This window comes from Triticum urartu, chromosome 4A (assembly GCF_056163025.1).
Source record: "Triticum urartu cultivar PI428250 chromosome 4A, HENAU_Tu73, whole genome shotgun sequence".
NCBI lineage: Eukaryota > Viridiplantae > Streptophyta > Magnoliopsida > Poales > Poaceae > Triticum > Triticum urartu.
Window position 1 is genome coordinate 452,869,796 of NC_141876.1, and position 144,179 is coordinate 453,013,974.

Here is a 144,179-nt window from a genome sequence, read left to right on the forward strand (position 1 = left end):
ATTGCAACGAGGCATATATTAGTTTGGTTGTTCGACTTTAATCAAGTTAACGTATATCTATAGATACATAAAACTCTCTGAGAGTTTTCTCCCCTTCCCTATGTGGCTAGGCAAAACTCTCCTCTCCTGACTTCTCTAGTGAGCCTATGAATTTCCCTCCCCTCTAGGCGTCACTCCAGCTAGTAGTTTAGGTTAATGGTTTTAGTCCATCTAGATGTAGTCGACAGAGCTCTGCTGTAGATTCCCGTTGTCTCCTTGGGGCGGCGAGGTTAGGGTTTTTTGTCGTTCATACGCGATGGTGGGATTTGATGTCAATTCCTACAGATCTATCCAAGAATTTAACAACGAAAATTGCGGCTCCAGGGTGTTGGTCCTTAGGGGCATGTCCACGAAGACTTCCGTACTATCGGTAATCGGCTCCGATAGGGGAGCGTCGATAGCGGCACGTCGGCTGCACATCTGAAAACAGTGTTGGAGACCTCGATGTCACTTTTATTATGTTTGAGGTGATTTGTGTTGGGGAACATTGCATGGAAAACAAAAAAATTTCTACGCACACGCAAGATCTAACCATGGAGATGCATAGCTACGAGAGGGGAGAGCATCTTCATACCCTTGAAGATCGCTAAGCGGAAGCGTTTATCAACGCGGTTGATGTAGTCGTACACCTTCACAATCCGTCCTGATCAAGTATCGAACGTAAGGCACCTCCGTGTTCAGCACACGTTCAGCTCGATGACGTCCTCGCCTTCTCGATCCAGCAAGAGAGGCAAAGTAGTAGATGAGTTTCGGAAGCACGACGACGTGGTGATGGTGGTGGTGAAGAACAATCTCCGCAGGGCTTCACCAAGCACAACGGAAACTATGACGGAGGATAAACTAGATGGCACGAGGTTGCCGGCACACGGCTTGGTGATTCTTGATGTGTTACGGGTGCTAGCCCTACCCCTCTATTTATATGTTGAGCCCCAGGGTCGAAACTTGGAGAAAAAGCCTCCTCAAAGTCGGTTTTGCCCGCAAGGAAGAGTCCTTTTCGGACTTCCAGCACCAGACGCCACAGTCCTCGGGCGTCTGGCCCAGGGCCAGACGCCAGGGTCTCCAGCATTTGGTCCCTGACCTGTGCAAAACATCCTTTTGCATCGACCTAAAGCACCGTGGGCCTTACCCCTTGGCCTAACCATATCATACTATATATCAATCTTTACCTGCGGACCATTCCGGAGCTCCTCGTCATGTCCGTGATCTAATCCGGGACTCCGAACAACATTCTGTCACCAACATACATAACTCATATAATACTATATCGTCAACGAACGTTAAGCGTGCGGACCCTACGGGTTCGAGAATGATGTAGACATGACTGAGACGCTTCTCCGGTCAATAACCAATAGCGGGACCTGGATGCCCATATTGGTTCCTACATATTCCACGAATATCTTTATCGGTCGAACCTTTATGACAACATACGTAGTTCCTTCGTCTGTCGGTATGTTACTTGCCCGAGATTCGATCGCCGGTATCTCCATACCTAGTTCAATCTCGTTACTGGCAAGTCTCTTTACTCGTTCCGTAATACATCATCCCATAACTAACTCCTTAATCACTTTGCTTGCAAGCTTCTTGTGATGCTGTATTACTGAGAGGGCCCAGAGATACCTCTCCGATATACGGAGTGACAAATTCTAATCTCGATCCATGCCAACTCAACAGACACCTTCGGAGATACCTGTAGAGCATATCTATGATCACCCATTTATGTTGTGACATTTGATAGCACACAAGGTATTCCTCCGGTATCTGGGAGTTGCATGATCTCATAGTCGAAGTAATATGCATTTGACATTAAGAAAGCAGTAGCACCAAACTAAACGATCATATGCTATTCTAACGGTTGGGTCTTGTCCATCACATCATTCTCCTAATGATGTGATCCCGTTATCAAATGACAACTCATGTCTATGGCTAGGAATCCTTAACCATCTTTGGATCAACGAGCTAGTCTAGTAGAGGCTCACTAGGGACACGGTGTTGTCTATGTATCCACTGTTGGAAATATGCCCTAGAGGCAATAATAAAATGGTTATTATTGTATTTCCTTGTTCATGATAATTGTCTATTGTTCATGCTATAATTGTATTAACTGGAAACCGTAATACATGTGTGAATACATAGACCACAACATGTCCCTAGTAAGCCTCTAGTTGACTAGCTCGTTGATCAATAGATGGTTATGGTTTCCTGACCATGGACATTGGATGTCATTGATAACGAGATCACATCATTAGGAGAATGATGTGATGGACAAGACCCAATCCTAATCATAGCACAAGATCGTATAGTTCGTCTGCTAAAGCTTTTATAATGTCAAGTATCATTTCCTTAGACCATGAGATTGTGCAACTCCCGGATACCGTAGGAATGCTTTGGGTGTGCCAAACGTCACAATGTAACTGGGTGGCTATAAAGGCACACTACGGGTATCTCTGAAAGTGTCTGTTGAGTTGGCACGAATCGAGACTGGGATTTGTCACTCCGTGTGACAGAGAGGTATCTCTGGGCCCACTCGGTAATGCATCATCATAATAAGCTCAATGTGACTAATGAGTTAGCCACGGGATCATGCGTTACGGAATGAGTAAAGAGACTTGCCGGTAACGAGATTGAACGAGGTATGGGGATACCGACGATCGAATCTCGGGCAAGTAACATACCGATAGACAAAGGGAATTGTATACGAGATTGATTGAATCCCCGACATCGTGGTTCATCCGATGAGATCATCGTGGAACATGTGGGAGCCAATATGGGTATCCAGATCCCGCTATTGGTTATTGGCCGGAGAGATATCTCGGTCATGACTGCATGGTTCCCAAACCCGTAGGGTCTACACACTTAAGGTTCGGTGACGCTAGAGTTGTTATGGGAAATAGTATGTTATTACCGAAGGTTGTTCGGAGTCCCGGATGAGATCTCGGACGTGACGAGGAGTTCCGGAATGGTCCGGAGGTGAAGATCGATATATTGGACGAAGGGTGTTGGAGTCCGGAATTGTTCCAGGGGTACCGGGTGACGACCAGCGTGTCCGAAAGGGGTTTCGGAGGCCCCGGTAAGCGTTGGGGGCCTTATGGGCCGAGGGGAAGGGGCACATCATCCCACTAAGGGGCTGAGCGCCCCTCCCACCCCATCTCACGTAACTTGGAGAGGTGGGGGCGCCTCACCTAGGGCAGCCACCCCTCCCGGCTTGGGGGCAAGTTTCCTAGGGGTGGGGGCGCCCAAACCCATCTAGGGTTTTCCCTGTGGCCGCCGCCCCTCCCCTAGGGAACCCTAGGGCTCCTCCTCCACCCCTTCCCCCTATATATAGTGAGGGAGAGAGAGGGCAGCCGCACACCCTTCCCCTGGCGCAGCCCCTCCCTCCTCCAACTCTTCCTTCTCCTTCGTAGAGCTTGGCGAAGCCCTGCAGGAATACCACAAACTCCACCACCACGCTGTCGTGCTGCCGCAGTTCTCCCTCAACTTCTCCTCTCCTCTTGCTGGATCAAGAAGGAGGAGACGTCCCCGGGCTGTACGTGTGTTGAACGCGGAGTCGCCGTCCGTTCGGCGCTAGATCGGATCTTCCGCGATTTGAATCGCCGCGAGTACGACTCCATCAACCGCGTTCTTGTAATGCTTCCGCTTAGCGATCTTCAAGGGTATGAAGATGCACTCCCTCTCTCTCGTTGCTAGCATCTCCTAGATTGATCTTGGTGACACGTAGGAAAATTTTGAATTATTGCTACATTCCCCAACAGTGGTATTAGAGCCAGGTTTATGCGTAGATTCTATGCACGAGTAGAACACAAAGCAGTTGTGGGCGATGATTTGTTCAATTTGCTTACCGTTACTAGTCTTATCTTGATCTGGCGACATTATGGGATGAAGCAGCCCGGACCGACCTTACACGTACGCTTACGTGAGACTGGTTCCACCGACTGGCATGCACTTGATGCATAAGGTGGCTGGCGGGTGTCTGTCTCTCCCACTTTAGTCGGATCGGATTCGATGAAAAGGGTCCTTATGAAGGGTAAATAGCAATTGGCATATCACCGTTGTGGATTTGCGTAGGTAAGAAACGTTCTTGCTAGAAACCCATAGCAGCCACGTAAAACATGCAACAACAATTAGAGGACGTCTAACTTGTTTTTGCAGGGTTTGCTATGTGATGTGATATGTCCAAAAGGATATGATGAATGATATATGTGATGTATGAGATTGATCATGTTCTTGTAATAGGAATCATGACTTGCATGTCGATGAGTATGACAACCGGAAGGAGCCATAGGAGTTGTCTTAATTTATTTATGACCTGCGTGTCAATGAAAACGCCATGTAATTACTTTACTTTATTGCTAACCGTTAGCCATAGTAGTAGAAGTAATAGTTGGCGAGGCAACTTCATGAAGACAAGATGATGGAGATCATGATGATGGGGATCATGGTGTCATGCCGGTGACGATGGTGTTCATGCTGCGCCTCGAAGATGGAGACCAAAGGTGCAAGATGATATTGGCCATATCATGTCACTTTATGATTTGCATGTGATGTTTGTCATGTTTTTACATCTTATTTGCTTAGAACGACGGTAGCATAAATAAGATGACCCCTCATTAAAATATCAAGAATTGTGTTCCCCCTAACTGTGCACCGTTGCTAAGGTCCGTTGTTCCGAAGCACCACATGATGATCGGGTGTGATACGTTCTAACGTTCGCATACAAAGGGTGTAAACCAGATTTACACACGCAATACACTTAGGTTAACTTGACGAGCCTAGCATGTACAGACATGGCCTCGGAACACGGAAGACCGAAAGGTCGAACATGAGTCGTATAGTGGATACGATCAACATGAAGATGTTCATCGATGATGACTAGTCTGTCTCACGTGATGATCGGACACGGCCTAGTTGACTCGGATCATGTATCACTTAGATGACTAGAGGGATGTCTATCTAAGTGGGAGTTCATTGAATAATTTGATTAGATGAACTTAATTATCATGAACATAGTCAAAAGGTCTTTGCAAATTATGTCGTAGCTCACGCTTTGGTTCTACTGTTTTAGATATGTTCCTAGAGAAAATTTAGTTGAGAGTTGACAGTAGCAATTATGCGGACTGGGTTCGTGAACTGAGGATTGTCCTCATTGCTGCGCAGAAGGGTTATGTCCTTAATGCACCGCTCAGTGTGTTGAACCTCGAGCGTCGTCTGTAGATGTTGGGAAACATCTGACATACACGTTTTGATGACTACGTGATAGTTCAGTGCATAATACTAACGGTTTAGAATTGTGGCACCAAAGATGTTTTTGAAACGTCGCAGAACATATGAGATGTTCCAAAGACTGAAATTGGAATTTCAGACTAGTGCCCACGTCAAGAGGTATGAGACCTCTGACCAAGTTTCTTAAGCCTGCAAACTAAGGGAGAAAAGCTCAATCGTTGAGCATGTGCTTAGATTGTCTGAGTACTACAATCGCTTGAATCGAGTGAGAGTTAATCTTCCAGAAGAGATAGTGATGGTTCTCCATAGTCACTGCCACCAAGCTATTGGAGCTTCGTGATGAACTAGAACATATCAGGGATATACATGATGATCCTTGAGCAACTCGCGATGTTTGACACCGCGAAAGTAGAAATCAAGTAGGAGCATCAATTGTTGATGGTTAAACCACTAGTTTCAAGAAGGGCAAGGGAAAGAAGGGATACTTCATGAAATGACAAATCAGTTGCTGTTCTAGTGAAGAAACCCAAGGTTGAACCCAAACCTGAGACTAAGTGCTTCTATAATGAGGGGAACGGTCACTGAAGCAGAACTACCCTAGATAGTTGGTAGATGAGAAGGCTGTCAAGGTCGACAAAAGTATTTTGGGTATACGTTATATTAATGTGTACTTTACTAGTACTCCTAGTAGCACCAGGGTAATAAATACCGGTTCGGTTGCTAAGTGTTAGTAACTCAAAATAAAAGGCTACAGAGACTAGCTAAAGGTGAGATGACGATATGTTGGAAGTGTTTCCAAGGTTGATGTGATCAAACATCACACGCTCCCTCTACCATCGGGATTGGTGTTAAACCAAAATAATTGTTATTTGGTGTTTGCGTTGAGCATAGACATGATTGGATTATGTTTATCGCCATACGGTTATTCATTTAAGGAGAATAATGGTTACTCTGTTTATTTGAATAATACCTTCAATGGTCTTGCACCTAAAATGAATGGTTTATTGAATCTCGATCGTAGTGATACACATGTTCATGCCAAAAGATATAAGATAGTAATGATAGTACCACATACTTGTGGCACTGCCATTTGAGTCATGTTGGTATAAAACGCATGAAGAAGCTCCATGTTGATGGATCTTTGGACTCACTCATTTTTTAAAAGATTGAGACATGCGAACCATGTCTATTGGTAGATATGCATGAAGAAACTCCATATAGATGGATCGTTTGGACTCGCTTGATTTTGAATCACTTGAGACATGCAAATCATACCACATGGGCAAGATGACTGAAAGGCCTCGTTTTCAGTAAGATGGAACAAGAAAGCAACTTGTTGGAAGTAATATATTTTGATGTGTGCAGTCCAATGAGTGCTGAGGTACGCAGTGGATATCGTTATGTTCTTACTTCACAGATAATTTGAGTAGATGCTGAGTATATTTAGCTAATGAAACACAAGTCTGAATTATTGAAAGGTTCAAGTAATTTCAGAGTGAAGTTGAAGATCATCATGACAAGAGGATAAAATGTCTATGATATGATCATAGAGATGAATATCTGAGTTACGAGTTTGGCACACAATTAAGACGGTGTGGAAATTGTTTCACAACTAATACCGCCTGGACCACCATAGTGTGATGGTGTGTCCGAACATCATAACTGCACCCTATTGGATATGGTGCATACCATGATGTCTCTTATCGAATTACCACTATCGTTTATGGGTTAGGCATTAGAGAAAACCGCATTCACTTTAAATAGGGCACCACACAATTCCGTTGAGATGACACCGTATGAACTATGGTTTAGGGAAACCTAAGCTGTCGTTCCTTAAAAGTTTGGGGCTGCGACGCTTATGTGAAAAAGTTTCAAGATGATAAGCTCGAACCCAAAGCGGATAAATGCATATTCATAGAATACCCAAAAATAGTTGGGTATACCTCCTATTTCAGATCCGGAAGCAAAAGTGATTGTTTCTAGAAACAGGTCCTTTCTCGAGGAAAAGTTTCTCTTGAAAGAATTGAGTGGGAGGATGGTGGAGACTTGATGAGGTTATTGAACCGTCACTTCAACTAGTGTGTAGCAGGGCACAGGAAGTTGTTCCTGTGGCACCTACACCAATTGAAGTGGAAGCTTATGATAGTGATCATGAAACTTCGGATCAAGTCACTACCAAACCTCATTGGTCGACAAGGATGCGTACTACTTCAGAGAGGTACGTAATCCTGTCTTGGAAGTCATGTTGCTAGACAACAATGAACCTACGAGCTATGGAGAAGCGATGGTGGGCCCAGATTCCGACGAATGGCTCGAGACCATAAAATCCAAGAGAGGATCCATGTATAAAACAAAATATAGACTTTGAAAAGAACTACTTGATGGTCGTGAGGCTGTTGGGTGCAGATGGATTTTAAAAGGAAGATGGACAATGATGGTAAGTGTTACCATTAAGAAAGCTCGACTTGTCGTTAAGATGTTTCCCGACAAGTTCAAGGACTTGACTACGATGAGACTTTCTCACTCGTAGGGATGCTAAGAGTTTGTTGGAATTATGTTAGCAGTTACTGCATTATTTATGAAATCTTGCAGATAGGATGTCAAAACATTGTTTCCTCGACGATTTTCTTGAGAAAAGGTTGTATGTGATACAACCAGAAGGTTTTGTCAATCCTGAAAGATGATAACAAGTATGCAAAGCTCCAGCAATCCTTCTAAGGACTGGAGTAAGCATCTCGGAATTGGAATGTACGCTTTGATGAGATGATCAAAGATTTTGGGTTTATACAAAGTTTATGAGAAACTTGTATTTCCAAAGAAGTGAGTGGGAGCACTATAGAATTTTTGATGAGTATATGTTGTTAACATATTGTTGATCAGAAATGATGTAGAATTTTTTGGAAAGCATGCAGGGTTATTCGAAAAGTGTTTTTCAATGGAAAAACTGGATTAAGCTACTTGAACATTCAGCATCAAGATCTATAAGGATAGATCAAAAACTCTTAATAGTACTTTCAAATGAATACATACCGTGACAAGATTTTGAAGGAGTTCAAAATAGATCAGCAAAGAAGGAGTTCTTGGCTGTGTTACAGGGTGTGAGTATTGAGTAAGACTCAAGACCTGACCACGGCAGAAGAGAGAGAAAGGATGAAGGTCGTCCCCTATGATTTAGACGTAGGCTCTACAGTATGCTAGGCTGTGTACCGCACCTGAAGTGTGCCTTGCCATGAGTCAGTCAAGGGGTACAAGAGTGCTCCGGGAATGGATCACATGACAGCGGTCGAACTTATCCTTAGTAACTAATGGACTAAGGAATTTTCTCGATTATGGAGGTGGTAAAAGAGTTCATCGTAAAGGGTTACGTCGATGCAAACTTTGACACTAATCCGGATGACTCTGAGTAGTAAACCGGATTCGTATAGTAGAGCAGTTATTTGGAATAGCTCCACGTAGCACGCGGTAGCTACATCTACAAAATGACATAGAGATTTGTAAAGCACACATGGATCTGAAAGGTTCAGACCCATTGACTAATAAACCTCTTTCGCAAGCGAGATATGAACAAACCCCATATGTGTTGGATTCATTACAATCACATAGTGATGTGAACTAGATTATTGACTCTAGTGCAAGTGGGAGACTGTTGGAAATATGCCCTAGAGGCAATAATAAAATGGTTATTATTGTATTTCCTTGTTCATGATAATTGTCTATTGTTCATGCTATAATTGTATTAACTGGAAACCGTAATACATGTGTGAATACATAGACCACAACATGTCCCTAGTAAGCCTCTAGTTGACTAGCTCGTTGATCAATAGATGGTTATGGTTTCCTGACCATGGACATTGGATGTCATTGATAACGGGATCACATCATTAGGAGAATGATGTGATGGACAAGACCCAATCCTAATCATAGCACAAGATCGTATAGTTCGTCTGCTAAAGCTTTTCTAATGTCAAGTACCATTTCCTTAGACCATGAGATTGTGCAACTCCCGGATACCGTAGGAATGCTTTGGGTGTGCCAAACGTCACAACGTAACTGGGTGGCTATAAAGGCACACTATGGGTATCTCTGAAAGTGTCTGTTGAGTTGGCACGAATCGAGACTGGGATTTGTCACTCCGTCTGACGGAGAGGTATCTCTGGGCCCACTCGGTATGCATCATCATAATGATCTCAATGTGACGGAACGAGTAAAGAGACTTGCCGGTAACGAGATTGAACGAGGTATGGGGATACCGACGATCAAATCTCGGGCAAGTAACATACCGATAGACAAAGGGAATTGTATACGGGATTGATTGAATCCTCGACATCGTGGTTCATCCGATGAGATCATCGTGGAACATGTGGGAGCCAATATGGGTATCCAGATCCCGCTATTGGTTATTGGCCGGAGAGATGTCTCGGTCAAGACTTCATGGTTCCCGAACCCGTAGGGTCTACACACTTAAGGTTCGGTTACGCTAGAGTTGTTATGGGAAATAGTATGTTGTTACCGAAGGTTGTTCGGAGTCCCGGATGAGATATCAGACATGATGAGGAGTTCCGGAATGGTCCGGAGGTGAAGATTGATATATTGGACGAAGGGTATTGGAGTCTAGAATTGTTCCGGGGGTACCGGGTGACGACCAGCGTGTCCGAAAGGGGTTTCGGAGGCCCCGGCAAGCGTTGGGGGCCTTATGAGCCAAGGGAAGGGGCACATCAGCCCACTAAGGGGCTGAGTGTCCCTCCCACCCCATCTCACGTAACTTGGAGAGGTGGGGGCGCCTCACCTAGGGCAGCCACCCCTCCCAGCTTGGGGGGCAAGTTTCCTAGGGGTGGGGGCGCCCAAACCCATCTAGGGTTTTCCTTGTGGCTGCCGCCCCTCCCCTAGGGAACCCTAGGGCTCCTCCTCCACCCCCTTCCCCCTATATATAGTGAGGGAGAGAGAGGGCAGCCGCACACCCTTCCCCTGGCGCAGCCCCTCCCTCCTCCAACTCTTCCTTCTCCTCCGTAGAGCTTGGCGAAGCCCTGCAGGAATACCACAAACTCCACCACCACGCCGTCGTGCTACCGGAGTTCTCCCTCAACTTCTCCTCTCCTCTTGCTGGATCAAGAAGGAGGAGACTTCCCCGGGCTGTACGTGTGTTGAACGCGGAGTCGCCGTCCGTTTGGCGCTAGATCGGATCTTCCGCGATTTGAATCGGCGCGAGTACGACCCCATCAACCGCGTTCTTGTAATGCTTCCGCTTAGCGATCTTCAAGGGTATGAAGATGCACTCCCTCTCTCTCGTTGCTAGCATCTCCTAGATTGATCTTGGTGACACGTAGGAAACTTTTGAATTATTGCTACGTTCCCTAACATCCACACATGTATCTGAGTTTCCGATCAATACAATTCTAGCATGGATAATATACGTTTATCATGAACATGAAAATATGATAATAACCAATTTATTATTGCCTCTAGGGCATATTTCGAACAATTTGTACTTCTGATAAACTTTTGCAATAGACCGAAAACTTTTTCAAAAAATGTATACCTATAAAATTTTCATGCACATGTACAGTTTACCTTTTTATCAATAAAACACTCAACATATTCTTTCTCCACCAACTATCGCCGCAACCCCACTCCATTTTTGCCAGCTTAGTTAGTGAAAGATCCGACTTGTAATCCCCCCTTCCACCTCCGTGAACAAAGACTTTGGATTTCAAACACGTAAGGGTGCACGTGTACTATATTTCACACTAAACCTCTCTCCATATGACATATCTCTCATTGTAATATGTTAGTATCCCTCTCTCCTTACACCCTCTCTTTCACACCTATATATGTCTCTCGCTCCCAAACTCTATCCCACCCTCATTCTCTCTCTCTCTCTCTCTCACACACACACACAGACATAGACACACGCACTCCCTCTCCCACGACTTAAAACTTAATTTTGGCTCAGCTTAATTTACCGAGTGTTAACATTTGGCGGCTACAGTATATCCTAGAAGCCAAAATCCAGGCCAAGATTGTGCCAAAAACATTGCGATCAATCGAACCATCTATATGGTTACTAACTGGTTGTATCCCTTCTAACAAAGATTGACATGAAAGGGACATCTTACCAAGTTTTTCTTGCTGCTATGATCTCGACAATCTGGGAAATGTCCAGATTGTAGAGATATTATTCTCTTCAGTGTATCACACATTTGTGCCCCCTGTAGCTGCTTCCGCTTGAGTCTGCTGGTGAATGATCCCATCTGCTATGTAACAAATGGACAGAAAGTTCTTCTATTGAAAGAAATATTAGTGTGACAATTTGTGGAATCTTCTTCATACATAGGCTGGTGACAAAAAATCATATTCCTTAACATAAAATACGATAAATAACCGACCTTATTTCTTAACAGATAAACTTCATAAATAGCTCCGGGTGAGCATTTGAAACATTTCCCATGCAATGATGGAAAGAAATAAAACATATGGAATATTTCTGCTGAAATAAAACGTATGATAGGCAAAGGTCAAATGATCTATCTAAGAAAGGTTACCATATAAGTTAGCTTAAACAACCCGTGATGAGCATACACACAAAGAAGAGAAGATAACATTAGATGCCCCAAAAATCAAGTCTTGCATGGCATGTCAATCCAATATTAGAAAAATCCCAACCCATATTGGATGCCAATTTTCTAAAACGATTTCACATCACCTGTTATCAGGACAGTCAGTTTAAATCATGAAACATAAGTACAACATGTAGAAGATATTTTTATTTTGACCAGACAATGCTATAGTACTTTCATCTTTAATTGTTGGTTAATTTCTGAAAGGTAAATATAAAAGAGGAAACTGCGAAAAAATAGATGAATTTATCCTTTCGAGCTTGTCAGAAGTAGATAATCTAGATTGCACAAAAATTTGATAACATAAGATCGTGAGAACTATCTTTGATTGAAAAGGCATTGTATATGATAACTTTCAACAGAACTAAGACACAAAAGGGGATTTACCATACTGAAATAATGCATATGTCATAGTACATCTGAAATAAGTAATTTATATACCAAGCTTTCACTGTATGCAAATCCTGCAACAGCATGACACGAACACATACATCGATCAATCTGGTGCTGATATCATAATTATTGAAGTTAATTCCTTCAGCAATTCTCTGGGCAAAGCTGCAACAAGCCACGTACTACTAGCCAATCTGAGTATCTGGTCTGGCTCACTCCATCTTCTCCCCTGTTAATGCACCAGACTGCACCTTCTCGGCGACCGACGTGTCTTTCCTGCCATGCAGCTTGCCGACGAGCCTCCTGAGGGCGCTATCACAGCCCATGAGCACCCCGCCGATGCCGGCCAGCGTGATGCGCACGTCGGTGAAGAGTAGGCCCTTAGCCTCGGCCATGAAGCCGTCCACCACCTGATGGAAATATACCCTAGAGGCAATAATAAAGTTGTTATTATTATATTTCCTTATTCACGATAAAGGTTTATTATTCATGCTAGAATTGTATCGACCAGAAACTTAAATACATGTGTGGATACATAAACAAATACCGTGTCCCTAGTGAGCCTCTACTAGACTAGCTCGTTGATCAAAGATGGTTAAGGTTTCCTAACCATGGACATGAGTTGTCAGTTGATAACGGGATCACATCATTAGGAGAATGGTGTGATGGACAAGACCCATCCGTTAGCTTAGCATATGATCGTTCAGTTTATTGCAACTGCTTTCTTAATGTCAAATACATGTTCCTTCGACCATGAGATCATGCAACTCCCGGATACCGGAGGAATACCTTATGCGCTATCAAATGTCACAACATAACTGAGTGATCATAAAGATGCTCTACAGGTATCTCCGAAGGTGTCTGTTGAGTTGGCGTGGACCGAGATTGGGATTTGTCACTCCGTATATCGAAGATGTAACTCTGGGCCCTCTCGGTAATACAACATCACAAGAAGTTTGCAAGAAAAGTGACTAAGGAGTTAGTTACTAGATGATGTATTACGGAATGAGTAAAGAGACTTGCCAGTGACGAGATTGAAATAGGTATGGAGATACCGACGATCGAATCTCGAGTAAGTAACATACCGACAGATGAAGGGAACTACGTATGTTGTCATAAAGGTTCGACCGATAAAGATCTTCGTAGAATATGTAGGAACCAATATGGGCATCCAGATCCCGCTATTGGTTATTGACCAGAGAGGTGTCTCAGTCATGTCTACATCAGTCTCGAACCCGTAGGGTCCGCACGCTTAACGTTCGTTGGCGATATAACATTATATGAGTTATGTGAGTTGGTGACTGAATGTTGTTTGGAATCTTGGATGAGATAACGGACATGAAGAGGAGCTCCGGAATGGTCCGGAGGTAAAGATTAATATATGGGATGCAGGTATTCGGGTTTCGTAAAGGCTTCAGAATGCATTGAAGTGCCAGAAGGGCACTAGTAGAAAACAAGGCTTTGGTCCAGGCCGGGTCAGCCCATTAGTCCCGGTTCAGTCCAGAACCGGGACCAATGGGGGCATTGGTCCCAGTTCGTGAGCCCAGGGGGCCGGCCGGGCCACATGGGCCATTGGTCCCGGTTCATCTGGACCTTTTGGTCCCGGTTGGTGGCATGAACCGGGACCAATGGGCCTCGCTCCTGGCCCACAACCATTGGTCCCGGTTCGTGCCTCAAACCGGGACTAAAGATTAGACCTTTAGTCCCGGTTTGAGGCACGAACCGGGACTAATGGGGTTGAGACCTTTAGTCCCGGTTCGTGCCACGAACCGGTACTAAAGGTCCCATTTTCAAACTCTAACCCCCACCCTGTGGATCGCCTTTTCAGTTTAAAAAAATAAAAGAAAATGATGGAAATGTCAAAAAAATAAAAGAAAATAAGTTTCCCATGTGATATGTGGTCTAGTTGTTGGGAAAATTTGCAAATGTGAATTTTGACTTTATTTGCAAAATCTCTCTGAAATTTGTAAATTTGTAAAAATGGGCATAACTTTTGCATACTAACTTGGATGAAAAAGTTTTTTATATGAAAAATCATCTACTCAAAAAGTTACATCCGAATTTAACAGGGGGAACCCCGTTAAACATTTTCAAAATCCTCAAAAACCTAATAGAAAAAAGTTACGGGGCTTTTAAGATCTAGAGTGAAAAAAATCAAAAAAAATTCAAACAGTGGGCAAACTGTGGTCAAACAATGGTCAAACTAATTATTCTAGAATATTAGTGTTACTAAATAATTATTTCTGTTATTTCAATTTTGGTCAAATCTGGTCAAACTGTGGTCAAACAATGGTCAAACTAATTATTCAAGAAATATTAGTGTTACTAAATAATTATTGTTTTTTAAAACAATAGTTTCAAAATAAAACTATGAAATGTGTCACTTCATGCTCAAGCAAAATTCCTGAAGGTTAATAGGATTGACATCTTAGTATTGTCAGGAAAACAACAAGTGCAGACTTGGAGCGAGGGAGAATAGAACCCGAAAGTTAAGCGTGCTCAGGCTGGGGGAGTGGGAGGATGGGTGACCGTTGAGGAAGTTAGATGATTTGGAATGATGAGGGGTGATTAGAGGATAAATTGAGAAGTGATGAGGGGTGGTGATTACAGACTAGAGGTTAAAATAATTCAGAAATTTGAAAATAAAAAAAAATTCAAAAAAAATTTCAAATTTTTTTTTTCAAAAAAAAAATCATAAAATTTCCTTTAGTCCCGGTTGGTGTTACTAACCGGGACTAAAGGTGGAGCTCCACGTGGCCGCGCCCTTTAGTCCCGGTTCTGGATTGAACCGGGACTAAAGGGATAGGCATTAGTACCGACCCTTTAGTCCCGGTTCCAGAACCGGGACTAAAGGCCCTTATGAACCGGGACTGAAGGCCCTTTTTCTACTAGTGGGGGTTCCAAGAGGCCATCGGTAGGTTATGTTTTCTTACATCTGAGATAAATTATATTATCATGGATCATCCAACATGTTGAGATTGCCTTCCCCTCACATGCTAGCCAATTTCTTTGCACCAAGTAGAGATACTACTTGTGCTTGCAAATATCCTTAAACCCAGTTTTGCCATGAGAGTCCACCAGATCTACCTATGGATTGAGTAAGATCCTTCAAGTAAGTTTTCACCGTTGCAAGCAATAAAAATTGCTCCTTAAATATTTATAATTTATTAGTGCGGAGAAAATAAGCTTTATACGATCTTGTGATGTGGAAGAAATGAAAGCGACGGACTGCATAATAAAGGTCCATATCACAAGTGGCAATATAAAGTCATGTTCTTTTGCATTAAGACTTCGTGCGTCCAACCATAAAAGCACATGACAACCTCTGCTTCCCTCTGTGAAGGGCCTATCTTTTATTCTTGTCCCATACTTCATATAAGAGTCATGGTGATCTTCACCTTTCCTTTTTACATTTTATCCTTTGGCAAGCACAATGTGTTGGAAAGATCTTTATATATATAGCTGATTGGATGTGAGTTTTCATGAACTATTATTGTTGACATTACCCTTGAGGTAAAAGGTTGGGAGGCAAAACTATAAGCCCCTACCTTTCTCTGTGTCCGATTAAAACTTCATAACCATAAATATCGTGTGAGTGTTAGCAATTGTGAAATACTAGATGATAGTTGAGTATGTGGACTTGCTGAAAAGCTCTTATTGACTCTTTCTGATGTTATGATAAATTGCAACTGCCTCAATGACTGAGATTATAGTTTGTTGGTTCTCAATGAAGTTTCTGATTCATACTTGAAATTGTGATTGAATTATTAATTTAGCATAAGAGATCATATGAATATATATATATATATGTTGTTGTTCTAAGAATGATCATGATGCCCTCATGTCCGTATTTTATTTTTATCGACATCTCTATCTCTAAACATGTGGACATATTTTTCCATTTCGGTTTTCGCTTGAGGACAAGCGAGGTCTAAGCTTGGGGGAGTTGATACGTCCATTTTGCATCATGCTTTTATATCGATATTTATTGCATTATGGGCTGTTATTACACATTATGTACAATACTTATACCTATTCTCTCTTATTTTACAAGGTTTACATGAAGAGGGGGAATGCCGACAGCTGGAATTCTGGGCTGGAAAAGGAGCAAATATTAGAGACCTATTTTGCACAGCTCCAAAAGTCCCGAAACTTCACGGGAGCATGTTTTAGAATATATAAAAAATATTGGGCGAAAGAAGTACCAAAGGGGGGCCACCCACCGTCCACTAGGGTGGGGGGCGCACCCTACGCCCTGGGCACGCTCCCTACCTCGTGGGCCCCCTGGCAGCCCTCTGATGCCCATCTTTGGCAATATGGAGTCTTTCGTCGAGGAAAAAAATCATAAGCAAGCTTTCGGGAAGAAACTCCGCCGCCATGAGGCGGAACCAATCTAGGGCTCCGGCGGAGCTGTTCTGCCGGGGAAACTTCCCTCCGGGAGGGGGAATCATCACCATCGTCATCACCAACGATCCTCTCATTGGGAGGGGGTCAATCTCCATCAACATCTTCACCAGCACCATCTCATCTCAAACCCTAGTTCATCTCTTGTATCCAATCTTTGTCCCAAAGCATCAGATTGGTACCTGTGGGTTGCTAGTAGTGTTGATTACTCTTTGTAGTTGATGCTAGTTGGTTTACTTGGTGGAAGATCATATGTTCAGATCCTTTATGCATATTAATACCCCTCTGATTATGAACATGAATATGATTTGTGAGTAGTTATGTTTGTTCCTGAGGACATGGGAGAAGTCTTGCTATAAGTAGTCATGTGAATTTGGTATTCATTCGATATTTTGATGAGATGTATGTTGTCTTTCCTCTAGTGGTGTCATGTGAACGTCGACTACATGACACTTCACCATTGTTTGGTCCTAGAAGAAGGCATTGGGAAGTAATAAGTAGATGATGGGTTGCTAGAGTGACAGAAGTTTAAACCCTAGTTTATGCGTTGCTTCTTAAGGGGCTGATTCGGATCCATATGTTTCATGCTATGGTTAGGTTTACCTTAATACTTCTGTTGTAGTTGCAGATGCTTGCAATGGGGGTTAATCATAAGTGGGATGTTTGTCCAATGAAGGACAGTACCCAAGCACCGGTCCACCCACATATCAAATTACCAAAGTACCGAATGCGAATCATATGAGCGAGATGAAAACTAGCTTGACAATAATTCCCATGTGTCCTTGGGAGCGCTTTCCTTTATATAAGAGTTTGTCCAGGCTTTTCCTTTGCTACAAAAAGGATTGGGCTATCTTGCTGCACCTTATTTACATTTATTACTTGTTACCCGTTACAAATTACCTTATCACAAAACTATCTGTTACCGATAATTTTAGTGCTTGCAGAGAATACCTTGCTGAAAACTGCTTATCATTTCCTTCTGCTCCTCGTTGGGTTCAACACTCTTACTTATCGAAAAGGCTACGATAGATCCCCTACACTTGTGGGTCATCAACTAGGCATATCAACGGGCTATGGAGATGCCCATTAATAGATATCAATGTGAGTGAGTAGGGATTGCCATGCAACGGATGCACTAGAGCTATAAGTTTATGAAAGCTCAAAGATAAACTAAGTGGGTGTGCATCCAACTTGCTTTCTCATGAAGACCTAGGGCAATTTGAGGAAGCCCATCATTGAATATACAAGCCAAGTTCTATAATGAAAATTCCCACTAGTATATGAAAGTGATATCATAGGAGACTCTCCATCATGAAGATCATGATGCTACTTTGAAGCACAAGTGTGGTAAAAGGATAGCAACATTGCCCCTTCTCTCTATTCTCTCATTTTTTTATTTGGGCCTTCTCTCATTTTTTGGCCTCTTTTATTTATTTATTTTTCGTCCGGAGTCTCATCCCGACTTGTGGGGGAATCATAGTCTCCATCATCCTTTCCTCACATGGGACAATGCTCTAATAATGAAGGTCATGACACTTTTCTTTACTTACAACTCAATACTTAGAACAAAATATGACTCTATGTGAATGCCTCCGGCGGTGTACCGAGATGTGCAATGAATCAAGAGTGACATGTATGAAAGAATTATGAACGGTGGCTTTGCCACAAATACGATGCCAACTACATGATCATGCAAATCAATATGACAATGATGATGCGTATCATATAAATGGAACGGCGGAAAGTTGCATGGCAATATATCTCGGAATTAATGGCTATGGAAATTCCATAATAGGTAGGTATGGTGGCTGTTTTGAGGAAGATATATGGTGTGTTTATGGTACCGACGAAAGTTGCGGGGTACTAGAGAGGATGGCAATGGCGGAAAGATGAGAGTGCGTATAATCCATGGACTCAACATTAGTCATAAAGAACTCACATACTTATTGCAAAAAATCTATTAGTCATCAAAACAAAGTACTACGCGCATGCTCCTAGGGGGATAGATTGGTAGGAAAAGACCATTGCTCATCCCCGACCGCCACTCATAAGGAAGACAATCAATAACTAAATCATGCTCCGACTTCATCACATAACGGTTCACCATACGTGCATGCTACGAGACTCACAAACTTTAACACAAGTATTTATCAAATTCACAACTACTCACTAGCATGACTTTAATATCACCATCTTCATATCTGAAAACAATCATAAGGAATCAAACTTCTCATAGTATTCAATGCACTTTATATAAAAGTTTTTATTATATCCCTCTTGGATGCCTATCATATTAGGACTAATTTTATAACCAAAGCAAATTACCATGCTGTTTTTAAATACTCTCAAAATAGTATAAGTGAAGTACGAGAGTTCATGAATTTCTATAAAATAAAACCACCGCAGTGCTCTAAAAGATATAAGTGAAGCACTAGAGCAAAATTGCCCAGCTCAAAAGATATAAGTGAAGCACATAGAGTATTCTAATAAATTACGATTCATGTGTGTCTCTCTCAAAAGGTGTGTACAGCAAGGATGATTGTGGCAAACTAAAAAGCAAAGACTCAAATCATACAAGATGCTCCAAGCAAAACACATATCTCATGTGGTGAATAAAAATATAGCCTCATGTAAAGTTACTGATAGGTGAATACGAAAGAGGGGATGTGAAAGTGCAACTAATCCATGGGTGGTTTTGGTAATTATGAAAAACATATAGCTCATTGAACTAATATCAATTCAAGATAATATTTTCAGAAAGTTCAATGATTGGCATGGCATGGACTAGAGATGTGGACCCCTCAAAATGCTAAGGACACATATTGGCAAAAGCTCAAGACTCTACATTTTCATTTTAGTGATCCAAGATCACATTGAGTCCATAGGAAAGCCAATACTATTAAAAGGGGATGAGGTGTTGCTTAATGGCTTGCTTGCTCAAAATGCCTAGTGATATGCTCCAAAAGCCCTCAACCACTTTCTCATATCCACATATGTCCCAAACCAAAAGTCAAACTCGGCCCCACTGATTTGGTCTATCCGGCGCCACCGAGTTCGCTTGACATAGCCATAGCCCAAAACCCTAATCAGTTTGGTCTCACCGATAGGGATCTCAGTCTCACCGAGATGGGATTGCAAAATCTCAGTTTCCCTTCGTACCGTTTCGGTCTAACCGAGATGAGCGATCGGTCCCACCAAGTTCGCAATGCAAACTCTTTGTTTCCTTTTTGTAACCTTTCGGTCTCATCAAAATGAGCGATCAGTCCCACCGAGTTTGCCTGACCAACTCTTTGGTTGCCTATTACTGAAATCTTCTCACCGAGTTCATGTGATCGGTCTCACCAACATTATGTTATGCCCTAACCCTAACACAATCGGTCCCACCGAGTTGATCATGTCGATCCCACCAAAAAGCCTAACGTTCACATTTTGAACTGAATCGGTCTGACCGAGTTTCACTATTCGGTCCCACCGAGTTTGGTAAATTCTGTGTAACAGTTAGATTTTGTGTGGAGGCTATATATCGTTTGTGGAGAGAGCAATTAGAACATGCCTACACTTCCACCACTCATTTTCTGAGAGAGAACCACGTACTCATGTGTTGAGACCAAGACAATCTAATCCAACCACAAGAATCTTGATCTCTAGCCCTCCCAAGATGCTTTCCACTCAAATCATCTTTCCACCATATCCAAATCTGTGTGAGAGAGTTGAGTGTTGGGGAGACTATCATTTGAAGCACAAGAGCAAGGAGTTCATCAACAACACACCATGTATTACCTTTTGGAGAGTGGTGTCTCCTAGATTGGTTAGGTGTCACTTGAGAGCCTTCGTCAAGATTGTGGAGTTGAACCAAGGAGTTTGTAAGGGCAAGGAGATCGCCTACTTCGTGAAGATCTACCGAAGTGAGGCAAGTCCTTCGTGGGCGATGGCCATGGTGGGATAGACAAGGTTGCTTCTTCGTGGGCCCTTCGTGGGTGGAGCCCTCCATGGACTCGCGCAACCGTTACCCTTCGTGGGTTGAAGTCTCCATCAACATGGATGTACGATAGCACCACCTATCGGAACCACGCCAAAAATGTATGTGTCTACATTGCGTTTGCTCCCTCTAAACTCCTCCCCTTTACCTTCATATGCAATGATTTACATTCCCCTGCTATACTCTTAGAATTGCATGTGTAGGTTGATTTCTTGACTTGTGATATTCTAAAATCTGCCAAGACTTAAAATTGGGAAAAGGCTAGATTTTTATTTGGTCAAGTGGTATCAGAGCTTTGGTCTCCATTTGCCTTGATTTCCATAGCTTTGGTGATCATGGCCTTGGTTTCACAACCTACGAGAGTATGGCGTCTAGCGAGGGAAATTACCATAGTAGAGGTCCTTACTTTGATGGTACTAATTTTGCTAGTTGGAAGCATAAGATGAAAATGCACATTCTTGGACATAACCCCGCCGTTTGGGCTATTGTGTGTATTGGCTTGCAAGGTGAATTCTTTGATGGGAGAGAACCAAATTGTGAAGCTACCGCAGAAGAATTGAAGATGTTGCAATACAATGCTATAGCTTGCGATATCCTCTTCAACGGATTGTGCCCCGAAGAATTCAACAAAATTAGCCATCTTGAGAATGCAAAGGAAATTTGGGATACTTCGATTGATATGCGCGAGGGTACCGACTCCGTCAAGGAATCCAAATTGGATGTGCTTCAAAGTCAACTTCACAAGTTCAAACTGAAGGATGGTGAAGGTGTCACTGAAATGTACTCTAGGCTTGCTCTCATCACAAATGAGATTGCCAGCTTAGGAAGTGAAGAGATGGCCGACATATTCATCATCAAGAAGATCCTAAGAGCCTTGGATGGAAAATATGACACCGTGGGCACATTAATCCAAATGATGCCCAATTACAAAGATCTCAAGCCAACAGAAGTCATTGGTAGAATTGTTGCTCATGAGATATCACTCAAGGATAAAGAAGAGCTTCATAAAAAGTCTAGTGGTGCTTACAAAGCCTCATGTGATGCTCCTACATCATCTAGTGAGAAACAAGTATTGAATGAGGAATTGAGCCTAATGGTGAAGAACTTCAACAAGTTCTACAAGAGTAGAAGCAAAGAAAGAAGTTCCAAGTCAAGGTCCTACAATGACGAAAGATCTTCTAGTCGTGAGCGTAATTGCTACAATTGTGGAAGACCCAGACACTACTCCAATGAGTGTACGACTCCCTACAAAAGAAGAGAAGACTCACCTAAAAGGAGAAGTAGAAGAGAAGAATCACCTCCAAGTGAGAGAAGGAGTAGAGATGATCGTTATGGACGAAGAACCTCTCATAGAAGCAAGGATTCGGAGAGGAAGGACAAGTCATCATGGAGCTACACAAAATGAAGACATCAAGCTCATGTTGGTGAATGGGTATCCGGCTCTGACTCCGACCACCACTCCGAGCGAAGTTATCACTCCGACTCCGAATATACTCAAGATGAAGGTGTTGCCGGTCTAGCACTTGTGTCGACCAACTGCTATGACATATTTGACTCACCAAATGAAGGATTTGGAACATGCTTCATGGCTAAAGGCCCAAAGGTATCACACCCCGAGTATGTTGATTTCAATAGTGATGAAGATGATTTGCTAGGTGATGATGATTTACTTGTTGACAACTCTAGTGATTAAAACTATGATGAACTTGCTATTAATCATGCTAATCAAGATAAAATGAATGACGATGATAAGAAGGTGATTGAGCGTCTAACTAAAGAACCAAACACTCTTAAGTTAGCTCATGAAACTACCTTAGAAGACCATCGAGAACTTTTAAAGACTCATGAGAAGCTACGCTTTGAAAAGCTCAACCTAGAGCAAGAGCACATGTTCTTAAAAGCAATCAATGATGATCGTCATAAGAAAAGTTCTTCTTACTCAAGCGTTTACTCTTGTCTACTTACATGCCACAAGTAAAATCTAGCAACAAGAGTAAGAAAGATTCTTCTTCTAGTAGTAACAATAATCATGCTAAATCAAATATTGTTGCTTCTAGTAGTTCTGTTGATTCCACTAATGATTCTCTTAGCCAAGTTACACTTGAGCAAGAAAATAGCTTATTGAAGGGAATTATAGGGAAAGGTGTTTACAAGAGCCTTGCCGGAAGTAAGCAATTTGAGGAAATTGTACGCAAGCAAGAAAGGCACCGGAAGAATCAAGGTGTTGGTTTTGAACGAAAGTTCAATGCCAATGGAGTTGAGTGGGAAGAAGATCAATACCCCAAGACGAAGTTTGTTCCTCAACAAGAGAAGTATGATCCTACTTCCTTCAAAGGAACACAAGCTCAAGATGATCTTCCATCACAAGACCACAAGCAAAAAGGCAAGGACAAGCTTCAAGAGGAGATTGATGCACTTGAAGAAGCTCTGAAGGCTTTATTCAAGGGGGTTCCCAAGGCTACATCAAGTTCTACTTCATCAAGTACGACTACAACTCCAAGGATTTGTTGGGGAACGTAGCATGCAATTTCAAAAAAAAATCCTACGCTCACGCAAGATCTATCTAGGAGATTGATGACCCATAAGTATAGGGGATCTATCGTAGTCCTTTCGATAAGTAAGAGTGTCGAACCCAACAAGGAGCAGAAGGAAATGATAAGCGGTTTTCAGCAAGGTATTCTCTGCAAGTACTGAAATAAGTGGTAACAGATAGTTTTGTGATAAGATAAATTGTAACGAGCACAAGTAACAAAAGTAAATAAAGTGCAGCAAGGTGGCCCAATCCTTTTTGCAGCAAAGGACAAGCCGGAACAAACTCTTATAATAGGAAAAGCGCTCCCGAGGACACATGGGAATATCGTCAAGCTAGTTTTCATCACGTTCATATGATTCACGTTCGATACTTTGATAATTTGATATGTGGGTGGACCGGTGCTTGGATGCTGTTCTTACTTGAACAAGCATCCCACTTATGATTAACCTCTATTGTAAGCATCCGCAACTACAACAAAATTATTAAGGTAAACCTAACCATAGCATGAAACATATGGATCCAAATCAGCCCCTTACGAAGCAACGCATAAACTAGGGTTTAAGCTTCTGTCACTCTAGCAACCCATCATCTACTTATTACTTCCCAGTGCCTTCCTCTAGGCCCAAATAATGGTGAAGTGTTATGTAGTCGATGTTCACATAACACCACTAGAGGCTAGACAACATACATCTTATCAAAATATCAAACGAATACCAAATTCACATGACTACTAATAGCAAGACTTCTCCCTTGTCCTCAGGAACAAACGTAATTACTCACAAAGCATATTCATGTTCATAATCAGAGGGGTAATAATATGCATATAGGATCTGAACATATGATCTTCCACCAAATAAACCAACTAGCATCAACTACAAGAAGTAATCAACACTACTAGCAACCTACTAGCACCAATCCCGAACTTTGAGACAAGAATTGGATACAAGAGATGAACTAGGGTTTGGAGATGAGATGGTGCTGGTGAAGATGTTGATGGAGATTGCCCTCTCCTGATGAGAGGAGCGTTGCTGATGACGATGGTGATGATTTCCCCCTCCCGGAGGGAAGTATCCCCAGCAGAACAGCTCTGCCGGAGCTCTAGATTGGTTCCGCCTTGTGGCGGCAGAGTCTCGTCCCAAAAAGTTCCTTTTGATTTTTTTCTCATCGAAAGACTTCATATAGCAGAAGATGGACGTCGGAGAGCCACCAGGGGGCCCACGAGATAGGGGGGCGCGCCCTAGGGGGGGGGCGCCCCCCCACCCTCGTGAGAAGGGTGTGGGCCCCCTGGCCTTCATCTTTGGCGAGGATTTTTCTTTATTTATTTTAAGATGTTCCGTGGAGTTTCAGGACTTTTGGAGTTGCGCAGAATAGGTCTCTAATATTTGCTCCTTCTCCAGTCCATAATTCCAGCTGCCGGCATTCTCCCTCCTTATGTAAACCTTGTAAAATAAGAAAGAATAGCCATAAGTATTGTGACATAAAGTGAAATAACAGTCCATAATGCAATAAATATCGATATAAAAGCATGATGCAAAATGGACGTATCAACTCCCCCAAGCTTAGACCTCGCTTGTCCTCAAGCGAAAAGCCGATAACAATAGATATGTCCTCATGTTTAGAGGTAGAGGCGTCGATAAAAATAAAATACGGACATGAAGGCATCATGATTAATCTCATAACAACAACATATATAGATTTTGTCATATGATTACTTATGTTCAAGTGATGATCTATTCACAATGCAAAAGTATAAATCATAAACCTTATTGGGCTCCGACATACTATAATCTCAGTCATTGAAGCAATTGCAATTTATCATAACATCGGAAAGAGTCTATGTCAGAGCTAAAAAGCAAGTCCACATACTCAACTATCATTTAGTCCTCCATAATTGCTAACACTCATGCAATACTTGTAGTTACGGAGTTTTAATCGGACATAGAGAAAGATAGGGGCTTATGGTTTTGCCCGACAACCTTTTACCTCAAGGGTAATGTCAACAATAATGGTTCATGCTCCCCTACATCCAATTAGATATATATATCATGTTGTTTCCAACATGCTGAGCTTGCCAAAGGATAAAATGAAAAGGAAAAGGTGAAGATCACCATGACTCTTGCATAAGGTAGAAGATAATAATAAAAGATAGGCCCTTCGCAGAGGAAAGCAGAGGTTGCCATGCGCTTTTATGGTTGGATGCACAAAATCTCAATGCGAAAGAACGTCACTTTATATTGCCCCTTGTGATATGAACCTTTATTATGCAGTCTGTCACTTTTATTACTTCCACATCACAATATCGTATAAAGCTTATTTCTCCCACACCAATCAATCATACATATTTAGAGCAATTTTTATTGCTTTGCACCGATGACAACTTACTTGAAGGATCTTACTCAATCCATAGGTAGATATGGTGGACTCTCATGGCAAAACTGGTTTAAGGGTATTTGGAAGCACAAGTAGTATTTCTACTTGGTGCTGAGAATTTGGCTAGCATGAGGGGGAAAGGCAAGCTCAACAAGTTAGAGGATCCATGACAACATACTTTATCTCAGATATAAGAAAGACATAACTCATTACGTTGTCTTCCTTGTCCAACATCAATACTTTAGCATGTCATATTTTAATGAGTGCTCCCAATCATAAAAGATGTCAATGATAATATATCTATATGTGAAAACCTCTCTTTCCTTATTACTTCCTATTAATTGCAACAATGACCAAAGCTATGTCTGCCAACTCCCAACAACTTTTAATCATCATACTCTTTTTATGTGAAGTCATTACTCTCAATAAGATCAATATGAACTTTTTGTTTCTTTTTATTCTTTTTATCTTTTCTTTTATTCACCCAAGATCATGGCAAAATAATCAAGCCCTTGACTCAACACTAATCTTTATTATATATAGCTCACGGACTCGATTACAAAGAGAGATCATAAAGCAAAACTCAAAACTAGATCATGCCATAAACTTTATTCTACTAGATCAAGATACTATTAATAGGATCGAACTAAGAAAAAAACGGTAAAGATAGGAGTTGTGATGGTGATACGATACCCGGGCACCTCCCCCAAGCTTGGCAGTTGCCAAGGGGAGTGCCCATACCCATGTGATCATATCTCCTTCTTTGTTGTTGGTGTAATATTCTTGGCAATTATTCCCCTTAGGATGCGGTTCTCCTCCTCGAGCTTATTGACTTGCTGCTTGAGGTCCATTATTTCCTTACGAAGCTTTCCTGTGACAGCTAAAGCTCCTTGCACCCAAGGGTGTTGCATAGCTGCGGGAGAACAAGTGACACTCCTCTTCATATTTTCATAAGAAAGAAATCTAACATTAGAAGGGATAACCGAATTTGGAATAGCTGAGCTCTGTAGTTCCCCCATCGTGAACCCAGCTCGGAGGCGAGAGGTGACTTCTTGATCCTCCATGGCATCTACTCTCATCAAGTCAGCCTCCATCTCTTCCTCCGTTGCTGGTCCAAAGTGGTCAGCGTCGCTGTTTGCCCTTGGTTCCGGTTCCGGATTAGATACCCGGCTCTCCCTGATTGACTCTTGAGAAGACATCTTGCTCTAATCTGCAGCAGCAACAGCTCGAAAACAAAAACAGAGGAGATTTGCGTGATACGGGATTCAAAACCTTCGGAAGAATATATAATGAATTTTTACCGACCAAAATACGTATCGTGCAAGAAAACAGAGTCCGGAAGGCACACAAGGTGCTCACGAGGTAGGGGCGCGCCCAGAGGGGTAGGGCGCGCCCACCACCCTCGTGGGACCCTCGTGTCCTTCCCGGGCTGCTACTTATTTTTCTATTTTTCTAAATATTCCAAAACAGAGAAATATTGCCTTAAAAATTGTTTTGGAGTCGGTTTGCTTACCGTACCACATACCTATTCCTTTTTTGAGTCTAAAACGTTCCGGAAAGTGTCCCTTATGTATTCCTCCGGGGTTACGGTTTCAATAATATTGGTTTCAACATTTATGGGATTACCTGAGATATAATGTTTGATTCTTTGACCGTTTACCACCTTCGGATTTGTGCCCTCAAAGTTGTTGATTTTTATGGCACCGGAACGATAGACCTCTTCGATAACATAGGGGCCTTCCCATTTAGAGAGAAGTTTTCCTGCAAAAAAATCTTAAACGAGAGTTGTATAGCAATACATAATCACCTACATTAAACTCACGCTTTTGTATCCTTTTGTCATGCCATCTTTTAACTTTTTCTTTAAACAACTTGGCATTTTCATAAGCTTGGGTTCTCCATTCATCAAGTGAGCTAATATCAAATAACCTCTTCTCACCGGCAAGTTTAAAATCATAGTTGAGCTCTTTAATAGCCCAATACGCCTTATGTTCTAGTTTGAGAGGTAAGTGACATGCTTTTCCATAAACCATTTTATACGGAGACATACCCATAGGATTTTTGTATGCAGTTCTATAAGCCCATAATGCATCATCAAGTTTTTTGGACCAATTCTTTCTAGACCTATTAACAGTCTTTTGCAAAATTAATTTGAGCTCTTTATTGCTCAACTCTACTTGACCACTAGACTGAGGGTGATAAGGAGATGCAATTCTATGATTAACATCATACTCAGCAAGCATTTTACGGAAAGCACCATGAATAAAGTGTGAACCACCATCAGTCATTAAATATCTAGGGACTCCAAACCTCGGAAAAATAACTTCTTTAAGAATTTTAATAGAAGTGTTATGATCAGCACTACTAGTTGGAATAGCTTCTACCACTTAGTAACGTAATCAACAACAACTAAAATTGTGTGTATCCATTAGAAGCAGGAAAAGGTCCCATATAATCAAAGCCCCAAACATCAAATGGTTCAATAACAAGAGAATAATTCATAGGCATTTCTTGACGTCTACTAATATTACCAATTCTTTGACATTCATCACAAGACAAGACAAACTTACGGGCATCCTTGAAGAGAGTAGGCCAATAAAAACCAGATTGCAATACCTTATGTGCAGTTCTATCTCCAGCGTGGTGTCCTCCATAAGCCTCGGAATGACACTTGCGTAGGATCTGTTCCTGTTCATGCTCAGGTACACAATGTCTAATAACACCATCTACTCCTTTATAAATATGTGGTTCATCCCAAAAGTAATGTCTTAAATCATAGAAAAACTTTTTCTTTTGCTGGTATGTGAAGCTAGGTGGTATAAACTTAGCAACAATATAATTAGCATAATCAGCATACCATGGAGTACTACGAGAAGTACTTATAACATTTAATTGTTCATCAGGAAAGCTACCATTGATAGGTAGTGGGTCATCAAGAACATTCTCTAACCTAGACAAGTTGTCTGCAACGGGGTTCTCAGCTCCCTTTCTATCAATAATATGCAAATCAAATTCTTGTAGCAAGAGAACCCATCTAATAAGTCTAGGTTTAGCATCTTTCTTTTCCATAAGGTATTTAATAGCAGCATGATCAGTGTGAATAGTTACTTTAGAATCAACAATATAAGGTCTGAACTTATCACAAGCAAATACAACTGCTAAAAGATCTTTTTCAGTAGTAGCATAATTTCTTTGAGCATTGTCTAGAGTCTTACTAGCATAATGAATAACATTTAATTTCTTATCAACTCTTTGCCCTAGAGCAGCACCTACAGCATAATCACTAGCATCACACATAATTTCAAAGGGTAAATTCCAATCAGGTGGCTGAACAACAGGTGCAGAGACTAATGCTTTCTTAAGTATTTCAAATGCTTCTACACAATCATCATCAAAGACAAATGGTATATCTTTTTGCAATAAATTAGTCAGAGACCGGGAAATTTTTGAGAAGTCCTTAATGAACCTCCTGTAAAATCCGGCGTGACCAAGGAAACTTCTTATACCTTTGATGTCCTTGTTGGGGAACGTAGCAGAAATTCAAAATTTTCTACGCATCACCAAGATCAATCTATGGAGTAATCTAGCAACGAGGGGAAGGAGAGTGCATCTACATACCCTTGTAGATCGCTAAGCGGAAGCGTTCAAGTGAATGGGGTTGATGGAGTCGTACTCGTCGTGATCCAAATCACCGATGATCCTAGTGCCGAACGGACGGCACCTCCGTGTTCAACACACGTACAGCCCGGTGACGTCTCCTACGCCTTGATCCAGCAAGGGGAGAAGGAGAGGTTGGGGAAGACTCCATCCAGCAGCAGCACGGCGGAGTGGTGGTGGTGGAGGAGCGTGGTACTCTAGCAGGGCTTCGCCAAGCACCGCAAGAGACGAGGAGGGAGAGAGGTAGGGCTGCGCCAACAGGGAGAGCAAATCACACGTGTTGGGCAGCCCCATACCTCAAGTATATATAGGGGGAGGGGAGGGGCTGCGCCCCCACCTAGGTTTCCACCCCTAGGGGTGGCGGCCAGCCCTAGATCCCATCTAGGGGGGCGGCCAAGGGGGGAGAGAGGGGGGCGCACCACTAGGTGGGCCTTAGGCCCATCTGAGCCTAGGGTTTCCCCCTTTTCCCTTCTCTCTTTGCCTTGGGCCCTGGTGGGGGGCGCACCAGCCCACCTGGGGCTGGTACCCTCTCACACTTGGCCCACGCAGCCTTTTGTGGCAGGTAGCCCCACCTGGTGGACCCCCGGGACCCTCCCGGTGGTCCCGGTACGTTACCGATAGCACCCGAAACTTTTTCGGTGACCAAAACAGGACTTCCCATATATAAATCTTTACCTCCGGACCATTCTGGAACTCCTCGTGACGTCCGGGATCTCATACGGGACTCCGAACAACATTCGGTAACCACGTATATCTATTCCCTATAACCCTAGCGTCATCGAACCTTAAGTGTGTAGACCCTACGGGTTCGGGAACCATGCAGACATGACCGAGGCAACTCTCCGGCCAATAACCAATGGCGGGATCTGGATACCCATGTTGGCTCCCACATGTTCGACGATGATCTCATCGGATGAACCATGATTTCAAGGATTCAATCAATCCCGTATACAATTCCCTTTGTCTAGCGGTACGATACTTGCCCGAGATTCGATCGTCGGTATCCCGATACCTTGTTCAATCTCATTACCGGCAAGTCTCTTTACTCGTTCTGTAACACATCATCCCGTGATCAGCTCCTTGGTCACATTGTGCACATTATGATGATGTCCTACCGAGTGGGCCCAGAGATACCTCTCCGTTTACACGGAGTGACAAATCCCAGTCTCGATTCGTGCTAACCCAACAGACACTTTCGGAGATACCTGTAGTGAACCTTTATAGCCACCAAGTTACGTTGTGACGTTTGGTACACCCAAAGCATTCCTACGGTATCCGGGAGTTGCACAATCTCATGGTCTAAGGAAATGATACTTGACATTAGAAAAGCTTTAGCATACGAACTACACGATCTTTGTGCTAGGCTTAGGATTGGGTCTTGTCCATCACATCATTCTCCTAACGATGTGATCCCGTTATCAACGACATCCAATGTCCATGGTCAGGAAACGTAACCATCTATTAATCAACGAGCTAGTCAACTAGAGGCTTACTAGGGACATGGTGTTGTCTATGTATCCACACATGTATCTGAGTTTCCTTTCAATACAATTCTAGCATGGATAATAAACGATTATCATGAATAAGGAAATATAATAATAACCAATTTATAATTTCCTATAGGGCATATTTCCAACAGTCTCCCACTTGCACTAGAGTCAATAATCTAGTTCACATCGCCATGTGATTAACACTCACAAGTCACATCGCCATGTGACCAACATCCAAGAGTCTACTAGACTCAATGATCTAGTTCACATCACTATGTGATAAACACTCAAAGAGTTCTGGGTTTGATCATGTTATGCTTGTGAGAGAGGTTGTGGTCAACGGGTCTTGCCATATTCAGATCCCTATGTATTTCGCAAAACTTTATATCGTAGATGCTGCTGCCACGTTCCACTTGGAGCTATTCCAAATTGTTGCTCCATTGTATGTATCCGGTATCTCTACTCAGAGCTATCCGGATAGGTGTTAAGCTTGCATCAACATAACTCTTTACGTCGAACTCTTTATCACCTCCATAACCGAGAAACATTTCCTTATTCCTCTAAGGATAATTTTGACCGCTATCTGGTGATCTACTCCTAGATCACCTTTGTACCCTCCTGCCAGACATGTGGCAAGGCACACATCAGGTGCGGTACCTCAGCATGGCATACCGTATATAGCCTATGACAAAAGCATAGGGGATGACCTTCGTCCTTTCTCTTTCTTATGCCGTGGTCAAGCTTTGAGTCTTACTCAACTTCACACCTTACAACTCAGGTAAGAACCCCTTCTTTGACTGGTCTATTTTGAACTCCTTCAAAAACATGTCAAGGTGTGCGTTCTTTGAAAGTATCATCAGGCGTCTTGATCTATTTCTATAGATCTTGATGCCCAATATGTAAGCAACTTTATCCAGGTCTTCCTTTGAAAATCACTCTTCAAACAACCGTTTATGCTTTCCAGAAATTCTACATTATTTCAGATCAACAATATGTCATCCACATATACTTATCAGAAATATTGTAGTGCTCCCACTCACTTTCTTGTAAATACAAGTTTCTAGCTGTGACGCCCCTGATTTGACCGTACACTAATCATTCACGCAAATGTGTACGATCAAGATCAGGGACTCACGGGAAGATATCACAACACAACTCAAAAACATAAATAAGTCATACAAGCATCATATTACAAGCCAGGGGCCTCGAGGGCTCGAATACAAGAGCTCGATCATAGACGAGTCAGCGGAAGCAAAAATATCTGAGTACAGACATAAGTTAAACAAGTTTGCCTTAAGAAGGCTAGCACAAACTAGGATACAGATCAAAAGAGGCGCAGGCCTCCTGCCTGGGATCCTCCTAAACTACTCCTGGTCGTCGTCAGCGGGCAACACGTAGTAGTAGGCACCTCCGGTGTAGTAGGAGTCGTCATCGAAGGTGGCGTCTGGCTCCTGGGCTCCAACATCTGGTTGCGACAACCAGGTAGAAGGGATAGGGGAAAAGAGGGAGAAAGCAACCGTGAGTACTCATCCAAAGTACTCGCAAGCAAGGAGCTACACTACATATGCATGGGTATATGTGTAAAGGGCCATATCAGTGGACTGAACTGCAGAATGCCAGAATAAGAGGGGGATAGCTAATCCTGTCGAAGACTACGCTTCTGGCAGCCTCCGTCTTGCAGCATGTAGAAGAGAGTAGACTGAAGTCCTCCAAGTATCATCGCATAGCATAATCCTAACCGATGATCCTCCCCTCGTCGCCCTGTGAGAGAGCGACCACCGGTTGTATTTGGCACTTGGTAGGGTGTGTTTTATTAAGTATCCGGTTCTAGTTGTCATAAGGTCAAGGTACAACTCCAAGTCGTCCTGTTACCGAAGATCACGGCTATTCGAATAGATTAACTTCCCTACAGGGGTGCACCACATAACCCAACACGCTCGATCCCATTTGGCCGGACACACTTTCCTGGGTCATGCCCGGCCTCAGAAGATCAACACGTCGCAGCCCTACCTAGGCACAACAGAGAGGTCAGCACGCCGGTCTAAATCCTATGGCGCAGGGGTCTGGGCCCATCGCCCTTTGCACACCTGCACGTTGCGAACGCGACCGGAAGCAGACCTAGCCTAGTAGGCGTTCCAGTCCAATCCGGCGCGCGCCGCTCAGTCGCTGACGTCACGAAGGCTTTGGCTGATACCACGACGTCGAGTGCCCATAATTGTCCCCGTGTAGATGGTTAGTGCGTATAGGCCAGTAGCCAGACTCAGATCAAATACCAAGATCTCATTAAACGTGTTAAGTATCTGCGAACGCCGACCAGGGCCAGGCCCACCTCTCTCCTAGGTGGTCTCAACCTGCCCCTGTCGCTCCGCCACAAAGTAACAGTCGGGGGCCGTCGGGAACCCAGGCCCACCTCTACCGGGATGGAGCCACCTGCCCCTTCAGCCCCCATCTCCAAACAGTATCACCGGTAATGTAACAGTGCAAGTATATAGTATATGCCGGTGATCACCTCCCGAAGTGATCACGGCCCAGTAGTATAGCATGGCAGACGGACAAGAGTGTAGGGCCACTAATGGAACACTAGTATCCTATACTAAGCAGTAGGATAGCAGGTAATGGTAACGACAGTAGTAGCAAGGACAGGCTATGCATCAGGATAGGAATAACGGAAAGCAGTAACATGCTACACTACTCTAATGCAAGCAGTATAGAGAAGAGTAGGCGATATCTGGTGATCAAAGGGGGGGCTTGCCTGGTTGCTCAGACAAGAAGGAGGGGTCGTCGGTGACGTAGTCGACCACAGGGGCATCAGCATCGTCACTGGGTCTACCGGAGAGAAGAGGGGGAAGAAACAGTAAATACATAGCAAGCAAGTGCATAACAGGACAACAAGCAGAGCTAGACGTGTTCTAACGCGGTATGAGGTGATACCGGTGAAGGGGGGAAACATCCGGGAAAGTATCCCCGGTGTTCTGTGTTTCTGGACAGGTGAACCGGAGGTGAAATGTTGCAGGTTCACTATGCTAGGGACGCGTGGCAGTCGAACGGGCTGCGTATCCGGATTCATCTCATCGTTCTGAGCAACTTTCATGTTGAAAATAATTTAATCCGAGTTACGGATTAAAAGATATGATTTTCTAAAGATTTTATTAATTTCTGAAATTTAATTAATTATTTAATTAATTCGAAAATGGATTTATGACATCAGCATGATGTCATGCTGACATCAGTAGTCAACAGGGGTTGACTGGGTCAAACTGACGCGTGGGTCCAGTGGGACCCACCTGTCATACTCTGTTAGGTTAATTAGGGTTTATTTAAACTAATTACTGTTTAATTAAGCTAACAGGTTAATTAGATTAATTAATTAAGGTTAATTAACTTAATTAATTTAGTTAATTAATTAATTAAATTTATTTTTATTTTAATTATTGTTTTATTTATTTTTATATACTTTTTTTAACGTTCTGGGGGCGGGCCCCCTTTGTCATAGGGCCCTGGGGGCTAACGGGCGTGCGGTTGCCGCGGGTGCGGGCGCTGGGCGTCGGCGCCCGACTGGGCGAGCGCCCAGATCGACAGGCAGGGAGACCAGCCACGGGCGTGGCGAGGCCGCCGGCGTGGCCGCCGGCGCCCACGACGCCGGCCAAGGGAACGGAGGGCGGCGCCACGGGAGGGCGGTGACGGGCGTTCAGCGCGGCAAGGCCTCGCGCGAGAGGAGGAGAGTGGGGCGGTCGGAGCTGGCCGCGGACATGGCGGCGTCGCCGGTGCAGGGGGTGTAGGAGCGGGGCAAGGCGAACGGCGCAGCAGCGGGTCGCGCGAGGCAGGGCACAGCGGCCATGGGGGTGAGGCGGAGGCAGTGTGGGGCGTAGCCGGGCGCGGCCATCGTGCGGTGGATCGGCGCTAGCATGGGGGCGCACCTGGGCGCGGCATGCGGGAGAGGGAAGGAGAGGGGGAGGCTCATGCTCATGGTGGGCGTAGGGTCCGGGCAGCGGGGCTCGGGGTGGTCGACGGCGACGATCGGGCGACGAGGAGGCAGGCCGTTGAGGTGGTCCGGCGAGGAAGGCCGCGGCAGTGGCGTTCCGTGTGGCGGCGGCGGTTCGATCCCCCCGATCCAATCGGGGGCGCGGAGGAGGGGAAAGGGGGAGGCTTGCGGAGGGAGGCGAGGCGACGGCAGCAGGGCGGCACCGGCGACGGGCGCCGTCGTCGAGGTCGCGGGCGGGGCGGGATCGGGGCGATCCCGATTCAGATCGAGGAGGAGCGGGCGACGTGGGGATCGAGCGAGTGGGGGTGTGGGAATTTAGGGTTTCGGTCGACGGGGGGTTATGGGGAGTGGGGTGGGCCGGCCTGGTGGCCCAGAGGCCAGCGAGGCCGAAGCCCAATGGGGGAGGGGGTTTGCTCTTCCCCCCTTTTTTTCTTCTTTTTTTGCTACTGTTTTCTATTTATTTCAGCTGCCATATGCCTTTTGTTCACTATGAAACTTTGCACATAATTCCTAGTCAACATTATAAGGTCGCACAAAAAGTTCGAGGCCAATTGGAAACGTTCAAATTTATAGTTGAATAAAAATGCTTTTATTTAATCTTGTTATTCCACTAAATGAATTCCAGGGGCAATTTGGGAAACCAAATGTGGTTGGTTCCAACATATTCATTACTTAGTGAATATTTGCCACCCATCGAACATTTTTACTTATCAGTTTGAAGAAATATTATTTTGACTTTATTTTAAATTTTGAATTTGGCTTTGATTTTATCAAGTGGCAATTTGGCTTAGTTAATCTTGATGACCTGGCACCATTAGTCTGGAGTTATTGTAGCTTAACTATCCGGGCGTTACAATTCTCCTCCACTACAAGAAATCTCGTCCCGAGATTTAGGAGGCGAAAGGGGGGGTTCTGGTTACGAAATACTAGCAAGTGTTCTCGGTCTTAGTTTCTCTTCTCGAAGTGGTCGATCCATTATATTGATGTCTTCATTTTTCTGCTTCAGGTCATCAAGATGAAGTCGGCATCCTTTCTTCAGGATCTCCATCGTACTTACGACAGAATAAGGGGGTATTTCGGGAGAAAACGGACCTCGACAAGGTTGACTATCTGGTCGATAACATCAGGGAAGGTGGCGAAAAGTAACTCTCGAATTGAAACTTAAGAAGATATCGGGAGCAAAGTAAGAAGGTACCATGAGAAGTTTCAAACGGATAGGCAATCGTTTGATGCCTAATCAGAAGGTGAAAGGGTTTCAGGGCAACGAGAATAGGTATTGCGCCACATACCAGAATAGGTCACTAGACAGGTGGTCCGTGAATTACATACGAAGTCAAGCGCGAGGAACAACCTTGGGAACAGGTGGTGTACAGGAGTGTCAGGTTTCGATCCTGTGGAACTGTGGGTTATGGGCCCACCATGTGGTTCTTTTCTTTTCTTTTTAATAGGAGTAGTGACATCTTGCACGGTCATGATAGCAAGGCATGTCAGGGAGTACCATGTCAGCTATGTCGGCAACAACGTTGGTACCAAGGGCGAGGGACGAAGAGAACCATTTTCTTGCTCGTTGAAACGAGGCGGACCAATAGGCAAAGTTCTCGTCCATCGGTTGCTACCGAAATGTCATCAACAATCATACAGGGTTTTGCTGACAGAATTGTACAACGAGGTGCTTACTAAGCAGGGAATTATCACTGCTCAGTCAAGTCAGATTACAAGAAAGCTTAACAAGACAATGGAAAGGAAAATGCGATTATCAGGTTTAAACAGAACAATGGGAAGGGAAATGTGTTTAAACACATATTCCACGGGTATATCTTTCCCAAGGACGAGCAGAGCATGATATCCATGACATGATAGAAACCAGAAAAAAAACCTTTAGGTAAGGGGAGAGAAATTTCATGACATTACCCATACAACGGTGTTTGGATAATTGAGCAGGAAACATTTAGCATTGGGCCTCAAATGTTCCTGTTGAAAATCGGAGGACCATAGACATGCCTCGAGATAGCATTGACATGGTCAACAGGTGAAGATCAGACTTTGGAAACAAAAAGGATCCACCAGGAACAACTTATAGAATAAGTCTTACAATTTCCTCATGGAAGAATGGCCAATATTGCTAAAAGGAAGAACTATAACAATAGGGCCTCCGGCCAGGTGGGCTAGGTATGACACCACCTTATCGGGTCATACAAAGACCAACGTCATAACTCTTGGAAATATGTTCCAACCATCATATCTGACCGAGATTCAGATTTGATTGGTGTCAGGATACCTCAGAGTCACGATGCCTGAGAAGAAAAGGTGCAATACAATTTGACGAGATGACATTGTGAGATTCTCAGAAATGATCTATGGAAGTGAGCTCTGGAACAAGAGTTCATCAGTAAACCAAGGAGAGGATGAGGAGGTGGCTGATAGGCTCAGCAACAAATCATCGAGATTTCCAAAGGATGGATTTCCACAATTAGGTGAACAAGGAAATATCATTTGTCGGATCAAATGATATGATGATGTATGCTCGAGGGAAACATACACAACTGAACAATGATAGAAGGGTGCACCCAGGAATCTGGACTAGGTAGCACGATCAATGTTTGAATGATGATTCAATAAGCAAATAGCCTTAGAATGAAACTATAGACCAATAACTGCAAAGCAATAGGGTTGCTAGAAGTTTTGAATTTACACATCACAGACCCTTTGTCGAAAGGTTTCATGAAGATGCAATCAAACATCAACGGCAACAAGAAAGGGAATAACGAAGCGACAAGTTATAGGATCAATATATAAGATGCAAGCTCAGAACCAAAGTTGCCTTTCAAGACAAGCAACATGATGTTGAAAGCTCGACGTAAGTCGTGCTCACACACTTAAGAACTCGTGCACCAGAGGAGGACGAGGTAGCACAGTCAAAGATAGCAAGACCAGGATGCAGCCGATAGTCTAGGAATGACCAGATTGAATTCAGAATTTCCCAGTAAAAATACTAGGGGTATTTGATTTGTAGTGCGGAATAATTTCACTAGTCGGTGTTCTCGGTTGACAACAACCTAGAACCTAAGAACAATTGGACCTGGTGAGTAATAACAATTGATGAAGAACCCATAAGAAGTTATGATGTTCCATGATATTCTTGAGATACCAGATTGTAATACTCGACGGTAGAGCAGAGTAGAGGGTGGACACGTGAAGTGATCTGCAGAAGACAAGTACTTCATCTTGTCTGAGAAATGGAATCAAAGGGGATCAATCATGGTCGGAGCCATGATAGCAAAGGATCAATTCACAGGTACCAGATGATATTATACCAAGGAAATAGGTATTATTACAAGAATTTTCCATGATAGGATCTACATCATGTCCATGGGCATGAACACAAAGTTCAAGGTCGACTCCCACTTCTCCAATGCATAACCTTTCATTTACTCCTCGCGTTCGATGAAGTTGTAGTGTTGAAATTTTATCTGGCAAAATACCAGAAGAGTATGACTCGTGAAAACTTTCGAGTTCACACATATTAAGGAAGGCATAGGTTCAAGCCATCGGGGCTTCTTAGAACATGTACCATGAACTTCAGGAGTAAATAACACAAGCTCAAAAGTAGAGCATGGTTGACAAAGAGGAGGATACAATTTACCAAAGGCATTATATACCTGTGGAAAGGCTCACAAGGTTATTGAATATGAAGGATGATGTCGGATGAAATCCAACAATGGATCGGGCGATCCACAACGGAGCTGATGTGAGTATCGGTACTCAATCAGACAAAGAAAGAATGCACAGCATCATATTATAGAACATCTGAATAATTCAATGTTTAGATAACAAAGGAATTATGATTTACAAAACAAAGGATCATAAGCAAACGTTCTGATCGAAAATGAATAAGTTCAATAGACTTAGAAGCACAACCGATCAAGGCATTGATTGGTCAAGAAGCAGCTCATATCCAACTGACGTCTGAGCCAGAAGGATGAATTCTAGGATTCGACTGAGGAAGGCAAGCATCATCAACATATTGAATTAACGGACTTAAAATGATAATGACAGAGGATGCCAATAAGATTACCAGACTTATAGGATTTAATCCCAATGCAAGCAAGCAAGCAAGAATTTCAAGAGCAATAGGTTGTTGAAGATCTTCGGAAGATTGAATGGCATTTCAAAAACTTTTGTGAAACACCTTAACAACTGGGGATGAGCGGATACTCGGAAAGTGCGAGAATTTATCCTTAGGGGTATTCCGGTGGCGAAGAACCGCAAGGCAGTAGGCACCAAATATTCTCGGGGTATCTTGTAATAACAAGATCGACTGGGAATAAAAGTAAGCACGACAGGTGTAAGTATTTATCCATAGGGATATTTCGGTGGAAGGGAATTGCAAAAGCAACAGGCACAAGGTCTCGAGAGAATATCGGAGAGTATCTTCAGAATCTTCTAGTGCAGCAGGTGATCATCTGAAGTGAGGGGCTCTCCGGGAGAAAATATTTTTGAGAACCTAAAGTTAGTTTGTTTTTAGCAAAATCATTTAACCCGGATAGAAGAGAGATCAGAGTCCCAGAGTATAGGTCGAGGAATAAAAGATCCTAATACCACCCAAATGGCGACGTGGGCCCGTAAGCCACACAACCATGTTAGTAAACAGTTTTCACTGACTAGACTCGACTTCGGCCAAGGAGTTTGGAAGGGGGATTCCTACAGGCAGTCGGCTCTGATACCAACTTGTGACACCCCCGATTTGACCGTACACTAATCATGCACGCAAATGTGTATGATCAAGATCAGGGACTCACGGGAAGATATCACAACACAACTCTAAAACATAAATAAGTCATACAAGCATCATATTACAAGCCAGGGGCCTCGAGGGCTCGAATACAAGAGCTCGATCATAGACGAGTCAGTGGAAGCAACAATATCTGAGTACAGACATAAGTTAAACAAGTTTGCCTTAAGAAGGCTAGCACAAACTGGGATACAGATCGAAAGAGGCGCAGGCCTCCTGCCTGGGATCCTCCTAAACTACTCCTGGTCGTCGTCAGCGGGCAGCACATAGTAGTAGGCACCTCTGGTGTAGTAGGAGTCATCGTCGAAGGTGGCGTCTGGCTCCTGGGCTCCAACATCTGGTTGCGACAACCAGGTAGAAGGGATAGGGGAAAAGAGGGAGAAAGCAACCGTGAGTACTCATCCAAAGTACTCGCAAGCAAGGAGCTACACTACATATGCATGGGTATATGTGTAAAGGGCCATATCAGTGGACTGAACTGTAGAATGCCAGAATAAGAGGGGGATAGCTAATCCTGTCGAAGACTACGCTTCTGGCAGCCTCCGTCTTGCAGCATGTAGAAGAGAGTAGACTGAAGTCCTCCAAGTATCATCGCATAGCATAATCCTGACCGATGATCCTCCCCTCGTCGCCCTGTGAGAGAGCGACCACCGGTTGTATCTGGCACTTGGTAGGGTGTGTTTTATTAAGTATCCGGTTCTAGTTGTCATAAGGTCAAGGTACAACTCCAAGTCGTCCTGTTACCAAAGATCACGGCTATTCGAATAGATTAACTCCCCTGCAGGGGTGCACCACATAACCCAACACGCTCGATCCCATTTGGCCGGACACACTTTCCTGGGTCATGCCCGGCCTCGGAAGATCAACACGTCGCAGCCCTACCTAGGCACAACAGAGAGGTCTGCACGCCGGTCTAAATCCTATGGCGCAGGGGTCTGGGCCCATCGCCCTTTGCACACCTGCACGTTGCGAACGCGGCCGGAAGCAGACCTAGCCTAGTAGGCGTTCTAGTCCAATCCGGCGCGCGCCGCTCAGTCGCTGACGTCACGAAGGCTTCGGCTGATACCACGACGTCGAGTGCCCATAACTGTCCCCGCGTAGATGGTTAGTGTGTATAGGCCAGTAGCCAGACTCAGATCAAATACCAAGATCTCGTTAAACGTGTTAAGTATCTGCGAACGCCGACCAGGGCCAGGCCCACCTCTCTCCTAGGTGGTCTCAACCTGCCCCTGTCGCTCCACCACAAAGTAACAGTCAGGGGCCGTCGGGAACCCAGGCCCACCTCTACCGGGATGGAGCCACCTGCCCCTTCAGCCCCCATCTCCAAACAGTATCACCGGTAATGTAACAGTGCAAGTATATAGTATATGCCGGTGATCACCTCCCGAAGTGATCACGGCCCAGTAGTATAGCATGGCAGACGGACAAGAGTGTAGGGCCACTGATGGAACACTAGCATCCTATACTAAGCAGTAGGATAGCAGGTAATGGTAACGACAGTAGTAGCAAGGATAGGCTATGCATCAGGATAGGAATAACGGAAAGCAGTAACATGCTACACTACTCTAATGCAAGCAGTATAGAGAAGAGTAGGCGATATTTGGTGATCAAAGGGGGGGCTTGCCTGGTTGCTCAGACAAGAAGGAGGGGTCGTCGGTGACGTAGTCGACCACAGGGGCATCAGCATCGTCACTGGGTCTACCGGAGAGAAGAGGGGGAAGAAACAGTAAATACATAGCAAGCAAGTGCATAACAGGACAACAAGCAGAGCTAGACATGTTCTAACGCGGTATGAGGTGATACCGGTGAAGGGGGGAAACATCCGGGAAAGTATCCCCGGTGTTCCGTGTTTCTGGACAGATGAACCGGAGGTGAAATGTTGCAGGTTCACTATGCTAGGGACGCGTGGCAGTCGAACGGGCTGCGTATCCGGATTCGTCTCATCGTTCTGAGCAACTTTCATGTTGAAAATAATTTAATCCGAGTTACGGATTAAAAGATATGATTTTCTAAAGATTTTATTAATTTCTGAAATTTAATTAATTATTTAATTAATTCAAAAATGGATTTATGACATCAGCATGATGTCATGCTGACATCAGCAGTCAACAGGGGTTGACTGGGTCAAACTGACGCGTGGGTCCAGTGGGACCCACCTGTCATACTCTGTTAGGTTAATTAGGGTTTAGTTAAACTAATTACTATTTAATTAAGCTAACAGGTTAATTAGATTAATTAATTAAGGTTAATTAACTTAATTAATTTAGTTAATTAATTAATTAAATTTATTTTTATTTTTATTATTGTTTTATTTATTTTTATATACTTTTTTTAACGTTCTGGGGGCGGGCCCCTTTGTCATAGGGCCCTGGGGGCTAACGGGCGTGCGGTTGCCGCGGGTGCGGGCGCTGGGCGTCGGCGCCCAACTGGGCGAGCGCCCAGATCGACAGGCAGGGGGGCCAGCCACGGGCGTGGCGAGGCCGCCGGCGCCCACGACGCCGGCCAAGGGAACGGAGGGCGGCGCCACAGGAGGGCGGTGACGGGCGTTCAGCGCGGCAAGGCCTCGCGCGAGAGGAGGAGAGTGGGGCGGTCGGAGCTAGCCGCGGACATGGCGGCATCGCCGGTGCAGGGGGGTGCAGGAGCGGGGCAAGGCGAACAGCGCAGCAGCGGGTCGCGCGAGGCAGGGCACAGCGGCCATGGGGGTGAGGCGGAGGCGGTGTGGGGCGTAGCCGGGCGCGGCCATCGTGCGGTGGATCGGCGCTGGCATGGGGGCGCACCTGGGCGCGGCATGCGGGAGAGGGAAGGAGAGGGGGGAGGCTCATGCTCACGGTGGGCGTAGGGTCCGGGCAGCGGGGCTCGGGGTGGTCGACGGCGATGATCGAGCGACGAGGAGGCATGCCGTTGAGGTGGTTCGGCGAGGAAGGCCGCGGCAGTGGCGTTCTGTGCGGCGGCGGCGGTTCGATCCCCCCGATCCAATCGGGGGCGCAGAGGAGGGGAAAGGGGGAGGCTTGCAGAGGGAGGCGAGGCGACGGCAGCAGGGCGGCGCCGGCGACGGGCGCCGTCGTCGAGGTCGCGGGCGGGGCGGGATCGGGGTGATCCCGATTCAGATCGAGGAGGAGCGGGCGACGTGGGGATCGAGCGAGTGGGGGTGTGGGGATTTAGGGTTTCGGTCGACGAGGGGTTATGGGGAGTGGGGTGGGCCGGCCTGGTGGCCCAGAGGCCAGCGAGGCCGAAGCCCAATGGGGGAGGGGGTTTGCTCTTCCCCCTTTTTTTCTTCTTTTTTTGCTACTGTTTTCTATTTATTTCAGCTGCCATATGCCTTTTGTTCACTATGAAACTTTGCACATAATTCCTAGTCAACATTATAAGGTCGCACAAAAAGTTCGAGGCCAATTGGAAACGTTCAAATTTATAGTTGAATAAAAATGCTTTTATTTAATCTTGTTATTCCACTAAATGAATTCCAGGGGCAATTTGGGAAACCAAATGTGGTTGGTTCCAACATATTCATTACTTAGTGAATATTTGCCACCCATCGAACATTTTTACTTATCAGTTTGAAGAAATATTATTTTGACTTTATTTTAAATTTTGAATTTGACTTTGATTTTATCAAGTGGCAATTTGGCTTAGTTAATCTTGATGACCTGGCACCATTAGTCTGGAGTTACTGTAGCTTAACTATCCGGGCGTTACACTAGCAAACATTGTATAAACCTAAAAGCTTTGATCACTCCATCAAAACATATATTCCGATTCCGAGATGCTTGCTCTAGTCCATAGAAGGATTGCTGGAGCCAGCATACCTTTTAGCATCCTTAGGATCGACAAAACCTTTTATTGTATCACATACAACTTTTCTTACGAAAACTGGTAAGAAAACTTGTTTTGACATCCATCTGTAAGATTTCATAATCAAAAAATACAACTAATGCTATCATGATTTCGACAGACTTAAGCATCGCTACGGGTGAGAAATTCTCATCATATTCAAATCCTTGAACTTGTGAAAAGACTCTTTCCCACAAGTCGAGCTTCATAGACGGCAACATTACCGCCCATGTCCATCTTCTTCTTAAAGATCCATTTATCTCAATGGCTTGCCGATCATCGGGCAAGTCGACCAAAGTCCATACTTTGTTCTGTTATATGGATCCTATTTCGGATTTCATGGCTCCTAACCATTTGTCGGAATACGGGCCCACCATCGCTTCTCCATAGCTCGTAGGTTCATTGTTGTCTAACAACATGATATCTAAGACAGGGTTACCGTACCACTTAGGAGTAGTACATATCCTTGTCGACCTACGAGGTTCGATAGAAACTTGATCCAAAGCTTCATGATCACTATCATTAACTTCCTATTCAACAGACGTAGGCGCCATAGAAAACATCTTTCTGTGTTGCATCACTCTCTGGTTGAAGTAAAGGTTCGACAACCTCATCAAGTTCTATCTTCCTCCCACTCAATTCTTTCGAGAGAAACTCCTTCTCGAGAAAGGACCCGTTCTTAGCAACAAACAATTTGCCCTCGGATCTGAGATTGAAGGTATACCCTACTGTCACCTTTGGGTATCCTATGAAGATGTGTTTATCTGCTTTGGGTTCGAGCTTCTCCGGCTGAAGCCTTAAGCATCGCAGCCCCAAACATTAAGAAATGACAACTTTGGTTTCTTGCCAAACCAATGTTCATACGACGCCGTCTCAACGGACTTAGATGGTGTTCTATATAAAGTGAATGCAGCTGTCTCCAACGCATAGCCTCAAAATGAAAACGGTAGATTGATAAGAGACATCATAGATCGCCCCATATCTCATAAGGTTCGATTACGACGTCCGGACACATTATAACTCAGTGGTGTTCCAGGTGGCTTCAACTGTGAAACAATTCCACAATGTCTTAAGTGATTGCCAAACTCATAACTCAGATATTCTCATTGATCAGATCGTAGGAATTTGATCTTCTTGTTATGATGATTCTTAACTTCACTCTGAAATCGCTTGAACTTTTCAAACGTTTCAGACTTGTGCTTCATTAAGTAAATATACCTATATCTACTCAAATCATCAGTGAAGATGAGAAAATAGCGATATCCACCGCACGCTTCAATTCTCATTGGATCACACGCATCAGCATGTATGATTTCCAACAAGTCACTTGCCCGTTTCATTGTACCTGAAAGCGGGGTCTTAGTCATCCTGTCCATGAGGCATGGCTCGCATGTGTCAAGCGATTCAAAATCAAGTGACTCCAAACATCCATCGACATGGAGTTTCTTCATGCATCTTACGCCAATATGACCTAAGCGGCAGTGCCACGAGAAAGTGGTACTATCATTATTAACTCTACATCTTTTGGCGTGAACATGTGTATTACCACGATCGAGATTCAATGAACCATTCACATAGGGTGCATGACCATGAAAGGTATTATTCATGTAAACAGAATAACCATTATTCTCTAACTTAAATGAATGACCGTATTGCAATGAACATGATCTAGTCATATTCATGCTCAACGTAGACACCTGATAACATTTATCTAGGTTCAATACTAATCCCGAAGGCAGATGGAGCGTGCGATGGTGATCTCATCAACTTTGGAAACACTTCGAACACACATCGTCACCCTCGCCCTTAGCCAGTCTCCGTTTAGTCCGTAGCTTTTGCTTCAAGTCACCAGTAATAGCAACTGAACCGGTATCCAATACCCAGGTGCTACCAGGAGTACTAGCGAGGTACACATTAATAACACGTATATACTTTGTTGAAGTTGCCAGCCTTCTTATCTACCATGCATTTGGGGTAATTTCGCTACCAATGACCGTTCCCCTTACAATAGAAGCACTTAGTCTCAGGTTTGGGTTCAACCTTGGGTTCCTTTACTAGAGCGGCAACTGGTTTGCCATCCATGAAGTTTCCCTTCTAGCCCTCGCCCTTCTTGAAACCAGTGGTCTTGTTAAACCATCAACACTTGATGCTCCTTCTTGATTTCTACCTTTTGCGGTCTTAAGCACCGCGAACAGCTCCGGGATCAATTCCATCCCTTGCATGTCATAGTTCATCACGAAGATCTAGTAGCTTAGTGATAGTGGCTAGAGAACTCTATCAATCACTATCTTATCTGGAAGTTTAACTCCCACTTGATTTAAGTGATTGTAGCACCTAGACATTCAGAGCACATGCTCACTAGCTGAGCTATTCTCCTCCATCTTGTTGGCAAAAGAACTTGTCAGAGGTCTCACACCTCTCAACATGGGCATGAGCCTGAAATCCCAATTTCAGCTCTTGGAACATCTCATATGTCTCATGCCGTTCAAAACGTCATTGGAATCCCGATTCTAAGCCGTAAAGTATGGTGCACTAAACTATCAAGTATTCATCAGGACGTGTCTGTTAGGTGTTCATAACATCCACAGACGACGTTGTAGGGGTTTGCACATCGAGCGGTGCATCAAAGACGTAAGCCTTCTGTGTAGCAGTGAGGACACTCCTCGGACTATGGACCTAGTCCGCATCATTGCTTACAATATCTTTCAACTTAATCTTTCTCTAGGAACTTATTGAAACAGGGAGCTACAATGTGAGCTATTTATCTAAAACATATTTGCAAAGACAATTTAGACTATGTTCATGGTAATTGAGTTCATCTAATGAACTCCCACTCAGATAGACATCCCTCTAGTCATCTAAGTGAAACATGATCCGAGTCAACTAGGCCGTGTCCGATCATCACGTGAGACGGACTAGTCAACATCGGTGAACATCTTCATGTTGATCGTATCTTCTATACGACTCATGCTCGACCTTTCGGTCTTCCGTGTTCCGAGGCCATGTCTGTACATGCTAGGCTCGTCAAGTCAACCTAAGTGTTTTTGCTGTGTAAATCTGGCTTACACCCGTTGTATTCGAATGTTAGAATCTATCACACCCGATCATCACGTGGTGCTTCGAAACAACGAACCTTCGCAATGGTGCACAGTTAGGGGGAACACCTTTCTTGAAATTTTATTGAGGGATCATCTTATTTAAGCTACCGTCGTTCTAAGCAAATAAGATGTACAACATGATAAACATCACATGCAATCAAATAGTGACATGATATGGCCAATATCATTTTGCTCCTTTCGATCTCCATCTTCGGGGCTCCATGATCATCGTTGTCACCGGCATGACACCATGATCTCCATCATCATGATCTCCATCATCGTGTCTTCTTGAAGTTGTCTCGTCATCTATTACTTCTACTACTATGGCTTACGCTTTAGCAATAAAGTAAAGTAATTACATGACGTTTATGTTGACACGCAGGTCATAAATAAATAAAGACAACTCTTATGGCTCCTGCCGGTTGTCATACTCATCGACATGCAAGTCGTGATTCCTATTACAAGAACATGATCAATCTCATACATCACATATATCATTAATCACATCCTTTTGGCCATATCACATCACAAGGCATATGCTGCAAAAACAAGTTAGACGTCCTCTAATTGTTGTTGCAAGTTTTTACGTGGCTGCTATAGGTTTCTAGCAAGAACGTTTCTTACCTACGCAAAAACCATAACGTGATATGCCAATTTTTATTTACCCTTCATAAGGACCCTTTTCATCGAATCCGATCCTACTAAAGTGGGAGAGACAGACACCCGCTAGCCACCTTATGCAACTAGTGCATGTCAGTCGGTGGAACCAGTCTCACGTAAGAGTACGTGTAAGGTCGGTCCGGGCCGCTTCATCCCACGATGCCGCCGAATCAAGATAAGACTAGTAACGGCAAGCAAATTGACAAAATCGACGCCCACAACAACTTGTGTTCTACTCGTGCATAGAAACTACGCATAGACCTAGCTCATGATGCCACTGTTGGGGAACGTAGCAGAAATTCAAAATTTTCTACGCATCACCAAGATCAATCTATGGAGTAATCTAGCAACGAGGGGAAGGAGAGTGCATCTACATACCCTTGTAGATCGCTAAGCGGAAGTGTTCAAGTGAACGGGGTTGATGGAGTCATACTCGTCGTGATCCAAATAACCGATGATCCTAGTGCCGAACGGACGGCACCTCCGTGTTCAACACACGTACAGCCCGGTGACGTCTCCTACACCTTGATCCAGCAAGGGGAGAAGGAGAGGTTGGGGAAGACTCCATCCAGCAGCAGCATGACGGCGTGCTGGTGGTGGAGGAGCGTGGTACTCCAGCAGGGCTTCGCCAAGCACCGCAAGAGACGAGGAGGGAGAGAGGTAGGGCTGCGCCAACAGGGAGAGCAAATCACACGTGTTGGGCAGCCCCATACCTCAAGTATATATAGGGGGAGGGGAGGGGCTGCGCCCCCACCTAGGTTTCCACCCCTAGGGGTGGCGGCCAGCCCTAGATCCCATCTAGGGGGCGGCCAAGGGGGAGAGAGGGGGGCGCACCACTAGGTGGGCCTTAGGCCCATCTGAGCCTAGGGTTTCCCCCTTTTCCCTTCTCTCTTTGCCTTGGGCCCTGGTGGGGGGCGCACCAGCCCACCTGGGGCTGGTCCCCTCTCACACTTGGCCCATGCAGCCCTCTGGGGCAGGTAGCCCCACCTAGTGGACCCCCGGGACCCTCCTGGTGGTCCCGGTATGTTACCGATAGCACCCAAAACTTTTCCGGTGACCAAATCAGGACTTCCCATATATAAATCTTTACCTGCGGACCATTCTGGAACTCCTCGTGACGTCCGGGATCTCATCCAGGACTCCGAACAACATTCGGTAACCACGTATATCTATTCCCTATAACCCTAGCGTCATCGAACCTTAAGTGTGTAGACCCTACGGGTTCGGGAACCATGCAGACATGACCGAGACAACTCTCCGGCCAATAACCAACAACGGGATCTGGATACCCATGTTGGCTCCCACATGTTCCACGATGATCTCATCGGATGAACCACGATGTCAAGGATTCAATCAATCCCGTATACAATTCCCTTTGTCTAGCGGTACGATACTTGCCCGAGATTCGATCGTCGGTATCCCGATACCTTGTTCAATCTCATTACCGGCAAGTCTCTTTACTCGTTCCGTAACACATCATCCCGTGATCAACTCCTTGGTCACATTGTGCACATTATGATGATGTCCTACCGAGTGGGCCCAGAGATACCTCTTCGTTTACACGGAGTGACAAATCCAAGTCTCGATTCGTGCCAACCCAACAGACACTTTCGGAGATACCTGTAGTGAACCTTTATAGCCACCCAGTTACGTTGTGACGTTTGGTACACCCAAAGCATTCCTATGGTATCCGGGATTTGCACAATCTCATGGTCTAAGGAAATGATACTTGACATTAGAAAAGCTTTAGCATACGAACTACACGATCTTTGTGCTAGGCTTAGGATTGGGTCTTGTCCATCACATCATTCTCCTAATGATGTGATCCCATTATCAACGACATCCAATGTCCATGGTCAGGAAACCGTAACCATCTATTGATCAATGAGCTAGTCAACTAGAGGCTTACTAGGGACATGGTGTTGTCTATGTATCCACACATGTATCTGAGTTTCCTTTCAATACAATTCTAACATGGATAATAAACGATTATCATGAACAAGGAAATATAATAATAACCAATTTATTATTGCCTCTAGGGCATATTTCCAACAGTCCTTGGGACATGGCATCTTTTCAATAGCATCGACCTTGGCTTTATCAACTTCAATACCTCTTTCAGAAACTTTATGCCCCAAGACAATACCTTCATTAACCATAAAGTGGCACTTTTCCCAATTCAAGACAAGATTAGTTTCTTCACATCTCTGCAAAACTCGATCAAGATTGCTCAAGCAATCATCAAAAGAGGAACCATAGACGGAAAAATCGTCCATGGAAATCTCACAAATCTTTTCACAGAAGTCAGAGAATATAGCCATCATGCATCTTTGAAAGGTAGCAGGTGCATTACATAGACCAAAAGGCATAGTCTATAAGCAAAAGTACCAAAAGGGCATGTAAAAGTCGTCTTTGATTGATCTCTAGCCGACACAGGTATTTGAGAGAAACCAGAATAACCATCTAGAAAGCAGTAATGTGTATGTTTGCATAATCTTTCTAGCATTTGATCAATAAAAGGTAAGGGGTAATGATCTTTCTTAGTAGCTTTATTTAATTTGCGGAAATCAATTACCATCCTATAACCTGTAATAATTCTTTGTGGAATCAATTCATCTTTATCATTAGGAACAACAGTAATACCTCCCTTCTTAGGGACACAATGGACAGGACTTACCCACTGACTATCAGCAACGGGATAGATTATACCTGCCTCCAGAAGCTTGAGTATTTCTTTTCTAACCACTTCTTTCATTTTAGGATTCAGACGTCGTTGAGGATCACGAACTGGTTTGGCATCTGCTTCCAAATTTATTTTATGTTGACATAGAGTGGGACTAATGCCCTTAAGATCATCAAGAGTATATCCAATAGCAGCACGATGCTTCTTCAGAGTTTTTAATAATCTTTCTTCTTCATGCTCTAAAAGGTTAGCACTAATAATAACAGGATATATCTTCTTTTCATCAAGATAAGCATATTTAAGATTATCAGGCAACGGTTTAAGCTCAAACACGGGATCACCCATGGGTGGAGGAGGATCCCCTAAAATTTCAACAGGCAAATTGTGTTGCAGAATAGGTTCCTGTTTAAACAATACTTCATCTATTTCCCTTCTTTCATTCATGAACATATCATTTTCATGGTCTAGCAAATATATAGTGTTCTAAAGGATCACTAGGAGGTACGGCAATAGAAGCAAGACCAATAATCTCATCCTTACTAGGTAATTCTTCCTCACGATGTTGTCTACTAAATTTAGAGAAATTAAACTCATGAACCATATCATCCAAGCCAATAGTAACAACATTCTTTTCGCAATCTATCCTAGCATTAACAGTGTTCAAGAAGGGTCTACCAAATATAATGGGACAAAAGCTATCTTGCGGAGAAGTAAGAACAAGAAAATCAGCAGGATATTTAGTTTTCCCACACAAGACTTCAACATCTCTAACAATTCCCATCGCTGAAATAGTATCTCTATTGGCAAGTTTAATTGTGACATCAGTATCTTCTAATTCAGCAGGTGCAATTTCATGCTTGATTTCTTTATACAAGTCATAAGGTATAACACTAGCACTAGCACCCATATCACATAAGCCATGATAACAATGATCTCCTATTTTAACAGAAATAACAGGCACGCCTACCACAGGTCTATGTTTATCTTTATCACAAGGCTTAGCAATTCTAGCAGTTTCACCATCGAACTGAATAATGTGCCCATCAATATTATCAGACAAGAGATCTTTAACAATAGCAATATTAGGTTCTACTTTAACTTGCTCAGGAGGTGTATAAGTTCTAATATTGCTTTTACGAACAACAATTGAAGCTTTAGCATGATCCTTTATTCTAACAGGGAAAGGTGGTTTCTCAACATAAGAAGTAGGAACAATAGGATCATTATAAGTGACAGTCTTTTCTTCAACTTTAATAGGTGCAGCTACTTTTACTTCTATGGGAGGATGATATTTAAACCACTTCTCCTTAGGGAGATCAACATAAGTAGCAAAAGATTCACAGAAAGAAGCTACTATCTCAGAGTCAAGTCCATATTTAGTGCTAAACTTACGGAAAATATCGGTGTCCATAAAAGATTTAACACAATCAAACTTAGGTGTCATACCTGACCCCTTACCTTCGTCGAGGTCCCAATCTTCAGATTTGCATTTAATTCTATCCAATAAATTCCATCTAAATTCAATAGTCTTCATCATAAAAGAGCCAGCACAAGAAGTATCGAGCATGGTTTGATTATTATGAGAAAGCCGAGCACAAAAACTTTGCATAATTATTTCTCTCGAGAGCTCATGATTGGGGCATGAATATAACATTGATTTAAGCCTCCCCCAAGCTTGAGCGATGCTTTCTCCTTCGCGAGGCCAAAAATTATATATATAATTGCGATCACGATGAACAAGATGCATAGGGTAATACTTTTGATGAAATTCCAATTTCAATCTTTTATAGTTCCATGATTTCATATCATCACATAGCCTATACCATATCAATGTGTCTCCCTTCAAAGATAAAGGGAAGACCTTCTTCTTAGCAACATCATCGGGTATACCTGCAAGCTTAAATAATCCACAAACTTCATCCACATATATTAAGTGCTCATCAGGATGCTTTGTTCCATCTCCTGTAAAAGGGTTAGCTAGCAGTTTTTCCATCATACCTGAACGAAATTCAAAAGGAGTTTCATTTTCAATAGGTTCAGTAGGTTGAGGATCAACTCTTTGCTCTACTGGACGAGGTGAACATACCCCGAACAAGCCCCTCAGAGAATTACTTTCCATAGTAACAAGTGACAGTAAATTTCAGCACACTATATAAATTTTTCCTTACCAAATTCCACCTACCAAAGGTGCTACACTCCCCGGCAACGGCACCAGAAAAGAGTCTTGATGACCCACAAGTATAGGGGATCTATCGTAGTCCTTTCGATAAGTAAGAGTGTCGAACCCAACGAGGAGCAGAAGGAAATGATAAGCGGTTTTCAGCAAGGTATTCTCTGCAAGTACTGAAATAAGTGATAACAGATAGTTTTGTGATAAGATAAATTGTAACAAGCAACAAGTAAAAAAAGTAAATAAAGTGCAGCAAGGTGGCCCAATCCTTTTTGCAGCAAAGGACAAGCCAGAACAAACTCTTATAATAGGAAAAGCGCTCCCGAGGACACATGGGAATATCGTCAAGCTAGTTTTCATCACGTTCATATGATTCGCGTTCGATACTTTGATAATTTGATATGTGGGTGGAGCGGTGCTTGGGTGCCGTTCTTACTTGAACAAGCATCCCACTTATGATTAACCTCTATTGCAAGCATCCGCAACTACAACAAAAGTATTAAGGTAAACCTAACCATAGCATGAAACATATGGATCCAAATCAGCCCCTTATGAAGCAACGCATAAACTAGGGTTTAAGCTTCTGTCACTCTAGCAACCCATCATCTACTTATTACTTCCCAATGCCTTCCTCTAGGCCCAAATAATTGTGAAGTGTTATGTAGTCGACGTTCACATAACACCACTAGAGGCTAGACAACATACATCTTATCAAAATATCAAACGAATACCAAATTCACATGACTACTAATAGAAAGACTTCTCCCTTGTCCTCAGGAACAAACGTAATTACTCACAAAGCATAGTCATGTTCATAATCAGAGGGGTAATAATATGCATATAGGATCTGAACATATGATCTTCCACCAAATAAACCAACTAGCATCAACTACAAAGAGTAATCAACACTACTAGCAACCTACTAGCACCAATCCCAGACTTTGAGACAAGAATTGGATACAAGAGATGAACTAGGGTTTGGAGATGAGATGGTGCTGGTGAAGATGTTGATGGAGATTGCCCTCTCCCGATGAGAGGAGCGTTGGTGATGACGATGGTGATGACGATGGTGATGAGAGGAGCTCTAGATTGGTTCCGCCAAGGTTCCGTCTCGTGGCGGCGGAGTCTCATCCCGGAAAGTTCCTTCTGATTTTTTTCTCATCGAAAGACTTCATATAGCAGAAGATGGACGTCGGAGAGCCACCAGGGGGCCCACGAGGTAGGGGGTGCGCCCTAGGGGAGGCGCCCCCACCCTCGTGAGCAGGGTGTGGGCCCCCTGGCCTTCATCTTTGGCGAGGATTTTTCTTTATTTATTTTAAGATGTTCCGTGGAGTTTCAGGACTTTTGGAGTTGCGCAGAATAGGTCTCTAATATTTGCTCCTTTTCCAGCCCAGAATTCCAGCTGCCGGCATTCTCCCTCCTTATGTAAACCTTGTAAAATAAGAGAGAATAGCCATAAGTATTGTGACTTAAAGTGAAATAACAGTCCATAATGCAATAAATATCGATATAAAAGCACGATGCAAAATGGATGTATCAGAGATGCATAGCAACGAGAGGGGGAGAGTGTGTCCACGTACCCTCGTAGACCGAAAGCGGAAGCGTTTTACAACGCGGTTGATGTAGTCGAACTTCTTCTCATTCCGACCGATCAAGCACCGAACGTACGACACCTCCGAGTTCTGCACACGTTCAGCTCAATGACGTCCCTCGAACTCTTGATCCAGCAAAGTGTCGAGGGAGAGTTCCATCAGCACGACGGCATGGTGACTGCGATTGTGAAGTGATCCGCGCAGGGCTTCGCCTAAGCACTACTTGAATATGACCGACGGCGTAAATTGTGGAGAGGGGCACCGCACACGGCTAAAAATGTTTGTTGTGTGTTCTAGTGGTGCCCCCCTCATATATATAGGTTGGAGGGGAGGAGAGGCAGCCAAGGGGGCGGCCCAAGTAGGAGGAATCTTACTTGGGGTCCTCCCAATTCATCCTCCCCCTTTTCCTATTCCTATTCAGAGTAGGAAGGGAAGATGGGGAAGGGGGAAACCTATTCCCTTTTTCCTTTCCTCCTTCCCCTTTTCTACTCCAATTTGCCAGCCCATATGGGGGGGCGCACCAGCCCCTTAGGGGCTAGTCTGTCACTCTCTTGGCCCATTAGGCCCATATAGCTTGCCGGGGTTTGCCCGGAACCCCTTCCGGTGACCCGATACGTACCCGATACCCCCAGAATACTTTCGGTGTCTGAATACTATCATCCTATATATGAGTCTTTACCTCTCGGCCATTTCGAGACTCCTCGTCATGTCTGTGATCTCATCTGGAACTCCGAACAACATTCGATCACCAAATCACATAACTCATATAATACAAATCGTCATCGAACGTTAAGCGTGCGGCCCCTACAGGTTCAAGAACTATGTAGACCAATAACCAATAGCGGAACCTGGATGCTCATATTGGTTCCCACATATTCTACAAAGATCTTTATCTGTCAAACTGTTATGACAACATACGTTATTCCCTTTGTCATCGGTATGTTACTTGCCCGAGATTCGATCGTCGGTATCTCCATACCTAGTTCAATCTCGTTACCGACAAGTCTCTTTACTCGTTCCGTAATGCAGCATCCCGCAACTAAATGATTAGTCACATTGCTTGCAAGGCTTATTATGATGTGCATTACCAAGAGGGCCCAGAGATACCTCTCCGATACTCGGAGTGACAAATCCTAATCTCGATCTATGCCAACCCAACAAACACCTTCGGAGATACCTGTAGAGCATCTTTATAATCACCTAGTTACGTTGTGATGTTTGATAGCACACAAGGTATTCCTATGGTATCCAGGAGTTGCATAATCTCATAGTCAAAGGAATATGTATAAGTCATGAAGAAAGCAATAGCAATAAAACTTAACTATCATTATGCTAAGCTAACAGATTGTTCTTGTCCATCACATCATTCTCCTAATGATGTGATCCCGTTAATCAAATGACAACACATGTCTATGGTTAGGAAACTTAACCATCTTTGATCAACGAGCTAGTCTAGTAGAGGCTTACTAGGTACACTGTGTTTTCTCTATGTATCCACACATGTATCAAGTTTCCGGTTAATACAATTCTAGCATGAATAATAAACATTTATCATGATATAAGGAAATATAAATAACAACTTTATTATTGCCTCTAGGGCATATTAGCTTCAGTCTCCCACTTTCACTAGAGTCAATAATCTAGTTCACATCACCATGTGATTTAACACCAACAGTTCACATCTTTATGTGATTAACACCCATAGTTCACATCGCCATGTGACCAACACCCAAAGTGTTTACTAGAGTCAATAATCTAGTTCACATCGCTATGTGATTAACACCCAAAGGGCACTAAGGTGTGATCATGTTTTGCTTGTGAGAGAAGTTTAGTCAACGGGTTTGCCACATTTAGATCCGTATGTATTTTGCAAGTTTTTATGTCTGCAATGCTCTACATGGATCTACTCCAGCTAATTGCTCCCACATTTAATACGTATCTAGATTCATACTTAGAGTCATCTAGATCAGTGTCAAAGCTTGCATCGGCGTAACTCTGTACGACGAACTCTTTATCACCTCCATAATCGAGAAACATTTACTTAGTCCTCTTAGGTGACTAAGGATAATTTTGACCGTTGTTCAGTGATCTACTCCTGGATCACTATTGTAGCCCCTTGCCAAACTTATGGTATGGTACACAATAGGTCTGGTATACAGCATGTCATACTTTATAGAACCTATGTTGAGGCATAGGGAATGACTTTCATTCTCTCCCTATCTTCTGCTGAGGTCGAGCTTTGAGTCTCACTCAACTTCACACTTCACACTTTGCAATACAGGCTAGAACTCCTTTGACTGATCCATTTTGAACTCCTTCAAAATCTTGTCAACGTGTGTGCTTTGTGAAAGTCCTATTAAGCGTCTTGATCTATCTCTATTGATCTTGATGCCTAATACATAAGTAGCTTTACCGAGGTCTTTCATTGAAAAATTCTTATTCAAGTATCCGTTTATGCTATCCAGAAATTCTATATCATTTCTAATCAGCAATATGTCATCCACATATAATATTAGAAATGCTACAGAGCTCCCACTCACTTTCTTGTAAATACAGGCTTCACCATAAGTCTGTATAAAACCATATGCTTTGATCACCTTATCAAAGCATATATTCCTACTCTGAGATGCTTGCACCAGTCCATAGATGGATCGCCGGAGTTTGCACACTTTCTTAACACCTTTAGGATTGACAAAACCTTTTGGTTGCATCATATACAACTCTTCTTTAAGAAATCCATTAAGGAATGCCGTTTTGACATCTATTTGCCAGATTTCATAAAATGTGGCAATTGCTAACATGATTCGAACAGACTTAAGCATCGCTACGAGTGAGAAAATCTCATCATAGTCAATACCTTGAACTTGTTGAAAAACTTTTGCGACAAGTCGAGCTTTGTAGATAGTAACACTACCATCAGCGTCCGTCTTCCTCTTGAAGATCCATTTATTCTTAATGGCTTGCCGATCATCGGGCAAGTCCACCAAAGTACACACTTTATTCTCATACATGGAACCTATCTCAGATTTCATGGCCTCAAGCCATTTATCGGAATCTGGGCTCATCATAGCTTCTTCATAGTTCGTAGGTTCGCCATCGTCTAATAACATGACTTCCAGGACAGGATTACTGTATCACTCTGGTGTGGAACATGCTCTGTTCGACCTACGAGGTTCAGTAGTAACTTGATCTGAAGTTTCATGATCATCATCATTAGCTTCCTCTCTAGTTGGTGTAGGCATCACGGGAACGGATTTCTCTCATGAGCTACTTTCCAAATTGAGAGAAGGTACAATTACCTCACCAAGTTCTTCTTTCCTCCCACTCACTTCTTTCGAGAGAAACTCCTTCTCTAGAAAGGATCCATTCTTAGCAACAAAGATCTTGCCTTCGGATCTATGGTGGAAGGTGTACCCAACAGTTTCTTTTGGGTATCCTATGAAGATGCACTTCTATGATTTGGGTTTGAGCTTATCAGGCTGAAGCTTTTTCACATAAGCCTCGCAACCCCAAACTTTAAGAATGACAACTTAGGTTTGTTGCCAAACCATAGTTCATACGGTGTCATCTCAATAGATTTAGACGGTGCCCTATTTAACATGAATGCAGCTGTCTCTAATGCATAACCCCAAAATGATAGTGGTAAATCGGTAAGAGACATCATAGATCACACCATATCTAATAAAGTATGGTTACGATGTTCGGACACACCGTTACACTGTGGTGTTCCAGGTGGCATGAGTTGTGAAACTCTTCCACATTGTTTTAAATGAAGGCCAAACTCATAACTCAAATATTCGGCTCCGCGATCAGATCATAGAAACTTTATTTTCTCATTATGATGATTCTCCACTTCATTCTAAAATTCTTTGAACTTTTCAAATGCTTCAGACTTGTGTTTCATTAAGTAGATATACCCATATCTGCTCAAATCATCTGTGAAGGTCAGAAAATAATGATACCCGCCGCGAGCCTCAACACTCATTGGACCGCATACATCGGTATGTATTATTTCCAATAAGTCAGTGGCTCACTCCATTGTTCAGGAGAACGGAGTCCTAGTGATCTTTCCCATGAGGCATGGTTCGCAAGCATCAAATGATTCATAATCAAGTGATTCCAAAAGTTCATCCGTATGGAGTGTCTTCATGCGCTTTACACCAATATGACCTAAACGGCAGTGCCACAAGTATGTTGCACTATCATTATCAACTTTGCATCTTTTGGCATCAATATTATGAATATACTATTATCGAGATTCAATAAACCATTTAGATTGGGTGTATGACAATATAAGGTTTTATTCATGTAAACAGAACAATAATTATTCTCTGACTTAAATGAATAACCGTACTGCAATAAACATGGTCCAATCATATTCATGCTCAACACAAACACCAAATAACATTTATTTAGGTTCAACACTAATCCCGAAGGTGGAGGGAGTGTGCGATGGTGATCGCATCATCCTTGGAATTACCTCCAACACACATCGTCACCTCGTTCTTAACTAGTCTATGTTCATTCTGCAACTCCCATTTCGAGTTACTAATCTTAACAACTAAACCGGTATCAAATACCCAGGGATTGCTACAAAAACTAGTAAAGTACACATAAATAATATGTATATCAAATATGCCTTCATTCACTTTGTCATCCTTCTTATCCGCTAAGTATTTGGGGCAGTTCCACTTCTAGTGACCATTCCGTTTGCAATATAAGCACTCAGTTTCTGGCTTAGGTCCAGCTTTGGGCTTCTTCACGGGAGTGACAACTGGCTTGCCATTCTTCTTGAAGTTCCATTTCTTTCCCTTGCCCCTTTTCCTGAAACTAGTGGTCTTGGTAACCATCAACATTTGATGCTCTTTCTTGATTTCTACCTTCACTGATTTCAGCATCGCGAAGAGCTTGGGAATTGTTTCTGTTATCCCTTGCATATTATAGTTCATCACGAAGTTCTAGTAACTTGGTGATAGTGACTAGAGAACTCTGTCAATCACTATCTTATCTGGAAGATTAACTCTCACTTGATTCAAGCGATTGTAATACCCAGACATTTTGAGCACATGCTCACTAGCTGAGCTATTCTCCTCCATCTTGTAGGCAAAGTATTTGTCAGAGGTCTCATACCTCTCGACACGGTCATGAGTCTAAAATATCATTTTCAGCTCTTGGAACATCTCATATGCTCTGTGGCATTGAAAACGTTTTTGAAGTCCCGGTTCTAAGCCGTTAAGCATGGCGCACTGAATTATCAAGTAGTCATCATACCGAGCTTGCCAAACGTTCATAGCGTCTGCTTGTGCTCCTGCAATAGATCTGTCACCTAGCGGTGCATCAAGGACATAATTCTTCTGTGCAACAATCAGGATAATCCTCAGATCACGGACCCAGTCCGCATCATCGCTACTATCATCTTTCAACTTATTTTTCTCTAGGAACATATCAAAAATAAAACATGGGAGCTATATGCGAGCTATTGATCTACAACATAGATATGCTAATACTATCAGGACTAAGTTCATTATAAATTAAGTTCAATTAATCATATTACTTAAGAACTCCCACTTAGATAGACATCCCTCAAGTCATCTAAATGATCACGTGCTCCATATCAACTAAACCATGTCCGATCATCACGTGAGATGGAGTAGTCTTCAATGGCGAACATCTATATGTTGATCATATCTACTATATGATTCACGTTCGACCTTTCGGTCTCCAGTGTTTGGAGTCCATGTCTGTACATGCTAGGCTCATCAAGTTTAACCCGAGTAGTCCGCATGTGCAAAACTTGTTGGAAATATGCCCTAGAGGCAATAATAAAATGGTTATTATTATATTTCTTTGTTGATAATAATTGTCTATTGTTCATGCACTAATTGTGTTATCCGGAAATCGTAATACATGTGTGAACACATAGACCACAACAAGTCCCTAGTGAGCCTCTAGTCGACTAGCTCATTGATCAAAGGATAGTCATGGTTTCCTGACTATGGACATTGGATGTCATTGATAACGGGATCACATCATTAGGAGAATGATGTGATGGACAAGACCCAATCCTAAGCTTAGCTCAAAGATCGTGTAGTTCGTTTGCTGTAGCTTTTCTGAATGTCAAGTATCATTTCCTTAGACCATGAGATTGTGCAACTCCCGGATACCGTAGGAGTGCCTTGGGTGTGCCAAACGTCACAACGTAACTGGGTGACTATAAAGGTACATTACAGGTATCTCCGAAAGTGTCTGTTGGGTTGGCACGAATCGAGACTGGGATTTGTCACTCTGTATGATGAAGAGGTATCTCTGGGCCCACTCGGTAATGCATCATCATAATGAGCTCAATGTGATCAAGTGGTTGATCACGGGATCATGCATTATGGTACGAGTAAAGTGACTTGCCGGTAACGAGACTGAACAAGGTATTGGGATACCGACGATCGAGTCTCGGGCAAGTAAAGTACCGATTGACAAAGGGAATTGTACACGGATTGATTGAATCCTCAACATCGTGGTTCATCCGATGAGATCATCGTGGAGCATGTGGGAGCCAACATGGGTATCCAGATCCCACTGTTGGTTATTGACCGGAGAGGGTTCTCGATCATGTCTGCATGTCTCCCGAACCCGTAGGGTCTACACACTTAAGGTTCGGTGACGCTAGGGTTGTAGAGATATTAGCACACGGTAACCCGAAAGTTGTTCGGAGTCCCGGATGAGATCCCGGACGTCATGAGGAGTTCTGGAATGGTTCGGAGGTAAAGATTTGTATATAGGAAATCCAGTTTCGGCCATCGGGAAGGTTTCGGGGGTCACCGGTATTGTACCGGGACCACCGGAAGGGTCCCGGGGGCCCACCGGGTGGGGCCACCTATCCCGGAGGGCCCCATGGGCTAAAGTGGGAGGGGAACCAGCCCCTAGTGGGCTGGTGCGCCCCCCCTTGGGCCTCCCCCTGCGCCTAGGGTTAGAAACCCTAGGGGTGGGGGCGCCACCCTTGCCTTGGGGGGCAAGGCACCCCCTTGGCCGCCGCCCCCCTAGGAGATTGGATCTCCTAGGGCCGGCGCCCCCCCCTAGGCACCCTATATATAGTGGGGGGAGGGAGGGCTGTGCACCCAAGCCCCTGGCCTCTCCCTCTCCCTCCCGTGACACTCCTCCATCTCCCTTGCGCTTGGCGAAGCCCTACTGAGATCACCGTTGCTTCCACCACCACGTCGTCGTGCTGCTAGATCTTCATCAACCTCTCCTTCCCCCTTGCTGGATCAAGTTGGAGGAGACGTCTTCCCAACCATACGTGTGTTGAACGCGGAGGTGCTGTCTGTTCGGCACTTGGTCATCGGTGATTTGAATCACGTCGAGTACGACTCCATCAACCCCGTTCTATTGAACGCTTCCGCTCGTGATCTACAAGGGTATGTAGATGCACTCCTCTCTCCCTCGTTGCTAGATGACTTCATAGATGGATCTTGGTGATGTGTAGAAAATTTTAAAATTCTGCTACGTTCCCCAACAGTGGTATCAGAGCTAGGTCTATGCGTAGTTACTATGCACGAGTAGAACACAAAGTAGTTGTGGGCGTCAATATTGTCAATTATCTTGCCGTTACTAGTCTTATCTTGATTCGGCGGCATCGTGGGATGAAGCGGCCCGGACCAACCTTACACGTACGCTTACGTGAGACCGGTTCCACCGACTAGCATGCACTAGTTGCATAAGCTGGCTGGCGGGTGTCTGTCTCTCCCACTTTAGTCGGATCGGATTCGATGAACAGGGGTCTTATGAAGGGTAAATAGAAATTGGCAATTCACGTTGTGGTTTTGGCGTAGGTAAGAAACGTTCTTGCTGGAAACCTATAGCAGCCACGTAAAAACTTGCAACAACAATTAGAGGACGTCTAACTTGTTTTTGCAGCAAGTGTTTTGTGATGTGATATGGCCAAAGGATGTGATGAATGATATATGTGATGTATGAGATGATCATTTTCTTGTAATAGGAATCACGACTTGCATGTCGATGAGTATGACAACCGGCAGGAGCCATAGGAGTTGTCTTTATTTATTTATGACCTGCGTGTCAACATAAACGTCATGTAATTACTTTACTTTATTGCTAAAGCGTTGGCCATAGTAGTAGAAGTAATAGTTGACGTGAAAACTTCAAGAAGACATGATGATGGAGATCATGATGATGGAGATCATGGTGTCATGCCGGTGACAACGATGATCATGGAGCCCCGAAGATGGAGATCGAAAGGAGCAAAATGATATTGGCCATATCATGTCACTATTTGATTGCATGTGATGTTTATCATGTTTTACATCTTATTTGCTTAGAACGACGGTAGCTTAAATAAGATGATCCCTCGTAAAGTTTCAAGAAAGTGTTCCCCCTAACTGTGCACCGTTGCGAAGGTTCGTTGTTTCAAAGCACCACGTGATGATCGGGTGTGATAGATTCTAACGTTCGAATACAACGGGTGTAAGCCAGATTTACACATGCAATACACTTAGGTTGACTTGACGAGCCTAGCATGTACAAACATGGCCTCGGAACACAAAAGACCGAAAGGTCGAGCATGAGTCGTATAGAAGATACGATCAACATGAAGATGTTCACCGATGTTAACTAGTCCGTCTCACGTGATGATCAGACACGGCCTAGTTAACTCGGATCATGTTATACTTAGATGATTGGAGGGATGTCTATCTGAGTGGGAGTTCATAGAATAATTTGATTAGATGAACTTAATTATCATGAAATTAGTCTAAAATCTTTACAATATGTCTTGTAGATCAAATGGCCAACGTTGTCCTCAACTTCAACGCGTTCCTAGAGAAAACCAAGCTGAAAGACGATGGCAGCAACTATACGGACTGGGTCCGGAACCTGAGGATCATCCTCATAGCTGCCAAGAAAGATTATGTCCTAGAAGCACCGCTAGGTGACGCACCCGTCCCACAGAACCAAGATGTTATGAACACTTGGCAGACATGTGCTGATGATTACTCCCTCGTTCAGTGCGGCATGCTTTACAGCTTAGAACCGGGGCTCCAAAAGCGTTTTGAGCGACACGGAGCATATGAGATGTTCGAAGAGCTGAAAATGGTTTTCCAAGCTCATGCCTGGGTCGAGAGATATGAAGTCTCCGACAAGTTCTTCAGCTGTAAGATGGAGGAAAATAGTTCTGTTAGTGAGCACATACTCAGAATGTCTGGGTTGCATAACCGCTTGACTCAGCTGGGAGTTAATCTCCCGGATGACGCGGTCATTGACAGAATCCTTCAGTCGCTTCCACCGAGCTACAAGAGCTTTGTGATGAACTTCAATATGCAGGGGATGGAAAATACCATTCTTGAGGTATATTCAATGCTGAAATTAGTAGAGGTAGAAGTCAAAAAGGAACATCAAGTGTTGATGGTGAGTAAAACCACTAAGTTCAAGAAAGGCAAGGGTAAGAAGAACTTCAAGAAGGACGGTAAGGGAGTTGCCGCGCCCGGTAAGCAAGCTGCCGGGAAGAAGCCAAAGAATGGACCCAAGCCCGAGACTGAGTGCTTTTATTGCAAGGGAAGTGGTCACTGGAAGCGGAACTGCCCCAAATACTTAGCGGACAAGAAGGCCGGCATCACGAAAGGTATATGTGATATACATGTAATTGATGTGTACCTTACCAGTACTCGTAGTAGCTCCTGGGTATTTGATACCGGTGCGGTTGCTCACATTTGTAACTCAAAGCAGGAGCTGCGAAATAAGCGGAGACTGGCGAAGGACGAGGTGACGATGCGCATCGGGAATGGTTCCAAGGTCGATGTGATCGCCGTCGGCACGCTACCTCTACATTTACCTACGGGATTAGTTTTAAACCTCAATAATTGTTATTTAGTGCCAGCTTTAAGCATAACATTGTATCAGGATCTCGTTTAATACGAGATGGCTACTCATTTAAATCCGAGAATAATGGTTGTTCTATTTATATGAGAGATATGTTTTATGGTCATGCTCCGATGGTGAATGGTTTATTCTTAATGAATCTCGAGCGTAATGCTACACATATTCATAGTGTGAGTACCAAAAGATGTAAGGTTGATAATGATAGTCCCACATACTTGTGGCACTGCCGCCTTGGTCACATAGGTGTCAAACGCATGAAGAAGCTCCATGCAGATGGACTTTTAGAGTCTCTTGATTACGAATCATTTGACACATGCGAACCATGCCTCATTTGTAAAATGACCAAGACTTCGCTCTCAGGAACAATGGAGCGAGCAACCAACTTATTGGAAATCATACATACTGATGTGTGCAGTCCAATGAGTGTTGAGGCTCGCGGTGGCTATCGTTATGTTCTCACCCTCACTGATGACTTGAGTAGATATGGGTATGTCTACTTAATGAAACACAAGTCTGAGACCTTTGAAAAGTTCAAGGAATTTTAGAGTGAGGTTGAGAATCAACGTGACAGGAAAATCAAGTTCTTGCGATCAGATCGTGGGGGAGAATACTTGAGTCACGAATTTGGCACACACTTAAGAAAATGTGGAATAGTTTCACAACTCATGCCGCCTGGAACACCTCAGCGTAATGGTGTGTACGAACATCGTAATCGCACTCTATTAGATATGGTGTGATCTATGATGTCTCTTACCGATTTACCACTATCATTTTGGGGCTATGCTTTAGAGACTGCCGCATTCACTTTAAATAGGGCTCCGTCGAAATCCGTTGAGACGACACCGTATGAATTATGGTTTGGGAAGAAACCTAAGCTGTCGTTTCTAAAAGTTTGGGGACGCGATGCTTATGTCAAGAAACTTCAACCTGAAAAGCTCGAACCCAAGTCGGAAAAATGCGTCTTCATAGGATACCCTAAAGAAACTGTTGGGTATACCTTCTACCTCAGATCCGAAGGCAAGATCTTTGTTGCCAAGAATGGGTCCTTTCTAGAGAAAGAGTTTCTCTCGAAAGAAATAAGTGGGAGGAAAGTAGAACTTGATGAAGTATTACCTCTTGAACCGGTAAGTGGCGCAGCTCAAGAAAATGTTCCTGAGGTGCCTGCACCGACTAGATAGGAAGTTAATGATGATGATCATGAAGCTTCAGATCAAGTTACTATTGAACTTCATAGGTCCACGAGGACACGTTCCGCACCAGAGTGGTATGGCAACCCTGTCTTGGAAATCATGTTGTTAGACAACGGTGAACCTTCAAACTATGAAGAAGCGATGGCGGGCCCGGATTCCGACAAATGGCTGGAAGCCATGAAATCCGAGATAGGATCCATGTATGGAAACGAAGTGTGGACTCTGACTGACTTGCCCGATGATCGGCGAGCCATAGAAAATAAATGGATCTTTAAGAAGAAGACAGACGTGGATGGTAATGTGACCATCTATAAAGCTCGGCTTGTCGCTAAGGGTTATCGACAAGTTCAAGGGGTTGACTATGATGAGACTTTCTCACCCGTAGCGAAGCTAAAGTCCGTCCGAATCATGTTAGCAATTGCCGCATTCTATGATTATGAGATATGGCAAATGGACGTCAAAACGGCATTCCTTAATGGTTTCCTTAAGGAAGAATTGTATATGATGCAGCCGGAAGGTTTTGTCAATCCTAAGAATGCTGACAAGGTGTGCAAGCTCCAACGCTCGATTTATGGGCTGGTGCAAGCATCTCGGAGTTGGAACATTCGTTTTGATGAGATGATCAAAGCATTTGGGTTTATGCAGACTTATGGAGAAGCCTGCATTTACAAGAAAGTGAGTGGGAGCTCTGTAGCATTTCTCATACTGTATGTGGATGACATACTGTTGATGGGAAATGATATAGAATTCTTGGAGAGCATAAGGGCCTACTTGAACAAGTGTTTTTCAATGAAGGACCTTGGAGAAGCTGCTTATATATTAGGCATCAAGATCTATAGAGATAGATCGAGACGCCTCATTGGTCTTTCACAGAGTACGTACCTTGACAATATATTGAAGAAGTTCAAAATGGATCAGTCAAAGAAGGGGTTCTTGCCTGTATTGCAAGGTACGAGATTGAGCACGGCTCAATGCCCGACCACGGCAGAAGATAGAGAAAAGATGAGTGTCGTCCCCTATGCCTCGGCCATAGGGTCTATCATGTATGCTATGCTGTGTGCCAGACCTGATGTAAACCTTGCCATAAGTTTGGTAGGAAGGTACCAAAGTAATCCCAACATGGAACACTGGACAGCGGTCAAGAATATCCTGAAGTACCTGAAAAGGCTAAGGACATGTTTCTCGTTTATGGAGGTGACGAAGAGCTCGTCGTAAAGGGTTACGTCGATGCTAGCTTCGACACAGATCTGGATGACTCTAAGTCACAAACCGGATACATGTATATTTTGAATGGTGGGGCAGTAAGCTGGTGCAGTTGCAAGCAAAGCGTTGTGGCGGGATCTACATGTGAAGCGGAGTACATGGCAGCCTCGGAGGCAGCACAAGAAGCAGTCTGGGTGAAGGAGTTCATTGCCAACCTAGGAGTCATACCCAATGCGTCGGGCCCGATGACTCTCTTCTGTGACAACACTGGAGCTATTTCCCTTGCCAAGGAGCCCAGGTTTCACAGGAAGACCAGGCATATCAAGCATCGCTTCAACTCCATTCGTGAAAGTGTTCAAAATGGAGACATAGAGATTTGTAAAGTACATACGGACCTGAATGTAGCAGATCCGTTGACTAAACCTCTCCCTAGAGCAAAACATGATCAACACCAGAACTGCATGGGTGTTCGATTCATCACAATGTAACTAGAATATTGACTCTAGTGCAAGTGGGAGACTGTTAGAATATGCCCTAGAGGCAATAATAAAATGGTTATTATTATATTTCTTTGTTGATGATAATTGTCTATTGTTCATGCTATAATTGTGTTATCCGGAAATCGTAATACATGTGTGAACACATAGACCACAACATGTCCCTAGTGAGCCTCTAGTTAACTAGCTCGTTGATCAAAAGATAGTCATGGTTTCCTAACTATGGACATTGGATTTCATTGATAACGGGATCACATCATTAGGAGAATGATGTGATGGACAAGACCCAATCCTAAGCTTAGCTCAAAGATCGTGTAGTTCATTTGCTGTAGCTTTTCTGAATGTCAAGTATCATTTCCTTAGACCATGAGATTGTGCAACTCCCGGATACCATAGGAGTGCCTTGGGTGTGCCAAACATCACAACGTAACTGGGTGAGTATAAAGGTACATTACAGGTATCTCCGAAAGTGTCTGTTGGGTTGGCACGAATCGAGACTGGGATTTGTCACTCCGTATGACGGAGAGGTATCTCTGGGCCCACTCGGTAATGCATCATCATAATGAGCTCAATGTGATCAAGTGGTTGATCACGGGATCATGCATTATGGTACGAGTAAAGTGACTTGCTGGTAACGAGACTGAACAAGGTATTGGGATACCGACGATCGAGGCTCGGGCAAGTAACGTACCGATTGACAAAGGGAATTGTATACAGATTGATTGAATACTCAACATCATGGTTCATTTGATGAGATCGTCGTGGAGCATGTGGGAGCCAACATGGGTATCCAGATCCTGCTGTTGGTTATTGACCGGAGAGGCTTCTCGGTCATGTCTGCATGTCTCCCAAACCCGTAGGGTCTACACACTTAAGGTTCGGTGACGCTAGGGTTGTAGAGATATTAGCACACGGTAACCCGAAAGTTGTTCGGAGTCCCGGATGAGATCCCGGACGTCACGAGGAGTTCCGGAATGGTCCGGAGGTAAAGATTTGTATATAGGAAGTCCAGTTTCGGCCATCGGGAAGGTTTCGGGGGTCACCGGTATTGTATCGGGACCACCGGAAGGGTCCCGGGGGCCCACCGGGTGGGGCCACCTATCCCGGAGGGCCCCATGGGCTGAAGTGGGAGGCGAACCAGCCCCTAGTGGGCTGGTGGGCCCCCCCTTGGGCCTCCCCCTGCGCCTAGGGTTAGAAACCCTAGGGGTGGGGGCACCACCCTTGCCTTGGGGGGCAAGGCACCCCCCTTGGCCGCTGCCCCCCTAGGAGATTGGATCTCCTAGGGACGCCCCCCCCCCCGTAGGCACCCTATATATAGTGGGGGAGGGAGGGCTGCGCACCCAAGCCCCTGGCCTCTCCCTCTCCCTCCCGTGACACTCCTCCATCTCCCTTGCGCTTGGCAAAGCCCTGTTGAGATCACCGTTGCTTCCACCACCACGCCGTCGTGCTGCTGGATCTTCATCAACCTCTCCTTCCCCCTTGCTGGATCAAGTTGGAGGAGACGTCTTCCCAACCGTACGTGTGTTGAACGCGGAGGTGCTGTCCGTTCGGCACCTGGTCATCGGTGATTTGAATCACGTCAAGTACGACTCCATCAACCCCGTTCTCTTGAACGCTTCCGCTCGTGATCTACAAGGGTATGTAGATGCACTCCTCTCTCCCTCGTTGCTAGATGACTTCATAGATGGATCTTGGTGATGCGTAGAAAATTTTAAAATTCTGCTACGTTCCCCAACAAAACTATCTTGCACCCGTTGTATGTGAACGTAGAGCTTATCACACCCGATCATCACATGGTATCTTGGCACGACGAATTGTCGCAACGGTGCATACTTAGGGGGAACACTTATACCTTGAAATTTTAGTGAGGGATCATCTTATAATGCTACCGCCTTACTAAGCAAAATAAGATACATAAAAGATAAACATCACATGCAATCAAAATATGTGACATGACATGGCCATCATCATCTTGTGCCTTTGATCTTCATCTCCAAAGCACTATCATGATTTCCATCGTCACCGGCTTGACACCTTGATCTCCATCGTAGCGTCGTTGTCATCTCGCTAACTATTGCTTCTACAACTATCACTAACACATAGTGATAAAGTAAAGCAATTACATGGTGATTGCATTTCATACAATAAAGCAACAACCATAAGGCTCCTACCAGTTGCCGATAACTTTTACAAAACATGATCATCTTATACAATAACGTATATCACATCATGTCTTGACCATATCACATCACAACATGCCCTGCAAAAACAAGTTAGACGTCCTCTACTTTGTTGTTGCAAGTTTTATGTGGCTGCTACGGGCTTCTAGTAAGAACTGTTCTTACCTATGCATCAAAACCACAATGGTGATTTATCAAGTTTGTTGTTTTAACCTTCAACAAGGACCGTCCACAGTCAAATTTGTTGAACTAAAGTTGGAGAAACAGACACACGCCAGCCACCTTTATGCAAAACTAGTTGCATGTCTGTTGGTGGAACCGGTCTCATGAACGTGGTCATGTAAGGTTGGTCCGGGCCGCTTCATCCAACAATACCGCCAAATCAAAATAAGACATTGGTGGTAAGTAGTATGATGATCACCGCCCACAACTCTTTGTGTTCTACTCGTGCAAATCATATACGCATAGACCTGGCTCGGATGCCACTATTGGGGAACGTAGCATGCAATTTCAAAAAAATTCCTACTCTCACGCATCTATCTAGGAGATGCATAGCAATGAGAGGGGGAGAGTGTGTCCACGTACCCTCGTAGAACAAAAGCGGAAGCATTTGACAACGCGGTTGATGTAGTCGAACTTCTTCTCGCTCCGACCGATCAAGCACCGAACGTACGGCACCTCCGAGTTCTGCACACATTCAGATCGATGATGTCCCTTAAACTCTTGATCTAGCAAAGTGTCGAGGGAGCGTTCCGTCATCACGACAGCATGGTGACGGTGATGGTGAAGTGATCCCGCAGGGCTTCGCCTAATCACTACGTGAATATGACCGGAGGCGTAAACTGTGGAGGGGGGGTGCCGCACACGGCTAACAATGTTTGTTGTGTGTTCTAGCGGTGCCCCCCTCATATATATAGGTTGGAGGGGAGGAAAGGCAGCCAAGGGGGTGACCCAAGTAGGAGGAATCCTACTTGGGGTCCTCCCAATTTGGCCTCCCCCCTTTCCTATTCCTATTCGGAGTAGGAAGGGAAGAGGGGGAAGGGGGAATCCTATTCCCTTTTTCCTTTCCTCCTTCCCCTTTTCTACTCCAATTTGGCCAAACCATATGGGGGTGGGCGCACCAGCCCCTCAGGGGCTGGTCTGTCCCTCTCTTGGCCTATTAGGCCCATATAGCTTGCCGGGGGTTGCCTGGAACCCCTTCCGGTGACCCGATACGTACCCGGTACCCCCAGAACACTTCCAGTGTCTGAATACTACCGTCCTACATATGAATCTTTACTTATCGACCATTTAGAGACTCCTCGTCATGTCCGTGATCTCATCCGGGACTTTGAACAACATTCGGTCACCAAACCACATAACTCATATAATACAAATCGTCATCAAACGTTAAGCGTGCGGACCCTACGGGTTCGAGAACTATGTGTAGACATGACCGAGACACCTCTCCGGTCAATAACCAATAGCGAAACCTGGATGCTCATATTGGTTCCCACATATTCTACTAAGATCTTTATCGGTCAAACCGTTATGACAACATACGTTATTCCCTTTATCATCGGTATGTTACTTGCCCTGAGATTCGATCGTCGGTATCTCCATACCTAGTTCAATCTCATTACCGACAAGTCTCTTTACTCATTCCGTAATGCATGATCCCGCAACTAACTCATTAGTCACATTGCTTGCAAGGCTTATTATGATGTGCATTACCGAGAGGGCCCAGAGATACCTCTCCGATACTCGAAGTGATAAATCCTAATCTCGATCTATGCCAACCCAACAAACACCTTCGGAGATACTTGTAGAGCATCCTTATAATCACCTAGTTACGTGTGATGTTTGATAGTACACAAGGTATTCCTCCGGTATCCGGGAGTTGAATAATCTCATAGTCAAAGGAATATGTATAAGTCATGAAGAAAGCAATAGCAATAAAACTTAACGATCATTATGCTAAGCTAATGGATGGGTCTTGTCCATCACATCATTCTCCTAATGATGTGATCCCATTAATCAAATGACAACACATGTGTATGGTTAGGAAACTTAACCATCTTTGATCAATGAGCTAGTCTAGTAGAGGCTTACTAGGGACAAAGTGTTTTGTCTATGTATCCACACATGTATCAAGTTTCCGGTTAATACAATTCTAGCATGAATAATAAACATTTATCATGATATAAGGAAATATAAATAACAACTTTATTATTGCCTCTAGGGCATATTTCCTTCAGGATTCCCATCAAGATGATGTGGATCCCGAAGAAGAAGAACTAGAGAGTTCTTGAGGGTGACTCCGCCAACATATTTCACTCACATCATTTTGGTAAGAACAGGTGCAAACAACTTCCAGATCTTGCACTAGGTCAAGGAGTCCCAAACCCTCTTGTTGGTAAGACAAGGGACAAGGTAACTTAATGCTTTCATGGACATCATCTTGTGTGTACTTCACTCTATGTCTATGGATATCCTTGTTTGTTCCTTGTGGGACTAACCCATGTAGGTATTGAAAGTGCAACTCACTCCAACGGGTTTCTCCAAATGATCTACATCAACATTGAGCATCCACATCTTCAACATCTACATGAAGTCATCATCGACAAAACCCAAGGTTAGTTCATCCCTCTTAGGGGGGATATCACATCTAGGGGGAGCTTTACTCTAAGAATTTAGCTAAAGCAACTCTAATGGTGTGAGTGGTAACCCACTTGTGCTTAAATGATGAGTATGACCTACGATAAAATGTTCTCATTTGACTCCTCAGTCAATATACTCATATATAGATTACCTAGTCATCGCCAATTGCTTGATAGATGCTAGTGTTTGTGCATGCTTTGCCAAATATTTCATTTGCCATCTTATTGTGTGAGCATGTTGATTGCATATTTTTCTCATTCGAGGACATCCATTTGTTGCTTTGATTGTTTGGTCTTTTTCTTTTGCCAAATCAATGGACAAGAATGCCTAAGAACTTCCTCTAGCTATCTATGCTTTTCTAATCTCAAACTCTATTCATGCTACATCACAAAGTTTGATCGAGTCAGATTCGAATCCTCTTGGTGAGGAGCACTCGGAGCCACCGATTCGTCATAGACTTAAACTTCCAAAACCTCTTTGTGTACTTCGGTCTGACCGATTCATCCCTTTCGGTCATACCGAGTTCATTGAGTTGATCTAGGTTTTCAATCTCGGTGCAACCGATTTGAACAATTCGGTCACACCGAGTTGCAGTAATCGCTTGTGATTCTGTATCTCGGTGCCACCTAGTCATTCCACTCGGTCACACTGATAGGGTCAGGATATATATACCCACGGGCCAAAGTTTGGAAATTCCTCCAAAACCTTTTTGCCCGCGCATGTCCTGCTCTGCCGACTCGGGTCTCCGGATAATCTCCTCATCGCCAGCGGCCTCCCGCCACTGGTCTCCGCCTCCATCAACGGGAATCTTCACCGCTGTTGCCGATGTAGCGAGCTCATCGCCAAGTTAGGGTATGAGTTCGACTCTTTGTGCAATCTTTACCTCCGATTCTTAGCACAAAGTCAATGCCATGATTCTTACCACGTATGAGATCAATCTATCCAGCAAAAACTTCCTTTAGATTAGTTTTGATTCAAAAATTTAGGGTTAGGTTTCCGCTGAACTCATCTCGGACCGACCGAGTTGTAGAAATCGGTCTCACCGATTTGGCTTAGGCCATTGCACCTGTAGCTTTCGGTCAAGAAGAGGCTGCTGGTGAGGGCAAGAAGAGGAAGGAAAGGGCCAAGAAGACTATGGCAATAGACATTGGCAAGCCCTCAATGATGATCCAATCAGATGAGGAAGAGGAAGAAGAGGATGTTGCACCAACATCAAAGACTCAAAAGCTGATGGGAGATGCCATCAAGTCTGGGAAGCCACTACTCCAGCCACCAAGTCTGCCCCCAGAGCCCAAGACTGCCCCCAAAGCTACTGCTCCAGCCACCAAGTCTGCACCCAAGAGATCCACCAGGAATATACTAGCTGCTGAGAAGAACAAAGGCCCTAGTGCCTGAAATCGAAGAAGAAGAAGAAGAAGATGGAGACCAAGTGCTCAGAAAGTTAAAGCCCAAGATCCTTGATCACGATGATACACATCCAGTGGTTGAAAACATGAAGATAAGGAAGGATGCATGTCTCAGACTATGGAGACAGTCAGATCCTTATGCCTCAAGAAGAAGAACTGCTCTAGATTACAGGTTTTGCACTAAGGAACAACATGACTTCTATGAGACCGTGCTCCTGGACAAGAAGCCCATTGTAGGTGACATGAAGTGGGTTGACTGGAAGTACATTGACAACAATGAAGGCCATTTCCCTGGAGTTCATGAGAGCTTCAGGATGAATGGAGTTTATGCCTTTGTGGGTCAAAAATTGGCCAAGTGGAATGATGAGCTCATTATGCAGTTTTATTCAACAGCTCACTTCTACCTAGATAGAAGGATTGTTTGAATGTCTGAAGGTACAAGGTACCAGTGAACAGTTGCTGAGTGGGCCAAGCTGATCAATGCCCCTAAAGAGCATGAGGATGACACTGATGTGTATGCCAAGCCAAGGAAGGGACACAACTCCATGTCACATATGTACAAGGAGATTCCATATGCAGCTTTGGAACATCCTAAGTTTAGCTCAGTCTATTTTCTTCTGTCAAGATTGCCCACAATCAATACCATCCTCAGACACACATTGTTGCCCAAGTCTGGTGATCACAGAATGATAAGAGGACATTCCATAAATTTTCTGCATATGTTTGATGTGCCAGAAAAGTTCAAGGTGATGACACTGATTGTAGCTAGAGACAATCAAGAGGACAACTGCTGACAGAAGAGATCATGTGGGTATGCTCCACACGTTCAAATGCTCATCAACTCCAAGATGGGCAAAGGCACATACCTATTGGACAAAGAGCATCTTCCCTTGAGGCCTGACTTTGAGGACAACATAGTTGTCATGGATGCTGCAAATCCCACTTCAATAGAGGCTCAAGAGAAGAGAGCAAAAGCAAAAGAAGAGAAGGCAGCCAAGATGCCAAGTGCTGAAGAGGCTTCCCAAGTTTTTCTGAAGTCAAAACAAGACCAACTTGGCTATCTTATTCAAGCCACTTTGAGGATTGAGAAAGGTTTGGCCAACCTGACTCAGAATCAAGAGAGTCTTGAGAGAATCTTTGAGACCAAACTTCATGACTTGGATGTCAAGGTGATTGAGATTCAGACTTCTGTGGAGAAGATCCAAGAAGAGATCGAGGATAGGAGTGACAAGACCACTACTGATGCATATCAAAGGGTGCCCAGAAGGCATAGGTCTCTAGCAGTGCTAGTGATAGACACTAGAGCTACAACTTTAGCACCTGCAGCCACCACTTCAGTTGCCCCTCCAGTGGCAACTCCACCAGCTCCTACTACCTCTACAGATGCATTTTTTGCAGGACTCCTCTCCATGCCACCTCCCGAAGATCAAGCTTAGAGAGACGCATAGCACTATGCATTTTCAAGCTTTTTGGTAACTTATTGCCAAAGGGGGATAAACTGTATAGATCACAGGCTTCAAGAGAGAGCTTTGCTTCTTCTTGCTATCTCGTTTGCTACTTGTTTGCTACTTATTTGTTTGCTTGTTTGGATGTTACTTTATGGTTGTGTGTGTGAGATACTTGTATGGTCATGTGTTTGATCATATCATACTTTAATGATTGTGCTTTGGATGATTATATTATCTATCTCTCATGTATGATCGTTCACTTTGTCTTGGTGATGAGTGTATATTTCAGATTCTATCATTTTGAGCGCTCCACCAAGATGTATGTGACATGGAAGAGTAACCCATGATCCTAATTGAGTGTGCATTTGCATTCAAAAGCAAATTTTAAATAATGCACAAATTTAGGGGGAGATCTTGCTTATCACATACTTCTCAAAGCGACGATGTATTTCATTCTTATTATCATTTGTCGAAGCTTTGATCTATATGTTGTCATCAATTACCAAAAAGGGAGAGACTGAAAGTGCAACTAATCCCTGGGTGGTTTTGGTAGTTATTAACAATATATATCTCATTGAACTAATATCCATTGAAGATAATCTTTTCAGAAAGTTCAATGATTGGCATGGCATGGACTAGAGATGTGGACCCCTCAAAATGCTAAGGACACATATTGGCAAAAACTCAAGACTCTACATTTTCATTTTAGTGATCCAAGATCACATTGAGTCCATAGGAAAGCCAATACTATTAAAAGGGGGTGAGGTGTTGCTTAATGGCCTGCTTGCTCAAAATGCTTAGTGATATGCTCCAAAAGCCCTCAACCACTTTCTCATATCCACATATGTCCCAAACCAAAAGTCAAACTCGGCCCCACCGATTTGATCTATCCGGCGCCACCGAGTTCACTTGACATAGCCATAGCCAGAAACCCTAATCAGTTCGGTCTCATCGATAGGGATCTCGGTCTCACCAAGATGGGATTGCAAACTCTCTGTTTCCCTTTGTAACGTTTCGGTCTAACCGGGATGAGCGATCGGTCCCACCGAGTTCGCAATGCAAACTCTATGTTTCCTTTTCGTAAAGTTTTGGTCTCACCGAAATGAGCGATCAGTCCCACCGAGTTTGCCTGACCAACTCTCTGTTTGCCTATTATTAAAATCGGTCTCACCGAGTTCATGTGATCGCTCTCACCGAGATTACGTTATGCGCTAACCCTAACACAATCGGTCCCACCGAGTTGATCATGTCGGTCCCACCGAAATGCCTAACGTTCACATTTTGAACTGAATCGGTCTGACTGAGTTTCACTATTCGGTCCCACCGAGTTTGGTAAATTTGTGTGTAACGGTTAGATTTTGTGTGGAGGCTATATATACCCCTCCACCCTTCCTCCATTTATGGAGAGAGCAATCAGCACGTGCATACACTTCCACCACTCATTTTCTGAGAGAGAACCACCTACTCATGTGTTGAGACCAAGACATTGTGACGCCCCAAGACCGGAGCTTCAGATGCCTTCCATGTTCCCGAGTGTTGTCGTGTTTTGTTTTGGTTCTTTGCATCATGTGCATTGCATCATGTCTTCTTGCCATTATGTCATTTATTTATTTTCTTAACTCAACTAAATAATGGCATGGACCTTTGATCCATTTAAACCGAAGGAATTCACATGGTGATTCTCTTTATAACATATCCTCCCGATATTTAGAGAGCTATTATAAATATTCCATTAACTTTGGAATCACCTATAACACACTTGCATATTAATTCCTTGGCCTTTTCTTCTTGGAGTGTTGACTCTCTAACCTTGCCTTATATCCTTTCATCATTTTCTGGAGCTTCACCTAAAATTTCAACATTTTTGGTCACTCCAGAAACCTCGTCCCAGTTCAAACCCATTTGAATTAAATTCAAATGAGTTTGAAATCTTTTGTTCGACCGGGCTTTTTTCTATTTTTTCTCGGAATGAGCATATTTTTGTGAGTTCGGAAAAATTATCGCCATGCTCAAAATCCTTTCCTTAACCCTCCTTTTCTTTTTTTCTCTCTATTTCTTTTCTCTTAAAAGAATAGAAGGAGAGAGAGGAGAGAGCCCAGCAGGCCGGCCTCTAGGGCCCATCCCTAGGCCCAGCCGTGCCCCTGCCTATCCCCGCGGCCCATCTGCACCGGCCTTTAGGCCAGCCTTTTCCCTTCTAACCCTAGGCCCATCTAGCCCATCTAATCTAAGCCCAATCTCCCGATCCCCTCATCCAGCACTCCCTCTCTCTTGCCCCTTGCGCCGCCAGGAGAGGAGGCACCATGCTCTACCCCTCCTCTGCCCGATCCCATCTCCCTCGATCTCTCTTTCTCGCTCGCAACAGCATCTCTCCTCGATCCTCCCCGCCGCCATGCGCCCTCGCCGCCGCGGGCCACCATCGCGGCCGCTTCCTGCGTTGAGGAGCCGCCGTGCCAAGTCCCTGTGTCCGCGCCTCCTACCCCGAGCGCCGCCCCATGGAGCCACGGCCCCCCTGCTCCGGTGAGCCCTAGCTCCGCCGCCACCGGAGGTCGACCCGACGCCCAATCCCCTCGTCGGCCTCCTCCGCTTTGCCGTCCTCGACCATCGGTGCTTCCGCGAGCTGCCCCGCGCCCCTGCCGAACCTCCCGGTGACCTGCATCTCGTCCGGTGGCTCCGGCGTGCCTGCGCCACCTCGAGCGCCCAGCAGGAGCCTCGCGCCGCTCGCTCCCTTCATCGTCTGCGTTGCCGGCGTTCGCCGGAGCCCCAGCACCGATCCCCAGCGTCGTAACCTTCCTGCCTCCATGGTCGGCCCCTCCGAGAGCTTGGCAGGAACCGCACCCTTCCACCCTGATGGCGCCCAAGGCTCCATGTCGCCATGGTTCTGTCCCAACGCCGCAAGTCCGATGCCAAGACCACCTCAAGTTCGGCTACATGTAACATCGTGTACGACTACATATCCGAGATGCGTCAAGTACCCCATCATCAAGACCGAGACCGCCCGGAGACCATGAATCCGTGAGGTTCCACTACCGTCGCCGTGGATCCGACAAGTTCGCGAGTACCACTACCTCCCACTACGACCTTGTACAACTACCGTCGCAAGAACCGAGACCGGCAAGTCCGAAGACCCAAGTACCATGACGCCAAGTACCCCTTCAGATCACCAAGGTGGATCGCGAACGTTGACGAGGTTCCGATAAGACCGCCGACATGTACGACCTACTCCGTGAATGTGTACCACTACCGCCGCTCGAACGTTTACAGAACATGTACCGTCGACCCTCGAAGACCCGTGGACGGCAAGTTTCTTGTTGACCCCGAACACCTACGGAGTGTGAACATCTACGAAGCGAGAACGACTACTTCCACTACCGCCGTTGCGAGAACGCCTACTTCTCTCTACGAACGAGAACCGTCTCCTTTGCACGCTCCGAAGGTATAACCCCGAGACGATGTCCGTGAACGAATGCTTGCGATGTTTGAGATGCTCGTGTTTGCACCGTGTCCAAATTGTCACTCGTTTCCTTGTCGCCAACTCGTGGGACACCCGGAATCCGGGAGCGCCCCACCATCTTTTGCACGGATCCGCACACTTCTCCTTTGCATTGGTATCTCAATCGAGTTACCGGAACCGGAATGCTGCCGTGGCACCGTTTTCGTATCATTGCCGTGGCACCCCTTTTCATTTCCGCCACGATGACAAATGCTTCATAATATGCTCTTATCAACTTATTCATAAATATTGCATAAAACTTGCATGTCATCCGCATCATGATAACAATTTCAAGAATGTTTAAAATTGTTGTTGCATTAAATTGCTAAATGCATACGGGATTTACCGGATTTGTTGTTTGTTATATCTGGCCCCATTTAAATTGTTTAGATGGTATATTTTGTTATGTTTCACCTCTTGACATGTTTAGCTACATTTAATATTGTTGGGTTCATAATCGAAAGAGAACTAAATATTTGATGTGGTGTTCCATCAATATGCAACGGAGTTGCATATTGAGCTCTACTTAATTTGTAGGATTGTTTGTGCACTTTGCCATGCCATGCCTCATTAAACCGGTCATGCATCATACTTGTTTGCGCATCGTGCCATGCTTATGTGATGGTTGTTTACCATGTGGTTTGCTTTCTTTCCGGTGTTGCTTCTTCGGGTTAGTTCTGATAACGTCGCGTTGTGAGGATCCGTTCGACTACGCCCGTTTGTCTTCTTCATGGACTCGTTCTTCTTCTTTGCGGGATCTCAGGCAAGATGACCATACCCTCGAAATCACTTCTATCTTTGCTTGCTAGTTGCTTGCTCTTTTGCTATGCCTATGCTGCGATACCTACCACTTGCTTATCATGCCTCCCATATTGTTAAACCAAGCCTCTAACCCACCTTATCCTAGCAAACCGTTGTTTGGCTATGTTACCGCTTTGCTCAGCCCCTCTTATAGCATTGTTAGTTGCAGGTGAAGATTGAAGTTTGCTCCTTGTTGGAACACGGAGATGTTGTTCCTTGTTGGAACATGTTATTTTTGGGGATATCACAATATCTTTTATTTAATTAATGCATCTATATACTTGGTAAAGGGTGGAAGGCTCGGCCTTATGCCTGGTGTTTTGTTCCACTCTTGCCGCCCTAGTTTCCGTCATATCGGTGTTATGTTCCCGGATTTTGCGTTCCTTACGCGGTTGGGTTATAATGGGAACCCCTTGACAGTTCGCCTTGAATAAAACTCCTCCAGCAAGGCCCAACCTTGGTTTTACCATTCGCCACCGAGCCTTTTTTCCCTTGGGTTAGGCCAGCCCAAGGGTCATCTTTATTTTAACCCCCCCCCCCCCGGGCCAGTGCTTGTCTAAGTGTTGGTCCGAAACAGAGCCACTTGCGGTGCCACCTTGGGGAAACTTGAGGGCTGGTTTTAGCTGTACGTAGTGTTCATTCGGTGTTGCCCTAAGAACGAGATATGTGCAGCTCCCATCAGGATGTCGGTGCATCGGGCGGTCTTGCTAGACTTGTTTTACCATTGTCGAGGATATCTTGTAACCGGGATTCCGAGTCTGATCGGGTCTTCCCGCTAGAAGGAATATCCTTCGTTGACCGTGAGAGCTTGTGATGGGCTAAGTTGGGACACCCCTGCAGGGTTATGAACTTTCGAAAGCCCTGCCCGCAGTTATGGGCAGATGGGAATTTGTTAATGTCCGGTTGTAGAAAACCTGAACTTAATTAAAATGCACCAACCGCGTGTGTAACCGTGATGGTCTCTTCTCGGCGGAGTCCGGGAAGTGAACACGGTGTTGGAGTTATGCTTGACGTAGGTTGTTCTAGGATCACTTCTTGATCATAGTTTCTCGACCGTGCTTTTGCCTTCTCTTCTCGCTCTCATTTGCGTATGTTAGCCACCAAATATGCTAGTCGCTTGCTGCAGTTCCACCTCATACCTTTTACCCTACCTATGAGCTTAAATAGTCTTGATCGTGAGGGTGTGAGATTGCTGAGTCCCCATGACTCACAGATACTTCCAAAACCAGTTTGCAGGTGCCGATGTTACCGAGCAGGTGACGCAACCAAGCTCAAGGAGGAGCTCGATGAAGACCTTATCCTTTGTGTTGTTTCGTTCTAGTTGATCAGTAGTGGAGCCCAGTTGGGACGATGGGGGATCTGTGTAGCATTTGGGGTAGTCTTCTTTTATTTTGGTTCCGTAGTCGGACCCTGATTGTATCTGGTTGATGTAATGCTTTATTCATGTAATTGTGTGAAGTGGCGATTGTAAGCCAACTATGTATCTTTTTCCCTTATGTATTACATGGGTTGTGTGAAGATTACCTCACTTGCGACATTGCTTTCAATGCGGTTATGCCTCTAAGTCGTGCTTCGACACGTGGGAGATATAGCCGCATCGAGGGCGTTACAGACATTCCAATCCAACCACAAGAATCTTGACCTCTAGCCCTCCCCAAGTTTCTTTCCACTCAAATCATCTTTCCACCATATCCAAATCTATGAGAGAGAGAGAGTTGAGTGTTGGGGAGACTATCATTTGAAGAACAAGAGCAAGGAGTTCATCATCAACACACCATCTATTACCTTTTGGAGAGTGGTGTCTCCTAGATTGGTTAGGTGTCACTTGAGAGCCTCTGTCAAGATTGTGGAGTTGAACCAAGGAGTTTGTAAGGGCAAGGAGATCGCCTACTTCACGAAGATCTACCCAAGTGAGGCAAGTCCTTCACGGGTGATGAACATGGTGGGATAGACAAGGTTGCTTCTTCATGGACCCTTCATGGGTGGAGCCCTCCGTGGACTCGTGCAACTATTACCCTTAATGGGTTGAAGTCTCCATTAACGTGGATGTACGATATCACCACCTATCGGAACCACGCCAAAATCTCCATGTCTACATTGTGTTTGCTCCCTCTAAACTCCTCCCCTTTACATTCATATGCAATGATTTACATTCCGCTACTATAATCTTAGAATTGCATGTGTATGTTGATTGCTTGACTTGTGATAAGTTGCTAAAATCTGCCAAGACTTAAAATTGGTAAAAGGCTAGATTTTTATTTGGTCAAGTAGTCTAATCACCCCCTCTAGACATACTTTTGATCCTACAAGTGGTATCAAAGCTTTGGTCTCCATTTGCCTTGATTTCCATAGCTTTGGCGATCATAGCCTTGGTTTCACAACCTAGGAGAGTATGGCATCTAGTGAGGGAAATTACCACCGTAGAGGTCCTTACTTTGATGGTACTAATTTTGCTAGTTGGGAGCATAAGATGAAAATGCATATTCTTGGACATAACACCGCCGTTTGGGCTATTGTGTGTAGGCTTGCAAGATGAATTCTTCGATGGGAGAGAACCAAATCGTGAAGCTACCGCGAAAGAATTGAAGATGTTGCAATACAATGCTCAAGCTTGCGATATCCTCTTCAACGGATTGTGCCCCAAAGAATTCAACAAAATCAACCGTCTTGAGAATGCAAAGGAAATTTGGGATGCTTTGATTGATATGCACGAAGGTACCGACTCCGTCAATGAATCTAAATTGGATGTGCTTCAAAGTGAACTTGACAGGTTCAAAATGAAGGATGGTGAAGGTGTCACTGAAATGTACTCTAGGCTTGCTCTCATCACAAATGAGATTGCCGGCTTAGGAAGCGATGACTGACAGATTCATCATCAAGAAGATCCTAAGAGCCTTGGATGGAAAATATGGCACCATGTGCACATTAATCCAAATGATGCCCAATTACAAAGATCTGAAGCCAACGGAAGTCATTGGTAGAATTGTTGCTCATGAGATGTCACTCAAGGATAAAGAAGAGCTTCAAAACAAGTCTAGTGGTTCTTACAAAGCCTCATGTGATGCTTGTACATCATCAAGTGAGAGACAAGTCTTCAATGAGGAATTGGGCCTAATGGTGAAGAACTTCAACAAGTTCTACAAGAGTAGAAGCAAACAAACAAGTTCCAAGTCAAGGTCCTACAATGAGAAAAGATCTTCTAGTCGTGAGCGTAATTGCTACAATTGCGGAAGACCCGGGCACTACTCCAATGAGTGTACGGCTCCCTACAAAAGAAGAGAAGACTCACCTAAAAGGAGAAGTAGAAGAGAAGAATCACCTCCAAGTGAGAGAAGGAGTAGAGATGATCGTTATGGATGAAGAACCTCTCGCAGGAGCAAGGATTCGAAAAGGAAGGACAAGTCATCAAGGAGCTACACAAGACGAAGACATCAAGCTCATGTTGGTGAATGGGTATTCGACTCCAGCTCCGACCACCGCTCCGAGAGAAGTTATCACTCCAACTCCGAATATACTCAAGATGAAGGTGTTGCCGGTCTAGCACTTGTGTCGACCAACTCCTATGACATATTTGACTCACCAAATGAAGGAATTGGAAGATGCTTCATGGCTAAAGGCACAAAGGTATCACACCCCGAGTATGTTGATTTCAATAGTGATGAAGATGATTTGCTAGGTGATGATGATTTACTTGTTTACAACTCTAGTGATGAAAAATATGATGAACTTTCTATTAATCCTGCTAATCAAGATAAAATGAATGACGATGATAAGAAGGTGATAGAGCGTCTAACTAAAGAACTAAACACTCTTAAGTTAGCTCATGAAACTACCTTAGAAGATCATCTAGAACTTTTAAAGAATCTTAAGACGCTACTCTTTGAAAAGCTCAACCTAGAGCAAGAGAATGGGTTCTTAAAAGCAATCAATGATGATCTCCATAAGAAAAGTTCTTCTTACATTGCCAAGCGTTTACTCTTGTCTACTTACATGCCACAAGTATAATCTAGCAACAAGAGTAAGAAAGATTCTTCTTCTAGTAGTAACAATAATCATGCTAAATCCAATATTGTTGCTTCTAGTAGTTCTCTTTATTCCACTAATGATTCTCTTAGCCAAGTTACACTTGAGCAAGAAAATAGCTTATTGAAGGGAATTATAGAGAAAGGTGTTTACAAGAGCCTTGCCGGAAGTAAGCAATTTGAGGAAATTGTAGGCAAGAAAGGAAGGCACCGGAAGAATCAAGGTGTTGGTTTTGAACGAAAGTTCAATGCTAATGGAGTTGAGTGGGAAGAAGATCAATACCCCACGACGAAGTTTGTTCCCCAACAAGAGATGTATGATCTTACTTCCTTCAATGGAACACAAGCTCAAGATGATCTTCCATCACAAGACGACAAGAAAAAAGGCAAGGACAAGCTTCAAGAGGAGATTGATGCACTTGAAGAAGCTCCGAAGGCCTTAGTCAAGTGGGTTCCCAAGACTACATCAACTTCTACTTCATCAAGTACGACTACGACTCCAAGGATTTGTTGGGGACGTAGCATGCAATTTCAAAAAAATCCTACACTCACGCAAGATATATCTAGGGGATGCATAGAAATGAGAGGGGGAGAGTGTGTCCACATACCCTCATAGACCGAAAGCGGAAGCGTTTGACAATGCGGTTGATGTAGTCGAACTTCTTCTCGTTTCGACCGGTCAAGCACCGAACGTACGGCACCTCTGAGTTCTGCATACGTTCAGCTCGATGACGTCCCTCGAACTCTTGATCCAGCAAAGTGTCAAGGGAGAGTTCCATCAGCACGACGGCATGGTGACGGTGATGGTGAAGTGATCCACACAGGGCTTCGCCTAAGAACTACGTGAATATGACCGGAGGCGTAAACTGTGGAGGGGGGAGCCGCACACAGCTAACAATGTTTGTTGTGTGTTCTAGTGGTGCACCCTCATATATATATAGGTTGGAGGGGAGGAGAGGCAGCCAAGGGGGCGCCCCAAGTAGGAGGAATCCTACTTGGGGTCCTCCCAATTCGGCCTCCCCCCTTTCCTATTCCTATTCGGACTAGGAAGGGAAGAGGGGGAAGGGGGAATCCTATTCCCTTTTTCCTTTCCTCCTTCCCGTTTTCTACTCCAATTTGGCCAGCCCAAATGGGGGGGGGCACCAACCCCTTAGGGGCTGGTTTGTCCCTCTCTTGGCCCATTAGGCCCATATAGCTTGCCGGGGTTTGCCCGGAACCCCTTCAGGTGACCCGATACGTACCCGGTACCCCAGAACACTTCCGATGTCTGAATGCTATCGTCCTGTATATGAATCTTTACCTCTCTACCATTTCGAGACTCCTCGTCATGTCCGTGATCTCATCCGGGACTCCGAACAACATTTAGTCACCAAATCACACAACTCATGTAATACAAATCGTCATCGAACGTTAAGTGTGCGGACCCTACGGGTTCGAGAACTATGTAGACATGACCGAGACACCTCTCCGGTCAATAACCAATAGCGGAACCTGGATGCTCATATTGGTTCCCACATATTCTACTAAGATCTTTATCGATCAAACCGTTATAACAACATACGTTATTCCCTTTGTCATCGGTACATTACTTGCCCGAGATTCGATCGTCGGTATCTCCATACCTAGTTCAATCTCGTTACCGGCAAGTCTCCTTACTCGTTCAGTAATGCATGATCCCACAACTAAATCATTAGTCACATTGCATGCAAGACTTATTATGATGTGCATTACCAAGAGGGCCCAGAGATACCTCTCCGATACTTGGAGTGACAAATCCTAATCTCGATCTATGCCAACCCAACAAACACCTTCGGAGATACCTGTAGAGCATCTTTATAATCACCTAGTTACGTTGTGACGTTTGATAGCACACAAAGTATTCCTCTGGTATCCAGGAGTTGCATAATCTCATAGTCAAAGGAATATGTATAAGTCATGAAGAAAGCAATAGCTATAAAACTTAACGATCATTATGCTAAGCTAATGGATGGGTCTTGTCCATCACATCATTCTTCTAATTATGTGATCCCATTAATCAAATGACAACACATGTCTATGGTTAGGAAACTTAACCATCTTTGATCAACGAGCTAGTCTAGTAGAGGCTTACTAGGGACACGGTGTTTTGTCTATATTTCCCAACAAGCGCTATTGTTTAACGCCCGTAGCTGGGCATTGATAATTTCAATGATGCTCGCATAAAAGAGAAGAATTGAAGCACAAAGAGAGAACCATGAAAATTTTGACAAACACATCTAGGTCTAACATACTCCCTATGCATAGGCATTTTATAAGCAAACAAATTATCAAGGCAAGCAAAAAATATCATATGCAAGGAAGGAGAAAGAGATGATAACAATCTCAACATGAAGAGAGCTAATTTACTAACATGGAAATTTCCAAAACCATATTTTCCTCTCTCATAATAATTACATGTAGGATCATATTCAAATTCAACAATATAGCTATCACACAACACATTTCCTACATGATCCTCATGTATGCAAAGTTGACACTCTTCCAAAATAGTGGGATTATCATAAAATAAAGTCATGACCTCTTCGAACCCACTTCTATCAAAAGCTTCATAATATTGAACATTATCCAAATATGTGGGATCTAAAGTTGACACTCTTCCGAACCCACTTTCAGTATTATTGCAAACATTATTATCAATCTCATATTCATCATGGGGCTTAAATAAATTTTCAAGATTGTAAGAAGAATCACCCCAATCATGATCATTGCAACAAGTAGTAGGCATAGCAAAATTAGCATCCCCAAGCTTAGGGTTTTGCATATCATTAACATAATTGACATTAATATAATTTATAATAACATCATTGCAATCATGCTTTTTATTCAAAGATCTATCGTGAATCACTTCATAAAGTACTTCATTACAATTTTCAGATTCACGAATCTCACGCAAAACTTCATAAAGATAACCTAGTGCACTCAACTCACTAGCAATTGGTTCATCATGATTGGATCTTTTAAAAAGATTAGCAAGTGGATGGGGATCCATATCAATAGATTTTTAGCGAGCGAAGATGCAAGTAAATAGAAGGCACAAGGTAACACAAGCAAAGATAGCAAATGAACAAGGCGAATGGAAGAAGGGCAAAAGAAAATGCAAATCTTTTTGAAAATCATTTAGAAGTGGGGGAGAGGAAAATGAGAGGTGAATGGCAAATAATGTAATGCGGGAGATGAGAGTTTTTGATGGGCAAGGTTGTCAGAATCGCGATTCTGTTATACGATTCTACGACTTTACGATCCAAACTAACCCCTATGATTCTACGATTTTAGTTCATAGAATCTACGTTTATACGATCCTGATAGTGAAGATTCTACGATTTGCGATCTTACCATCGGAGCTCCGATCCGATTCAAAATCACGATTCTGACAACCTTGTTGATGGGTACTTGGTATGTCTTGACCTGGCGTAGATCTCCCTGGCAACGGCGCCAGAAATTCTTCCTGCTACCTCTTGAGCTTGAGTTGGTTTTTCCCTTGAAGAGGAAAGGGTGATGCAGCAAAGTAGAGTAAGTATTTCCCTCAGCTTTTGAGAACCAAGGTATCAACCCAGTAGGAGACAACACAACAAGCCACCGAATACCTGACAAACAAACACCAACTTGCACCCAACGTGATAAAAGGGTTGTCAATCCCTTCATGGTTATTTGCAAAGTGAGATATGATATAGATGGATAAACGGAAAGTAATATTTTTGGTATTTTTGGTTTATGGAACAGAAAGTAAAAGATTGCAAAGAAAGTAAATAGGAAACTAAAATTGTATATCAGAAACTTATATGATGGAAAATAGACCCGGGGGCCATAGGTTTCACTAGAGGCTTCTCTCAAGATAAAAAATATTACGGTGGGTGAACAAATTACTGCCGAGTAATTGAGAGAAAATCGCAAAGTTATGACGGTATCTAAGGCAATGATCATGAATATAGGCACCACGCCCGTGTCAAGTAGACCGACTCCTGCCTGCATCTACTACTATTACTCCACACACCGACCGACTCCTGCCTGCATCTAGAGTATTAAGTTCATGAAAAACAGAGTAACGCATTAAGTAAGATGACATGATGTAGCAGGATAAACTCAAGCAATATGATGAAAATCCCATCTTGTTATCCTCGATGGCAACAATACAATACGTGTCAGTGTACCTTCTGTCACCAGGATCGAGCACCGCAAGATTGAACCCAAAGCTATGCACTTCTCCCATTGCAAGAAAAACCAATCTAGTTGGCCAAACCAAATCGATAGTTCGAAGAGACTTGCAAAGATATCAAATCATGCATAAAAGAATTCAGAGGATATTCAAATAATATTCATAGATAAGCTGATCATAAATCCACAATTCATCGGATCTCGGCAAACACACCGCAAAAGAGTATTAGATCGAATAGATCTCCAAGAACATCAAGGAGAACTTTGCATTGAGAATCCAAGAGAGAGAAGAAGCCATCTAGCTACTAGCTATGGACCCGTAGGTCTGTGGTAAACTACTCACGCTTCATCGGAGAGGCAATGGTGTTGATGTAGAAGCCCTCTGTGATCGAATCCCCCTCCGGCAGGATGCCGGAAAAGGCCCCTAGATGGGATCTCACGGGTACAGAAGGTTGCAGCGGTGGAAAAGTGGTTTCATGGCTCCCCTCGAAGGTTTTGGGATATTTGAGAATATATAGGTGGAAGAAATAGGTTGGTGGAGTCACGAGGGGCCCACAAGGGTGGGGGGCCTCCCGACCTTGTGGTCGCCTCGTGGATTTCCTGACGTGCACTCCAAGCCCTCTGGATGTCTTCTAGTCCAAGAAAAATCATCATGAAAGTTTCATTCCGTTTGGACTCCGTTTGGTATTCCTTTTCTGCGAAACTCTAAAACAAGGAAAAGACAGGAACTGGCACTGGGGCCAGGTTAATAGGTTAGTCCCAAAAATCATATAAAATAGCATATTAATGCATATAAAACATCCAAAATAGATAATATAATAGCATGGAACAATATAAAATTATAGATACATTGGAGACATATCACATTATAAGATGATCCCTTCACTAAAGCACCTCATGATGATCGGGTGTGATAGACTCTACGTTCACATACAACGAGTGTAAGCCAGTTTTACACAAGCAAAATACTTGGGTTAGACTTAACGAACCTAGCATGTACAAACATGGTCTCGGAACACTGGAGACCGAAAGGTCGAACGTGAGTCATATAGTAGATATGATCAACATAGAGATGTTCACCATTGAAGACTACCCCATCTCATGTGATGATCGGACATGGGTTAGTTGATTTGGATCATGTATCACTTAAATAACTTAATGGATGTTAACCACAGATCCAAAGGCAAGATCTTTGTTGCCAAGAATGTGTCATTTCTAGAGAATGAGTTTCTCTCAAAAGAAGTGAGTGGGAGGAAAGTAGAACTTGATGAGGTAGTTGTACCTTCTCTTGAATTGGAAAGTACCACACGAGGGAAAACCATTTTTGTGATGCCTACACCAACTAGAGAGGAAGCTAATGATGGTGATCATGAAACTTCAGATCAAGTTACTACTGAACTTCGTTGGTCGACCAGAATACGTTCCGCGCCAGAGTGGTACGGTACTCCTGTCCTGGAAGTCATGTTATTAGACCACGACGAACCTACGAACTATGAAGACGCTATGATGAGCCCAGATTTCGATAAATGGCTTGAGGCCATGAAATCTGAGATAGGATCCATGTATGAGAACAAAGTGTGGACTTTGGTGGACTTTCCCGATCACTGGCAACCCATTGAGAATAAATGGATCTTCAAGAAGAAGATGAACACTGATGGTAATGTCACTGTCTACAAAGCTCGACTTGTCGCAAAAAGTTTTTGACAAGTTCAAGGGGTTGACTATGTTGAGACTTTCTCACCCGTAGCAATGCTTAAGTCTATCCGAATCATGTTAGCAATTATGGCATTTTATGATTATGAAATCTGGCAAATGGATGCCAAAACTGCACTCCTTAACAGATTTCTTAAAGAAGATTTGTATATGATGCAACCAGAAGGTTTTGTTGATCCTAAAGGTGCTGACAAAGTGTGCAAGCTCCAGTGATCCATCTATGGACTGGTGCAAGCATCTCGGAGTTGGAATATATGCTTTGATGAGAATATCAAAGCATATGGTTTTATACAGACTTATGGTGAAGCCTGTATTTACAAAAAAGTGAGTGGGAGCTTTGTAGTATTTCTGATATTATATGTGGATGACATATTGCGGATCAGAAATGATATAGAATTTATGGATAGCATAAAAGGATACTTGAATAAGAATTTTTTCAATGAAAGACCTCGGTTAAGCTAATTATATATTGGGCATCAAGATCTATAGGGATAGATCGAGACGCTTAATAGGACTTTCTCAAAACACATACCTTGGCAAAGTTTTGAAGAATTTCAAAATAGATCAGTCAAAGAAAGGGTTCGTGCCTATGTTGCAAGGTGTGAAGTTGAGTAAGACTCAAAGCCTGACCACGACAAAAGATAGAGGGAGAATGAAAGTCATTCTCTATGCCTCAAGAATAGGTTCTATAAAGTATGCCATGTTGTTTACTAGACCTGTTTGTGTGCCTTTCCATGAGTTTGGCAAGGGGGTACAATAGTGATCCAAGAGTGGATCACTATACAACAGTCAAAATTATCCTTAGTTACCTAAGAATACTAAGGAAATGTTTCTCGGTTATGGAGGTGATAAAGAGTTCGTCGTAAAGGGTTACGTCAATGCAAGCTTTGACACCGATCCGAATGACTCTGAGTCTCAATCTGGATACATATTGAACGTGGGAGCAATTAGCTAGAGTAGCTCCATGCAGAGCATTGTAGACATAGAAATTTGCAAAATACATACGGATCGGACTGTGGCAAACCCGTTGACTAGACCTCTCTCCCAAGCAAAACATGATCACACCTTATTACTCTTTGGGTGTTAATCACATGGTGATGTGAACTAGATTATTGACTCTAGTAAGCTCTTTGGGTGTTAGTCACATGGTGATGTGAACTATGGGTGTTAATCACATGGCGATGTGAACTAGATTATTGACTCTAGTGCAAGTGGGAGACTGATGGATATATGCCCTAGAGGCAATAATAAAGTTGTTATTATTATATTTCCTTATTCATGATAAAGGTTTACAATTCATGCTAGATTTGTATTGACCGGAAACTTAAATACATGTGTGGATACATAAAAAAATACCGTGTCCCTAGTGAGCCTCTACTAGACTAGCTCGTTGATCAAAGATGGTTAAGGTTTCCTAACCACAGACATGAGTTGTCACTTGATAACAGGATCACATCATTAGGAGAATGATGTGGTGGGCAAGACCCATCCATTAGCTTAGCATATGATCGTTCAGTTTATTGCTACTGCTTTCTTAATGTCAAATACATGTTCCTTCGACCATGAGATCATGCAACTCCCGGATACCGGGGGAATACCTTGTGTGCTGTCAAATGTCACAACATAACTCGATGATCATAAATATGATCTACATGTATCTTCAAAGGTGTCTATTAAGTGGGCGTGGATCGAGATTGGGATTTATCACTCTGTATACCGGAGAGGTATCTCTGGGCCCTATCGTAATAGATCATCATAAGAAGCTTGCAAGAAAAGTGACAAAGGAATTAGTTACAAGATGATGTATTACAAAACGAGTAAAAAGACTTGCTAATGACGAGATTGAACTAGGTATGGAGATATCGACGACTGAATCTCGGGTAAGTAGCATACCGACAGACAAAGGGAACTACATATGTTGCCATAAAGGTTAGACCGATAAAGATCTTCATAGAATATGTAGGAACCAATATGGGCATCCAGGTCCCGCTATTGGTTATTGACCAGAGAGGCGCCTCGGTCATGTCTACATCATTCTCAAACCCATAGGGTCCGCACATTTAATGTTCATTGACAATATAGTATTATATGAGTTATGTGAGTTGGTGACCGAATGTTGTTTGGAGTCCCGGATGAGATCACGGACATGACGAGGAGCTCCGAAATGGTCCGTAGGTAAAGATTAATATATGGGATGAAGGTATTCTGGTTTCAGAAAGGTTTCGGAATGCATCGGAGTGCCGGAAGGGGTTCTGGGAGGCCACCGGTAGGTTATACTTACTTGGTGGGCCTCATGGGCCAAGGAGGGAGGCGCACCAGCCCACAAGGGGGCTGGGTGTGTTCCACCTCCCCTTCCCTGTGCGCTAGAAGGAAGGAGGGGGCGCCCTAGGGCAGCCGGCCCCCTTTTCCTTTCCCCCATGCTCCATACATGGAAGGGGGAAGGCTCCTGAGGCAGGGCAAGCCGCCGGCCCCCTCCTATCGTTTTCCTCCAGGGGAGCGCGTCTAGGGCTGCCTCCTATCCCCCTCCACCTATATATATGTGGGGAGGGAAAGGGGCAACACACACAATGATCCCCAAGTCATGTGTGGCGCCCCTCTCCCTCCAGTTCATCCTTGGTCATATTTTCATAGTGCTCGGCGAAGCCCTGCGGAGATAGTTGCATCACCACCGTCACCATGACATCGTGCTGCTGGAACTCATCTACCACTTCGCCCGTCTTGCTGGATCAAGAAGGTGAGGGCGTCATCGAGCCGAACGTGTGCTGAACGCGGAGGTGCCGTACATTCGGTACTTGATCGTGAAGGTGTACGACTACATCAACCACGTTGATAAATGCTTCTTCTTAATGGTCTACGAGGGTACGTAGACACACTCTACCCTCTCGTTGCTATGCATCTCCATGGATAGATCTTGCATGTGTAGAATTTTTTTTTCCATGCAACATTTCCCAACAACACCGTGTCAGGCTCGTCATCACGGTCCACGCCAACAGCGAGGTAGTTCTTGGCGAGCACATGGACTACAGCGGGCGAGGTGAGTAGTAGCCGAGCTCAATGTTGCGGTCCATGTAGTCCGCAAGGATCAGTGCCGGGTCTAGCCGCTCCGGGTTGTTGGTGGTGAAGATCATTGGGTGTTCGCTGACAAGGACGACCAGAGCAAATCCACCAAGTTGATGACACTGTGGCACCCCGGCTCAGAGGAACCAGAACGCCCCGTATTCTAGCCCAGAGATCGAGGAGAAGTCTCTGGATATGGCACTGCTTGACATAGAACAAATCAGCTCTTATTACAAAAGATAATGATACAAGTGTCTAATGTTACAAAGGATCACATCAGCACGGCGATACTACGCCTGCAATACTACACTTGCTCTATGCTAGCAGCGGAACAACTCGTAGCAGCGGAACAACGACGAAGGTGGTGAACTCCACTCCGCAGGGACTCTGGCTGGGACATGATCTAGCTCGCACGCATGTAACCTCAACAAGCAAAGAAATCAATCACGACATTACCTGCAATCTGGCATGACATGCCAGGTTAGTACATTAAATGTACTTGCAAGCTCACAACAACCAAAAGCATCAAGGCAAGACAACAACATAGCATTAGCAGATTAATTAAATAACAGCTACCATGATACGAAAGCAACTACTAAGCATGATATGAAACTACTACGATACTGATACACCACCATCTCAGATCTCAATAACCATCTCACCCTTGGCTATCCGACCAAGCAATATACCATCTCGATCACCTTGTGATCCACGTGATCCTGGTGATCAAACATCCACATGATCACCTCGCGACCCCATCACAAACTCAATGATCATCCTCTGGATCATCTCAACATCATCATCTGCATCCTTCCAAACTATTACAGCTCACAATATCCACAAATAAATCACCTATAAGTCATTCTGTCACGTGAGTGTTGGTCGAACGATGGGACCTAGTATGAACTTATGCCCATGACCGAGGACGCGGCTATCGATAGATTAACTTACACTCTGCAGAGGTAGCGCACTTTACCCACACCACGGAACCCATGGCCTCGCACTCCCATTCGGGTGGACCAACAATGTTCTGACAAAACCGATCTACTGCCATGACACTCTCCCGGCCACTCCGACCAACTCCCCTTTGGGCTAAGTCATGGGTGGACCCGTGCCTACCAAAGGCATCAACGGCCACCATCGTGGCAAAACAAAAACGGTCCCAAACGGGGACAGGAGATCTCAATACCAAAACCATGGGCACACAAGGTTATGTCGGCTTACCGGGCCTGGGTACCACACGTCCATAACCTTCCCTCGTTGGAGGCACCGACGAGAGGCATGACAATAGACCACATTAGGGCCTTCCCATAAAATGCAAATGTGGTTGCACTGGAAAAGCCCGATTCGGTGGCACCTGAGCAACTTAATGACGGAATTTATCCCCAAAATATAACTGCTATAACTGATACTCCGATATGACTTATCAACCTGTAATCCAAGTCATAGCAATATCGAACAACTAGTCCAAAGCATAATATCGTCATATCAAAATACTCCGAGGATAGCATAACACTACTATGATGAATCCAAGAATGATAATGCTGCTACTTTAATAGCAAGAACTAGCTATCTAGCTAAGATCCACATGCAAGCATCATTTACTAAATCATACTTCAAGACACAATATCAACTAGCATCATGATAAAAATAATTCTAGCCACTAATAATCCAAAGGCAGCGTGATATCCAAAGTAATACTCCAAAGCATAATACCATCATGAAAATAATCATAATAGCCACTAAGAATCCAAAGGCAACATGTCATCCACATAACCTTCAAAATATAAGTCCTAGAACTCCAAGCAATATCATGGCAATAGCAAGCTCAAAAAAATACTCCCAAAAATGCCATGAACAAATCACAAGTAGCTAAAACAATATTTTAAACAAGTTCAAATAATTTAAACCATGTCACTACATTGCAATCATGCAAATGGAGGGTGTGGCTTTCCTGGGGTGGATGGATTCACCGGGAAGAAGTGTGAAAAGCTTGCGGAAAGAATCGTCGGAAAACGTTCCCTCTCGGAGGGGGCTGATTAGGTGCAAGGGAAAATGGTCATTTTTAGAATGTTAACACATGGTGAAAATGACACCAATAGAACGGGCTCGACGAGATGAAGAAGTGGGCTTTGGAATCACCTCATTTGGAGTTACGGGTGCAAAGATACGGTTGTTTAAAGCTTAGGGACTAATCTATAAAAATACTTCTACAAACAGGTCCCTGGCAGATTAAACAGAACCTGCCTTTCTCAGAAATACGCTTTCCAGAGAGGAAAGTGCATTCTGGCCCGAAGAAGAAGCTAAATACGCTTTCGGTAAGGGAAAGCATACTCGCCTGGAGTACGTCTCTACTTATCCATGTCAGCGGGGCGACCCGGTCAACGCGTAGAGACCGACAGGCGGGGCCCAGGGGCGGGGTCTTCGTCTCGCCTGCGCTCGCACACAGTCCAGAGGGAGGGGCGCGGCGCCGGCGGTGATTGCCAGCGGCACGGGCCACCATTTGCGGCGCCCGGACTACCAGCATGCTCAGGGGAGCAAGGCGACTCCGTCCCGGGGTAGCATGGTCGTCGGGGAGCACGGGGCTGGTCAGGGCATTGGCCGCGGCGGACGGAGGCGCCGGGCACCGGAGGGCTCGTGGCCATGGACCACCAGAGGAGGAGGGGGAGGGCTAGGGTGGCTTCGGGGTGTGGATGGGGGCCTCTAGAGGTGTAAGAAGGAGGGGAGGAGCCCGGGGCTGCTCGGATTCAAGCAGAGCCTGGCGGCGGTTGCGGCGGCCATGGGAGGCGAGGAGAAGCTCCGGGAGCGATTGGAGGGGCTGGGCGGGGTGCTTGGAGGGTGAGGAGTCTGTGGATGAGCTCAGAGTGCCGCGGGGAGGGCCATTTTATAGGCGGGGCGAGGATGCCGAGTCGGTTGCCGCCGCTCGAGCTCGGCCAAAGCTCTGGCGAGCTCATCGATCACGGGGAGGGCACCGCAACACAACGAGGCATCAATTCAGAGGCCACGGAGAAGAAACCAGCGCAGGGGGACAGAGGAAACGGACAGAGCGAGGACCGGGTCAAGCTGCGCACAGTGCGCTCGTGGGCGTGCGTCGGCTAGCTCCAGCGAGGACGCTTCGGGAGGGGGCAGGGGGTCGAGGGCGACGGGAGGGGAAGGGACAGTCATGTCGGCACGCTCGGACGCGAGAATACCGTCGAGGCAGAGCTTCCCGACGAGTCCAGTCGCGCCGGATGCCGCCAGAGCACGAGAAACGCCATGCCAGGGCGGTAGTCACCACAGGCACAGGCATGAAGAGGACAAGAGAGGCTGCATAGACATGTCTAGTGATTAGTCCCTGCATCAATGAGCCGGAGGGAGGTGATGGATCGATAGAAGAGGCTCTGCAGCTGAGTTAGTCTTCGATTAAAGTTTGCTGCATCAAACTTGGCAGAGCACTGCTGATCAACAAGAAATTGATTGGAGTAAAAAATAGATGTCTGTGGTGTTTAGATAAGTAAGGACTATGATCCTGCCAAGTTTGAGAGGAAACGGATCAAGTATTAATATAGTTGCTTTGCAACTTGACCATTGGGTCCAGAAACTTGATAAGGAAGGTGCACTTACATGAAGTACCAACTTAAGCTGAAATTGGGTAGATAATTATGATTTGGACAGGTGATGATGCTGTAAAATTTTCATACCAATTGGACAAGCCAAAATGGTACTTACTTCACAAACCCCCTTACTGTCCAGAAACTAGATAATTCTAGAGAAATATTGTCTTGAAGAATTGGTCCCAAATTTGGTGGAGAGAGGTTTTATGGTCATGAGAATTCCCCGATAAATTTTTAGCCTAAATGAAGCAATATAAAATATACTTGCTTCACACTCTGAAAATATTGACAGAAGCAAAGATTTGATCCTGTGCTCACATAGATGATTGGATGGATCTGAAAATTGGAGGAGGGTAATCATATGAGCACAAGAAGGAGTGTGGAAAATTTAAACTCATTTGGATAACTCTAGCTAGCACTTCCTTCACAAAGCCTTCTGTCTGACAGAAACTTTGAAAAATCACTGCAGAAAGTTGGCTAGGAAAATGAAGTTGAATTTTTGCATCAGGAAAATATTTGGATGTAGAAGCATGCCCAAAAATTTTGGGAGCAAACAAGATAAGATGAATGGCACTTCCTTCACGAAATGCCATTCAGGACAGAATAGAAAAAGGAATATTGGGGAATTATTTTTGAACTGGTCAAGGAAATGTTTGGGCATATTTGAGCAATATATGACCCAAAGGAATTATAAAAATTATTTGGGAATTTTAGGAGTAACAGAAATATAGGTTGCTTCACAACCTAGGGCAGACAGGGTTATTACTTTAATAGAAAAGGGAATATTCCTGAGAAAAAGAATTTAAGGTTTGGTCAAGCAGTGAAGTGACATGATCTTTGGGAAAATTTTGATAAGGATGAGCCACTTGGGAGAAGAAATGAAGATGATTTCCCAGATGACAAGGCCACAGAATCACTCCAAAAATAAAAACAGAGCAAAAACCAATAAATCAAAAAGAAAAAGAAAAGGGCAAACACCAGGCTGTTACAGACACTAGAGAGGCTTATTGACTCGCACCCGATCACCGGCATGGCCACCGCGACAGGCGGGGATATATCACCAGCTGTGTGTTGTCCTCGTCGGCCACCGGAGTTCTTCTTCCAGTCGGAGAGGTCTAGGGAGCAGTCTATGTCCTCAACGACGACGATGGATTTGGGCGTGGTGGAGACGAGCAGGCAGCAATGGTGGGAGTTGGTAGGCACTGTGGTGAGCTCCAGCTCATAGATGCAGAACTCGAGGAGGTTCACGATGGTGGCCACGAGGCTGGTCTTTCCTGTGCCGGGTGGGCCATGGAGCTGGTACTCACGCTTCTAGGCATGGTCGATGCACGCTTAGTGCTCACGCCGGCGGCGAAGTGGGTCAGGTCGACGCAGATCTCCTCGCTGATCGCTAGGTTGATGGTGAGCATGTCGAAGGTGGAAGGATGGGAGAAGGTGTGGAAGGTCCAGAGGCGAATGTGGTCATCACTGGGCGCGGCCGCATAGTTAGTGTAGAGCCTGCATACCCATGACTTGAGTCACATCCTGGTGGATCGAGGATGTAGGTGTCGTGCACGAAGTCACGGTGCTGGCAGGGGAACTACGACTGGAGGTTGCGGTGGTCGTCGCCGACGCCGCCGAAGACGTTGTACGAATTGTGCTTGTGTCCCGCGCTTTAGTCGACGGGGCATGCGGTGGAGGTCCAGTTTATGCGGACGCCCTGGAAGATGTCATGAGAGGTGTGCGCATCTGGGAGCGAGGCCACGGCATGCTCGACTGGTGCGACTTGTAGAGATGCACAATGAGGCTGCGACGAGGCAGCGCGGGCCGAGGTAGAGCTGTGGAGCGTCGTAAAGGTCATTGGTGGAGCCGGAGCTGGCAGCAGCGGCCTCGTCAATGAGGATGGTGGCCATGGGCACCCGAAACGCCGATAGAAGGTGAACATAGATAATATTCCGTAACAAATTAAGTAGATAGATAATTCTTTCATAATGAGATTTTTTGTCATGATTTACATGTTAATTTCCTTAAAATTCATTATTAGTTTCCTGAAAATCTATTATTAGTTTCCTAAAGAGAGGGATCGATTGATTTGAATAAGTTAGAAAAGTTAGATCCGCAATATTTTGTACATTAGGAAAGTGTTGATTTCTAATAAAAGAGTGGAGAGGAAAATAAACTGATTGATTAAAAAATCAGCATGGAGGGGGGTGGGAGGGGGAGAAAATAAAATCAGACGAAAATAAAACCGGTGTACCAGACTACCAACTGAGACATTAGAAGTAGAGATTCCGTAACAAATTAAGTAGATACAAAATGATTTCATAATGGGATTTGTTTGTCACTATTCACATGTTAATTTCCTTAAATTTCATTATTTGTTTCCTAAAGAGAGGGATCGGTTGATTTGAATAAGTTAGGAAAGTTAGATCCGTAATCTTTTATACATTAGGAAAGTGTTGATTTGTAATAAATGAGTGGAGAGAAACACAAACCAATCTCTACTACTTAAAAAGAATGTAAGGTTCCCATTTCACCTTTCATCACACCACCCCTTCGTCCAACCTTCCATGTATATGATAATCAATCACCTTAATTTACTTACCTTCTGAATCGACACTTTAATTTACTTACCAAACTTCTAATCAAAATATAAGGTAATTCACAATTAGAATTTGATGAACATTTATTTACACAATTGCATTATTATTGACATGTAAATCACAAGCTAACATACTAGAATATTTATATCTCGTTGCAACACACGGACATTGTTCTAGTTGATAAAAAATCAGCATGGAGGGGGTGGTGGGAGGTGAGACGAAATAAAACCGGTGTACCAGGCTACCAACTGAGACATTAGGAGTAGAGAAAACTACTCGTCGCGATCACTCATGAATCGTGCCCAGAACGCGTCGGTGGTGGGGTCGTAGAGTCATGGAGCTCCTCGTCCTCCTTCTTTGAGTCGGATCGACGGGTATCACCGTCGAGGGGCCAGCCTCGTCCTCCTGCTTCACCGTCTTAATCTTTTGCTCGGCCAGGCGTTTCCAATAGTACTCTAGCTCGTTCTGGACATACTGCGGATTCTCCCGCGTGAACCTCGCCATCACCGCTTCATCACTCTCACCGGGAGCAATGTGAATCCCTGGCTTCTTCTTCTTCCCTTCGATCGGGCATATGGTTAGATTCTTCGGCTCAACGAATTCCGCCTCCTCCCCGGTTTTGATCTCCGGGAAATAATTAATCTCGTGTCTCGTTCGGCCAAAGTTCCACACGACCACTTCGTATGCACACGCAACCTCGTCAGAGGATTCGAAGGTGTCGATCCAGTAGCGAAGACCAACACCCTCCAATTCGATAACGAAGTTGTTAGAGGGGTGCTCCCGCACCCCTATCAAGCCAAAATTTCTCTCTCATGGCTTCTTCGATGGCATGACATCGACACGGGTGCGGTGTGGACACGGACGATTGTCGTGACAGGAGACATCAGGACGAAGTGCGGCAGGGTGCCGTGGAGGCCGTGCCGCTATTGAACCAGGCGACGCGACGACAGAGTGGCTTTGCGGCATCTGATTCGGCCGATTTGGGGTCGTGTAGTGGCAGGGAAGTGGAGGATTTGGAGGTAGCGGGAATGGGATGGACGGATCTGGCGGCGGCGGGGTTGAGATGGACGGATCCGATAGTGGCAGGGGTGCGGCGGTTGGCACGACAGTCGCATGGGGGTGGTGGAAAATGAAGTTCCAGCGGCGGTTAGGCGTTCAAGTGCCCTGTTTTACCTTAGAGTAAACTTGGACTAATTTTTTGGCACCTACATCATTTGTTGGAGCATCATTTTTGGGGCATGGTGATGTAAAATTTGGTTATTTTTGCATTTAGAGCATCTTCAATAGATGATGTAGATGTAAAAATAACTAACTTTCACATCACCAAGGCTTAAAAATGCTGATCCAACAGATGATGTAGATGTATAAATTTACATCACCTACTCCAACTGATGTAAAATACAACACTTTGAGATCCAAATTTGCATCACCTACCACCTGGTGATGTAAAACTCCTAGCCGCGCGGCAACCGCCAACTGCCATTTCCCCTCTTCCCCATCCATCATTTCCCTTCTCCACGCCTCCCCGCACAGCACCCGCCGCACCGCCCGCCCACTGAGCCCGCCTCCGCCGCAAGATCCGGTCCTCCCCATCCACCCGCCCTCGGTTCCGCCGCTTTTTCATCGGCCTCCGCCTGAAAATCAACCGCTTTTTCGCCGCCGCCCAATTCAAGCCCCCCCCCCCCACTGCCGCCTGATTCAAGCTGCACACACGCCGCCGCTACTTGTAAACAATGTTGGGATTTTTCCCGAAGAGGGGAGGAGATGCAACACAGTAGAGATAAGTATTTCCCTCTGTGAGAACCAAGGTTATCGAACCAATAGGAGAACCACACAAATTCTCATCTTCAGCACCTGCACAAACAAAAGCAAATACTTGCACCCAACATGGGCAAGAGGGTTGTCAAGCTTTTTGAACTCGTTACTTGCAAGGATTAAATCTTGTATAGGTAAATGGATAAATTGCAAAGTAAAATAAAAGTGAATAAACTATTGGGAATCGTTGCATGGAAAACAAAAAAAATTCTATGCGCACGCAATGATCTATCCATGGGGATGCATAGCAACGAGGGGAAGAGTGTGTCTACGTACCCTCATAGACCGTAAGAGGAAGTGTTTCACAACGCGGTTGATGTAGTCGAACTTCTTCGCGCTTCAATCGATCAAGTACCGAACGCATGGCACCTCCGTGTTCTGCACACGTTCAACTTGGTGACGTCCCTTACCTTCTTGATCTAGCAAGACGTCGAGGTAGTAGATGAGTTCTGTCAGCACGACGGCGTGGTGATGGTGATGGTGAAGTGATCTCCGCAGGGCTTCGCCTAAGCACTACAAAAATATGACCGAGGGTGTAAACGGTGGAGGGGGGCACCGCACACTACTAGGCAATTGTCTGGGGTGTGCATAGGTGGGAGAGAGAGGGGATAGGCCAAGGGACGACCCAAGTAGGTCTGAATCCTACTTGGGCTCCTGCCCTTGCCCCCCGCCATGCTTGTCAGAGGGGGAAGGAAAGAGGGGGGGAGAGGGAAGGAAGTGGGAATCCTAATCCACACTTACCTTTCCCTTCCCCCTTTCCTTCTCCTCCTTAGGCCGGCCCATATGGGGGTGCACCTGCCCCTTGTGGCTGGTGTGTTTCCCCTCTTGGCCCATAAGGCCCATATCTTTTACCAGGGGTGTCCGGAACCCCTTCCGGTGACCCGATAAGTACCCGGTACCCCCCGAAACACTTTCGGTGTCCGAATACCATCATCCTATATATCAATATTTACCTCTCGGTCATTTCAAGACTCCTTGTCATGTACGTGATCTCATATGGGATTCCGAACAACATTCGGTCACCAAATCACATAACTCATATAATACTATATCGTCATTGAACGTTAAGCATGCGGACCCTACGGGTTCGAGAACTATGTAGACATGACCGATACACCTCTCCGGTCAATAGCCAATAGCGGAACCTGGATGCCCATATTGGCTCCTACATATTCTATGAAGATCTTTATCGGTCAAACCGTTATGACAACATATGTAATTCCCTTTGTCCATCGGTATGTTACTTGCCCGAGATTCGATCGTCGGTATATTCATACCTAGTTCAATCTCGTTACCGGCAAGTCTCTTTACTCGTTCCTTAATACATCACCTTGTGACTAACTCCTTAGTCATTTTCTTGCAAGCTTATGATGTGTATTACCAAGAGGGCCCAGAGATACCTCTCCGATACTCGGAGTGACAAATCCTAATCTCGATGTATGCCAACTCAACAAACAACTTCGGAGATACATGTAGAGCATCTTTATAGTCACCAAGTTACGTTGTGAAATTTGATAGCACAGAAGACATTCCTCCGTTATCCGGGAGTTGCATAATCTCATAGTCGAAGGAATATGTATTTGACATGAAGAAAGCAATAACAATAAACTGAACGATCATTATGCTAAGCTAACGGATGGGTCTTGTGCATCACATCATTATACTAATGATGTGATCCCGTTATCAAATGGCAACTCATGTCCATGGTTAGGAAACCTTATCCATCTTTGATCAACGAGCCAGTCTAGTAGAGGCTCACTAGGGACATGGTGTTTGTTTATGTATTCACACATGTATTAAAATTTCCGATCAATACAATTCTAGCATGAATAATAAACCTTTATCATGAATAAGGAAATATAAACTAACAAATTTATTATTGCCTCTAGGGCATATTTCCTTCAGTCTCCCACTTGCACTTGAGTCAATAATCTAGATTACATTGTAACGATTCTAACACCCATGGAGTCTTGGTGCTGATCCTGTTTTGCTCGTGGGAGTGGCTTAGTCAATGGGTCTGTTGCATTCAGATCCGTGTGTATCTTGCAACTTTCTATGTCTCCCTCCTTGACTTGTTCACGAATGGAGTTGAAGCTTCTCTTGATGTGTTTGGTTCTCTTGTGAAATCTTGATTCCTTTGCCAAGGAAATTGCTCCAGTATTGTCACAAAAGATTTTCATTAGACCCGATGCACTAGGTATTACACCTAGATCGGATATGAATTCTTCATCTAGACTCCTTCATTTGCTGCTTCCGAAGTAGCTATGTATTCCGCTTCACACGTAGATCCCGTCATGACGCTCTGCTTGGAACTGCACCAACTGATAGCTCCACCATTTAATATAAATACATATCCGGTTTGTGACTTAGAGTCATCCGGGTCAGTGTGAAAGCTAGCATCAATGTAACCATTTATGACAAGCTCTTTGTCACCTCCATAAACGAGAAACATATCCTTGGTCCTTTTCAGGTACTTCAGGATGTTCTTAACCGCTGTCCAGTGATCCACTCTTGGATTACTTTGGTACCTCCCTACCAGACTTATGGCAAGGCACACATTAGGTCTGGTACACAACATAGCATACATGATAGAACCTATGGTTGAGGCATAGGGAATGACTTTCATTTTCTCTCTATCTTCTGCAGTGGTCGGGCTTTGAGTCTGACTCAACTTCACACCTTGTAACACAGGCAGGAACCCTTTCTTTGACTGATCCATTTTGAACTTCTTCAAAACTTTGTCAAGGTATGTGCTTTGTGAAAGTCCTATTAAGCGTCTTGATCTATCTCTAGAGATCTTAATGCCCAATATATAAGCAGCTTCACCGAGGTCTTTCATTGAAAAACTCTTATTCAAGTATCCTTTTATGCTATCCAGAAATTCTATATCATTTCCAATCAACAATATGTCATCTACATATAATATCAGAAATGCTACAGAGCTCACACTCACTTTCTTATAAATACAGGCTTCACCGAAAGTCTGTATAAAACCATATGCTTTGATCACCTCATCAAAGTGTATATTCCAACTCCGAGATGCTTGCACCAGTCCATAGATGGATCGCTGGAGCTTGCACACTTTGTTAGCACCTTTAGGATCGACAAAACCTTCTGGTTGCATCATATAGAACTCTTCTTTAAGAAATCCATTAAGGAATGCAGTTTTGATGTCCATTTGCCAAATTTCATAATCATAAAATGGGCAATTGCTAACATGAGTCGGTCTGACTTAAGCATCGCTACATGTGAGAAGGTCTCATCGTAGTCAACCCCTTGAACTTGTCGAAAACCTTTTGCGACAAGTCGAGCTTTGTAGACGGTGACATTACCATCAGCGCCAGTCTTCTTCTTGAAGATCCATTTATTCTCTATGGCTTGTCGATCATCGGGCAAGTCCACCAAAGTCCACACTTTGTTCTCATACATGGATCCTATCTCATGTTTCATGGCCTCAAGAAATTTATCGAAATCTGGGCTCATCATAGCTTCTTTATAGTTCGTAGGTTCGCCATGGTCTAGTAACATGACTTCCAGGATAGGATTAACGTACCACTCTGGTGCGGAACATGCTTTGTTCGACCTACGAGGTCTAGTAGTAACTTGATCTAAAGTTTCATTATCATCATCATTAGCTTCCTCTCTAGTTGGTGTAGGCATCACGGGAACGGATTTCTCTGATGTGCTACTTTACAAATTGAGAGAAGGTACAATTACCTCATCAAGTTCTACTTTCCTCCCACTCACTTCTTTTGAGAGAAACTCCTTCTCTAGAAATGTTCCATTCTTGGCAACAAAGATCTTACCTTCGGGTCTGTGGTAGAAGGTGTACCCAATTGTTTCCTTAGGGTATCCTATGAAGACGCACTTCTGCAATTTGGGTTCAAGCTTATCAGGTTGAAGTCTTTTGACATAAGTGTCGCAACCCCAAACTTTAAGAAATGACAACTTAGGTTTCTTACCAAACCACAGTTCATATGGTGTCATCTCAACAGATTTAGATGGTGCCCTATTTAACGTGAATGCAGTTGTCTCTAATGCATAACCCGAAAACGATAGTGATAAATCGGTAAGAAACATCATAGATCGCACCATATCTAATAAAGTACGGTTACGACGTTCGAACACACCATTACACTGTGGTGTTCCAGGTGTCGTGAGTTATGAAACTATTCCACATTGTTTTAAATGAAGGCCAAACTAGTAACTCAAATATTCGCCTCCGCGATCAGATCATAGAAACTTTATTTTCTTGTTATGATGATTCTCCACTTCACTCTGGAATTCTTTGAACTTTTCAAATGTTTCAGACTTATGTTTCATTAAGTAGATATACCCATATCTGCTCAGATCATCCATGAAGGTCAAAAAATAACGATACCCGCCGCGTGCCTCAGCACTCATCGGACCGCATACATCGGTATGTATTATTTCCAATAAGTCATTGGCTCGCTCCATTGTTCCGGAGAACGGAGTTTTAGTCATCTTGCCCATGAGGCATGGTTCACAAGTATCAAATGATTCATAATCAAGTGATTCCAAAAGCCCATCTGCATGGAGTTTCTTCATGTGTTTTACACCAATATGACCTAAACGGCAGTGCCACAAATATGTTGTAGTATCATTATCAACTTTGCATCTTTTGGCATCAATATTATGAATATGTGTCTCACCACAATCGAGATTCAACAGAAATAGACCACTCTTCAAGGGTGCATGACCATAAAAGATATTACTCATATAAATAGAGCAACCATCATTCTCTGATTTAAATGAATAACCATCTCGCACTAAAAAGATCTAGATATAATGTTCATGCTCAACACTAGCACCAAATAATAATTATTCAGGTCTAAAACTAATCCCGAAGGTAGATGTAGAGGTAGCGTGCCGACGTCGATCACATCGACCTTGTGACCATTCCCGACGCGCATTGTCACCTCGTCCTTAGCCAATCTTCGTTTAATCCGTAGCTCTTGTTTCAAGTTACAAATATGAGCAACCGAACCAGTATCAAATACCCAGGCGCTACTACGAGCATTAATAAGGTACACATCAATAACATGTATACCAAATATACCTTTGTTCACTTGGCCATCCTTCTTATCCGCCAAATACTTGGGACAGTTCCGCTTCCAGTGACTAGTCCCTTTGCAGTAGAAGCACTCAGTTTCAGGCTTGGGTCCAGCTTTGGGCTTCTTCTCGAGAGTGGCAACTTGCTTGCCATTCTTCTTGAAGTTCCCTTTCTTTCCCTTGCCCTTTTTCTTGATACTAGTGGTCTTGTTAACCATCAACACTTGATGCTCCTTCTTGATTTCTACCTTCGCAGCCTTAAGCATTGCGAAGAGCTCGGGAATTGTTTTGTTCATCCCTTGCATATTATAGTTCATCACAAAGCCTTTGTAGCTTGGTGGCAGTGATTGAAGAACTCTGTCAATAACACAATCAACTGGAAGATCAACTCCCAGCTGAGTCAACTGATTATAATACCAAAACATTTTGAGTATGTGTTCACTGACAGAACTGTTCTCCTCCATCTTGCAGCTATAGAACTTGTTGGAGACTTCATATCTCTCAACCCGGGCATTTTCTTGAAATATTAACGTCAACTCTTGGAACATCTAATATGCTCTATGACATTCAAAATGTCTTTGGAGTCCCGGTTCTAAGCCGTAAAGCATGGTACACAGAACTATAGAGTAGTCCTTAGATCGAGCTTGCTAGATGTTCATAACATCAGCTTTAGCTCCTGCAGCAGACCTTTCACCTAGCGGTGCATGAAGGACATAATTCTTCTGTGTAGCAATGATGATAATCCTCAAGTTACGGACCCAGTCCATGTAGTTGCTACCATCATCTTCAACTTAGCTTTCTCTAGGAACGCATTAAAAATTAGGGGAACGATAGCTAGGCCATTGATCTACAACATAGATATGCAAAACTATAAGACTAAGTTCATGATAAATTAAGTTTAATTAATCATATTACTAAAGAACTCCCACTTAAATAGACATCCCTCAAGTCATCTAAGTGATACGTGATCCAAATCAACTAACCCATGTCCGATCATCACGTGAGATGGGGTAGTCATCAATGGTGAACATCTCTATGTTGATCATATCTACTATATGATTCACGTTCGACCTTTCGGTCTCCAGTGTTCTGAGGCCATGTATGTACATGCTAGGCTCGTCAAGTTTAACCCAAGTATTCCGCATGTGCAAAACTATCTTGCACCCGTTGTATGTGAACGTAGAGTCTATCACACCCGGTCATCATGTGGTGTCTCGAAATGACGAAATGTAGTAATGGTGCATACTCAGGGAGAACACTTTTACGTTGAAATTTAGTGAAGGGATCATCTTATAATGCTAGCGTCGTTCTAAGCAAAAGTAAGATGTAAATAAGATAAACATCACATGCAATCAAAATATGTGACATGATATGGCCATCATCATCTTGCGCTTTTGATCTCCATCTTCAAAGCATCGTCATAATCTCCATCGTCACCGGCTTAACACCTTGATCTCCATTGTAGCGTCGTGGTCGTCTCGCCAACTATTGCTTCTACAACCATCGCTAACCCATAGTGATAAAGTAAAGCAATTACATGGCGTTTGCATTTCATACAAATAAAGAGACAACCATAAGGCTCCTGCCGGTTGCCGATAACTTACAAAACATGATCATCTCATACAATAACATTTATCACATCATGTCTTGACCATATCACATCACAACATGCCCTGCAAAACCAAGTTAGACGTCCTCTACTTTGTTGTTGCAAGTTTTACGTGGCTGCTACAGGCTTCTACCAAGAACCATTCTTACCTACGCATAAAACCACAACGGTGTTTCATCAACTTTACTATTTTAACCTTCTTCAAGGACCGGCCGTAGTCAAATTCGATTCAACTAAAGTAGGAGAAACAGACACTCGCTAGCCACCTTTATGCTAAAATAGTTGCAGGTCAGTCGGTGGAACCGGTCTCATGTGTGTGGACATGTAAGGTTGGTCCGGGCTGCTTCATCCCACAATACCGCCGAATCAAAATAAGACGTTGGTGGTAAGCTGTATGACTATCACCGCCCACAACTCTTTATGTTCTACTCATGCCTATCATCTACGCATAGACCTGGCTCATGATGCCACTGTTGGGAATCATTGCATGGAAAACAAAAAAATTATACGCACACGCAATGATCTGTCCATGGAGATGCATAGCAATGAGGGGAAGAGTGTGTCTACGTACCCTCGTAGACCGTAAGCGCAAGCATTTGACAACGCATTTGATGTAGTCGAACTTCTTCGCGCTTCAACCGATCAAGTACCGAACGCATGGCACCTCCGCGTTCTGCATACGTTCAGCTCGGTGACGTCCCTTACCTTCTTGATCCAGCAATACGTCAAGGTAGTAGATGAGTTCCCTCAGCACAACGCCGTGGTGATGTGATGGTTAAGTGATCTCCGCAGGGCTTCGCCTAAGCACTACAAAAATATGACCGAGGGTGTAAACGGTGGAGGGGGCGCCGCACACAGCTAGGCAATTGTCCGGGGTGTGCTAGGCGCCCCCTCCTCATATATATAGGTGGGAGGGAGAGGGGAGAGGCCAAGGGGCACCCCAAGTAGGTCCGAATCCTACTTGGGCTCCTGCCCTTGGCAGCTCCCCCTTGCCATTTTTGTCGGAGGGGGAAGGAAAGAGGGGTGGGGGGAGAGGGAAGGAAGTGGGAATCCTAATCCACACTTACCTTTCCCTTTCCCCCTTTCCTTCTCCTGCTTAGGCTGGCCCATATGGGGGCGTACCAGCCCCTTGTGGCGGGTGCGTTTCCCCTCTTGGCCCATAAAGCCTATATCTTTTGCCTGGGGTGTCCGGAACCCCTTCCGGTGACCCGACAAGTACCCGGTACCCCCCGAAACACTTCCGGTGTCCGAATACCATTGTCCTATATATCAATCTTTACCTATCGACCATGTCAAGACTCCTCATCATGTCCGTGATCTCATCCGGGACTCCTAACAACATTCGGTCACCAAATCACATAACTCATATAATACTATATCGTCATCGAATGTTAAGTGTGCGGACCTTACGGGTTCGAGAACTATGTAGACATGACCGAGACACCTCTCTGGTCAATAACCAATAACGGAACCTGGATGCCCATATTGGCTCCTACATATTCTACGAAGATCTTTATTGGTCGAACCGTTATGACAACATAGGTAATTCCCTTTGTCCATCGGTATGTTACTTGCCCGAGATTCGATCGTCGGTATTTTCATACCTAGTTCAATTTCATTACTTGCAAGTCTATTTACTCATTCCGTAATACATCACCTTGTGACTAACTCCTTACTCGTTTGCTTGCAAGCTTATGATGTGTATTACCGAGAGGGCCCAGAGATACCTCTCCGATACTCGGAGTGACAAATCCTAATCTCGATCTATGCCAACTCAACAAACAACTTTGGAGATACCTGTAGAGCATCTTTATAATCACCCAGTTACGTTGTGACGTTTGATAGCACACAAGGCATTCCTCCGGTATCCGGGAGTTGCATAATCTCATAGTCGAAGGAATATTTATTTGACATGAAGAAAGCAATAGCAATAAAACTGAACGATCATTATGCTAAGCTAACAAATGGGTCTTGCCCATCACATCATTCTCCTAATGATGTGATCCAGTTATCAAATGATAACTCATGTCCATGGTTAGGAAAACTTAACCATCTTTGATCAACGAGCTAGTCTAGTAGAGGCTCACTAGGGACACGATGTTTGTTTATGTATTCACACATGTATTAAAATTTCCGATCAATACAATTCTAGCATGAATAATAAACCTTTATCATGAATAAGGAAATATAAACTAACAACTTTATTATTGCTTCTAGGGCATATTTTCTTCATAAATTGCAGCAAAATATATTTGGTTTTTATAATATAATTAAAGTAGACCCAAGGGCCATAGTTTTCACTAGAGGCTTCTCTCTCGAACACATAACATAGGTGGGTGAAAAATTACTATTGGGCAATTGATAGAAAAATGCATATTTATGATGTATTCACGTCAATGATCATGTGTATAGGGATCACGTCCGAGACAAGTAGACCGACTCCTACTTGCATCTACTACTATTACTCCACCAATCGACCGCTATCCAGCATGCATCTATAGTATTACGTTCATGAAAAATAGAGTAACACCTTAAGCAAGATGACATGATGTGGACAAAGTAAACCCAATCAATATGAATAAATCCTGTCGTTTTACCCTTAATGACAAAAATACAAATATGTGTCTTGTCCCCTTCTGTCACTGGGATATAGAGCACCTCTAGATTGGACCCATTATAAAGCACCTCTCCCGCTGAAGATAAATCAATCTAGTTGGGCAAACCAAACAGATAATTGGAGAGAAATACAAAGCTATAAAAATCATGCATAATAAAGTTCAGAAAAGACTCATTTACTTTTAGTGAATAATCTGATCATAAACCCACAATTCATCGGATCCCAACAAACACACCGCAAAAGAAGATTACATATGATAAAACTCCAAGAAGATCAAGGAGAACATTGTATCGAAGATCAACGAGAGAGAAGAAGCCATCTAGCTACTAGATATGGACTCGTATGTCTACGGTAAACTACTCACGCAATATCGGAAGGCAGCAAGGATGATGTGGAAGCCCTCCGTGATCAATTCCCCCTCCGGCAGATTATCGAAAAAGGCCTCCAGATGGGATCACGAAAGAACGGAAGCTTGCGGCAGTGAAAAAAGTGTTCTAGGTGGCTCTATGGGGGTTTCCCAGTATTTGAGAATTTATAGAAGTGGAATTAGGTCAGATGGAGCCACGTGGGGCCCACAAGGTAATAGGGCGCGCCTTGCTATCTGCTTGTTTGTCCTCTGGCCTCCTCCTGGAGCTTGTAGGGTCTCTTATGTCCAGAAAAAATTTGTCAAAAAGTTTCGTAGCGTTTGGACTCTGTTTGATACCGATTTTCTGAAAAGGAAAAGACAAACAGAAATCAGCAACTGACACTAGGCACTGGGTTAATAGGTTAGTTCACAAAAATGTTATAAAATAACATATAAGGCATCCAAGATTGATAATATAATTATATGAAACAATCAATAACTATAGATACGTTGGAGACGTATCAGCCGCCACGTCGCCGCCCGATTCGAGCTTCTCCCGCCACTGGCAATCCGCGGCACGATTCGAGTTCCCGCTGCTGCATTTGAAACTCGACACTCGGGCACCACCCTGCTCTTCGTCGCTCGGCTGCCGCCATGCCGTCGACGAAAATCTCGAAGAGCAAGACCGGCTTCTTTGGGGTGCGGCAAAAGCCGTCCTAGAACTTCGACGTGGAATTCCAATGCGGTGGCTATTGCTACTGGATCGGTGCGTTCGAGTCCGCCGATGTGGCCGTGCGTGTGTACGACATCGCGGCAAACTTGCTATGTTTTAAATATGTTTGAAATGATGTAGTGGTTGAACTAGTTTTACATCTTCAAATGCATTAGTTTTACATCACCAAATATACATTATTTTTTAAAGTTGAGAGACTTTTTTGAAGATGTAAATTATACAACACCTATTTTTACATCTCTAAATATACATATTTTATTGGAGATGCTCTTACATCATTCTATTGGACCGAGCTCCGTGTTCAAGTTTCAACTTCGAAGCCTATTTTCTGTAACCAGTACAGACACAAACAGGTCATCATGTTTTCATGCTCTGTCTACATGACCTTATGCAGGCTTATGTTAGTGAGAAAGGTTAGTTGTGATTGTGCGACCTTTTTGCTCAAAACCATCCCATAGTCCCATGTGTAAAGCAAGCAACGAAACATGCCATGTGCAGCGTGAAACTATAACCCTCATTAAGAACTCGTCCGTTTGTCAATGGCATGTTTGCGCACCATCTAGCTTCAGTGCATGTAAACAGCGCTTCAATTAGCCACACAAGACCGAGATGTTCAGAGTTCTGTTCAGACTATCGCATACAGTACGTAGCAGCTTGTCAGCAGTGGAGATTCATACTGCAGATGAACTAAATCCTGTCGCGAAAACAATTTTTAGCAAACCAGAGAGGAAAACACTCTAGATAGTACTAGTATACAATGCGTTGCTGTTTTGTGTTTATCTGACATGGAGCGGTTGTTTCCATTGGTGCAGTCTCCTTGGTCCCTGTGGGGCGAAAGAAAAAGTGTTTCCTTGGTCCATGCACGACACTGCACACAGCTTAGTTTAGGCGCTGCAGATGATAACCTACCAACAAGCTCGCACAAATCACCAACAGCATGCACCAGCCAAAGAGAAAGCCTGGAAAATATGGCCATGGAACAGGTGCAAATTATTGCAGAAACCCTACCACATGACTAGCTACGTTACACAATGGTTGGTGTTCAAACGAGAGACATGCGTCGCTTCAGGGGCACATGCTGATTCTGATTGCAGGTAGACTGTTCGATGCTTCCCTTTTCAAAAAGGAGTCGTCTACTCCACTGGCCACCACTGCATTTCATATCCTCAAGAACCGGCTTAACCTAATGGATTCTTGCGCACGATCGGGACGCGCCAACAGCAAGGAAGCTGCTCGATTGAGACCCTTGTGTCTTAATGAATGGCTCCGGCCGGTGACCACATAGGGCAGGGTACGTAGTCTAGGTTTGTGTGTTCCTCAAGCATGCTTGTTCAATCCCCCTATGAGAATTAGATATTCTTTGGTAACTTCAGTTCAAGCACACCCGTAAGCAAGAAAAATGGCCTGTGTGCATCGTAATGATGCAGAGGCCAGGGATGATCCCCTTTTGTAAAAAAAAAGTAGAGAGCAAACGATATATCTTCTGCTTATGTCTGCCTTCTGTTCATTTCATTCTTTAGAGACAGTTCAAGGGGTGTCATGTAATCACCTAAACCTCTTGAAACAAAAAAAAGGAAAAGAAAAGAAAAGAAAAGAAAAGAAAGTATGCATATATCACAGTTTGTTGAAGAGAAAAGAAAAGGTAAGTACGATGTACAAGCCCGGGAGGATACTTGCCGATCCGTCCCCTATAACGAAAACCAAAAAAGTTCTTATGTTTGCAGCTAGTAGGAGCATCAACACCTTACTGGTGCGACCCTTGCATGTACAGTATAGGCAGCAGCTTGTTCGGCTCTTGGATCCGACGATCTCTTCTACAACTCTCCCATCTACCTCCTCTTATTCCCCGAAGTTTGTTGCGAGGAAGACGGGGCCGGCGGCGGCGTCGTGTCGACGCCCCACACCATGATCTCCAGGCAATCTGGAGGAATGCCCTTCACCTTGCTATAATCCTCCGACACCACTTGCTGCACAAACCTCATCGAGTCCTGCGAAACAATGATGTACAAGAAAACATGTTAGCTCTGGCAAAAGCGAAAAAATCATCATAGGTCGTCATGGCATCATCGCATTACAGAGATGGAAACATGCTGTAACGGCCTCTCATGATTGATCGCAGCAACTAGTGCTTTAGTGGTTAGATTCATGACAGGTGAAACAGTCAGCTGCACACCTAAAAGAAGCCCTGGTTTTCTGAAGAACGGCATTAGCTATTAGCCAGGGGTGCTACGGCCGTACTGCTGGTGCTGTGGCCAACCACCAACACCGGGCGTGTCTTGCCTTGCACCAAATCCTACTCATCCCCACGGCCGGGGCCCCTCCCACCAAATCATACCACTCGCACCGCACCGGATTAAATTAAAGATAAGCCCCCAGCGATTTGGCATTTGCATTGCCATTTCCAGATCCTCCCGGATTCGACCCGTTTTGTCGATTGCCGCAGCTTCGGTGTACCGACCGACGCCCGCGCCATTTTTTTTTTTGCAAATTTCCCTGATGAAACGAAGGAGGGCCTCCACCGCATGTTTATGCGAAATTGAAGGACGCGTGACAAGTTGAATTTGGCCGGAAAAGTTGGGACAGATGGGCCACGAGGCCTTCTCATCTCATCGTCCCTCCCTTTCCAACCCCACCTGTACCACATGCACGAACAGAGCTGGCTAGCTAGCACTAGCAGACAGGGCAAGACGCCGCTTTCATGGCGGAAAATTGCCTCCGCCGATCTAAACCCGCAGCCGCGGCGACATCGCTGTGCCGCGCGAAAGTCAACATGAATGCTTGCTGTTAGTTCCGGGGAATGCATGCATGCATGCATGGCGACGCCGATCGAGCCGGCCGGCCGGCCGAGGAACGAGGAAGCAAGCAGTGTGCTACTGCTACTGCGATGTGTGCTGTACTGTACTGCGCAATGAAGGGTTGATGGTGGACTGACCTGGGACTTGTCGGGCTCGGAGGTCGGGTAGCGGCCCCAGCGCTCGGGGTCCCAGAGCACGGAGCTGTTGAAGGCGAAGCCGTGGACGTCAATCTCAGGCGAGGTCGCCGCCGTGCCGCCGCCCGTGCCGGCGGTGCCGTTGCTCATCAGGTCCCTGGAGAACCAGCCGAGGACCTTGGAGGAGCTGCACGCAGGGCCCTGGATGACCACCTTCCGCTCGTTCCGCGACATCCTCGCCACCGGCCACGCACCGAATGTACTGCAAAAGATTTCGCGTAAAAGCAACAGATTCTCGCGTTAGAGGTTTGGATTAGATGCTACTACAATATTTAGATGGTGGAAACGGCGCGCGTGCATGTGCCGAAAAGCTTGAAAAGATGCTGGTCAGTAGGGCGTCCATGTCATGCTGCCGCGACGGCGAATTAGTGGCTTGCTAAATATGGTGCTTGTACTGGTGATTAAGCATGTCTTATCGCGCAGATCGAAATGGCTGGCATGCAGTTTCTGAAGCATTAGTTCGTAGAAACACTTTTTTCTTCTGCCTAACTATGCTAGACGTCAATTTCTGACAGCAGTTTGGAGTATGCTGAAATGCAGATTGGACATACTATATAAGTACCAGCCTATATATACTCGGAGAACTGCACAAACAAATTGAGTAGTACTGCCGTGTTACAGACACTAATGCCACTAATGCAGGAGATTGCTAACCAATCTAACACGACGGGAACGATGCTGCAGATACTACGAATATTGCCAAAATAGGAGTAAACCGAGTAACCGACGGGCGAGACTGCACAGGGTCAAGAATCAGAAGCAAGAAGACAATAGTAGAATTGATCTGACGAAGATCGCTCTTCCTTTCCTTTTCGGCGAACTGAACAAAACCAGTCAGCTGCTGGCTACGCGACGCTCAGCAGCCTGGAAATAACAGCGAGAAACCCGTGCCGTGTACGTACGTACAGGCCCGGACCCCGAATAGAACATGCAAGGCGTCTGCCGTGATTGCAAGTACTCCCAGTTTGACAGTTAGCAGCCGTGCAACGTCCGGCAGGAGCTCATGTTTCCCTGTCAGGCCCGCGGGGAGGAAGGACACCGCTCACCCGCACCGTTAGTTGAGGGGTGCCAATCATTCTACCGACACATTTGGGCGTCTCCTACGCAACAACGCCCCTTCCTTTCTCATGCCTGCCATTGGCACCCAAGGACGGAACAAGACCGTTACGTCGCCGTCGTAGTAAAATAACACAAAGCAATGGACTGCTCCAGCCTGACTGACTGGAGATCCATCCCAAGTGGTAGTATGGTACAGCGCAGGCCTGGCAGGGGAAAAGAATGGGGGCAGAGAGATAAAAAACGACCCTTTAATGGGGAGGGTGAGTGGCCTCCTCCTCCTCACATCACATGGCCCGGATGATAATTGGATCGTCGCCGGCGATTAAACTAGCCCTGGGCCGGAGGTCGTCCAGGCGGTGCGTGAGCTGTAGCGCTCGGGGCAACCTGACAAAGTTGCTTGCAACTAGCCCCGCGAGCGTGAGCGCTTTGGTCGCTAGCTGCGTACTTCGCCGCGTGACCGTCCGCGCGACCGCGCGCTTTGCTCGCAGCAACACAAGGCAAAAGCTTTTCTTGTTTTCCTCGAGTGAAAGATCTTTTTTCACTTTGCTGCTAGGCTAGGAGGATGCGGGGGAGGGGGAATGCAAGGGCTGAGGAACGGACTGGACGGTACCTGATCTGCCGGAGCTGGTCGAAAAAGCGCAGCTCGTAGACGTCGCCGAGGCCGGCGAAGTGGACGATGGCGGCGAGGCGGTGCCGCTCGATGTGCTCCAGCGCGGTGTTGCGCTGGTGGTGGCGCTCCTTGCCCGCGGCGACCTCGGCGGCCGTGAAGTTCTCCTTGTAGGTCAGGTGGCGGTACAGGATCCCCGTGTCGCGCAGCAGCTTCGCCGTCGCCGGCACGTCGGGGGCGGCCTCCACCACCACCCACAGCAGCGGCGGCGGCACGAGCCGCAGGGTGTGCGCCATCCTGGTCAGCATCGCCGCCCGCTCGCCGGCCGCCGTAGGCGTCGACTCGGTCGTCGTCACGACCACCAGGAGAGGCCGCGGGACGCCCCCGATTCTCGCGGCCGCGTCCCGCGCCAGCAGGCTCCGGTCCATGGCCGCGCCCGACGCGATCACTTGCGGCGTCTTCACCACGTGGCTGCTCCCCACCCCGGCGGGCGCGACGGACCGCCAGTCGGAGACGGAGGAGGGGGCGAAGCCCGTGAAGAAGCCCATGACGAAGCAGAGGCTGGAATGCAGCAGCGCCTTCTTCCACAGCTGCGAGCCGCCGGACGCCTTCTTGGCCCTCCCGCCCGCCGCGCCGACGTGGTCCATGGCGGAGCCCATGAGGCAGACCACCACCGACGACACCTCCCTAGCCGCAGCAGACGACGATCTCGCTCGCGCTCTCGAGAGCCTCGCGTCGCGTCGTGCCGTGTCGTAGCCAGAAGCTGTCTGATTGTAGCCTGGTTAGGCAGCGGCGACAGTGGCGGACGCGAATTTGGCAGTGGAGGTGGGTTTAAAAAGGGCGGGAGGTGGCGGGCAGCGGAGCCGGAGGGAGGAAGCGGCACGAGGGGGGAGCGCCACCAACGCCCTCTCCCTTCTCCGGGACGCCGCTATCATGATTAGGTGGCGTGCCGGCAAGTGACGCACTAATGCGCACACTGCCCCAACCACATCGACTCTATATGCACGGCTGCACCGAGCTATTTTCGGCCGTTGGATGGATATCGGACGAGTGCAATCTAGCTGATGAATGGATTGTTGGCACATTAGCAACAATGCTCTCACGCAGTATCAAAATCAAGCCGCACTACACCATCTCCCTCTCTCAACATTAAATGTAGATTTGTAATTTCTATCTTCAAGCATAGGAATGGCCGGACCATATATCCAAATGTAGATATGGTTTGACCATCATCATTATTTTGATGAGGTGTTCGAAACAATACTACTAATGCTGGATATATTTTTCTATTTCTCTGTTTCGAAGCTTGGCCGCAGCATCTATAAGCTCCAAGTCATTAAAAAACATAGTCAATATTGTTCTTCTTCCAAAGATCTCATCGAAACAAAGATTATAGCCAAAACAGATCTGAATTTAGACATTCCGCTAAAGATATAACCTTTTTTATGTAGATACGAAGAGTAAACATAAATATTTATTGATGGCGAGAGTAAGATGTGGAGTGCAGGTTCATTCGAAAAAGTAGAAGGACAATTTTGCAAATGTGCCAACAATTCACTTTCTAGTGAAACCACATCCCTCAGATTTTCATCCAATGGCCCAAAATCACATGGTGCACTGGGTGCACAGATTAGCCCGTTTCACACGATACGTTCTCCGAATGCCTTCGATGGGGGTGATGTCGTTTGCTCTAGCTACAAGCAAAATCTTTTGGATTCATTTTGACTACACACGAGATAGTTGACGCTGCCGTTCGTTAAGGCCTAAAGTATCAAACAGATCATAATCAACCAAAATTAATGTATCCGAGGGTCATATCTTGGCCTTCAGTTGAGCAAAAGAGGCCTAGTATCAGAGTGTTGCGTTGAAGCTATCATGTGTTGTTGTCATCCATTTTGTCTACGTTTGCTTTACGTGTTTGGTGATAGTGTCATTTTGTGGCGATGACAAACAGATGATGCTATGGATGCTCTGGTCGAGAAGCACAAACAAGCAACCACACTCCCTCGAGTGGTTGTTGATGTTGTGGCGTTGTTTGTTCGGTGATGGGTTCCAGTTGGTGCATGTCCAATGCATGTCATCACTTGACTGACTCCATGCGTGCATGGATAAAGAACAGGCCGTATTAGGATAATGCATGTCAAGGACTTTAATTTGGTAGTGGTGGTGGGTTTTAAATGGGCGAGAGGTGGCGGGCAACGAAGCTAGAGGGAGGAAGCAGCATGAGGGGAGCGCCACCAACGCTTTCTCCCTTCGCCGGTACGCCGCAACCATGATTAGGTGGCGTGCGGGCAAGTGACGCACTAACGGGCACACTTCCCCAACCACACCAAAGTGTAAGAAGTTTTGTCTTGGTCATAAGGTATGCTTTTCCCAGCGTGGTCTGCCACGTATGTGGGGTGTCTGAATGCCTCTAACACTGTGGTGACTACATAACTACAAGTAAAATCTATTTGATTCATTTTGGATAGTTCAAACTGTCGTATGCAAGGTCTAGAAGATCAAACTACTAGAGATCATAATCTACGAAAATCATTGTTGTTTCAAGGATCATATCTTGGCCTTCAATCCATCAAAGAAAAAAATGCCTGGTATCAAAGTGATGCGTTGAAGCAATGCGGGGGAGTGGAGAGAAGACAGGTGTCCCTCCCTCCTATTGTCGCCTTGAAAGCTTTTTTTCATTCCCCCGGACGTCGCTATCATGATTAGGTGGCGTGCAGGAAAGTGATGCACTAATGCGCACACTGCACCAACCACACCAAAGTGTAAGCAGTTTCGTCCGGGGCGTAAGGTATGCATTTCTGTGCGTGGCCCGCCGCGTACGTGGGTGTCTGAATGCCTCCTATGCGGTGATGCTTGCGTCCTAGCTACAAGAAAAATCTTTTGGATTCATTTTGGGTGGACACGAGATAGTTCAGGGCACCGTTTGTAAGGTCTAGAAGATCAAATTACTACAGATTGTAATCTACCAAAATCAGTGCTGTTTCAAGGAGAATATCTTTCCCTTCAATTCAGCAAAAAGGTGTATTATCAGAGTGATGCGTTGAAGCTATCATGTGTTACTTTCATCCTCTTTGTCTACGTATGATTTATGTGTTTGGTGATAGTGTCATTGTGTGGTGGTGACAGACGGATAATGCAAGTGGTGCAAGGATCGAGAAGCACTAGCAACCTCACTCCCTTGAGTGGTTGTCAACATTGTGGCATCGTTTCCTCTTTTATTCGGTGATTGGTTCCAGTTGGTGCATGTCCCATACGTGCCATCATTTAATCGACTCTATCTACCTCCAGCGTGGATAAATGACACACCATATTAGGATCATGCATGTGAAGGACTTTAATTCCATATATTGATTGATTCTTTTGTGTTGCAAACATATGGCTCATTAGATCAACCACCTACAAAGTCTAACTAGATGTGGTAACAATATTTATGAGTTGTGATAGTTTTGACTAGATAGACAAGTTCAGTTATCAATGTTTTGGCTACCCGAAATGTAATTTCTGTTTTACTAAAACACATGTGTAAATGTGAAAGCATGATGTAGTGATAAATTGGTATGATCAATTTTGTTCATTGATGTTGTGGTTTTGGTCAGTTTGTTCAGATGTTTCGCTTCATTGTGTTGCCCAGGTCAATTTGTTGTACTCTCTGTAAGTTATCGAGATTTGTGGAGTCGAGCTCAAGCCTTCTGAAAGCACAAGTGCTCCCTGGGTGATTTTGGTAATTATGTCAACATGTCTCTTGTGGACTAATATTTTCATCTAGTATATTTCAGATGTGTTCAACAAAGGAGTGGCTTGGACAAAAGGATGTGGAACCCCTTCAAGATGCTAAGGACAAATATTGGCAAAAACTCAAGACTCTTCATTTTCATTATAGTGATCCAAGATCACATTGAGTCCATAGGAAAGCCAATACTATTAAAAGGGGATGAGGTGTTGCTCAATGGCTTGCTTGCTCAAAATTCTTAGTGATATGCTCCAAAAGCCCTCAACCACTTTCTCATTTCCACTTATGTCCCAAACCTAAAGTCAAACTCAGCCCCACCGATTTGATTTATCCGGCGCCGCCGAGTTCACTTGACATAGCCACTGCCAGAAACCCTAATCAATTCAGTCTCACCGATGGGATCTCGGTCTCACCGAGATGGGCTTGCAAACTCTCTATTACCTGTTGCAATAATTTTGGTCTCACCGAGATATGCTATCGGTCCCACCGAGTTTGCTTGACCAACTCTCTGTTTTGCTTATTACCAAAATCGGTCCCACCGAGTTTGTGTAATCGGTCAAACCAAGTTGAGGTTTTATCCTAACCCTAGCACATTGGTCCCACCGAGTTGATCATCTCAGTCCCACCGAAAATCTTAACGTTCACATTTTGAACTAAATTGGGCTGACCGGGTTTCATGATTCGTTCCCACCGAGTTTGGTAAATTGTGTGTAACGGTTAGATTTTGTGTGGAGGCTATATATACCCCTCCACCCAACCTCCATTCTTGGAGAGAGCCATCAGAACGTGCCTACACTTCCAGCATACATTTCTGAGAAAGAACCACCTACTCATGTGTTGAGACCAATATATTCCATTCCAACCACAAGAATCTTGATCTCTAGCCTTCCCCAAGTTGCTTTCCACTCAAATCATCTTTCCACCATAGCCAAATCTGTGTGAGAGAGTTGAGTGTTGGGTAGGCTATCATTTGAAGCACAAGAGCAAGGAGTTCATCATCAACACACCATCTATTACCTTTTGGAGAGTGGTGTCTCCTAGATTGGTTAGGTGTCACTTGGGAGCCTCCATCAAGATTGTGGAGTTCAACCAAGGAGTTTGTAAGGTCAAGGAGATCGCCTACTTTGTGAAGATCTACCCAAGTGAGGCAAGTCCTTCGTGGGCGATGGCCATGATGGGATATACAAGGTTGCTTCTTCATGGACCCTTCGTGGGTGGAGCGCCCTCTATGGACTCGCGCAACCGTTACCCTTCGTGGGTTGAAGCCTTCATCAATGTGGATGTACGATAGCACAACCTATCGGAACCACGCCAAAAATCTCCGTGTCTCCAATTGCGTTTGCACACTCCAATCCCATCCCTTTACTTTCTTGCAAGTTGCATGCTTTACTTTCCGCTGCTCATATACTCTTGCCATGTTTGCTTGAAATGTATTGTGAATGTTTAAATTTGTGCTAAAACTCCACCTTAACTTAAAGAAATTAAAAACTGCTATTTTTCTTTGTTGAGGGTCTAATCACCCTCCTAGACACCTCTTCTCGATCCTACAATTGGTATCAGAGCGTTGGTCTCCATTGCTTTGGTTTAATTACCATTGGAGGAAGATGGATGAGTCTACGTTGGGGAGTCTTAGACGTAGAGTACCTATACTTGATGGAGACTTCTTTCATGTGTGGAAAATTGAGATGCTTGAGATTTTCAATGAATATCACTTAAACAAGTACATTGCTAGCCCTTGTGCACCCCTTGTTGACCCCTTGCATCATACCCTTGATGAATCTATTGACATGCTCCATAATCTTTGAATTGTTAATTTAATCACTAGAGGATTACCTAGAAACTTAATTGGTAGCTTGCCTGCTCTTGATTGTGCCTACACCATATGGAGATTTCTTGAGGAACGATTTCCACACTATTCCTTGCAAAACTTAGATGAGATTCTTCACAAGTCTATTGCTTTGAGTAAGATGAATTGCAATGATCCTAAGTTTGGTGATTGTCTGTTTGAGCTTACTAACCTCATGCGTGCCAAAGGAGATGTTGGAATCATTAGCAATATCATCTCCGAAGCCATTAGAATTCATAAAGATGAACATTGTGGTGACCATTTATCTAATGAATCACTCTCCCTAGGAATTGATCAATCACAAGACGATGTTGAACATGGATACTATGATCAGGATGATGATAGTGACTTTGATCTCGATGAGTCTATGAGACACTTTGGTCTTATGGCTAATCTTCGCGGCTACATGGCTGGAGGAAAGGAATGGGTTCTTAATAGTGGATGTACCGATCACATGACCGGAGACAAGGATATGTTTCACGAGCTTGCTGAAAACAACGGCCCTCGAAAGTATGTCACTTTTGGTGACAACTCAAAGGGTAAGGTGGTTGGCCTTGGTAAGGTGGCCATCTCACATGATAGCTCCATTCAAAATGTTATGCTCGTTGAATCTCTTGGCTATAATTTACTTCCCGTATCTAGACTTGCTGACTTTGGTTTCAATGTCCTATTTACTGAAGTAGATTGCCAAGTGTTTTGTAGAGATAATCATAAAATGGTCTTTACCGGTATACGTAGAGGTGATCTATACATTGTTGATTTCACTAAAAAGGCTCAACCTAGAACTTGCTTAATTGCTAAATTGTCTAAAGGTTGGTTGTGGCATAGAAGGTTAGGTCATGTGGGCATGCAAAATCTTGATAAACTTATTAAAGGTGATCATATCCTTGGAGTGAAAGATGTTATATTTGACAATAATAGATTGTGCAATGCTTGTCAAGCAGGAAAACAAGTTGGAGGAAGTCACCCTGTGAAGAACATCATGACCACGAGAAGACCGCTCGAGCTACTTTATATGGGTCTCTTCGGTCCCTATGCCTATAAAAGTCTCGGTGGAAACTCATTTGGTCTAGTCATAGTCGATGATTTTTCAAGATTTACATGGGTGTTCTTTCTTGATGATAAACCACAGGTCCAAAAAATCTTCAAGAACTTCGCTAGGAAGGCCCAAAATCAATTTGAAGTGAAGATCAAGAAGGTTCGCAGCGACAACGAAACGGAGTTCAAGAACACAAATGTGGATACCTTTCTTGACGAAGAAGGGATTTCACACGAGTTCTCGGCTACGTACACACTGACGGTGTCCTGGACTAGGGGTACTTACCACGTCGTCTCCCAGCCAGTGGGTCGGGCCGAGGACCCCCATGATGATTCACTAATAGGCCACTTCGGGCAGCCCATGCCGAATGCAAGGAGGATTCCACAAGACTTGGCGCACAATACAATGACTCCTCTAAACCCTAGGCCTATGGTTCATATATAAACCGAGGCCAAGCTAGTCAATAGACAATCTAATATTCATTAGAACAATTTCGTGGTAGATACATGTACTCTGTACTACACCCCATATGAATACAATCAAAAGCAGAACGTAGGGTTTTACCTCCATTAAGAGGGCCTGAACCTGGGTAAAATCACGTGTCCATGTTACCATCGCTCCAAGACACCTAGCTTAGGACCCCTACTACGAGATATGCCGGATATAGAACCAACATTGGTGCTTTCATTGAGAGCCTGCTGGCAGTCGCCACGGTGTGATGGGAATTCGGATTGTCTCCGGCGCGATCTACGCATCGGAGCTCAGCTTCATGGTCGATGTCGGCATCTTTGTCGCCGGCTCGACTGGTCACCTCGGCTGGACCGAGGACCGCTGAGGGAGTCCTGGATTAGGGGGTGTCCGGATATCGGACTATAACCTTTGGCCGGACTCTCGGACTATTAAGATACAAGATTGAAGACTTTGTCCCGTGTCCGGATGGGACTTTCCTTGGCGTGGAAGGCAAGCTTGGCAATACGGATATGTAGATCTCCTCCCATTGTAACCGACTCTGTGTAACCCTAGCCCTCTCCGGTGTCTATATAAACCGGAGGGTTTTAGTCCATAGGACGAACAACAATCATACCATAGGCTAGCTTCTAGGGTTTAGCCTCTTTGATCTCGTGGTAGATCTACTCTTGTACTACCCATATCATCAATATTAATCAAGCAGGAGTAGGGTTTTACCTCCATCGAGAGGGCCCGAACCTTGGTAAAAACATTGTGTCCCTTGTCTCCTGTTACCATCCGCCTAGATGCACAGTTCGGGACCCCCTACCCGAGATCCGCCGGTTTTGACACCGACATTGGTGCTTTCATTGAGAGTTCCTCTGTGTCATCACCTTTAGGCCCGATGGCTCCCCCGATCATCAACAATGATGCGGTCCAGGGTGAGACCTTTCTCCCCGGACAGATCTTCGTGTTCGGCGACTTTGCACTGCGGGCTAATTCGCTTGGCCATCTGGAGCAGATTGAAAGCTACGCCCCTGGCCATCAGGTCAGATTTGGAAGTTTGAACTACATGGCCGACATCAGCGGAGACTTGATCTTCGACGGATTCGAGCCACAGCCAGGCGCGCCGCACTGTCACGATGGGTATGACCTAGCTCTGCCGCCAAATAGTACCCTAGAGGCCACGCCCGCATCAGCTCCGACCCTTAGCTCGGAGCCAATTGCGCCGATCGAGGACGGGTGGCTAGACACCGCCTCGGGGGCTGCAGTCTCAACGGCAATCGAGCCGAACACGAGCCTCATCCTCTGTGAATCCCGTGACTCCAAGGTGCCGGACTCTTTTCCGGACTCTGAACCTTCCGCGCCCCTGCCAATCGAATCCGATTGGGCGCCGATCATGGAATTCACCGCCGCGGATATCTTTCAGCACTCGCCCTTCGGCGACATCCTAAATTCACTAAGGTCTCTCTCTTTGACAGGAGAGCCCTAGCCGGACTATGGCCAACAGGATTGGGATGCGGACGACAAAGAAATTCGACGCCCACCCACCACTCACTTCGTAGCCACTGTCGATGATCTAACCGACATGCTCGACTTCGACTCCGAAGACATCGACGGTATGGACGATGATGTAGGAGACGAACATGAACCAGCGCCTATAGGGCACTAGAAAGCCACCTCGTCATATGACATATATATGGTGGATACACCCAAAGAAGGCAATGGCGACGGAACAACAGGGGATGACCCCTCCAAGAAGCAACCTAAGCGCCGATGTCAGCGGCGCCGCTCTAAGTCCCACCAAAGAAAAAACGGTGATGCCGGCACGGGAGATAATAACACCCCGGACAGTGCCGAAGACAATTCTCTCCAGCAAGATTCAGTGCAGGAGGATGGAGAAGCCAGCCCCCCTGAGAGAGCGGCAGACAGAGAAGAAGAGGATGATAATTACATGCCTCCCTCCGAAGACGAGGCAAGCCTCGGCGACGACGAATTTGTCATGCCTGAGGATCCCATCGAACAAGAGCACTTTAAGCGTAGGCTTATGGCCACGACGAGTAGCCTTAAGAAAAAACAACAACAGCCTAGAGCTGATCAAGACTTGCTAGCCGACAGATGGACGGAAGTCCTTGCGGCGGAGGAATACGAACTCGAACGCCCCTCCAAGAGCTACCCAAAGCGCAGGTTGCTACCCCGTTTAGAGGAGGAAGCACTTAAGCCTACATCACCAGCGCATGATGCGGCTGACCGGCCACCTCATGGCCGTGACAAAGAGTCCTCCCGGCCCTCCACTCAAGCCGCACCCCGGCGTCACTCAAAAAATACCAAGGCACGGGGAAATGCGCTAGACCTACGAGATATGTTGCAAGATAGGGCAAGGCAAACAAAATCGATCTACGGATCGCACGGGCGCCCCACGACACGAGACGATAACCGTCACGCCGGATACAGTAAATCCGGCCGGGCCGAACACAGCAGACAAAGCTCATTTGAGCTACATCGTGATACAGCCCAGTACAGAGGCGCCGCAAACCCACTATGCTTCGCAGATGAAGTAATGGATCATCAAATCCCAGAGGGTTTCAAACCCGTAAACATTGAATCATATGATGGCACAACAGATCCTGCGGTATGGATCGAGGACTATCTCCTTCATATCCACATGGCCCGTGGCGATGATCTACACGCCATCAAATACCTCCCACTCAAGCTTAAAGGACCAGCTCGGCATTGGCTTAACAGCCTGCCAGCAGAATCAATTGGTTGTTGGGAGGACCTGGAAGCCGCATTCCTCGACAATTTCCAGGGCACTTATGTGCGACCACCAGACGCCGATGACCTGAGCCACATAATTCAGCAGCCAGAAGAATCTGCCAGACAATTCTGGACACGGTTCCTAACCAAGAAAAATCAAATCATCGACTGTCCGGACGCAGAGGCCCTAGCAGCCTTCAAGCATAACATCCGTGACGAGTGGCTTGCCTGACACATTGGACAGGAAAAGCCGAAATCTATGGCAGCCCTCACGACACTCATGACCCGCTTCTGCGTGGGAGAAGACAGCTGGCTGGCTCGTAGCAATAACATGACCAAGAGCCCTGGTGATTCGGATACCAAGGACAGCAATGGCAGGTCGCGTCGCAACAAGCACAAGCGCCGCATTAACAGCGACAACGCTGAAGATACGGCAGTTAATGCCGGATTCAGAGGCTCTAAGCTCGGTCAGCGGAAAAAGCCATTTAAGAAGAACACTCCGGGCCCGTCCAGTTTGGACCGTATACTCGATCGCTCGTGCCAGATACATGGCACCCCCGAAAAACCAGCCAATCACACCAACAGGGATTGTTGGGTGTTCAAGCAGGCCGGCAAGTTAAATGCCGAAAACATAGACAAGGGGCTGCACAGCGACGAGGACGAAGAGCCCCGGCCGCCGAACAATAGTGGATAGAAGGGCTTCCCCCCCATAAGTGCGGACGATGAACATGATATACGCAACCCACATCCCCAAAAGGGAGCGGAAGCGTGCACTCAAGGACGTATATGCGTTGGAGCCAGTCGCCCCAAAGTTCAACCCATGGTCCTCCTGCCCTATCACTTTTGATCGAAGGGACCACCCCACTAGCATCCGCCATGGAGGATTCGCCGCATTGGTTCTAGACCCAATCATTGACGAATTTCACTTCACTAGAGTCCTTATGGCACGGCGGCAGCAGCCTGAACCTGCTTTATCAGGATACAGTGCAGAAAATGGGCATAGATCCCTCAAGGATTAAACCCACAAAAACGACCTTTAAAGGCGTCATACCAGGTGTAGAGGCCAACTGTACAGGCTCAGTTACACTTGAAGTGGTCTTCGGATCCCCGGATAATTTCTGAAGCGAGGAGTTAATCTTCGACATAGTCCCGTTCCGCAGTGGCTATCACGCACTGCTCGGATGAACCACATTTGCAAAGTTCAATGCGGTGCCGCACTACGCATATCTCAAGCTCAAGATGCCAGGCCCTCGAGGAGTCATTACGGTCAATGGAAACACCGAACGCTCTCTCCGAACGGAGGAGCACACGGCGGCCCTCGCAGCGGAAGTACAAAGCAGCCTCTCAAGGCAATTCTCCAGTCCGGCTATTAAACGTCCGGACACCGTCAAGCGCGCCCGGAGTAACCTACAACAAGACCGCATGGCACGTTCTGAGCAAGCGTAGCAATACGGCCCCAACCCCAGCCCTCGGTGAAACTGCGAAATCATTACTACGCGTACATAACTACGCTCTAAAAATACCATGGGCACAGGGGGAGGGGCACGACCACGGCACGCCCAAAAATGCGGCTCAACCGCACTAGGGGCTCCTGATTTTGTCATTATTTCCTACTTTCAGGACTCCACTCTTCGGAAGGCCTGTCCGGCAGTACAACCGCCGAACACATGATGCAACAACCAAGGAGGCAGAAAGCTATGTCGAATTCCCAGGTGGTCTCTATAACGAGCAAAATACCTGTCTTACATACCGTCTCGCAGCTCGCCCCTAGTGGGGGACATGTCAAATAGTCCCATCTCTTGCTTATCGCACTATTTGTATCGTCCTGCTTTCACAGCAGCCTTTTAAAATAAACAATGCTTAGCTTCAGCTTATTATTGCATTCTCTATTCATTTCTTTTTCAATACATATGTTCAGTTATGACATTTAGCACCCGTACACTTTGGTACGGTCCATACGCCAGGGGCTCAAGCACCCCATAATACGACGTGAGAAGTCCGAACACTTTCACAAAGTGCGGCCCTCGAAACTTATAGCATTATATACATCAACTCCGAATCATGTCTTTGGTCAATAGTTGGGTTTGCCCGGCTCCCATGTTTTGGTACCTTACGTTCCGCTATATCGGCTAAGGTAGCGCTGGGAGAACTACTGCGATTGTGCCCCGGTTGAGCTGGGCTAAGCACCTCAGTAGAGAAAGCTAAAACTGACTGTCATGATAGGGCGAGAGCTGGTCGCTGTTCGGGAGGTTTCGAGTCCCTAAAGACTTATGCCGCTTAGAGCGAGGAGTCGACTTTGTCCGGCCTAGGCGTGTATAGCGCCCTGAACTCGGTCTTCTGAACACTAGGGGCTTCGCTGAAATTTAAAATTATAGAATTCTCTGGCTAAGTAAGAGTGATAACGCATTATAGTCCGATTGCCTTGTTCATTGTGCTGAGCACCTCCCTCGAAGGACCCAAGAATGGGAAAAAGAGTGCTCAGGTTTATCCCGAACACCCCAGCACTCGTGGCATGGGGGCAGAAGCCGACGACTCGCCATCTCTCAGACTCGATAAACAGCCGCATAGAAGGTAATATTTTAAATTAAAACAAGCATTGCATAGCGCATATGAAAAAGTTTTCAGCGCACAGGATAAAACGAACAAGTTCACTCAAATATTACATCTTTGGAACATTCGTCCGCCACAAGGCGGGCGCCCTTCAGGACGCCCTCATAATACATCTCGGGGTGGCGATGCTCCTTGCCCTGCGGTGGCCCATCCTTCACAAGCCTCTCCGCATCCATCTTGCCCCAGTGCACTTTAGCACGGGCAAGCGCCCTATGGGCACCTTCGATGCAAACGGAGCGCTTGACGACTTCAAGCCACGGACAGGCATCCACCAGCCGCCTCACCAGCTCGAAGTAGCTCCTAGGCAGGGCCTCTCCAGGCCACAGCCGAACTATAAGGCCCTTCATGGCCTGTTCGGCCACCTTATGGAGCTCGACCAGTTGCTTCAGCTGGTCGTTCAAGGGCACCGAGTGTCCGGCCTCAGCATACTGAGACCAGAACACCTTCTCCATCGAGCTGCGCTCCTCGGCCTGGTAGAAGGCGGCGGCATCTGACACGCTACGGGGCAAATCTGCGAATGCTCCTGGAGAGCTCCGGATTTGGGTAAGTAACAAGTAATTCACTTTCACGTGCTTGCTTTGCATAAAGAATGCCTTACCCGCCGCTATCTTCTTCATTGCCTTAACTTCCTGGAGGGCTTTCTGGGCTTCGGCCTTGGCAGACTTGGCGCTTTCAAGGGCCGCCGCGAGCTCGGACTCTCGCATCTTTGAGTCAAGCTCCAAACTCTCATGTTTTTTCATGAGAGCCTGGAGCTCTTACTGCACCTCGCCAACCCGCGCCTCATGTTTCTCCCACTCGGTGCGCTCCGTGGCCGCATTCTTTTCAGCCTCGGAAAGCGCTTGCTTAAGGGTCGCCACCTCAGTCGTGGCCCCTAGAACACCAATAGTGATCATGTCATTTTTTGCAACTGCATCTTTTTAAATACACTCCACAAGGTATTACTTACCTTCTTTTTCCTCAAGATCCTTTTTAGCAAGGCCGAGCTCTTGCTTGGACCGCTTGAGGCTCTGCTTCAACGCATCCACCTCCACAGTCAGTGCGGCAGAGGCCAGCAGCGAAGCCTGCATACGCATATTGACTTAATTATGTTAGACTCCTGCGAATGTTGTTAGATCCTCTATTCGGCTTTTCTTTCCGAATGCCAAACAGAGCATCAGGGGCTACTGTCTATGCGGTAATATTTTCACATATTTTTCACATACCTCAAAGCCTGTTAGGAGGCTGGCACATGCTTCAGTCAGCCCGCTTTTGGCGGACTGAAACTTCTGGATCACCGCACTCATAATAGTGCGGTGCTCCTCGTCGATGGAGGCACCGTTAAGCACCTCCAGCAAATTATCCGGTGCCTCTGGTTGTACGGAGGTCACCGGCATCGTAGGCTTTCCCTTCTTACTAGGGGGCCGCCTGCCGGACTCCGGAACCATTGAAGGTTCCGGTGTGGTGTCCAGCCCAGGGCCGGACTTGGAGCCCTTGGGGGTTTGTTCCCCTTTGCGCCTGGAGTCCGAGAGGTCGCCTTGAGGCGCCTCCAGGACCACCTCCTCCTAGCTTGGAACCTTTTGGGACAACACCTCAGCGTCGTCCATAGGGCGGGGGAGGTAGCGGTCGGAAGTGAAAAACTATTCACATCCGACGAATCCAGGGAGCCGCTCGACGACACGTCGAGCTGGGCTTTGGGCGGACTGCATAATTATATTCGGCGTCAGGAGAAGCTATGCAATAAAGGAACACCATGAGTCACTCAGGTATCCGAATACTTACGATCTTTCCAGGGGCTTGGCCCTGAGCGGCCACTCCTCTTCGCCATCGTCAGCGTTGGTGGAGTAGTCCGTAGGGAGGGTCCTCCCTTTCTTGGACCCTCCGGCCTCCCCAGTTGGGGCGGCCTTCCTTTTCTTTTCTCCCCCTGCTGGGGAAGAAACCTCTCTTTCCTCCTCCTCGTCTTCATGGGAGGAGTGCGCCTTGGAGTCATCGGACGATGAGTCCGACTCCACCGGGCGCCGGGAACTCTTCCGGGTTCCCGTGGCCTTCTTCTTGGCCTTCTTCTCCGGCACCACGTAAGGTGCCGGAACTAGCAGCTCCGCCAAGCGGGCGTCCACTGGGTCTTCGGGCAAAGGAGCCGGACAGTTGATCTGTTCGGCCGTCCTCTGCCAGTCCTGTCAAAGGCATGGGGGCTTAGATCCCGCATAGAGTCAAACTATGAAAGACAAACATCCTATAAGAGATAAAAACAGCTTACCGCGTTGGCTTGACGCTGCGTGCTGAATCCGCGATCCTCGGTAGCGGATGTGGGAGCCTCGGCGCCCTTGAATAGCACCTTCCAGGCATCTTCGTACATTGTGTCGAAGAGCCTGCTCAGAGTTCGGTGCTGGGCCGGGTTGAACTCCCACAAGCTGAAATCCCGTTGTTGGCACGGGAGGATCCGGCGGATGAGCATGACCTGGAGTACGTTGACAAGTTTGAGCTTCTTGCTCACCAGGTTTTGGACGCATGTTTGGAGTCCAGTCAGCTCTCCTTTTTTAACCCACGGCAGGCCCTTCTCTTTCCAGGAGGTGAGCCGCGTAGGGATTCCGGATCAGAACTCGGGGGCTGCAACCCATTCAGGGTCACTCGGCTCGGTGATGTAGAACCACCCCGATTGCCACCCCTTTATGGTCTCCACGAAGGAGCCCTCGAGCCATAAGACATTGGGCATCTTGCCCACCATGGCGCCTCCGCACTCCGCCTGGCGGCCGCCCACTACCTTCGGCTTGACATTGAAAGTCTTCAGCCATAGGCCGAAGTGGGGCTGGATGCAGAGGAAGGCCTCGCACACGACGATGAACGCCGAGATGTTGAGGATGAAGTTCGGGGCCATATCGTGGAAGTCTAGGCCGTAGTAGAACATGAGTCCCCGGACAAATGGGCGAGGAACACCACCCTCTCATGGGGCCTGGGGGTGGGGATGAGCTTCTCCTCGTCTGGGAGCCGGTGCGCGATGTCGTCAGACAAGTATCCGGCTTTCCTTAGCTTCTTGATGTGTCCCTCCGTAACGGAGGAGACCATCCACTTGCCTCCCACTCCAGACATGGCTGGAGAAGGTTGAGGTGGGGAATGCGGACTTGGGCGCTGGAGCTTGAGTGCGCGAAAATGGATGAGCAAAGGAGGAAGAAGGCGTAGATGGAAAGGCAGATCCTTATCCCCTTATATGGGCGGACGAAACTATGCGTCCCCACCAGCCTAGTAAAACTCGCTTATCTCCCAAGCGCCGTAATCAATGGCGCGGTTGGGTTACCCACGCCCGTATTGATGAGGATCCCGGGATAAGGGGACACGATCTCTGCTTCGACAAGACGTGCCAAGGAAATCGCCTCACAAAACGCGCTGAGGTGGGACAGTAAAAACGGTTCAAATTAAGGCTTGGCTGTGGCATGATGACACGCTACGGAATACGTCAGCAGATTAGATTTGTGTAAATATTATTCTCTCTACGACAGTATGTGGAACTTATTTTGTAGAGCTGGACACTGTCCTTGTGTTCAAAATCTTCTATGAAGTATTCGGAGGAGGAACCCGCCTTGCAATGCCGAAGACAATCTGTGCGCCGGACTCGTCGTCATTGAAGCCTGGTTCAAGGGCTACCGAGGGAGTCCTGGATTAGGGGGTGTCCGGATAGCCGGACTATTTGGCCGGACTCTCGGACTATTAAGATACAAGATTGAAGACTTCATCCCGTGTCCGGATGGGACTTTCCTTGGCGTGGAAGGCAAGCTTGGCAATACGGACATGTAGATCTCCTCCCATTGTAACCGACTCTGTGTAACCCTAGCCCTCTCCGGTGTCTATATAAACCGGAGGGTTTTAGTCCATAGGACGAACAACAATCATACCATAGGCTAGCTTCTAGGGTTTAGCCTCTTTGATCTCGTGGTAGATCTACTCTTGTACTACCCATATCATCAATATTAATCAAGCAGGAGTAGGGTTTTACCTCCATCGAGAGGGCCCGAACCTGGGGAAAAACATTGTCTCCCTTGTCTCCTGTTACCATCCGCCTAGACGCACAGTTCGGGACCCCCTACCCGAGATCCGCTGGTTTTGACACAGACAACCGCGCTCCATGTCAGATCATCAAGATCATACGGTTAACTTTCATCATCATCAGCTCAAATCTCAATCGAGACCATGGAAAAGTCGTCCATGGAGCTTGGGGGCTCATCGCCAACATTGCCCTCGTACGATCGCATAGTTTTTGTGTATAGCAGACTTGTTTTTGCTGTCACCGTCTCCTCGGAAGTCGATTGATGAACCCTTTGGTGGAATTGTGCGGAATTGAGTATACAACAATCCTGTAAACTTTCGTCGCCTTCCGATGGAGGAATCTCCGGCGATCTATGATATACCGGAGGCCTATCGAGTCTGGACGGGAATCTGAACGAGTTTAGGGCGTGGTCTCCAGAGCCTAGCTTGGAGGGTATTTGGAATATCCAACCATTCATCTTCTGCGGAATTTCCATACCTACCATATCTCAAAATTTCAGCTCGATCCGACCGTTCAAACTCCGGGAAGCTTCCGATTAGTGCATCACTTTTCGGATCTGTTTTCTGCGCGAATACGAATCCGACCTGAGTTCATCTTTCTTTATGAACGGGATGTTGGACAACCTTCTTGAAAGAATCTCTTTCTAGGGTATTGTGCATTGTTCTTAAACACGTGCCCATAAAATTTCAAGCCTTCTCTGAGGTATTCTTCACCATCACGCTGGTGTCAAACCAGTCCAGCAACATTGCTCCACTGCTGCCGACCTGCGCTAGACACGTCGTCGCTTTGTTGAGCCGAGCTCAACTTCTTCATCATCTCGGCGAGCCGAACAAGAGTTCGACATCATGAAAGATAAATCATCACCAACATCGCCGCCCCACGGATTACATGGAGCGGGCACACCGGCATCGTCGCACGGTCACTTCGTCAAGCTGACATTAACCGCGTCACAAGTCATGACCTGTGTCGGCATGGCCTCACTGTTGCTTCTTCAAGCCGATGTCCATCATGCTGAACTGCTTCAACACCTTGGCTGACATGGCAGCTGCAACATCTCCTTACCGACCCGCTCTGTCACCTCGGCTAGACCGGGGGCCTCGCCATCTCTTCATCAACCTACTCCGGAGACTTCGGCGTCACCAGCCGACCAACTTCGTCATGTTAGCTGGACCGGGGGCTTTACCTCGGTGAGCCAACCTTTGCAAGCATTGCCATGCTATCGCTTCATCGCCCATCAGGCAATGGGTGTGCGGATCGATTCATAATTTTGGGAGTAACCTTTCTTTAGATTGCTACAACAGATAACCCAGGTGCTATTAATCCTAGTAATTTTTTCTTGCTTGGGTATACTTTTTCCGAGGAATTATTACTCTGGTTTGTTCCATCATCTGTACACATGTCTGTCAAGTGATGGCCGCATTAACGATGTTTGCGTGATGATTCAGTCAGTTTCCCATCCGCAGTTCGGCAAACACCTCATCGGGGACTCGGACCGTCCTGTGAATACAGGCTTTGTCACGCCAGCAACCTGCACCGATATTGGCTTCGAAGTTAGGCCACATCTATTTAAAAAAATTATTTTGCGTAAATTAATTATGCAAGGTTTTTATTTTATATTTATATTATTATTTTTTGGGTTGCACTATTTTACATGTGTAGGTAATCGACTTCGACTGCGTCACGCGGTCACTTCGGCAAGCCGACGCTGTCGTCCCAATCGGCTCGCGTGATCACCTTGTTGGTCGAATTGCCATACCGACATGTTCAGTTGCCTCGGGGACTTCAACATCGAGCTCTACCTCATCGAGTGTTTGGCACACGAGCAATATTTCTTTTATTACTCACTTTGCATAAATTATTAATTATGCAACGAATTTTTATTTTATTTTATTATTATTACTATTATCTCCGGCTTGCACTATTTTCTGTGCACAGGTAAATGATCCGGGTTGGGTAGCACTGTCACCTCGGTGTATCGACGTACCACGTCACCTCGGCTGGACTGGGGCTTCGTCATCCTATCATTAACCCACACCACGGACTTCGGCGTCATACTGTCGGCCTTCTCCGTCGCCTCATTCGGACTGGAGGTTCCACCTTGCCACATTAGCCGTGCTATGTTGCCACTTCGGAGTGCCAAGCTCTTCACTCCGCCACCTCGGGACCGGCTTGGGGGCTGGGACCTCGTCTCGCCGTAAGCTCGGGTCGCGCGTCGACACAGAGCACATTAACCAGCTAAGTCACTTCCATACTTAGTTTTTTAATTCTTGTTCGGTTTGACCAAACATTATATTTATGCTAAAATATGTTTGTCAAAAATGAGGTTCATTAAAAACCACTTTTCTTTGCCCATGTTAACTGGGGCTCTTAAATTTATATGAGCCATTTTATAATAAGTGTTCTTCTTCTAAGGCGTTGCAAAGTCTTTTTCTACCACGCCTTTCTCGACTCGAGTGTGTGGTCAATAGCCGGATAGCCTGTTTTCTCTCTAATGTCGCCCGAGTTTAGTTCGCTAAACTGGCTTAACGAGCACTAGTCCACCTTCGGGATAGGATGTTGTAGCCATAGGCTGACCTGCTTGAAGTCTTGAGATCGGATGTGTCATATTAATGCACGACAGAAACACAAAAGTAAGACCAATTTTTGGATTGGCACCAAATGACTTGATTTAGTTCGGGCGTAAAGTTTTTACTGAATTTTTTGGTTTTCCAAGCCTATGGCACTTTTAAACTATTCGTGTGTCTCTAGCATAACTCTCGCAGTGCAACGCCGGACACCTTTAGAGATTCGGCAAAAACATTCTTGGATATTGCTATATATGCATTGGTTTCGAATTGTGTCTTTGGTCAATAGTTGGGTTGCCCGGCTCCTGTGGTTGCCTCCTATGTTCCGCTTTGTTTGGCTAGGTGTGCAAAGGAAGAACCACTGCGATTGTGCTTCCAGCTCGAATGGTTAAGCACCTCAGTGGATAAAGCCGAAAACTGACTGTCACAATGGGTGTAAACTGGTCAGCGACCCGATGACGGTGTCAATCTATAGATTGATATCGATTACCCCGTGTTAAACGATGGGCCTTTGATAACATTGGCCAAAGTGTTAATGGCTAGACTTCGGTCGGTGCCAAACACTAATCGGGGGCTCGTAGCTAGCTTCCCCAGTTCAAAGCTCCTATGACTAAGTGAAAGTTATAAAGCATGCATATCTGATTGCCTCGTTTCCGCTAACACAACTGCCTTCGGGCACCGAGACGTCGGCTAAGAGTTGTATTGTTATTGCGGAAACACCCCGCGTAGCATCTAAAAGGGGGTGGAAGCCGATGATGGGCCACTTTCAACTGATAAACGGTCGCAATGGAGTTGAAATAGACATATCATCGGCGTTTGTATTTAATATACGAGGGCTGCCTTCCATAATCATCATTATAAAGCCATAAATATGCATCAATTTGACTTAAGATTTTGGCCAAGCTGGGTTGCCTGGCTCCTGTGTTTACCCCTACGTTCTCGATTGTTCGGCTAGGCGGTAAAGGGAGCACATCTGTGATTGTTACTACCGGGTCATCCGAGTTAGTACCTCAGACTGGGTGAAGCCGAAATCTCGGGATCTTAAAGGATATAATTGGTCGAAAAACGACGGAAGTGAAAATTTAGGTTCGCTAAAGACCACATAGTTTGGGAACTTTCCCCAAACCAAATCCTCAATATTTTTCTCCCACATTGATCGGAGGTGAGGTTTCATGATCATGGTCGGCATGACAACCCAAAGAAAGGAACCAATAGCGGGACTATTTTCTTTGGAAGATGTTTCTTACATTAAATAGTAATATAACATTCTCTCCGCATACCTTTGTTTATAAAACTGTATGGCCGGATTGACTTGTTTGTCGTAAATCTTTGCCCTCATAAAGGCTTTATAAAGTGGGACAAACACTCCCCGGCTACTGGCCGAGGAGGTTGAGGCCGATGGTCGGTCAACAAAGTTTTGTACAGTGTGGATCCGAGCATTAATAATATAGAGTACTTGGATACATAGAATCATTACACATAATTTGTGATTTTACTCCGGACATCGATCCTTAATTAAGACACTTGTGCCCACATCAAGGCTCGGGGGCTACTAGGCTTCGGGCTTATCATTTACTAATATTAAAGGGGCACATCGATCCCCTGATCTGGTATTTCCACCCGACCAGTGTCTCGGGGGCTACTGCATTGCCTATTTGAGGGAGTCCTGGATTAGGGGGTGTCCGGATGGCCGGACTATACCTTCAGCCGGACTCCTGGACTATGAAGATACAAGATTGAAGACTTCGTCCCGTGTCCGGAAGGGACTTTCCTTGGCGTGGAAGGCAAGCTTGGCGATACGGATATGTAGATCTCCTACCATTGTAACCGACTTTGTGTAACCCTAACCCTCTCCGGTGTTTATATAAACCGGAGGGTTTTAGTCCGTAGGACAACATACAGAACAACAATCATACCATAGGCTAGCTTCTAGGGTTTAGCCTCTCCGATCTCGCGGTAGATCTACTCTTGTACTACCCATATCATCAATATTAATCAAGCAGAACATAGGGTTTTACCTCCATCAAGAGGGCCCGAACCTGGGTAAAACTTCGTGTCCCTTGCCTCCTATTACCATCCGGCCTAGACGCACAGTTCGGGACCCCCTACCCGAGATCCGTCGGTTTTGACACCGACATTGGTGCTTTCATTGAGAGTTCCTATGTGTCGTCGCCGTTAGGCTTGATGGCTCCTATGATCATCAATAGCGATGCAGTCCAGGGTGAGACCTTCCTCCCCGGACAAATCTTCGTCTTCGGCGGCTTCGCACTGCGGGCCAATTCACTTGGCCATCTGGAGCAGATTGAAAGCTATGCCCCTGGCTGTCAGGTCAGATTTGGAAGTTTAAACTACACGGCTGACATCCGTGGGGACTTGATCCTCGACGGATTCGAGCCACTTCCGAGCGCGCCACACTGTCACGACGAGCGTGATCTAGCTCTGCCGCCGAACAGTTCCCTGGAGGCCGCACCCGCATCGGCTTCAACCCTTAATTCGGAGCCAACTGCGCCGATCGAGGATGGGTGGTTGGACGCCGCCTCGGGGGCTGTGACCCCAACGACGATCCAGCCGAACACTAGCCCCGCACTCCGCGAGACTCATGACTCCAAGGAGTCGGACTCCTCTCCGGACTCCGAACCCTCCGCGCCCCTACCGATCGAATCCGATTGGGCGCCGATCATGGAGTTTACTGCCGCAGACATCTTTTAGCACTCGCCTTTCGGCGATATTCTGAAGACACTAAATTCTCTCTCTTTATCAGGAGAGCCCTGGCCGGACTACGGTCAGCAAGGTTGGAATACAGACGATGAAGAAATTCAAAGCCCACCCACCACCCACTTTGTAGCCACTGTCGACGATTTAACCGACATGCTCGACTTTGACTCTGAAGACATCGACGGTATGGACGCCGATGAAAGAGACAATGAAGAACCAGCGCCTATTGGGCCCGGGAAAGCCACCCCGTCATATGACATATACATGGTGGACGCACCAAAAGATGACGACGAGGAGCGGAAGGACGCACCAAAGGCTTGTTCCCTCGAGAAGCAGTCAAAGCGGCGACGCAAGCGCCGCCCCAAATCCCACCTCGACAAAAATAATGATCACACAGACCCAGCGCTGGAGCAGGGTGAACCACTGCCGGACAACGGCAATCCGGATAATCAAACCGAACAAACAAATTCTATCAAGGATAATGGTCCGGACGACATAACGCCGGACAGGCACCCGGAGCAGCAGAATGCCCGTAAAAGGCTTGTTTCCACCGTGAGGAGTCTTAAAAAGCAGAAGCCAAGGCTCAAGGCGGCGCAAGATACACTCCAAATCAGATGGAGTAAAATACTCAACACAGCATTGAGGTACGGTGACAATCGCCCCTCCAAGAGCTACCCAAAGCGGAAGCTGCTACCTGAATTCGATGAGGAGGCCTCAGACCCCCCACAACCAAATATCAAAGCAGCCACCTAGCCGGATAGACGACCCCTCTACCAACACAGAGCGGCATACAACGCCACTCACAATACAACACGCGACCCATGCGAGGGCTCGCACCCAAAGGACAGCGCAACAAGATCCATCTATGGCAAGCGCGCCCCAGCATACAATGCAACACAACAAACATCGGAACAACGCGATACACCCAGCTACAGGGGTGCCGCACACCCCTATGTTTCACCGATGAGGTGCTGGACCATGAATTTCCAGAGGGATTCAAACCCGTAAACATTGAGACATACGACGAAACAACAGACCCTGGGGTCTGGATTGAGGACTACATCCTTCATATCCATATGGCTCGAGGAGATGATCTCCACGCCATCAAGTACTTACCCCTCAAGCTCAAAGGGCCAGCTCGTCACTGGCTTAAAGGCCTCCCCGAAAGCTCCATTGGAAGTTGGGAAGAGCTCGAAGACGCCTTTCGGGCAAATTTTCAAGGGACTTATGTCCGACCTCCGGATGCGGACGATTTGAGTCATATAACTCAACAGCCCAGAGAGTCAGCCCGAAAACTTTGGAACAGGTTTCTTACTAAAAAGAACCAGATTGTCGACTGTCCGGACGCCGAAGCCTTGGCAGCTTTTAAGCATAGCGTCCGTGACGAATGGTTCGCCAGACACCTCGGCCAAAATAAGCCAAGAATGATGGCCGCATTAACAAACCTCATGACCCGCTTTTGCGCGGGTGAGGACAGCTGGCTAGCTAGATGCAGCACCAGCGACCCAAGTACATCTGAAGTTAGAGATGGAAATAGGAAATCACGGTGCAACAACAATAACAAACGCCGGAATAAAGAAGACATCACGAAGGGCACGACAGTAAACGCCGGATTCAAAAGCTCTCGGCCATGTCAGCAAAAGCCGCCCTCTAAAGGCACTAGGGATGAACTGTCTAGCCTCAACAAAATTCTGGACCAAGTATGTCAGATCCATAGTACCCCTGGTAAACCTGCTAATCATACCCACAGAGAATGTTGGGTCTTCAAGCAGTCCGGCAAGCTCAACGCCGTACACAAGGGGGAGGATACACCAAGTGAAGACGAGGACGAGCCTCCCAAGCAAGACACTGGGGAACAAAAGAAATTTCCACCAGAAGTCAAAACAGTAAACGTGTTACACGTAATCAAGGGAAAAAGGGACGCGGCACTCCCAGGAAAATATACCCAAGTGCCTGTCACCGTGAAGTCCTGCCACTGGTCGTCTCAACCGATCACTTTCGACCATCGCGATCACTCAGCAAGTATCCGACGCGCAGGATGGGCTGCCTTGGTATTAGACCCAGTAATTGGCGGATATCACTTCACACGACTCTTGATGGACGGTGGCAGCAGTCTAAACCTAATATATCAGGATACAATCCGCGGGATGGGGTTAGACCCAACAAAAATTCGCCATAGCAATACTACCTTTAAATGAGTAACGCCAGGCCCAGGGGTTCGTTGTACGGGCTCCCTCCCACTACAAGTTATATTCGGCTCCCCCGATAACTTCCGTCGCGAGCATTTAATCTTCCACATCGCTCCGTTCCAAAGCGGCTATCAAGCACTGCTCGGACGTGAAGCTTTCACTCGCTTTAATGCAATACCACACTACGCCTCCCTCGCACTCAAGATGCCCGGTCCACGTGGCATCATTTCAGTGAAAGGAAATATCAAGCGATCTCTGCGCGCCGAAGAGAGTGCGGCTGCCTTGGCAGCCGCACACTAAAGGCGCCCGGACTAGCGAAAGCATCCAATAGGTCGTCAAGACCTCAGACACAACTAATCAAGTCCGGCGCTGCTATTCATACCGAATAGACGGTCACACCCCTATTTGTCAATACAAGGGGCTCAACGCGCGCAGACAAGTGGCAATTTTTTTCATCTTGAATTATACATGGTTTCTTTAAAAACTATCTTTTTGCACGACAACTTTTTCACCTAAATTCCTCTCTTTTACAGACGATCATCATGCTACACCCGTCCAGGATACAGCACAACGGAGACACAGGCGCAGACGTGCAGCAGGGACCCGCTCCAAGGATTCTTTTTAGATTAAGACCCTGCGTAAACCTTTTTTTACTGTCTCTTGTTGATACATATCCACCGTTGAGAAGGATGCTGACGTCTTGGCATGTGGCCACGCCAGAACAATGCACGTACCTGGACACAAGGGGCTTCTTACAAAGGCCATTATTTAGCCCTGGTTTATACCACAAAGACCGAATACCTTAGGGAGTGTTCGGCGTCGCGAGTTTGGTCCTATATGCATCAGCTCTGAATCATTGTCTTTGGTCAAATGTTGGGTTTGCCCGCCTCCTATGTTTTGGTGCCTTACGTTCTGCTTTACCGGCTAAGGTAGCACCAGGAGAACTACTACGATTGTGCCCTGGTTCATCCGGACGAACACCTCAGTAGAGAAAGCCGAAAACTAACTATCATGATATAGCGTGAGACTGGTCAACCACTCGATGACTTGTTGGAATGTTAGAATTCCTCCGCCTTAACGAAGGGCCGTTTTCCGGCCAGGCATGTACGCACCCCGGGATCGGGAGAGTGCGGAGCCACCAGGGGCTATCTAGTAGCCCCACTGTCAAACTCCTATGGCTAAGTGAAAGTGTTAAAGCATTATAGTCCGGTTGCCTCGCTCGCTCCTCTATCACCTCCTTAATAGGACCAAGACGTTGGGTTAATTGTGAACGCGTGTTTTTTGCGAGCACCTCCGCATTATATGCGTGGGGGTCGAAGCTGACGGCTGCAATCTTTCAAGTTATACACATGTATACATAAACGGCCGCCCAGGAGGCATCATATTACTTTTAGGCAAAAGTATAAAAATAGCCTTATAAAAATTTATAAAAGCATTTCGCTTACAATGTGATTACATCTCACGCAAACATAATATTTTTTGAGCACTGGGTCTCTATCAAACGAGCACCCTCAAGAACTTCTTTAAAGTAGTGCTCAGCAGCCATTCGGCCTATGGCCGAATCCCGCGCTGCAACAGTGGTAGCATCCATCTCCGCCCAGTATACTTTAACACGGGCAAAGGCCATCCGTGAGCCCTCTATGCACGCCGACCTCTTCATCGCATTAATGCGCGGCACCACGTCAAGGAACTGCTGCACCAAGCTGAAATAGCTGTTCGGCTTTGGCCTTTTCGGCCATAGCTGATCAACAACAGACCTCATGGCGAGTCCGGACAACCTATTCAGTTCGGCCCATTCAGTTAACTGGTCAGTCAATGAAAGCGGACGTTCGGGAGAATGGAATTGTCTCCAAAATAGCTGGTCTACTTCACGGTCCGTCTGACCCTGGAAGTACTTGGCCACATCGGCAGCGCTCGCCGCCAAATCCATATACACATTCTCCGAACTCCACAGCCGATCTAGAGTGGCGTACCGTGGATCTCCGAACTTCCTCCACAACATAAAGGATTTCCCAGCTACAATATCCCCGGCTTCCCGCAGCTCCTCCTTCTTCGCCCTCATAGCATAGCGGATGTCTTTCCTCGTCGCATCAGCCTTCTCAAGGTCCGATGCCTTCGCTAGGTTTTCCTTTTCAAGAACCCGGCAACGGTCGGCGGCGGCTTTTAATTCTATGGCCATCTTGGCCATCTTATCCCGGCTCTCGCCATGCGCGGCCTTCTCGGCTTTCAACTCTTTGGCCGCCTTCAAAGCAGCCGCATTACCAAACCTCGCTTGTTCCTTGGCTCGGGCAAGTTCCGCCCGCAAGGCTTCAACAGTGGCAGCTCCATCTGCAGTCACAACGTATTAAAGATACTGGCATCAAGCTGCTCTTACTATGTGGCATTTACCAGATAATGACACTTACCCTGTGCCTCGTCAAGCCTTTTGTTAACAAGCTCGATGTCGGCGTCTGCCGCATCCAACTGCCGTTTTAAATTGGAAAACTCGTTAGTCCGGCTAGCCACCGGAGCTTCCATCACCTGCACATAGAGGCAGTATGGTTATTACCCGGGAATATGATCCTCTGTTCATCGTCATTTCCGACGACAACCAGAGTCTTAGGGGCTACTATCTACACAGAGCACACCTAGCATGTGCAGGATTATCATACATTATTTTGACGTACCTCAAAGCCTGTCAGTAGACTCATAAAAGCTTCATGCAATCCGCTTTCGGCGGACGAGATTCTCTCCATCACCGTATTCATCAGCACACGGTGTTCATCTGAGATGGCTGCTCGCCCCACCAACTCCCTCAGAACATCCGATCGTACACCAGACGGTGCCGGACTCTTTTGTCTGCTCTCTTCGGGAGTCGGACACTGGGAGCTTCGGGGGTCAATGGGATTATCTTCTGGCCTCACCGGACTCGGAGAGGCCCTCCGCGACGACACTTCGGGGTCACCCGCTTCCGGAGCGGAGGAGTCCGGAGGAGGCGTTTCGCTCTCCATCATCTCTGGAAGAAGATCCCCCGAAGACGAGCTCATTTGAGAGGGGCTAAGGCCCGAACTGCTAAGATATATGCGGTGGTTATTTTCTCAGAAGAAAAAGGTGGCATACCTGTACTATTAAGGTATTTCGGGTCACTTACGACTCGCTGGCGAATTGCTCCCCCCGCGGACTTTGTGCGGTAAAAGCACCCCCCAAGGTAGGACCCTCTGTGGGAGACTTCTTCTCCCGTTTGGAAGCTTTGGCTTCCGACTCCCTGGGCGCAGTCCTTTTCCTCCTCTGGTCGTCTTCCTTCATGAAGACGCTTGCTCCCTCGGTTAGAATGGGCAGCGTTGGGGGCCCGCGTCCGCCTGTATTATCCTCCCCAGTATCTTCCTTCAAGGGCTCCGGGCAAGGTGCGACCTGGAGCATCTTTTCCAATACCGGATTCTCCAAACCCTCAGGGAGGGGGGCCGGACATCGAATCAACTTCGCCTTTGTTAGCCAGCCCTGGTCAAAAAGCGAGCTCTCAGAAATAACTTCGTAACAAGTGAGAGATAGTATGTTCGGCCGGAAGATTCCTTACCTGTTCGGCGGCGCGGTTACTGCTCAGGCCCACGTCCTCGGCAATTTCCGGACACTCTACCTGAGGTCCGAAGAATGACTTATACATCTCCTCGTGCGTCAGGCCGAGGAAATTTTGAATGACACGCGGTCCCGCGGGATTGAACTCCCACAAGCAAAGGGGCCGGTGTTTGCAAGGCTGGACTTGATGAACTAGCATAACTTGCATTACCGCAACCAAACTAAAATCTCCATTGAAGAGATCTCAAATGCGACTTTGCAGTATAGGCACGTCCTTCGCTGGACCCCAGCTCAGACCTCTGCTGATCCATGACATCAGCTGTGGTGGAGGGCCCGAGCGGAAAACAGGGGCGGCCGCCCACTTGGCACTTCTAGGAGCCATGATGTAGAACCACTTCTATTGCCACAATTCAGACACCTCTGGAATGGAACCTTTGGGCCATGGAGCTCCCGTCATCTTGCATATTGAGGCACCTCCACACGCCGCATGTTGCCCCTCGATCATCTTCGGCTTTACTTCAAAGGTCTTGAGCCACAAGCCAAAGTGAGGGGTAACCCGGAGGAAGGCCTCGCACACGACAATAAATGTCGTAATATGAAGAAAGGAGTCCGGAGCTAGATCATGGAAGTCTAGTCCGTAATAAAAAATCAAACCCATGACGAAAGGATCCAGAGAAAGGCCTAGACCTTGGAGGAAGTGGGAGACAAACACGACGCTCTCGTTGGGTTTGGGGGAGGGGACGGCCTGCCCTCGGGCAGGCAGCCGATGCACAACCTCGGCGGTCAGATATCTGGCCTCCCTCAACTTTTTGATGTCTTCTTCCGTGACGGAGGAAGGCACCCATCGGCCTTGAAGGCTAGATCCGGACATGATTGAAGGTTCGGAGCACCTGAACTGAACTTTGGGTGTTTGAGCTTGAGGTGGGGGAAGGATTCGATTGAGCACGGGAGGGAAAAAATAAAAGCCTTGTCCCTTTATAAAGAGGGTGAATATCAAGCGTCCTCTCCGTGGCCGTTTGGACTTGCCTATAGTCTAGGAGTCCTAGAAGCGGTTGGGTTACCCACGTCCGTATTGATGAGAATCCCGGAATAAGGGGACACGATCTCTGCTTTAACAAGACGTGCCAAGGAAACCGCCTCGCATGACGCGCTGAGGTGGGATAATAAAACGATTCGAATAAAGGCTTGGCCGTGGTGCGATGTCACACTACGAAATACGTCAGTAGATTAGATTTGTGTAAATGTTATTCTCTCTATGGCCATATGTGGAAACTTATTTTGCAGAGCCGGACACTCTCTTTGTGTTCAAAATCTTCTATGAAGTACTTGGAGGAGGAACCCGCCTTGCAACGCCGAAGACAATCTGCGCGCCAGACTCGTCGTCATTGAAGCCTGGTTCAGGGGCTACTGAGGGAGTCCTGGATTAGGGGGTGTCCGGATGGCCGGACTATACCTTCAGCCGGACCCCTGGACTATGAAGACACAAGATTGAAGACTTCGTCTCGTGTCCGGAAGGGACTTTCCTTGGCGTGGAAGGCAAGCTTGGCGATACGGATATGTAGATCTCCTACCATTGTAACCGACTTTGTGTAACCCTAACCCTCTCCGGTGTCTATATAAACTGGAGGGTTTTAGTCCGTAGGACAACATACAGAACAACAATCATACCATAGGCTAGCTTCTAGGGTTTAGCCTCTCCGATCTCGCGGTAGATCTACTCTTGTACTACCCATATCATCAATATTAATCAAGCAGGACGTAGGGTTTTACCTCCATCAAGAGGGCCCGAACCTGGGTAAAACTTCGTGTCCCTTGCCTCCTGTTACCATCCGGCCTAGACGCACAGTTCGGGACCCCCTAACCAAGATCCGCCGGTTTTGACACCAACACTATTCAATACAGAAAATTCAAAGTGCTCAGTGTTCGGCTTGACCGAACTATGGGCAAATTCATCTTCGGGTAACAATAGGAACTATCTAGGACCTATCCGGCGTCAAGCTAATATATTATGACGACTTCTCGAGACCCTCTCTCAAGGGCCCATCCGCCAATCACTATCTTCTCTAATGTACATCTCAGGTTTTAGGCCGACACACACACCTTGAGGGTTACTGGCTATATATCTCGTCAGTAAATAAATTGCATCAGACGGAAATAAAATCCGCAAACAATTAGCCCAAGCCCGAGGTGGTGCATCACCTCGGAAGCAGTCCGACATAAAGCTCGGATGCAGGTGGCTGACTCTATAGAGGGCATTTCCGGCATTAACCTCGGCTAAACTTCTTCGACTTTTTTGAGCCAAGGTGATCTATGACACCTCGGATATAGTCCGGCGTTGGAGCTCAGATACTCTCCAGTGTAGGAGCTCGGATGCAGACCGGCGTTGGAGCTTGGCTGAAAAAATACACCTCAGATGCAGTCCGACATTAGAGCCTGGATACAGTCCGGCCTTGGAGCTCGGA

General features: G+C 45.6%; 1 protein-coding gene and 1 pseudogene across 1 annotated transcript; both read right to left on the reverse strand.

The window, feature by feature from the left end:
* Positions 1 to 12,475: 12,475 nt before the first annotated feature.
* On the reverse strand, positions 12,476 to 97,906 carry LOC125554795 (AAA-ATPase At3g50940-like; annotated as a pseudogene).
* Positions 97,907 to 111,072: 13,166 nt separating this feature from the next.
* On the reverse strand, positions 111,073 to 115,218 carry LOC125552010 (putative glucuronosyltransferase Os03g0287800). The gene is made up of 3 exons (XM_048715455.2): positions 114,254 to 115,218; positions 112,528 to 112,786; positions 111,073 to 111,583 (listed from the first exon to the last, which is right to left on the reverse strand). Exons 1-3 carry the CDS (start codon positions 114,907 to 114,909, stop codon positions 111,425 to 111,427), a joined length of 1,074 nt encoding a protein of 357 aa, XP_048571412.2. The 5' UTR covers positions 114,910 to 115,218; the 3' UTR covers positions 111,073 to 111,424.
* Between the last annotated feature and the right edge of the window lie 28,961 nt (positions 115,219 to 144,179).

What these genes read in the sequence shown, in the direction of transcription:
- LOC125552010 (XM_048715455.2), bottom strand. Translation starts at nt 114,909, where the DNA reads ATGGGCTCCGCCATGGACCACGTCGGCGCGGCGGGCGGGAGGGCCAAG. An exon ending in GACCAGCTCCGGCAGATCAG is followed by an intron (nt 112,787 to 114,253) that starts GTACCGTCCAGT and finishes AATCTTTTGCAG; the next exon opens with TACATTCGGTGCGTGGCCGG. An exon ending in CCGAGCCCGACAAGTCCCAG is followed by an intron (nt 111,584 to 112,527) that starts GTCAGTCCACCA and finishes ATTGTTTCGCAG; the next exon opens with GACTCGATGAGGTTTGTGCA.